Source organism: Bos mutus, chromosome 5, assembly GCF_027580195.1.
Source record: "Bos mutus isolate GX-2022 chromosome 5, NWIPB_WYAK_1.1, whole genome shotgun sequence".
Taxonomy (NCBI): Eukaryota; Metazoa; Chordata; class Mammalia; order Artiodactyla; family Bovidae; genus Bos; species Bos mutus.
The window spans coordinates 8830953-8975131 of NC_091621.1; the positions used below are offsets into that span (position 1 = coordinate 8830953).

Consider the following 144179-nt stretch of genomic DNA (forward strand, 5'->3'; position numbering starts at 1 on the left):
AACCATAAACCAAATGAAAGCCAACCCACAGAATGGGAGAAAAAACTTGCAAATGAAGTGACCGACAAGGGATTCATCTCCAAAATATTCAAACAGCTCATGCATCTCAGTATCAACAAACAAATAATCCAATTAAAAAATGGGCAAAAGGTCTAAATAGACATTTCTCCAAAGAAGACATACAAATGGGCAACAGGCATGTAAAAGGATGCTCAACATCACTAATTATCAGAGAAATAAATGCAAATCAAAACTGTAAGAAAGTATCATCTTAAACCAGTCAGAATAACCATCATCAAAAAGTCCACAAACCATAAATGCTGGGGAGGGTGTGGAGAAAAAGGAACCCTCTTACACTGTTGGTAGGAATGTAAATTGGTCCAACACTATGGAGAACAGTAAGGAGGTTCCTTAAAAAACTGAAAATAGAACTATCACATGATCCAGCAATCCCACTCCCGGGTACATATCTGAGCATGGCCCCCAATGTTTATTGCAGCACTATTTGCAATAGCCAAGACATGGAAGGAAACTAAATGTCCATCAACAGAGAAATGGATAAAGAAGTTGTGGTATATACATGCAATGGAATGTTACTCAGCCATAAAAAGGATAAAATAATGTTATTTTCAGCAACATGGATGGACCTAGCCATTATCATACCAAGTTAAGTAAATAAGACAAAGACAAATATGGTATGATATGACTTGCATGTGGAATCTAATTTTTAAAATGATGCAAATGAACTATTTACAAAGCAGATATAGACTTACAGATATCAAAACCAAACTTATGATGATCAAAAGGGAACTATCAGGAGGGTGTGGGGAAGGATCAACCAGGGGTTTGGGATTAACATACACACACTATATATGTAAGAAGGATAATCAGCAAGGACCTACTATAGAGCACAGGGAATTCTACTCTATATTCTGTGGTAATATATATGAGAAAAGAATCTGAAAAAGAATAAATATGTGTACATATATAACTGAATCACTTTGCTATACACCTGAAACTAATACAACATTGTAAATCACTGTACTCCAATGAAATTAAAACAAAAATAAAAGTGAGTGATTAAGGATGTATTGCCTTATTCCAATGTTTCTTGGAACTAGTAGGGCTTTTTCCTACTTCTGCATTAATCAAGATGTAAACATTCATCAAGCTTTCTTTTACAGTGAGTAAATAAATAAAAATAAAGTGAGTCAATAGTGTAATTCTTTAAAAAATTTTAATGAATGTTTCATTTCCCAAAAGAATTTTTCGTAAATTCCTGTGGTATATCATTTTTCTTTAATGGAAATTTAAACAAAGTTATTTAATGGAATTTAAACAAATTCAATGGAAATTTAAGCAAACTTACAGGAAAGTTAATAGCAATGACAGCTTCTGATACTCTGTTCTTTGCAATTTCAAAATGGACATTTTCTTCCTTATGGGAACTTTGCAATGTATAAGTATTCTTAACATGAGGATATACCATATGTAGAAAACAGTAACGGTGTGGTACCTTACCCGCCCTCTACTCCACTCCCTGAAGTGAAACTTTCTCTGCAGTATCAGGAAAGTGAAGGACATTGTTTATAATACAAATGTTTCTTGGCATCTAGATTTTGGAATAAGCTTTCATCAATTTGAATAGATGCCATCAGCAAACTCTAAATCTGTAACTGCTCTGTAGTCTACAACAGCTCTCCATCAGTGTGACGAGGTATTTAGCAGGAACTCTGGTGCATTTGGCCAGGATGTTGTGCCAGAGACATGACTTGGGTCAGGCCTGAGTTTGGTAGCATCCTGACTCTTAGCCTGTGTTCTTAGGTCTGTCTGATCATGCAACCCCAAACACATAAACAAATACTGTATCATTTCATCATAAATAGTTCAGATTTATTGTACCATTTATTGAATACATTTTCCCTTCTGTTGAGAAAACTTGTCTGAAAGACTTCAAGAATGTCTCATAGTAAATTTAAATGGGGAAAAGGGCACAGATCCACTGGAGTTAAGTAGGGTTGTGGGAAATAAACAACTCTTCTTTGCTTAGAAAAATTTCTTAGATCCAGAGAAAGATGGGTTTTAAGGTTACATTGCTGTTTATTGTGTGTGTGTGTGTGTATATATATATATATATTTACTCTAAGGGAAAAAAAGATTTCAGAGTCTATTATGTTAAGCTAAAATAACTGTTTCTGATTATTCTATAGCTTGCATTTTTTTGGAAAGTACAGTGACCAAGCAAGGACAACAATGACCAAAATGCTAACTTCAAATGAGATTTTGTTTGCAATTTTTAATTAAGCAATCCGTGCAAACATTTTTTTTTTTCTTCAGCATCAGGAGGAAAAAAAACGACCACACTTGGGAGCCTGGTGGAAAAACAAATGCTTTCTCATTGCAACCCGATTTCAAAGCAGTGGCGTGCAGAGAGGCAGTGCCCAGGCCCTTTATTCCTCAGGGTTGCTTGAGTGTAAGTCTCGCAAATATGAATCAATTATGTTAGGAGGCACACCTTGCAAGAGGAGCCTGCAGAAGGAAAGGCCACCTAGAAAGGATAAGAAGGAAAAAGCAAAGTCAAAACTGTCTACACGTGAAAAATCCCTGAAACAAGACCTCTTGACTAGCTGCTTGCAAATGTGACTAATTATGTTTCAGTTAGTTACAAAGATTCATTCAGTCCCTACTTGGAAATCTTCTCTTGGGTTTAGTACATTTAGAATCTAAAACACTCCGCATTGAGAAGGAAAAGCAAGTTCCCTGCAGACACATAGCAGTTTTTTTGTTCCCTACTATTATCTGTTCTTGGTTTAAATTCCCAACTAGTTGGAGAGTGTTTATTGCCCTTTGCGAGGTTTTTGAGATTGCTCTATAGAATGATTTCAGTATTCTGACTGAATGGCAGAATAAATGCAAATCGTGTTATGAGTCAGTAGGAAGAACCTTTTCCAGTTTGTTAATGTTCTTTTTAATTAAGCACAAAGAGTTCCCATTGAAGCACATGGGATAAGAAAAAAGGGACTACTCTTTTAACTTTGGCTATTCACACACTGTCAAAAGTGCAAAAATTGGAAATATAGTAAAATCTGTTCAAGAGTAAAATCTGTAAAATAATAAAATAAAAATTAATAAAATAGTAAAATCTGTCCAGTACATCTGAAGGTGAGAGAAACACCACTTAATATTTCATACTTACCCTCCATGGTTCTGAATTGCATTTTAAAACTAAAAGTACCTTTCACGAGAGACCCCATGAAACCATAAAAATTCATGGTCTTTTAGAAAAGTGTTTTACTACTTGCTAATAAATTCACGTCCAGACAAAAACAGCATGCCATTTGAACATTCTTAAAACTCCTTTAATGCAAATTTGGGAAAATCATTCTCCTTTTTAAAAAAAAAAATCAAGTCACATATTGGTAGAAATGATGCCACTTATGTACATGTCCATTCCTTGATGCAAAGCGTTCAGAATGCTTGGGTATCACTCATTTTCATCTACATTAAATGCTTTAATTCATGCTCTACTGCATTCAACAACTTGCTTCATGTCAACAGAAGATTGTTGTGATAAGTACTAGCCGTTAATGTCAAGATACTGAAATACACATTACAACTACAATGTTAGAGATTTTAAAGAGTCTATTTTCATTGGATTACATAATGAAAATCATGCCATACTCCACAAGCTTTGTATGGCTTATGACAGTCATAAGCTTCATATGCCAAAATCATATGAAAGCTTACCTTAGATGATAATATACATTCAAAAATCCTTACTGTGCTACAACTAAGGAAAAGAGAGAGAAAGAGAGAGAGACGTTGTAAGCATTAATAAAGTGCTAAAACCAAAGTTGAGTACTTGTTGGAGGAAATTATGGTCACGATTATGATGAGGTGATTTCATTAATCCTTAGTCAGGTGAAAAGTATAGGAAAATAGAAGCGCACGGAATGAAGGGCAGGGATCCAGTCACTTCAAAAGGATCATTAATAGGTAAAACATTTATTAATAGGCACAACCACTTTGCCTGAACAGGTGGCAAAGCCAGTTTGACTGTAATGTGAATAATTATAGGAACAGCTTCCAAACCATTAGCTAAAAAAAAAAAAAAAAAAAAACCCTACAACATATATATATTGTGTTTTTCAACAAAAGAAAAACAGGGACAATAGACGAAGTATTAGTGTACATATATATATGTTGAAATTCTAAAAGGCAAAATTATCAAGTGGACTTGAAAATTATTATATAACATTGTATTCTGAACTGACTATATATTGGTTTGGCCATAAAGTTCATTGGGTTTTTCCATAACAGCTTAGGGAAAAATCTGAACAAACTTGTTGGCCAACCCAATATGACCACTCTAAATAAACACAAGGCTTAAAAAAAAAAAAAAAAACAGGCTAGAAAGTGACTATATGTGCAATCTACTAAACTTTAAAGAAAGAATCCTAATTCTTTGCTCTTTTGAAAGCTGACATTATCTCTAGGAATTCAGAAAGCTAACATTGTAAACCCAGGCATGGGTCTATGTCATTAGAGTTTACATCAGGTTGCTCATCTAGCCCTGAAGAACTCCTTAATTCACTCTTCCAAATGGGGCTCAATCTATATATATACTGCAGGACCCATTTACCACTTAATATATTAAGTAACAGGGTCTAGAATTTTCTTTCCTAAGTTCATGAATATATGAAATAATCTTGGTCCCATGAAAATATACAAAATGTTCAACAGATAGATGGATTACAGATACTCTACTAGTATCTAGAAGTTTTCATTGGACAATCTTAAATATGGAAGTTTCCAAATATTGGAGCCTAATATTCCAAACATTTTTTATTTGTGTCCTCTCCCCATCGCAAATACACAGAACACTTTTTCTACAGCCTAGCAACAGAAAAATGTTCAGTTTTCTGAACTTCAACATGAATCTAACAGACCTACACTGGATACTATCTTAAAGGAAGAACATATCTCTCTGCACTTGAAAACGAAAGTATTAAAGAAACGTCATTGATTCCTGAATTCTGGTACTCTTATATCTAAAATGAGGACATCACCTAATGTGGCTTTTTGGCTTTATTTATGGGAACCTGTGGTATGGTACTTGGTTTTCAGACAAAACATATTTCTACATTACCTAATATCCTTGAATAATTTGGCCTTCCTTGTTCATGGCATAACCACTGTATGCCATGAGCTGCTAAGAAATATAATTAAAAGCAAAAGAGAAAGACAAGCTTTACATGCAAAGTGCGATTTCATGTAAGAGGAATGGAACAGAAGGAAGAAATATCCAGTGGGATATGAACTTGTAAAACCTGTTGCTGCCCCTCCAGGAAGACTGGTTGTCCAGGGGAATTTACTCCTTGATATATCACTGCAGAATTAGAATATTTGCACCAGTATTTATTTATTCTCAGTTGACATTCTTACCTTTATTTTTGTTTTTTTTCACAGCTTAATTTGATTCAACTCACGTATTATCAGATAACAATCTGATGACAAACAATCTTGGCTTTACTTTTAGGACCAAAAGCTTTTACCAATATATCACAGTTGATAGCTTATTATGAATTTATATACTAGAATACATTATTTGTGTTACAATTTATTATACAATTAGCATAAAATATAGCATTTATAGATGCATAAAATTATTCACTTATGGATGACCCCAAATGTTGAACCATTTATGAAACCATCATTTTATATCATTAGCAACATTCAGCTATTTTCAGAGCATGCAAATGTAGTCTTGGGTTTTTGATTTTTGAGTTCTTGTTTTTTGGGCATTGGAATGTAAGTAGCAACAATACCTTGGAACTAATTAGGAGTTTAGAAATCAGATGTGTTTGCATTGTGACCTTCATTTGCATTTAAAGCTAATAAATAGCTAAAAGAACAACATTTAAATTTGTATCCACTATCTCAATAGAAAGGTTTAAAATTTTCTAAGAATATTATATGTTTTACATTTGAGAAGAAAAAAAGTTTTTCTTAATTTCTATCAATTGTGCATCTACTCTCCTGTACTATCTGAGGATGAACACATATCATAAGAGAAAGAACACTGATTTTTTTTTAAAGTTAGAGAAGGAAAAAAGTGTTTCAAGAAGTTTTTCCACTATATTTACACTAGATTAGGAATTAAAAAACTTTTGTTGTTGCTATTATTTACATAAATACCTTAAACATTTACTAACACTTTTTCTAAAACAGATATTTATAAAGTCATAGCTGACTTTTAGATTATAATTTCTCCATTATAGAGAGGTAGGAAAAGTAAAGACTTTGGTTGTTATAAAGCGGCAATATAGTACAAGAATGAAAGAAAAGACATTAGCATCATGTCACCCATTAACTCCTAACAGTGACTCTGACAGGTGCATGACTCTTCATGGTGTCCCAAAATAGGTACTGATTGTCAAGAAAAAAGTTTCAGCATAAAACTTATCTTCAATTAATATAAAAATTGATTAAGATGACAATTACACTGAGATTTTTCTGACATCAATTTTTATGTCTTTTCTTGGTTTACATTAGTTGAAACACTTCTGAAAACTAGTATAAATGAAATGTATACCTCCAAGTGGAAATTCTCTAGTGAGATTTTAAAAGAAGTGGGTTATGTGTATGCTGAATTCTACATTTGGAGAAGGAAATGGCAACCCACTCCAGTATTCTTGCCTAGAGAATCCCATGGACAGAGGAGCCTGGTGGGCTACAGTCCATGGGATCTTAAAGAGTTGGACACGACTGAAGCGACAGAGCATGCACATTTGTAATATTAAATACTAAATTAGCAAATTTACATATATAGTTTCACAAAGATAGTAAACTAGTTAAAAATAGTGTAAATTCCTTAATTGTGGTTTTATCAGTGAATTTTTACATTTATCTAAGATGGACTACATCACAAAAGTAATACCGCTTGACTTGAGTCATTGTTACCATGCTGTGCACATAACAAGTTCACTGAAATTAATAGTCCTTTAGATAACAATAATTTCAAGAGATGAAAATAAGTCTACTTAAAAAATCAAGTAGCTGTCACAAATAAAGTGAATGCAGAATGAAAAATGTCCTCTCCTCGGATCTTATCCCCACCTTCCTAACCTATCCCCAAAATGCTAGCAAGCAATTTGGATTAGGTAGTAAGGATAGTAATTAAATGATTTTCTTTCATTTCGGTCTACACGAGATCTGGGATGTCTTACCTTTCACCTCCAGTTTGCATTCGATCTCCACTGTCCCAAGGTCATTGACTGCTTTGCAGCAGTAAGTGCCCCCATCATAGGGGCTGGGCTTTCGAATCTCCAGAGTACAGACCCCTTGGTTGCTGAACATCCTGTATCTTGGATCATCCTTAATAACAACTTTGTTCTTCATCCAGGTAATTTTGGGCTGAAGATGGAAACAAACTAGGTCAAAACATATCTGTACTAGGCCTGGGGTATAGACCATCCAAGCCAGTGACAGAGTGTTCAAATGTGGCTTAGAAAGAAAACACTACATCTAAGAAGAATCCACGTCAACTTAGGCACTAATTCTCTTCAAATTAAATTCTACTTAATGCTTGGACAGGAAGCAAATGAGCAGTTTCCAAGAAACAGCCAGATTTCTTTAGAGGACAGCCCTGGGGTGATCTTCCCAAACAGATTCAATTACATTTAAATTCCACTTACATGTCTATGAGATTGACTCGTCCAGGAGCACGTATATCACTCAATGTTTTGCAAAGAATCCCTGTAAAGTGTCATCACCGGTCAATTTTCTTTATGTTTTCCCCAATATGCTTTTCTAACTTTTTATGAGCTGCTTAACCCTCCTCACTATTTAATCTCTCTTCTGACACCTGTTTTCATCATCTGGTGGCAATGGATGGTTCTGCTCCAATCAGATAATCCCAGATCAATAATGATCCAGTCACCCAGGAAGGCTACTCCATTCTGCTACACCAACACTAACTCTCCTTTCCGTTCTCACACTGTCTTCTCTTCCTTTCTGTAAACACACACTCTTGCCTCTATCTCTTAAATGATTTTGCCTTGCTCAAACCCAAAAGATAGCACTTCTCAGTGTCCTCACTGTCCTCTTCCTCCTTTCACCTTTCAAACGGGCACATTTCCTGAGGCTCACATCTTGGTCCTTCACATTTCACTTCACTTCTCTCTTTCTTCTGATATTCCTTCCTAGAGTTTCAGCTCCAAAGGGTGGGATGCAGCAATTCCATGCTTGGCGCACCCAGACCAAGAGTCACAGCCCTCGCCTTTCTCCCAAGCTCCAGTGATGTTCTTCTCTCCTCCTGGTCATTCCCACTTGCACGTACCAACATCACCTCCAATTAAATATAGATTTAGCATCTTCTTTGCATCCTCAGTCTGGCTTATCCCTTTCACTTCTCTATTTCTGCTCTTGGTATATGCTGGAAAAATATCACCATTTGCAATTTTTCCAAATTCTAGGGCACTTTCTCTCAGCACCACCCAGGGACAGATAGCTCTGTGGGCAACATTCATTAATATGTTGTTCTTTTCAAATGCCAACATGTAACCTGTTCAGTCAGATGCCGTCTCTCCTTCCTGGTGCTCTGTACCTTTATCACCGAACGTTTTGTATTCTGCCTTCCATTATAGTATCACCATTTGCTTTACACTATTACAAGAAACTTGATAAATCAGTATCACCACCTAATTTTTCAGATGACACAATATTACTTCCATCTCCTTACCTCTCAGTTCTTTTAAAAATAAGTGGTTTGTTTTTTCCTTAGAAAATATTCCTTAGTTAGTAAAGAAACATTTTTATACATTTAAATAGTGTCCTTTAGTACCCACCAACATCATCACCCTGCATGTCCCATCTCTCTATCCCAGAAAACATACACACACACACACATTGAGCAGTTGCAAAGTCAATTAATATTAGTACAGTTGGCCAAAATGTTCATTTGGATTTTGCCATAAGATGTCATGGAAAAACCTGAATAAACTTTTTGACCAACCCAATACTTACAGTTATAACATAGCAAATATAAAAGATGGAGTTTGGAGTTAATTCTTAAATTTAATTTAATGTGATTAAAGAAAAAAACTGGTACCTTAGGATTTCCTCTCACACTGCAGTTCAGCGTAGCATTGTAACCAGCTACAGCATAGGTGTTGACCAATGGCTGAGTAAACATAGGTGCCTCTGTGAAATCAAAGTCTTCATACACTGGATTTTTGTAGATTTTGCCTTAAAAACAAGCATTAAACATAAGCAAGTTAAAAATAAAAATATTATTCTTGGCAGAGTTGACTATGATAAAACTTCCTTCAGTTTAGTGCATGCTCACGCTCTCAGTCACTCAATTATGTCTGACTCTTTGCGATCCCAAGAACTGTAGCCCACCAGGCTCCTCTGTCCATGAAATTTTCCAGGCAAGAATGCTGGAGTGGGTTTTTCTTTGCTATTGTAATAGTTTTTGCTAATTAAATGTTTTAGTAAAAAAAAAAAGAATACAGGTGTGGGTTGCCATTTTATTCTCCAGGGGATCTTCCCTACCAGGGATCGAACCCAAGTCTCCTGCATCTCGTGCATTGGCAACCGGATTCTTTTACCACTGTGCAACCTGGGAAGCCCCTCTGAGCTTAGAAAAACATGTAAAAACATGAACAAAGGCATTCATTTAGAAAGGTACCAATTAGAACCAATCTCACATGGGACAGAAAGCCAGAGAGCCATCTGGAACCAAAATAAATATTGGGAAGAATTCAGTGTCTGGGTGTCTTGCTCAGCAATGTGTTTTAACCTGAATGTAATGAGGAAGGGCTGGAAGGACATGATTTATGAGGAAACGAAATGATGAGGGTGGAATCCAACTTCTCCTTTCATTACAAAATGGCTCTTATAAGCAGCATCCTCGAAGGTGTCCAGGAATAGAATAACCCAAGCTCTAGAAGTAAATGGTGACTTTTTCCTATCCCTGTGATGTTAGTCATTGAGAGACCCACTGTCCAGATGTTGGAATGAATGAAATTATGTATGTTAAAAAATATAATCATAGTACAGTTTTCCTTAAGATATTTTACATGTAAGATTATATTTTAGTTGGCCATTCTTACCACAGTTTTGAATGGGCGTTTATGATTTCTTATTCATTTTGCCACGTCTCTTTTTCTTTCTCTGTCTCATCACTTAACACTAAGGTCCACTGATGTCCAGCCCACTCCCAACTCACCATCCTTGGCAATCACGGCACTCTCTTTTGTCATTGTTGCATCTTCACTGAGGCCACACATGTTTTCAGCAAAGACCCGGAAATAATACTCGTTTCCAATGACCAGTTCAGTAATGGTGGCACTGGTTCGGTGATAATGCTCAATAACAGTGAACCACTCCTAAAAAACAAACAAAGATAATTTAAGGAAAATCACTTCAAAATACACAGCTATTTCAACTGTTAATTAGAATAAATAACAGGGATGTTGCATTAACTAAAGAAAAAAAAAAGCACTAATTTTTATATTTAGGGTAACAGAAATGTATATTTAATTTAATACTTTATAATTGATTTATACCTGATTATGTAATTTAATATTCATTTACACATTAGATTCATTTACCCTAGATGATGATGGAAGAAATTTTCGCATAATGAGCTGTGGGGATGTCATTCTGACTTATATGTGGTTTAACTTAAAATTTATACTAACTAGAACAGACTGTTTTGTGGCCTATTAAACATATATTGTACATCTGCTTCAACCATTTAAAGAAAAGCATGTATTGCCTGGAAGTAACAAGTGTCTCTTTTGAAAATCCAGATAAATGCCTCTCTTTCTGGGACATTAATGCTGGTATACGTTCCATGATAAAGCTCCCTTCCCAAGCACCAGGGTCATACTGATGCTAAATCATGAGAGAAAAGTTAACATCACTCAATCAATTTGCCTAATATCATTATCATGCCACTGCTGCTGCTGCTGCTAAGTCGCTTCAGTCGTGTCCGACTCTGTGTGACCCCATAGATGGCAGCCCACCAGGCTCCCCTGCCTCTGGGATTCTCCAAGCATGAACACTGGAGTGGGTTGCCATTTCCTTCTCCAATGCATGAAAGTGAAAAGTGAAAGTGAAGTCGCTCAGTCGTGTCTGACTCTTAGCGACCCCATGGACTGCCAGGCTCCTCCATCCATAGGATTTCCCAGGCAAGAGTACTGGAGTGGGGTGCCATTATCATAGGTTCTTTCAATTCTTTGTTCAATTGTTAATTATCACCTCCTCCCTAACTGTTTACCCTCCCACCACTCCACTTTGGTCATAGTTTTTCACCTTGACCTGGCTTAGTTTTCTTCACAGCACTTGTTACCTTAAATATATCATGTACTTACTATTTTACTTGCTTTTTCACTACTTTCCCCATTGCAATGATGTACAGTGATGGTTAAAAATGTACTTTTCTTCTCACCCCTTGTATCTCCAGTGCCTTATCACAACACCTGGTATATAGTGGGTAGCATGCACAAAACTGAATACTTGAATGATTGAGTGAGTTAAAGTTATGTTATTCTTTCTTTTTTTTTTTTAATTTTTCCTTCACCATGTCAAGAAATAAAGTGGCTTCAAAGTTTATCTTGTCACTAGTAGAAAACCACATTGTACTACATATATTTAGTACCACTAACTGAGAAAATACATTTCCTAACCAAAAAACTCTTAAAGGAAAAGGATTTTTCTTGCAATGTTTAGGGCCTCTGACCTCTATTTTAAAGACACCCAGCAATTGTAGTTATGTCCTCCTTAATTTCCAAAGCACTTTATGCACACCTTTATTCCAACATTAATTATATTGTTTTTAACATTTGGTTTATGCCTTTCTTCTTGCTTATACTAAGAGTGCTCCAAGAGCATGAGTTGTCTGTTTGTTTTTGATCCAGCAGCTAGAACAGTGCTCAACAAATAGGAAATGAATGAACACATGAATGTGCTGGCGTACATCATGAAAACAATGTTTATGGAAGGTAGAAAGGACTATAGGAACTTAAGTGAAAAACAGCATCTGTAGGCACAGTGAGACAGTGGTGTGGTGAGCTCCTGGGAAGTGCACTGGGCATGGTGAGCATTTTCAGGTCTGTAGGTCTGCTGAAATGCACCAGAAACATAATGGTGTGGTGTTGGGGTTCCTCCCCTGTCAGCAGGCAGAGCTAAGACACGTGAAGCAGCAGCAAAATCCTGGCTCACCTGGACTTGACTAGATATCTAAGAAGACAAATGCTGGGCAGTGTGGTAGGGATGGGGCACCTGGAAGAAATGTGGTACCCCTGGATTCACTACCAGCATCCAGACAAAGGTCCAGGGAAGAGCCCTTTTTGCTAAGGAAATCCAAAATATTCAATACTTTCCTTGCAAAGTCACCCATTGATCTAGCTCTCAAGCTGTCTGGGTTTGGCTGAAAGATGTTTCTTTAAATGCCAAGTCTTATTTTGTCATGTAGCACCCACCCAGGAGTGTGGTGAAAGACAGGCTAGAAATAGTTTATGAAAAGGAAAGACTTGAAATCCATTCCTGTTACTTAGGTTGCTCTTTTCATCCCTCTCCCCTTCTATTAATCCAGTGTAACCTTATAACCTAAGTTCTTACTGAGACCTACTAGTATAAATGCCTAAAGACTTCTGTCAATATCATTCAGTATGATGTTCTCCTCTTCCTATGAGAATGGATAGTGGCTCCGTGACATTCTGTGTAAAACATTCATTTATTCATTCACCAACTTACAGGCAGGGGAATGGTGGGTGTAGTGGATTGATTCTGGTCAGAAAGACCTAGGTTTTAACATTTAAAATCTGGTGATTTCCAGCAATTCATTTAATCTTTTGAGCCTTAATATCCTCATTTATAAAGCATAGGTAATAATAATTCATATTTGTTGATTTGCTTCTTGAATACTCTAAGCTTGTTCCCTCCTCAGGACCTTTGCATATGCTGTTCTTTCTTTTCTAACTGCTATCTTTTTTTTTTTTTTTTTTTTTGAGACATCAGTCTATGGTATCCAACAATTATTTTACAAAGAGAAAGAAGTTGCATGGATGCAAATTTGAGCCAGAATTCACAGTGAGTAAATATTTGCTGAATGAATAAATTTAGTGAATTCTATTGAGCATTCTATTGTCTTAGCCTCGTGATAAACAAGCAAGGTAAACTTCACTGTCCTTATTTTACATATGAGGGAAATGGAAATCAAAGAGGTCAAGTGACTGTCCACGTATATGTGGTCTTAGGTACAAATTCAAGTCCAACTCTCCATGGCTCCTAAGGCCTTACCCTTCCCACTGTACCATGACACTTCTCCATGACCCTCATGAGTTCCTCACCAAAGAGGACTTCATGCCTCCCCCTTAACTTCTGATGAACTATGATTTTGCTGCTCTGTACCAGAGAAACCAGACCTTACCATGCTCTTCTTATCAGCCTTCTGGATCGTGTACCCTGTAATGGCAGTATTTCCATCATCCCTTGGTGGGGTCCATGATAGAGCAACATTCTCTCCCCAGACATCCTCGATCTTCACAAGTTGGGGTGGACCTGGACGGTCTGTAGGATAAATTCATGGTGTCACTGTGAGGTCACTTTCCCCCTAATCTAGACCTTGTTGTAGGAGGGTATTTAAAATGTCTTTTCCTTCCCATCCCAAAGAATAGCAAGGAGATATAAGAAAGCCTTCCTCAGGGATCAATGTAAAGAAATACAGGAAAACAATAGAATGGGGAAGATGAAAGATCTCTTTGAGAAAATTAGAGATACCAAGGGAGCATTTCACGCAAAGATGGGCTCAATAAAGGACAGAAATGGTATGGACCTAACAGAAGCAGAAGCTATTAAGAAGAGCTGGCAAGAATACACAGAAGAACTATACAAAAAAGATCTTGATGACCCAGATAACCATGATGGTGTGATCACTCACCTAGAGCCAGACATTCTGGAATGTGAAGTCAAGTGGGCCTTAGAAAGCACCACTACGAACAAAGCTAGTGGAGGTGATGGAATTCCAGTTGAGTTATTTCAAATCCTGAAAGATGATGCTGTGAAAGTGCTGCACTCAATATGCCAGCAAATTTGGAAACCTCAGCAGTGGCCACAGGACTGGAAAAGGTGTTTTCATTCCAATCCCAAAGAAAGGCAATGCCAAAGAATGCTCAAACTACCGCACAGTTGCACTTATCTCACACGCTAGTAAAGTAATGCTCAAAATTCTCCAAGCCAGTCTGCAGGGAGCGAGCTCTGCCTGTGGCAAAGGTCATGAGGAAGGAGGCTTGGCATACGCAAAGGCGGGATCAAGCATCAGGAGTCTCCCTGGAAATTATCGAGCATCTACCCCCAAAACCAGAATCTGCCTACTTTCTGCTTTGTGCTTTCACCTACACCTCTGACTTTACAGGGGGCTGTCCCCCACTACCTCTCTCTGAAAAAAGAGTTAGCTTACAGCTCCAGTTAATAATTCCTGGGTGTGACAGTGTTTCAACCTACAAACTCCTTTGGAAGTCCTCTAGTCTGCCTGAATAGGTTTTTCCAGCCACATGTGATTGCTCAGGGCCTCCCAACTGTGAGAGGCATGAGATGTTCTAAACTGTCTAAACATAGATTCCTTTGAGCAGTTAAAAGATTGATTAGAAATTGTATTGGTGAAGGGATTTTCACTTGTTGGGCCAATGTTTGCTGCTAAGTCTCCATATCCCTTACCTGCTGTGTCCCTGGCAGTGTAGTGATTAATATAATTGGTGTAAATAGAGGCTTTAATGTTTGTAACCTGGGACCCTTGAGTTAATTCTTTTTCTTGTTATAGCTCACCACACCTTTGCTCTGTAGGAATGCAACTTTATCTAATGCTTTTGGAGGGTGGCTCCTGACCAATCACCTTTAGAGAAAAATAAGTTTTCTGAAGAAAGGGTCTTAAAATGTTAACAGGCCTCTGGGCCAGAAGATGATGCAAATCACCTAAGCTTTTGATATGATAAGTTTGCAGGAAGAAAGCCTGGCTTGCTGCATGACTCTACCCCTTCCCCCATTATCCTCTATGCATAACTTAAGGTATAAAAACTACTTTGGAAAATAAAGTTCAGGCCTTGCTCACCGAAACATGATCTCCCCATGTCGTTCTTTCTCTTACCTTCTGGCTGAATTATTCAGCCTCTTTTCTTCACTGAATTTTCCTACTGAGCTATCCTTATTTCAGCCTCTTTTCTCCACTGAATTTCCTCACTGAGCTATCCTCATTCTATTACTCTTTATATCTTTGATAAATATTTAAATAAATAGGTCTCCTATGCCATCTCTCCTTCGAATACCCTGGATCAGCCAGGGCTGGACCCCAGCACCAGTCTTCAACAGTACGTGAACCATGAACTTCCAGATGTTCAAGCTGGTTTTAGAAAAAACAGAGGAACCAGAGATCAAATCACCAACATCTGTTGCATCGTCGAGAAAGTATGCCAGAAAAACATCTATTTCTGCTTTATTGACTACGCCAAAGCCTTTGACTGTGTGGATCACAACAAACCCCTGAAAATTCTTCAAGAGATGGGAATACCAGACCACTTGACCTGCCTCCTGAGAAATCTGTATGCAGGTCAAGAAGCAACAGTTAGAACTGGACATGGAACAACAGACTGGTTCCAAATTGGGAAAGGAGTACATCAAGGCTGTATATTGTCACCTGCTTATTTAACTTACATGCAGATTACATCATGCGAAATGTCGGGCTGGATGAAGCACAAACAGGAATCAAGATTGTCGGGAGAAATGTCAATAACCTCAGATATTCAGATGACACCACTCTTACGGAAGAAAGTGAAGAAGAACTAAAAAGCCTCTTGATGAAAGTGAAACAGGAGAGTGAAAAATTTGGCTTAACGCTCAACATTCAGAAAACTGAGATCATGGCATCTGGTCCCATCATTTCATGGGAAATAGATGGGGAAACAATGGAAACAGTGACAGATTTTATTTGGGGGGGCTCCAAAATCACGGCAGATGGTGATTGCAGCCATGAAATTAAAAGAAACTTACTCCTTGGAAGAAAAGTTATGACCAACCTAGAGAGCATATTCAAAAGCAGAGACATTACTTTGCCAACAAAGGTCTGTCTAGTCAAAGCTATGTTTTTTCCAGTAGTCATGTATGGATGTGAGAGTTGGACTATAAAGAAAGCTGAGCACCGAAGAATGGATGCTTTTGAACTGTGGTGTTGGAAAAGACTCTTGAGAGTCCCTTGAACTGCAAGGAGATCAAACTAGTCAACCAGAAAGGAGATCAGTTCTGAATGTTCACTGAAAGGACTGATGCTGAAGTTGAAACTTCAATACTCTGGCCACCTGACGCAAAGAACTTACTCACTGGAAAATACTCTGATGCTGGGAAAGATGGAAGTCAGGAGGAGAAGGGGATGACAGAGGATGAGATGGCTGGATGGCATCACTGACTTGATGGACATGAGTTTGAGCAAGCTCCAGGAGCTGGTGATGGACAGGGAAGCCTGGTGTGCTGCAGTTCATGGGGTCACAGAGTAGGACACGACTGAGCGACTGAACTGAACTTCCTTCCCATATTTCTACCCACAATTCTTCTGCATTCTTCTTTTCCAGAGAAGTGCAATGCACTCCAGCTTAGCTTATCTGCAAATGCTTGACTTTCATCTTCATGGAAAGAAAAAGTTTTGTAAAGAAAACTTAAATGAAACCTCAAACCTCATTAACCATCCTCCAGGGGCCGATGACTGGCGATGAATCACAGGCTACTCTGCCTAATGGAATGGTAAGCTGACACTGGATGTGAAATCTTAGAGTCTACCTGGGCTGTGGGACTCCAGCTTTTGATGAAAGGCCCAAAACCCACAGCCTGTGAGAGGGGTTTTCTGCTGTACTAAAAAGGCATCTTTAATGGGAGTGAGGAAAACATGCTTCCTCTGCCATCTCTCCCTTCAAGATTCATTGGTATTTATCAAGTGTTTCCATTTTATGGAAGTAAAATGCATTCATGAGGAAGTAAAGTCTTTCTTCACTTTATTTCTGCATCATGAATTTCTGTGACCTCTGACCTTTCAGTAAATGGCAGTAATGTTCAGAAAGGCCAAAAGTTAAGAAAACTAAAACTTTTTTTCTTTGAGCCCCCCTAAAATCACTACAGATGGTGACTGCAGACATGAAATTAAAAGACGCTTACTCCTTGGAAGGAAAGTTATGACCAACCTACATAGCATATTCAAAAGCAGAGACATTACTTTGCCAACAAAGGTTCGTCTAGTCAAGGCTATGGTTTTTCCTGCGGTCATGTATGGATGTGAGAGTTGGACTGTGAAGAAGGCTGAGGGCCGGAGAATTGATGCTTTTGAACTGTGGTGTTGGAGAAGACTCTTGAAAGTCCCTTGGACTGCAAGGAGATCCAACCAGTCCATTCTGAAGGAGATCAGCCCTGGGATTTCTTTGGAAGGAATGATGCTAAAGCTGAAATTCCAGTACTTTGGCCATCTCATGTGAAGAGTTGACTCATTGGAAAAGACTCTGATGCTGGGAGGGATTGGGGGCAAGAGGAGAAGGGGACGACAGAGGATGAGATGGCTGGATGGCATCATCGACTCGATGGACGTGAGTCTGAGTGAACTCCGGGAGTTGGTGATGGACAGGGAGGCCTGGCGTGCTGTGATTCATGGGGTCGCAAAGAGTTGGACATGACTGAGCGACTGATCTGATCTAATCTGAAAAAAAAACAAAAAAAACAAACCTTGCACAGAAGTGCAAGGAAAGATAATAATATTATGTGTTTTTTTTTAAGACATAATTTCTTAATTTTTTTCAGGGAAATTTCACATCTGTTATCCTCTGCAGTACAAGCATGATCCTTTCTGTCCTGAAATATTCTTCAGGTATTAAAATGCAATTATAGTTATTTCTGTTTGTTTACAGTTGCTAAGTCGTGTCCAGCTCTTTTGTAATTCAATGCACTGTAGCCTCTGCCCATGGAATATCTCAGGCAAGCATACTGGAGCAAGTATTTACCATTTCCTTCTCCAGAGGATCTTCCTAACCCAGGGATCAAACCTGTGTCTCCTGCATTGGAGGGGGATTCTTAACACTGAGCCACCAGTGAACTGAACTTCCTTCCCATATTCCCTGTAGTTATTTCTATATGAAATGTCAGACTGAAAAGAGTAAATATCAGAGTGTTTTCTAGTCATGTTTTTCTCTTTTAATCAACATTTAACAAGCAGTCTTCATGGGCTCCAGGAAGGAAACCACAGTGACAGTCCCTGCTTTCTTTCCACAATTACCAATGGCAAGCCTCTACAAGCACAATCTTTTGACTTCCTGTTTTCACCCACTTGTCCTACAGACAGCGGGCTTCTCTAAGTTCAACCTCCCACCTGCACTCATCTGCTTTATCTTCAGAACTGGCACTGACTTTTCAAACACTTGCTCCCCAAGAATAAATGGCATTGCTAGATTTTTACAGCTATGGCAGAAACATAAATTTGGGGCTAAAAAAAGTAAGTAGGATAATCTGTGAAAAGAAGAGAAGTGAAAAGCAAAGGAGAAAGGGAAAGATATAAGCATCTGAATGCAGAGTTCCAAAGAATAGCAAGGAGAGATAAGAAAGCCTTCCTCAGGGATCAATGCAAACAATAGAGGAAAACAAGAGAATGGGAAAGACTAGAGATCTCTTCAAGAAAATTAGAGATACCAAGGGAACATTTCATGCAAAGATGGGCTCGATAAAGGACAGAAATGGACCTAACAGAAGCAGAAGATATTAAGAAGAGGTGGCAAGAATACACAGAAGAACACAAAAAAGATCTTCACGACCCAGATAATCATGATGGTGTGATCACTCAGCTAGAGCCAGACATCCTGGAATGTGAAGTCAAGCGGGCCTTAGGAAGCATCACTACAAACAAAGCTAGAGGAGGTGATGGAATTCCAGTTGAGCTATTTCAAATCCTGAAAGATGATCCTGTGAAAGTGCTGCACTTAACATGCCAGCAAATTTGGAAACCTCAGTAGTGGCCACAGGACTGGAAAAGGTCAGTTTTCATTCCAATCCCAAAGAAAGGCAATGCCAAAGAATGCTCAAACTACCACACAATTGCACTCATCTCACATGCTAGTAAAGTAATGCTCAAAATTCTCCAGGCTTCAGCAATACATGAACCGTGAACTTCCAGATGTTCAAGTTGGTTTTAGAAAAGGCAGAGGAACCAGAGATCAAACTGCCAACATCCGCTGGATCATGGAGAAAGGAAGAGAGTTCCAGAAAAACATCTATTTCTGCTTTATTGACTATGCCAAAGCCTTTGACTGTGTGGATCACAATAAACTGTGGAAAATTCTGAAAGACATGGGAATACCAGACCACCTGACCTGCCTCTTGAGAAATCTGTATGCAGGTCAGGAAGCAACAGTTAGAACTGGACATGGAACAATAGACTGGTTCCAAATAGGAAAAGGAGTATGTCAAGGCTGTATATCGTCACCCTGCTTATTTAACTTATATGCAGAGTACATCATGAGAAACGCTGGACTGGAAGAAGCACAAGCTGGAATCAAGATTGCCGGGAGAAATATCAATAACCTCAGATATGCAGATGACACCACCCTTTTGGCAGAAAGTGAAGAGGAACTCAAAAGCCTCTTGATGAAAGTGAAAGAGGAGAGTGAAAAAGTTGGCTTAAAACTCAACATTCGGAAAACTAAGATCATGGCATCTGGTCCCATCACTTCATGGGAAATAGATGGGGAAACTGTGGAAACAGTGTCAGACTTTATTTTTCTGGGCTCCAAAATCACTGCAGATGGTGACTGTAGCCATGAAATTAAAAGATGCTTACTCCTTGGAAGGAAAGTTATGACCAACCTAGATAGCATATTCAAAAGCAGAGACATTACTTTGCCAACAAAGGTCCATCTAGTCAAGGCTATGGTTTTTCCAGTAGTCATGTATGCATGTGAGAGTTGGACTGTGAAGAAAGCTGAGTGCCGAAGGATTGATGCTTTTGAACTATGGTGTTGGAGAAGACTCTTGAGAGTCCCTTGGACTGCAAGGAGATCCAACCAGTCCATTCTGAAGGAGATCAGTCCTGGGTGTTCTTTGGAAGGACTGATGCTAAAGCTGAAACTCCAATCCTTTGGCCACCTCATGCGAAGAGTTGACTCATTGGAAAAGACTCTGATGCTGGGAGGGATTGGGGGCAGGAGGAGAAGGGGACGACAGAGGATGAGATGGCTGGATGGCATCATCGACTCGATGGATGTGAGTTTGAATGAACTCCGGGAGTTGGTGATGGACAGGGAGGCCTGGCGTGCTGCAATTCATGGGGTCGCAAAGTCGGATGCGACTGAGCAACTGAACTGACCTGAGGATAATCATTGTTATTATTTATTATACACTCTGAATGTGTGAGTGACGTGCCAGGCCCTTTTCACTACCTGGTAAAGTAACTACATGTCAAAGTAGGAAAAATGAAAAAGCCCTTCCCCATGTTTCAGAGGGTAAGCCTCTTCCAGATTCAACTACAAGAGCTTCCATTAAAATGGAGCCAGGCGAGACCCAAGGGCACACATTGCATCCTCCATACTCTCTTCTACGTAACAAAAATCAAGACATTTTAGTCAATGGGAAAAGAATGTTTAGTTTAAAGAACATGACCTTTCACCTAAGGAAAGGCTCGCCATAGGAAGTTGCTCCTTTGGTTAGAGAATCTGTTGTTCTAGCACATTTGCTAAACTGCACTAATGAAAATGACTGGAGACAAGGATTCTCCTAACTCTGCTCTTAAATTTATTTCTTGACACTGCAAAAATTATAGAACAGTTCAAGCAAGAAGAGTCTATTTATAAGAAATCCTTTCTCTATCACCCTGACTGTGGAAAGAAACAAGAACTAACCTTCTCTGGACAGGTAAATATCTAACTAGCTCTGCAGGACCAACCACAGTTCAGTCTTTAATTGTTTAACTCTGTTTAGGTACACCTTTCTTACATTTAATAAAAATCCTTCATTCTCCATTAACTTTGTGCTAAACCACTTCAGTCGTGGCTGGCTCCTTGTGACCCTATGGACTGTAGCCCATCACGCTCCTCTGTACATGAGATTCTCCAGGAAAGAATATTGGAATGGGTGGCCATGTCCTCCTCCAGGGGATCTTCACGAGCCAGGGATCCAACCTGCATTTGCATTAACTTTACTATTAGCCAATTTTAAATGAAGTAAGAAACATGTTATATCTACATGTTTTCTTGTAGAAAAAATCTAAAATCTACAATGTTTTCTTAATGCAAGAATTCAACACAAGAAATAGTTTCATCATCAAAGAGTTGAGAAACAGAGTAAGAGCGACCTAGATTGTAAAACAGTACAGAGGGTTTTCACTAGAAAGTACATACATTAATTTTATTTAATATATATGCCCTAAGTTTCTCATTAGTCCTTTTAATCAGTGAAAAGTTACTCTAACAAGCTAACCAATTTTACTAATTTATCTTTTTTCTTAATTCTAAAAAAAGGAATTTTTTGTAGAGCCAACCTAACAGAAATTCTGATTCTTTAAGGACAATTTGTCTCCATACTGCATAGAATATTCTAGTTTCTTCCTCCAAACCTACCAATAACCCGGATATCGATGGACGCAGTTTCCACAAATTTTTCCACTTTGACCTGCAGATCATATTTCCCAGAATGGCTCCTCTCTGCTTTTCTGATAAATACGATTGTATCAGTCTCAGAGTTGCGAATGTTGATCTGATTCTTATCGATAGGTGCACCATCCTTTGTCCAAATTAATTCTGGTCTTGGTTTTCCCTTAAAAAAGAAGACAAAAAGTAGAGGTGGAAGGGGATCAGATTGTCTCCAGATTTTTTCAGCATTAAAAACATGGTCAGTGGCTTACCCTATCCTTGGCAAGATTGGAAAACTGTCTGATGGTGGGCAGTTACAGCAGTAAAGTAATATTCACTATTGCCCATCAATTGCATTGGGTATGCAAGGCACTGGTAGGTACATGATATTTATAACTTCCTTTAATCTTCATTTCACAGTAAGTATCATTATCTTCATTTATTTATTTTTGGATAAAGGTATCAAATGACTTGCACAAGGCCTTGCAGCTAAGTGCTGGAACCTGGTCTTCCAGCCAGGTCTCTTCAGCTCCAAATCCTGTACATCCCAGCCTAACGGTTCAGAACATAGGCCCCGAGGCCCCAGAATCTGTATTTGGATCCTGACTCCACTGCTTGATAGCTGTGTGACTTTGGGCAAGTTACTTAAACTCTCTGCTTCAGTTTCCTAATCTGTAAAATGGAATGAGAGTAGTACCTGTCTCACACTGTGGTTACCAAGACTGAAGTTCTAAGCTTCCGCGCACTGCATAAGGGTTTCATTGATCATCTCCATGTTAATGATTATTATTCCACTGTACCATGTTGCTCATTTTAGATTTGTCTGTAATTCCCTCTCTGATAACAGCTGAAACTATTCTTTAAGAGCAGACTTTGAGTAATTATAATGTCAGTCGAGGATGTGAGTTTCAGTTTCCATTACAAAGGAACTCCATAAGATTCCTGAGCCTCCAGGCTCAACCCACAGACAAGAACCAAGTGTCTGGTAAGGCACAACCTTCCCAAGGGATCCTAACGTGGCTTGTTGATAGGTTCTGTTAAGGAATGTGAGAGACACATATCAAACCCCTGCCCACAGGCCTTGAAAAAACGGACGGGGTGCTCAGATGCGCTAGTAGGAAGTTTAACAATATTGTTAGAGATGGGAAAGTAGTTCCAGGTCTCATTTCCTTAAACTGCAATTTATTATTAACTACTAGGAGAAGAAATTGAGTTCTCTGATAAAACATGAAGTGAAAAAAGCACTGGATTTAGTGTCTGGAGACATAGACACTATTCATGGCACTACTCTTTTCTTGCTGTGTGATTTTGGGCAAATCACTTAACTTCTCTGAATAATCAGTTCCTTCCTTTCTCAAGGTGGTAAGGAAATCTGCCATTCCTGCCTCTCACATGGGGCTCACATGAGGTCTCAGAACTCCAGAGGCTACATAAATATACAAACGTGACATACTACTCTCACCGTCCCTCTCCTGATAAATGACCAGCCCCTAGGGATGCCATACACACGAGGCCCCTGTTCTCATGCTCTTTCCTCCCCAGGACCCAGTCACAGAAGCTGAATCCACTGCCTCCCCCGACAAGATCCAGAACTGGGATTAGCCCCAGTTGTCAACATGGTGTGGAGACTAGAGGGTTAATTCAGCCCCAGTGCAGAGCAGGGTCCTGGGTGCCTGGCTTGTGCCAACTCCTAGTTTGATTTAAGGCTGTGGAAGGAGAGAAGTGGGAGGAATCTTGCCAAGCCATCTCCTTCCTCCTCTGCCACGTTTACACCCGCTTCCTCCATGACTTCCGTTCTGACTTCACGTTCTGTCTATGTAGAAGATAACTTCTTCTAAGGCTGGGCCCAAGCGCAGTGAGAATGGCCTGACCTGGCTGTCCCTGTAGGTTAATTTTCATGGGAGCCTGAGTTTGAAACAGCTGTGGGTGTATGTGTGTGTTCAAATGTGTGCACAGACCTAAATTTTAGTTCTAAGGGTGTCTGATATAACAGCCACAAGCTAAATGTGGCCATTTAAGCTAAAACTAAATAAAATTAAGGAAAATTAAGAATTCCCCATCACCCTAGTTCCTAGCTGCTCTTTTTAAGTTAATAGCCTCATCTGGCTACTGGCTACCATATTGGACATTGCATTAACAGAATATGTCTATCATCACAGAAAGTTCTATTGAACAGCGTTGTCTAAGGCATAAAAGGAATCAAATGAGTAAGGAGGTAATGGTGCAGTGTGTGTGTGTGTGTGTGTGTGTGTGTGTCTGAGAGAGAGAGTGCAAAAGTGATTATTGTATGCAAAACCTGGTTAAACTTATAAACAACAGATTCTTCTTCAGGAGCAATGATTTAACAATATTCATATACTTCAGTGAGTGACTTCACAATTTCAAATTTCAGTTATCCCTCATTGGAACCTGGGTAATTTGAGTGTGGTTTGGGATAACTGTGGGAAGCAAGCACATGTTGTTTTTCTGCGTGTTACAGCAAGAACTTCACCTAAAAGGAAGATCATTTTTACAGATGAATAGACCCAAAAAGATCTTTAAGATCTTAAACAAGCATTTCTTGTTTTGGTGTCTCCTTGGTATTTGCTCTCTGGCCCACTGCAGTCATTGAGCTTCAGACAAGATGAGGTCTCATTTGGAAAATCTATGACAGTTTTATAGATTTCAGTACTTCTAAAGCAAGAAATTATTTAGTCATTCTCCAAATCTGGTCCATGATTTCCTACTTTTCCTCTGAGGAAATCTTGAATCATGAATAACGTAAATGCTTAAGTATCATCTCCTTTTACTCCTTAAACACCCCAGCATTGTAAAGAGAAAGTGAATAACCCTGAATTATTACCTGGAAAGGAATAACCAGATTGATGGCTTCTCCAACTCTGCGGATATAGGTTTGCTTCAGGTGCCTTGGGATGCGAATCTTTGGAGCCTCTGAGATAGAGTAGAAGAGCATAATTTTGTAGTTAGTACCATACACTGGAAGCACCCTTACATAAGCGTACCTGGCATATACTCATCAGGATTTCCCTGTGCTTATGTCTCTGCAGTAAAATCTTAGATGGGCCACTAATAGATTATATATGGTAACTTTGGTTCCAAATGTTACCTTCAAGCAGAGATGTTTTAACAGTTTGACTCAACAAAATTTACTCTTGACCTCTTTCATTTTCTGCAACTTCCTATTTTTATTATGTGAGAGTGGACTATAAAGAAAGCTAAGTAACAAAGAACTGATGCTTTTGAACTGTGGTATTGGAGAAGACTCTTGAGAGTCCCTTAGACTGCAAGGAGATCCAACTAGTCCATCCTAAAGGAAATCAGTCCTGAGTGTTCATTGGAAGGACTGATGCTGAAGCTGAAACTCCAATCCTTTGGCCACCTGATGTGAAGAACTGACTCATTTGAACAGACCCTGATGCTGGGAAAGATTGAAGGCAGGAGGAGAAGGGGATGACAGAGGATGAGATGGTTAGATGGCATCACCGACTCAATGGACATGAGTTTGAATAAACTCCGGGAGTTGGTGATGGACTGGGAGGCCTGGCGTGCTGCAGTCCATGGGGTCACAAAGAGTCGGACTCGACTGAGTGACTGAACTGAAATAACTGAAAGCAAACACTAAAGTTTCTCTTAGGGCCTTATATATATTTTTCGTAGTTTCTAACAGTGAGTATATTCTCCAACGAACATTCAGTAAAAGATCTACAATCACCACATTAGCTGGTAGGACTGACCATTTTTTCTCACCAGAAAATAATAATAATAAAATAGCTTTGTCCAGCTGAAACTAACACAACATTGTAAAGCAATTATACTCCAATAAAATTTTTTTAATAATTTAAAAAATTTAAAAAAGCTTTAGTATGTAGCACTTGTTGCTTATGTAATTATGTTAGCACTTAATGGTAACTTTCTCCCTCTATGGCTATGGTGAAGTATGTAACATGCAGCACTAACCCACTGAATGTTGATATTCATTAAACACCACAAAGATATTAGGACATGTGGATATAAACCCATCAAAGGCAGAAGAAAATCGAGGCTCATGGCTCACAGGGATGAAGTGGGCTCAGTATCATTTGAGGGCTCAGTATGGAATAGTAAATGCTTTTCATGAAGGGACCAACTTAACCCTCACAGCTACCTTTATGACAAAGGTATTCTTTTTACTTTATAATAAAGAAACTAAAGCCAACAGGGGTTTAAGTCACTTGCCCAAGGTGACACAGCCAGGATTAGAACCTGGAGTCAGCCTCAAGTACTTACGCTCTGCTTAGACACACAGACTGCAGTGTCAGAGAGATCTGGGTTTGAATTCTAGATCAGACAGTAGATCTGGTCTCAGCCTCCTCCACAAGATCTAATTCACAGGATTGTTGTGAGGATTAAATAAGGTCATCTAGATAAAGCATTTAGCATACTGGCTGAGAATAGTAAGTGCTCAATAAACTCAGGAGATGATGATGATGATGCTAGTAGTGGTGATTACTGAATGCTCCAGCTGGAAGAGAACTTGAGGGATCCTCTAACTCCCTAACTTCACAGAGTTAAGGAAAAAGAGACTCAGCGAGGTTCCATAGCACACTAAACCATCATCATAATAAAAGCTAGCATATACCAAGAGCTTATTGTGTGGCAAGCATTTCATTACGCAAATAACAGGGATTAATTCATTCAGCTCTCACAAGTTCTTGAGGTGGTAAGTCCGATTATTGTCTCTGTTTTGCAGATGAAGAAATTAAGGCTCAGGAAAAGCAAGTCCCTTGCCTGAAACCACATAGTCAATAAATGAAAGAAACAGAACTTATGTTTCATAGTCTGTCTCCAGAATTAACTAAGAAAATTTGCATTCTTCACACTTTTTTCCATCCATCCATCCCCTAACCTCCCAAAAGGTTTCAGGCAGTCACACCATAAGTCTGTGGCCCAACATGATCCAGATCTAGATACTCAACCACTTTCCAATATTCTTTGCCCTAGAGCAGTGATGCTCAAACTTTTTGGTCTCTGTATCCCATTATACTCTTAAAAACAATCAGAGGAAGGTCCCACAAAGCTTTTGTTTATATAGGCTGTATCTATCATACTAACCATATTAGAAATTAAAACCAATATATTTTGAAATATTTATATACTTACTTGAAAAATAACAACATAAATATCATTTTAATGAAAACAACCATATTTACATTAACAAAAACTTGTGATATGAGTGGCATTATTTTCTGTTTTGGCAAATATCTTTATTGTCTGACTTACAATCTATTGCAATATGTTGTTTTGCTTGAAGTGCTTGAAGAAAATTTGGCTTCACACAGAATATTTTAATAAATTTTTTCAGACAATTGTGGATATTCCTTTTTGATTCTACACTAAAACATGAATTGTAATTTCTTAAGGGTTAGCTACTTCCTGGTAGCTCAGATGGTAAAGCGTCAGCCTACAATGCGGGAGACCCGGGTTTGATCCCTGGGTTGGGAAGATACCCTGGAGAAGGAAATGGCAACCCACTCCAGTACACAGCATAAAATCTTGACATATACTTTGCATTTCACTGTCACACATATAGGGAAAAAGTGTACTCAAGAACCAAGGTTTAAAAATGATTAAATGATTAATTTTTTATTATAATCATATTAAATGATTATTAATGATTTTTATGCCTCATCAAGAACACTCTAAGGCCCATTTATTTTAATTGGGAGTGCATGGTGGTGAGGAAGAAAAGACTGACGAGACAATTCGGTGGCACGAATATGATCTGTGCTAAGGCACCAGCAGTTTTACACACCATTGCTTTTGGACCATCAGTGCAAAGGTCAAACATTGAAAAGGGAAAACAACATGTTCATATTACTATGAAAATGATTTTGACCTCACAGACTCATTGGAGCCATTGTTGCTGCTGTACGGATTGTTTGAACGGTTTCTTCCCCGCCTCTCTCTCTCCATTATAAAAAGGCAGCCCAAACAGATTTGGCTCATGCAACCTGGTGTACCTATCTGGTCCTAGTACTAAGTTAAAAACTGGGAGCTGACCTCCCACACTGCCTATAAAAGGCTATTTTGTTCATTTCTAACTCCCAGGAGATATTAATAAAATATCAAAGGAGTGACAGCAAAAGAGGAGGGTTTCAGAAAGAAAGCGGTTAAAAAAACATAGAGACAAAATTTTGAAAGCCTTGCCACCTACCTATGATTTCCTTCACAAGGATGGGCTGAGAATAGTACTTGGGCTCGCTGGCACCGGCGGCATTCACAGCCTTCACACGCACATAGATCCTTGAATCCGTTGGCAGACCTGTGATGGTGAACTTGGTCTTTTCGATCAGTTCTGTATTTGCAACTATCCAGTCGTCAGCTAAAGTCCATTAAGGAAAAAAAGAAAAGAAAAATAATAGTTAGTGAAAGAAATCATCTTGTTAAACAATTTACTCTAAATTAGTATTTTACTCTAAATCATTTTGAGGGAATATGACTTTGCTCTGAACTCAGACTACATGGCTGGGCTTTTATCATATTTAAATGAATAATGGCCTAGAATGGCTAAGGTAAAAATCAGGAATGATAGTTAGATTCTGCTATTTCTAAAAAGTCTCTTATACATGATACTAGGGTATCCTGAATGATAGTGACTGTTCCAGGAATTTTGTAGTAACTTATTCCAATTTGGTTTTACAGTATACATTTTTTACAATTGATATAACCATGATATTTATCCATCAATATACATTAAAGGTCAGGAAAAAAGGAACACTATTCGTATGAATGAGAGACACTGATCTTTATACTCATATGATCTCTCCATTTTATCCTGGCAGGCTTATTACTATAAGACAATAATATGGCCATGGGAAGTCTGAAGTGAAGTGAAGTGAAGTGAAGTGAAAGTCGCTCAGTTGTGTCTGACTCTTTGCCACCCCATGGACCTGCCTGCCAGGCCCCTCTGTCCACAGAATTCTCCAGGCAAGAACACTGGAGTGGGTAGCCATTCTCTCCTCCAGGGGATCTTCCCAACCCAGAGACCGAAGCCAGGTGTCCTGCATTGCAGGTGGATTCTTTACCGTCTGTCACCAGGAAAGCCCATGGGAAGTTGGATTATGCCCCCAATTATGAAGAAAAGAAGCCTATATCCACAGTAAAGAGGAAACACAGCTCAGGAGCCAAGACCTCATAAAGAATTGGCATAATCTTTCACTTCAGTCAAAAGTTCTGATTTTTTAAAATGTTTTTGGTAGCTTTGTCTGTAACATCAAGAAAATTTAAACCCAGCATCCACGTTTTACAAACATTTCAAGTTCTAAAAGTTTATATGCATTATTATGCCCATGGAGGAAAAACAAGAAAGAAGAAGGCTTGGTTCCCACCTTATTAACTCATGGCCCACCCTCCCCTTCCATCCCTAAGGGCTTTTTGTGTGTGGGTGTATTTCATGCTTGGTCTTGGAACATTCCCAGAAACTTTATCATACAGTAAGAAACTCTGAGAGCTTTCAGAGAATACTTTACCTGGTAGATCATATGCAGCCTCCCCATTTTCATCAGACTGTTTTGCTGATGTACCTTTGAGAATCCGTCATTAAAATTAATTAAAGACACCCACTTTCACACCAGAAGAATATCGTATCAGTAGTCAGCATTCTCTGTTAGTAAAGTGTGCAAAGTATGCAAAGATATTTGTCTTCAGAACAGTGACGGAAGAGACCAAACACGTTAGAGGAGAGGGGAATTCCTCAGGAGGGGCACAGCCTGCTCTGTCCAGACTGTGGTTTTTTTTTTTTGTCCTGAGGCACCTGCCACAGAGAAGAGGAGGAGAAAGGAGGCTGGGACACCTCCAACTCCGGGAGCAAGAAGTAGAAAAGAACAAAGCAAGACCCCGAAGCCAAAGGCGGAAGAGGCCCTGGACTCCGTAGAGGAGCAGTCTGCAGCGGGACAGTCTCCCCTTGCTCTTGTCCTGCCACCTCAGCCGGGGAGGGTCTGCTGGGTCCTCAGGGAACACAGTTCTCCCTATGTGGGGCTCACACATCAGAGTCTGGGAGTGAGGGCGCTTGAGATAAGGGCAGCCCTGTTTTATCAGGAATTGGAAGTGTTCTCCATGAAAATAAAAACTGCCCCCCGCAGCCCAGGAGGCAGCCCCTGGTTGTCATGACAACAAGCTCTTGGTCTAGCAAACAAATTAAGCTATCCTGGGTTCCTGCATTCCACACAGGTGGAGGATGCTCCTGGCTCACAGAGGGGTTGTGGGTGTTCCCCTAATGGTTCGGAATGATGACCATCTAGGTTATCAGGAAGGGAGCAGGGGGCTGGGGATTCTTCTTTCTCTTATTTCAGCCCTTCTAGAGTATTAGGGAGAAGGAGCAGCAAGCCAGAATATCCTGGTGGCTAGGAGGGCATGTGAATGATACAAATTACTCAGGACTTTGAAAAAGAGAAACACCTTGAAGTCAATGGTCGGTCTGGGAGCTACCATGTTGATATTTCATAATGAAGAGACAATTGATGAGAACATGAAACAAGAGACTGAGAAAACATGCATGAACGAGTGAAGAAATAGGAAAGAAGAAAATTTCAAGAGGAAACAGGACAAAGCAAGATCAGAGAGAAATAAAAACAGCTTTTCATGTTGGAACTACTTGAGGGAAACAGAGAAAGAAACTGGTGTCCAGGGGTTGGGAAAGGAATGTGAAAGTTATTTGATACATGAGGAAAAGTTTTCAGGAAGAAAAGGAAGAACCAGGGTGAAGGAAGAAAGTGAAGAGTAAAATGGTGCAGGCATTACAACGTAAAATAAAAACCAAGAGAAAGACAGAGTCCAAACCAACACACGATCTTATAAAAGAAAGAATTCTCTTACAGAATAAAACCTGACGTAGCTAAAAGCATCAAACACTACAGAAATTAGTCTGGAGGACAACAGCCATTAAGAGAGAATGGAGAATAGGGCAGCCACAGAAAGGAAGAAAAGACTGCAAGAAGAAAGATATACACGTTATGAAAGAACTTCCATAGAAAGCTAATTCCAACACGTTATGTGGCAAAATAGATACATAATAATGACTGTGTACATATATATATGTATAGGGGGTATACATATATATCTACACAGACCACACACAAAATTATGTAAAATACACTTCGTTGTATTTTATCTAAGGTGGGTAACATCAAAATGACAGCCATCTATCATTTTGCTGTATCTTCTTACTTTTTAAACCTATCAGAAAGAAAAGAGTAAAGAATTTGCTCTGTTTCATACATACACAAAAGGTTCACATTCAGCAGCCCCATCACATAGAAGACTGGGGAAGTCTGCCAGCAGGGCAGTATAAATAGCAGAGAGGAGGGCTTGGGGGGTGTTCCAAACAGGTGGAGGGGAATGGAACGGGAATAAACCATAGTCTGAAGTGCTCAAGATTTTATCTGTTGCCTGAGTGACAATGCCCCCTCCCACACTGGGATAACTCTGGGAACTGTTTTCTAATTCCCCCCATTGTTGTTTTGGTTAGTGGATATCTAAGCCCTGGAAAAATCAAGCACAGTGCTCTGTGAGTGAGTGCATGTGAATGGAATGGAGTGTTACCAAGATTCTCTATTTCCCCTTTCTCTTCTACCCTCCCGACCAACTCAGGTTATTTCCGCAGGTGCTCCCATCCAGAGGCCTGGGGCTTCTTTTTCAGCAGTCTGCTCTTCAAAGAAGTTTCGTCTTCATAGGCGCTTTCCTTCTGTTCACACTCCTGTTTTCTCAAATGTGCTCTGGAGTCTCTCTTTCATTCATGTAAGAGTCATGTTAAAGTTGCGGGTCCAAAGAATTTTCTTAGAGGCTATCTTGGCCTCTCATTTGTCGAGATTTGAACAAACTTCCCTGGTGGACTGTTTACCTACCATCATCTAGAATGGAGCCTGAGTTTAGAGCTAGGGCAGTTTTATTCACCCATCTCCAAATCGTGACAAGTAGGAAATAAAAAAATACAAGAGGCTTTTAGTGAACTGTACCTTTTTTTTTGGTTTTAGATATACTCCGGCCCATATTTTCTTGAGTCATTTTTTATTTTTTATTATTGCTATCAGCAAGAGGTTTTTTTTTTTTTTTTTTTGCCAGTTTCTATTCACCTCCTAAATGTAAGCCATTAAACCATTAAAATTTTATATACTCATGTCCTGGAACATATTACTGCCATTTGTCAAATCTATTTCTTACACCCTCTGGTGTAAAATTCTTTACTGATTCTTTAAAACACTGAAAGTTGTTCTTGATTATTCTTTTTTTTTTTTTCCTTAAGAAGGCAGGAATTGATCACCAGATAGTCAAATATATAATCTCTCCTTACCTAGAAATAGGTAGCTCTGCTGATAATTGACCTCTGCTCAGTATAGAGTTTAGCATTTCCAATTTGCTTTATCCTAACTAGACTTTTATTTTGCTTTGGCACATTTTAATTCCACCAATTCAAGAAGAAGGGATCCCTGAAGTTTGGTTAGAATCCCTCCTCCTATGTCCTAGATCTATCGTGTGGTCAGATCTGGGAGCCCATTTGGATATTTTGGAGATCTCAGATGATTAATACCAATGAAGGGCTGAATTCTTATCTATCACAGAAGGATGACCTTTGGCTTGTCATTTTCAGTAGGCAGGAGAAGAATTCCCAAGACCGAAACAAAAGAAAGGGGGGCATATCTCACCTATTGATGACGGTATTCGTTTGAATTATGAGCTGTACTTACTTCCTTCAAAGCAATACTCTAGCACATAGCCGTCTAAACCTGCTGCGCCAATCTGGTCTGGGGGCCGCCACTTCATTGTGACTGTGGTGTCAGTTACAGAGTCAACGGTCAGAAGAGTAGGAGGGCTGGTTACAGCTTTAAAGATGAGAAAGACGGAAAAAGCAGAAACTATTAACTACGGAATTATGGCACAGGAACTGTGGTCAAATAAACTAGGACACAAATAAAAATGCACACAGAAGCCCCCACATCTTAATAAAATTCAGTGACGACTTCTTGAGTATACGCTGTGTATATGGCAAAGATCTGCCAGGCATGAAAAATATTTTAGAAATGCTGCCACACTTGCCCTCCACTTGGGAGGTTGGTGTGGGATTCTGGGAGGCCCAAGGCATTTGAAAAAAGTCAAAGTTTGAGATCTAATGATCTAGTGTAAATTTCCTATAACTTCTTAATTTTCAAGTGCAAGCTCTTCTTTGAAAATTACACTTCTCTACCATAAAATGGCAGAGACATCTTAATCTCTTTCGTTGCCTTTACTGAATTGACTTTTTTGGTTCATAGATAACATTTAAAATGTTGTAAAGCAAAGAGACTAGCTTCCAAGTGTACTTGGTTGAATAGATCTCAATTTGTTTTAGTTATAGTGTCTATACTAAGGTGCTGGCTTATATTTTCAAAAGGTCAAAGGAGGGTAGTCATGTGTCAACAGGCTCAACTATGTTTCCAGTGAGGAGGGGCAACAGAGCCACCCACAGCTGTCTTTGGAATTCCAGTAATAAATTCCAGGGCCTACAGTACGGAGGCATTCAACTCTATCACACTGTTTGTAATTTCTTAGACAATTGTCCCGAACAATTTCTAGTTTCTTGCTCTGGCGCCACTCCAAGAAGCTTCTAGGTCTGGCTCAGTTAGAAGTCAGAAGACAGCAGTCACAACCTGGGGCAATGATTTTCATGACAGAGACACACCTCTCTTGACTCACCCAATGGAACAAAAGGCTTGGAGGGCATACTGGGCTTAGAGATGCCAACAGCATTGACAGCAAAGATGCGGACCTCGTAGGCCACACCTTCAATCATCTTCTTGGGCTCAAAGATTGTTTCTTTGCAGAGATCGAAATTCAGCCTCATCCATCTGGAGCTTTGTTTCTTTTTCCTCTCAATGAAATACCCTGAAGGGGACACAAAATGGAAACAGGTTTTTTCCTTGGCCTCTAAAAGTAAACTTTGTTAGATATTAGAATTCTCAAAAATTTCTTAAATTCTCAGTATTCTAAGTGAAAAAGTCATACATGTATTTTCAACTCATCTTATTCCATCAGTTGTTTGAGAGAGATTATAAGGAATATAAATATTAACATCATGGGATATAGACAAAAATAAAAACACTAAAAAGTTAAAGTGGTGCTAGGAAGAGAAGAGGAAAAAGTAGACCACAGATATGTAGGCCATAGAAATTAGTACAGTGACTATGAGTCCCAGCAATGCAAGTAAGAAGGGGGAATAACCAGTTTTGTAAGTTTCATTATTAGCAAGGAGAAAAATATTCTTATTCCATGGAGGAAGTAAATTCTTCTAAGTATTTAACCCTAAATGAAACTGCTTCATAGACATAATTCTCTGGAGCTGGGCATTTACTGACTGGAACAAAGTTAGACTTATGGTTGTTTCAAAATTAGATACTGAATAGAAATGTCAAAAAAGAGGACAGGAAATCAGATGATATTCATAGGAGCTATTTAAATCTCAAGTACTTAAAGGACATCCCCCAATATATTTTAATTTGAATGGATATGTAAAGATTTTTCTAAATTCAGTATTTTAAAATGTGTTCTGTGCTAATGTGCATAAAGAGCACATCAACTCTATTGGCCATTCCACAGATGAACCAACATGCAGTTACCTAAGATTGGGGACCCTCCATCATAGAGAGGAGGGTCCCAGGTCATGATGCACCAATCGTCTCCTACATCTGTCACATTTGGTGCCACTGGAGGATCAGGGATATCTGTAACATACAAACAAATTGAATTAAATAAACAAAATTGACCAAAAGCACAAAGAAAAATGTTCATTGGAAAATATGTTTTGGGGTAATAATCACAGAAGCAATGCTATTTCTGAGTATTTTTCCATGTTTACTGAAATGCACTGGCTAACTAGTTTAGGCATAAGGTCCTGTTCCCTATGGAATCAGGGAAGGTGAGCCCAATACAAATAGAAATGATGTCTCTAAATCTTTTAAGCTAGTGTCACATTATAGGACCGCATGAAATTCAAGACTCTTGTTTGTCTTGAAAATGGTGACTAAGAAATTAAATTATTGCCTAAATATTGGATGGGATTTTGTTTCTTAACTACAAAGTGAATTTACAGCAGAACTAAATCAAAGACTAATCATTGTACATTTTACATTAGTTGGAAGATTCAAGATGTTGACTGGTAGAAATCCAAGTCAAAAATGGCAAGTTAGGGACTTCCCTGGTGGTCTAGTGCTTAAGAATCCACTTAGCAATGCAGGAGATACAGGTTCGATTCCTGGTCAGGGAACTAAGATCCCACAGTCCTAGGAAGAAACTAAGCCTGTGTGCCGCAGCTACCGGGTCCACATGTCACAACTACAGAGTCCAACCAACCACAACGAAAGATCTTGCAAGATGCAACGAAGATCTGGCATGCCACAACAAAGACCCGACACAGCCAAATAAATAATTTTTTTTAATGTCAAGTTACCATGTCTTCTATAGTTCAATATGTAATAAAGTGACCTTAGCTTTGGATCAATTTGAAATATGTTTCTTGAGGGAAAACTAAAATGGAATGAAGAAATCATGAGATCTTGGTCTATCAGTAATCTGCTAGACTCATTTCACTTGGTTTTGCGGTCTGGAAAAAAGTATTTAGAAAGTCATCTGAGAACCGAGGCAGGTCTTACTCCTCTGTGTGGAGTCCTGCCCCAAGGCCACAGGTGCTAGGCCTTGCACTAAGACCACAGAAGTGGAGCCCAGCACCAAGGTCACCTCTGGAACTGACGGAGCCCCTTTGTGAACATCGCCAAAAGCCACCCTGATCTTAAATTATCAGCAGACTTCCAGATCCCAAATGAAGCAAAAGTGCCCACCCTGGTAGTCACCCTATGGCGCCCTAACCAATCACCTAATGCCAACCGTCCAGCAGGAATGTGCTTTGTCTTGAGGCTATAAAAATTGGCTACTAACCCATAAAAAGCATTGACTCTCCCTGGACTGGCAGGAGGTTAGCCCGCTGCATTTGCAGTGCCCTCATAATCTCTGCTTTTTGTTCTTAATAAACTCACTCCCTTCTGAAAAGCTCTGTTTCTGAAAATTCTTTTCCAACCTGTGCTTGCACTGCCTCGGCACTCTACAATGAATGTGATGCCGGAAATTATTTAACAACTGTGTGTCAGTGACTGTGGAAGACACTGAAAGGGAGTGTGACTGCAGAGAACTTGGTCAGCAACCCCAAAGTCTAACTTGAGCTATTCCTTCTTGCAACTAGTCCTCTAGGCAAGAAAAGAGATGAGAAGGGAAGGAAAAAAAGAAAAGAGGAGAAAGAAAAGAAAAAGAAAGACATAGAAAGAAGTGGCAAAGACAGAGAAAGAAAGGCAGTGGTTTATAAAGTACAGCTGTAGTGCGAGTTTTTTTTGTCAGCTACCCAGAAAAGCTGAGACACCCAAGAGCTCGGAAAGTCTACCTAAGATCTAAGCACATCAGCTTGATCCTAGAAGTTTGTTGACTTGAAGACTTACCCACAACTTTAATCTTAATGCTTGCATGTGCTTCCCCGGCTTCATTTTTCAGATTTATGTGGTAAACACCAGAATCATCTTTTTCTGCTATGTCAATAACAAGAGTGGTGCTGTCAGGGTAATTTTCAGATCTTATCCGGCCGCTGCCCTCCATAATAGCCTACGGAGAAAGGAAACGCAATGTGATATGATCTGTGCAAACGATAAGGACATCTCCAGAGTGCCTGGGCACTTAAGCTGGAAATGGTGCTAATGCCTGAAAAGCATGTTCCTAGTTTTATCCTCGACCAGCTCTAAGGACAAACATACTGTCATCCCATTTTACACACCGGAAAATTATGGCCCAAAGCTGCATGGCTAAGAAGTGGTAGAACTGGGATTTGACTCCCAAGTTCACTGTCAGTTAACTCCTTAAAAAGAGAAAGTTGGAGGACCACAAATCTAAGCACAAAACTGTCATTCTAGGAGAAGAGTTTCTTTGTACATTAAACTAGAAATATTTCTAGTTTCTCATATCAGAAACTAAATAATGATTTGTTCATTTCTTAAAATGTTTTGAAAATTTTTAAATACTGAAGGGGTTGAAGAAGGACACAATGGCAATTTCCCAATTTGATTTTTCCCTTCCAGTGGGACATGAAAGAATGAACATCTAATTCCTAAAGTAAAGACAGAGGGAAGCTGAGACTTCTGTTATATTTTCTTTCTTTTCTCTTTCTTCCCTTTTCCCCCTTCTTATTTTCCTCCATTTCTCCCCTTCCTTCTTTCTCACGCCAGAAGTTTACAGTACATTTTTCTGATTCCCAGGTCATATCTTCCATGCAACAATGGGCAGCCAGTACACAAAGAGGAAAAATAGAGAAGGTCCAGGCGGTTTAGAACCTGGGTAATTTGCCACTAACTACTGTCACTTCTACTCTTTAGGGTCTGGATTAGGACTTAAAAATCTTCAATAACATAAGATTGTGACAACAGTAAGAATATTTGAAGTGGCTTTCATGATTCTTATTTTATGATAAAACAAAATAGCCTCATTTTAGCCAAATCCTTACCTTAAGATTGTAAAAGATGTTCTGCTCTTTTTTTTTAATGTGAAAAGAAAAATGATTTACTTAGGGCAGTGTTATACTATCCATTTCATATTTCCATATTTTATTTTGTTCACTGTGCTATAATTTACACAGAGTAAAATTCATAGCTTTTAGATATATAGTCCATGAATTTTGACAAACTTCTGTGATTCTGTAACCAGTACCGTAATCAAGACACAGACTATCTCCATCGCCTCCCATAGTGTCCCCACACTCCTTGGCATTCAACCCACTAAACCCTGGTCTCTGGAAATCACTGGTCTGTTATTTGCCACTTTAGTTTCCTCTTTTCCAGAATGTCAAATAAATGGAGTCAAACATTTCAAGTGAAGTTTTTTAGATTGATCCATTTTGCTGTATGTCTTATGAGCACATTCCTTTTCATTACTGTGCAGTTTTCCATTGCATATTCCATGTGCAGTTGGTTTATGTATGTACAACTATATCCTTATACAATTGAACTTTTGAGTCATTACCAGGTTTTGACAATTATAAATACATCTATAAACATTCCTGAACAGGGTTTTATGTGGACATGTGTTTCATTTCTTTGGGGAAGATACTTAGGAATAGCTTTGTAGTTGTATGGAAGTATACGCTTAACTTTATATTAAAAAACTATCAAACTCTTTTCCAAACTGGATGTACCATTTTGCATTCTGACCAGCAATGAATGAGACTTTCATTGTTCCATATCCTGCCATTATTTGGTATTGTCAGGTTTTTTTTAACGGCTTCTTAAAATGGTAGTTTCTTTCACTCAGCATAATTATTTTGAGACTCATCCAAGTTATTGCACTATATCACTAATCCATTTCTTTTTATTACTGAGTATTATTTCCTTGTATGAATTTTATTTATCCATTCAGTCATTGATGGAATCTGCATTTTTCTCAGCTTTTGAATATTACAAATAAGGCTACCATGACTATTTGTACTAGCAGGCTTTTTTGTGTGTGTGTGGCTTATATTGGATTTTTATGGAAAATCCCGAATGAAATTTTTGGCCAAACCAATACATCAATGATTATGTCAACTGTAAATAAAGACAGTTCTACTTGTTCCTTTCCAAAATTTATGTCTTTTACTTTTTTTTCTTGTTTGATTGCCCTGGCTATAACTTTCAGTGCAATGTTGAATAGAAGTGGTAAGAGGGAACATCTTTCTCTTCTTTCTGATCTTAGAGGAAAAGCATTCGGTCTTTTCACCATTATGTAGGATGACAGGATTGCTGTAGGATTTTCAAGGATGTCTTTAATCATGTTGAGGAAGTTCCTTTCATGTTCTTATTTGCTTTTTTACTAGAAATGAGTGTTTAATTTTGTCAAATGTTTTTCTGTGTCTATTGAGATGATCACATTCTTTCCCTGGTTTGTTAATATGGTGAATTATATTTATTTTTAAATGCTAAACCCACCTTTGCATTCCTGGGATAAGCCACCTGTGGATATAACATATTGTTCCTTTTATGTACTTTTGGATTTGATTTGCTAAATTCTGTTTAAAACTATTTTTGTCCTATGTTCAGGAGTGATACTGATTTGTAGTTTTCTCTTTCTGTAATGTCTTTTTCTGGTTTTGCTGTAAGGATAATACTAGCCTTCAAGAATGTGTTGGGAAATATTCCTATCTTCTTTTCTTCAATTTTTTTCTAGAAGTTTATATTAAATTTATATTATTTCTTTATTAAACATTTGGTGGAACTATCCAATAAAGCCATCTACATGTGAAATTTTCTTTGTGAAAGATCTTAAACTACAAATTCCATTTCTTTAATGGATGTGGATGTTTTAATAGGAATGTTTCTTTAATAGGGATGTTCAGTACTGATTTAGTCATATTTCACAAATTCTGATATGTAGTGTGTTCATAAATATTTTCTGGAATAAGAAATGGCAACCTGCTCCAGTACTCTTGCCTGAAAAATTGCATGGACAGAGGAGCCTGGCAAACAGTTAGAAGCAACTCACCACATAAATAATTTCTGATTTTCCTTGTAATTTCTTCTTTGATCCATGAGTTACATTTTTTCTCTTTTTTTTTTTTTAAAGAAGCTACTTAGCTTCTAAATATTTAGAAATATTACAAATATTTCTGTTACTGTTTTCTAATTAATTCCATTGTGGTCAAAGAATATACCTTGCATGACCTGAGTCCTTTTACATTTATTGAGACTTATTTATGGTCTATTTTGGTAAATTTTCCTGTGTGTTTTAAAATAATGCCCATTCTGCTTTGTTTAATGGAGTGTTCTATAAATGTCAACTACATCAAGATGGTGGATAATATTTCTTAAACCTTGTATATCTTCACTGATGGCCTGTCTTCTTGTTCTACCAACTATGGAGAGAAAAGTATTAAAACCTCCAACTTAACCATTTTCCTCTGTGATTCTATCATCTTGGTAGCTGTTTTTTTTATTTGTCCCATTTGTTATTTCTGCCTCTTGTTTTTTTGCCTTCTTTCAGGTTCATTAAATATGGTTCCATGACTCCATTTTATGTTCTGTGTTGGCCTATTAGCTATAACTGTTTGTTTTATTATTTTAGTAGTTCCTTTAGGGTTTATAGTATAGTCTACTTTCATGTGGTATTATAATATTATATGTTTAGCAAAAGAAACTTACAACAGCATACATCCATTTCACTCCCTCTCATCCTTACTTCTGTTTCTCCCTTCCTGGTCTTATGTTTTCATTGTAATAAACTTTACTTACACTAATGTTTAAAGCTCCACAGTGCATAATTATTATTTTTGTTTAAACAACCAATTATCTTTTAAGATTTAAATAGTCAGAAAAAATTCTTAAATGTTTATCCATGTAGGTACCATTTCTGGCGCTCTTAGTTCCTTTGAGAATGCTTTCATCTTGGTATCACTTCCTTTTTTAGTATAATACTTATTTCTTTTGGCTCTGCTGAGTCTTCACTGCTGCTCGAGCTTTTTCTCTGTTTGTGGTGATGGAGGCTACCCGTCAGCTGCAGTGTGTGGACTTCTCACTGCAGTGGCCTCTCTTGTTGTGGAACATGGGTTCTAGGGCGTGGGCCTCAGTAGCTGTGGCGGGTGGGCTTAGTAGCGCTGTGGCATGTGGGATCTTCCCAGATCAGGGATGGAACCCATGTCTTCTGCAATGGCAGGCAGACGCTTTACCACTGGGCCACCAGGAAAGCCCAGTCTCACTTCATTTTGACTTAAGGACTTCTTTAAGCATTCTTATACTGCAAGTCTGCTGGAGATGATTTCTTTCAGCTTTTGCACATCTGAAAATAACTTTATTTTGCCTTTGTTTCTGAAAATTATTTCTACTGAGTATAGAAATCTAGCTGACAGTTTTTTCCCCCTTTAAATGTTGATCCACTGTCTTCTCACTTGCTTGGCTTCCAGAGAGATTAGCTGTCATCCTAGTCTTTGTTCCTACAGATTAAATGTAACCTTTTTCTCTGTTTCCTTTTAAGATTGTTTTCTTAACCACAGGTTTTAAGCAATTTGATTATGACAGTGTAAATTTCTTAATGTTCCTTGTGCTTGGATTTTATTGAACTTCTTGGATCTGAGATTTTATAGTTTTTTTTATCAGTTTGAAAAATTTGGGGCCATTAATTCTTCATATATTTTTATGTCCTACTCTTTGGGGACTCCAATTACACATAGATTTGACTTCTTGAAGTTGTCCCATAGCTTAACAAAGCTCTTTTTTTTTTTCTCTCCAGAAAATAGAAAAGGAGGAAACAGACTCCAACTTCCTTAAACAATGTTTTTGCAGAGCAGCTTTGAGTTCCCTGCAAAATTGAATGCAAATGTACAAAGAGTTCTCATATAATTCCTGTTTCCACACATATACAATCTTTCCCACCACTGACACCCCCACCAGAGTAGGTACATTTGTTACAATGAATGAACCTACACTGATAAAAGGTTATCATTGAAAATCTATTGTTTACATAAACTCTTGGTGTTGTACATTTTATGGGTTTTGAAAAACCTATAATGTCTTATGGGTTATGTGGGTCATAATGTCATGTGGGTCATAATGTCATAATTCAATGTTATAATGACAGGTATCCATAATTATAGTATTATGTAGAATGGTTTTACTACCCCTAAAACATTTAATATAGGAAGCCACAGAATGACACTTGAGCTGGCTCCACTTAACCATTCCAATCTTATTGATTATTCTTACTCACTCTGTCCTGGTCATACTGGCTTTCTTTTTATTCCTCCAGAAGGTCAAGCACATTTTCTATTGTTCTTTGCTCTTGCATTGACATCACCTGGAAATTTCTTTGCTCTTATATTCACATAATGGTTCCCTGTTGTCATTCATAGAGGCTGTAGATGCTCCATGCAGTCACTTACTAATCATATTACCTTGTTTTTTATTTTTAATCTTCATAACACTCATTACTATCCAGAGGGACTTTATTTAATAATTCATTATCTATATCTCTTCCACTCCATTCTCTGATACCCAATTGAAGGAAAGATAGAATCTCATTCATGGCACATAATAACATTCATTTGCATATGTTCACATAGTAGGTAGTCAGAAATATGAAAAGCAAGTGAACAGTTATTGTATTTGCCTAAAAATCAGTGATCTTTATTTGCTAAAGTAACTATATCTTTGCCATACATTTATCTGCTGCCTCCTTTCATCTGACTTACGGAAGGAAGGGAGTAGGGTAGGGGGTGTGTGTGTGTGTGTAGAACAAACCTTATCTGCTCGGCTCCAAAGGGCTTTAGGAGGTGGTTCCCCACTGATGGGAATCTCTAGACGAAGCTTGTTTCCTGCAATTACTGTCACTGTATTGTCAGCATCAAGACCATCCAGGTTGATCTTAGGTGGATCTAGAATATTAAACATGGCCTTTGTTATCAGACATTTATTTCCATGTGATTATAGGGGTTAGGTCTTGTCTAGTGTTAAACATTGGTAATAACCAATATTTTATTTGGTCAAAAAGAATATAAGAGGAATCAAAGCAGTCAGTGCTAGTACCTTGCAAAACTATTTCATTGTTAAGACCTGTTAAGAATCAACTATTAATATTATGCCTAGTGATTAATACCAATTCATGTCATTTTCTTTAAATGTCACATTTTGAATATAATTCCAAGGTAAGCAAAACCAGAAAAACAAGAATACAACTCTGAAATGATTTCTTTTATCTACTCACCAACAACATGAACTTTGGCAGGCAAAGTAACAGAATAGGCATCTGGTGTGAATACATAATCACCTTCGTCCTCAACGAGAGCATTGGCTATTACTAATTTGTGGATTCTAAGGAAATGAAAAAACATGGTCCTAAGACTGTGCAAAGATTTAGACTGTATAAGACTCAAACTGAGGAGACACATGATTTTATCTTAACTTGCTTAGTGCAGCCTGCAGAGAGAGTGAGAATAATGTGAATACTTAATTAGCCTATTTTTTGATCCACATTCAGTATTTATTTTGGGCTATATGGAACCATCTCTACAAATACAGCCTGTTTACTATGCAAGAATCTCTTCTGCCTTTTAAAAATCTCATAGCTTAAAAAAAGAATAGAAGATAACACCTCACTGATGCCACTCTTTAAGATTCAAGAAATTACCAAGAATAACCTTGACTTTGGTTTTTTATGCAAACCTAAGAGCAATAGTCCTTAAAAAAAAAATTGAGGCATAGTTGATATACAGTATTCTATGTTTCAGATATAAAACTTGGTGATTCACAATTTTAAAGGTTTTACTCCATTGATGGTTATTTAAAAATATTGGCATAAGAACAGTAGTTCTTAACTTCATTGGCATCGTGCACCAGTGAATATCTGATGGACACAATGGCACCTCAATCTGGAGAAAAACAAGTATTTTTGTACACAGAGAATCTGCTTACAATTTCAGAGGATTTGGGGGGGGGGCCCTGAAGTTCATGGGCCTCCTAAGAATCCATGGATCCAAGTTTAAGAACTCCTAGACTTGCCCTGCATCTTTGCTAGAATCTAGGATATTAAGCAACCTCCTCTCTAGCGGGGGAGAAAAAAATGTGGAAGGATCATGTGACATTTATTAGTTAGGGACAGTGGATCCAATCTGACCAGTTCCTCAACTCGAATTCAGTATCATTCTGCTAAGTTCATGTTTATATAGGAAGACTCAATCAATGGATTCCAAAATAATAGCACCTCACTGAAAGGCGCAGGTACCAGGTCACAAGTATGACATGATGTACGGCAGAGAAATCACCTATTGCTGCTATTTGGAAGCAAAACACCAGAAATAGATACTCTCCTTATGACTACTCTCCAAACATCCTTACCAATCATCTAATTTAGGAAGTAGAAGAAGCCAATACGGCGACCAGCCCTCACTCAGGGATTGCTCTGGCTTGTTTACCTTCCTTTGTGAACAATCTTTAGATGGTCAGTCTCCTGAACAGGTAGGCCATTTTTAGTCCATTTTCCTGTTATGTTCTCAGATACTTCACACTTCAAGCAGATTTCCTTTCCAAGGTTTACAGTCTGATCAGTCAGAGGTGTCAATATCTTCAGGGGTTTTACTGCAGAAATAATAGATAGTTATAAGTGCCAAATCCAAATTTCAGACAGGCCAAGATGGTGTCATTTCACAATGCTACTGTTTCACTATAATGCTTGTTTTGAAAATGAGCATTTGTTCCAATGCAACTGAAATATTCCAAGACAATTAGAGCATAACATACATTTCATGTTTGATTATCCATGATTTTATTCATGAGAGAGACTAGAAAAATTCAGAAAACTGCACCCAGTTCAACTGAGCCAGGCGGGACTGTGTAGAACACACACGTACACCTGAAATATCGACCAGTTACTTTAGTTCACCCTGTTAAATGCACCACAGCCATGCACATCTGAGACTACAACTCTCCCAATTTCAAATAACCTCCTTCCACTGCTTCCAATAGATCACAAGCTGCAATATTTTTAACCCCATTTTCACAAGCAAATTTCAGGTCTTTTTCAAGGTAAAGTGTTATACCTATTGCAGTATTTACTAGACATGTATAAAACTATGCCACTGATCTTTTTATTAGGTTCTTATCATTTTATTTTATTTTATTTTTTTTGGCTGCGCAATGCAGCATGTAGGTATTTGGCTCCTAGATCAGGGATTGAACTTGTGCCCCCTGCATTTGACATAGGAAGTCTTAACCACTGGACCATCAGGGAAGTCCCTCATTTCACTTTTTAAAAACTGGGTCCCTGAAAAAATTACTGAGTGTTGTGTCTTTAACCCACATTCCCCATTGGCCCTATGATTTTCACTGTATGACTCCGTACAGCAGAGTAATTTTTTAAAATGCATATGTTAATGTTATAGCAGGACTAACTATAATTGCTTAAAGGAATGCAAATATCAGTAAGGATCTGCCTATGGTTGAAAAAACTTTTTTGATATTACACTATAATGGCCATTATTCCACAAAACATAAGGAGTGTACTGCGATTACTTCCAAATAATTCAATGGTCATATGAATTGCAACTGGACTAAGAAATAAGGAACAGGATTTTGCTCTCCACCTATTACAGATCTTCTTGTGAAGTTTGCTATTCTAATTTTCATGGCTAACTGGAAGGCACAGGCTCTGCCATTAAGAACGTAGTACCATCATGGGGCATTTGAGGAAGGCCATGAATTCTCTCACACCTCTGAAGCCTATCAGCAAATTAGCTCTTTCAGTCTTCTCAATTGAGGCCCACTAGCTTGAGGAACTTCTCAACCCAAATGTAATTATAGAATGTTGAATATTTATTGAATAGATAGCAAATTCACCCAGGGATTAAGCAAACAGGATATCAGGATTTGATATCATATCTAAGTATTTATCATCTATTTATATGGTTTTGGGATTAAAATATTTCTTAACCATTTGGGTAACTTCTTTGGCAGGTGATTTTTATACTTCCTTCTAAATCAGTTCAGTTCAGTCGCTCAGTCGTGTCCGACTCTTTGCAACCCCATGGACCACAGCACACCAGGCCTCCTGTCCATCACCAACTCCGGGAGCTTACTCAGATTCATGTCCATTGAGTCAGTGATGCCATCCAACCATCTCATCCTTTGCCGTCCCCTTCTCCTCCTGCCTTCAATCTTTCCCAGCACCAGGGTCTTTTCAAATGAGTCAGTTCTTCACATCAGGTGGCCAAAGTATTGGAGTTTCAGGTTCAACATCAGTCCTTCCAATGAATATTCAGGACTGATTTCCTTTAGGATGGACTGGTTGGATCTCCTTGCAGTCCAAGGGACTCTCAAGAGTCTTCTCCAACACCACAGTTCAAAAGCATCAATTCTTTGGTGCTCAGCTTTCTTTATAGTCCAACTCTCACATCCATACGTGACTACTGGAAAAACCATAGCTTTGACTAGACAGACCTTTCTTGGCAAAATAATGTCTCTGCTTTCTAATATGTTGTCTAGGTTGGTCATAGCTTTTCTTCCAAGGAGCAAGTGTCTTTTAATTTCATGGCTGCAGTCACCATCTGCAGTGATTTTGGAGCCCTCCAAAATAAAGTCTGTCACTGTTTCCAATGTTTCCCCATCTATTTGCCATGAAGTGATGGGACATGGCTTTGGGTGAAATCTGGGAGTTGGTGATGGACAGGGAGGCCTGGCGTGCTGCAGTTCATGGGGTCGCAAAGAGTCAGACACTACTGAGCGACTGAACTGAACTGAACTGATGGGAGCAGATGCCATGATCTCAGTTTTCTGAATGTTGAGTTTTAAGCCAACTTATTCACTCTCCTCTTTCACTTTCATCAAGAGGCTCTTTGGTTCTTCTTCGCTTTCTGCCATAAGGGTGGTGTCATCTTCATATCTGAGGTTATTGATATTCCTCCTGGCAATCTTGATTCCAGCTTGTGATTCATCCAGTCCAGCATTTCTCATGATGTAATCTGCATGTAAGTTAAATAAGCAGGGTGACAATATAAAGCCATGATGTACTCCTTTCCCAATTTGGAACCAGTCTGTTGTTCTATGTCCAGTTCTAACTGTTGCTTCTTGACCTGCATACAGATTTCTCAGGAGGCAGGTCAGGTGGACTGGTATTTCCATCTCTTGAATAATTTTCCAGCGTTTGTTGTGACTCACACAGTCAAAGGCTTTGGCATAGTCAATAAAGCAGAAATAGATGTTTTTCTGGAACACTCTTGCTTTTTCAATGATCCGGCAGATGTTGGCAATTTGATCCCTGGTTCCTCTGTTTTTTCTAAATCCAGCTTGAACATCTAGAACTTCATGGTCCACGTACTGTTGAAGCCTGGCTTGGAGAATTTTGAGCATTACATTGCTAGCGTGTGGGATGAGTGAAACTGTGCAGTAGCTTGAGCATTCTTTGGCATTGCCTTTCTTTGGGATTAGAATGAAAACTAATGAAAATGTCCACAGGACATTTTCCAGTCCTGTGGCCACTGCTGAGTTTTCCAAATTTGCTGGCATATTGAGTGCAGCACTTGCACAGCATTATCTTTTCAGTTCAGTTCAGTTGCTCAGTCGTGTCCGACTCTTTGCAACCCCATGAATCGCAGCATGCCAGGCCACCCTGTCCATCACCAACTCCCGGAGTTCACTCAGACTCACATCCATCGAGTCAGTGATGCCATCCAGCCATCTCATCCTCTGTCATCCCCTTCTCCTCCTGCCCCCAATCCCTCCCAGCATCAGAGTCTTTTCCAATGAGTCAACTCTTCACATGAGGTGGCCAAAGTACTGGAGTTTCAGCTTTAGCATCATTCCTTCCAAAGAAATCCCAGGGCTGATCTCCTTCAGAATGGACTGGTTGGATCTCCTTGCAGTCCAAGGGACTCTCAAGAGTCTTCTCCAACACCACAGTTCAAAAGCATCAATTCTTCGGTGCTCAGCCTTCTTCACAGTCAACTCTCACATCCATACATGACCACAGGAAAAGCCATAGCCTTGACTAGACGGACCTTTGTTGGCAAAGTAATGTCTCTGCTTTTGAATATGCTATCTAGGTTGGTCATAACTTTCCTTCCAAGGAGTAAGCGTCTTTTAATTTCATGGCTGCAGTCACCATCTGAAGTGATTTTGGAGCCCAAAAAAATAAAGTCTGACACTGTTTCCACAGTTTCCCCATCTATTTCCCATGAAGTGATGGGACCAGATACCCTTGAGCTTTAAGCCAACTTTTTCACTCTCCACTTTCACTTTCATCAAGAGGCTTTTTAGTTCCTCTTCACTTTCTGCCATAAGGGTGGTGTCATCTGCATATCTGAGGTTATTGATATTTCTCCCGGCAATCTTGATTCCAGCTTGTGTTTCTTCCAGTCCAGCATTTCTCATGATGTACTCTGCATATAAGTTAAATAAGCAGGGTGACAATATACAGCCTTGACGTACTCCTTTTCCTGTTTGGAACCAGTCTGTTGTTCCATGTCCAGTTCTAACTGTTGCTTCCTGATCTGCATATAGATTTCTCAAAAGGCATATCAGATGGTCTGGTATTCCCATCTCTTTCAGAATTTTCCACAGTTTTTTGTGATCCACACAGTGGAAGGCTTTGGCATAGTCAATAAAGCAGAAATAGATGTTTTTATGGAATTCTCTTGCTTTTTCTATGATCCAGTGGATGTTGGCAATTTGATCTCTGGTTCCTCTGCCTTTTCTAAAACCAGCTTGAACATCAGGAAGTTCACGGTTCATGTATTGCTGAAGCCTGGCTTGGAGAATTTTGAGCACTACTTTACTAGCATGTGAGATGAGTGCAACTGTGCAGTAGTTTGAGCATTCTTTGGCATTGCCTTTCTTTGGGATTGGAATGAAAACTGACCTTTTCCAGTCCTGTGGCCACTGCTGAGTTTTCCAAATTTGCTGGCATATTGAGTGCAGCACTTTCACAGCATCATCTTTCAGGATATGAAAGAGCTCAACTGGAATTCCATCACCTCCACTAGCTTTGTTTGTAGTGATGCTTTCTAAGGTCCACTTGACTTTACATTCTAGGATGTCTGGCTCCAGGTCAGTGATCACACCATCGTGATTATCAGCAGTAGATATAACGGTCATCTGAGTTAAATTCACCCATTCCAGTCCATTTTAGTTCACTGATTCCTAAAATGTTGATGTTCACTCTTGCCATCTCCTGTTTGAGCACTTCTAATTTGCCTTGATTCATGGACCTAACATTCCAGGTTCCTATGCAACACTGCTCTTTACAACATTGGACTTTACTTCCATCACCTCAACTTCCAACATCCACAACTAGGTGTTTTTGCTTTGGCTGTATCTCTTCATTCTTTCTGGAGTTATTTCTCCACTGATTTCCAGTAGCATATTGGGCACCTACTGACCTGGGGAGTTCATCTTTCAGTGTCCTATCTTTTTGCCTTTTCATACTGTTCATGAGGTTCTCAAGGCAGGAATACTGAAGTGGTTTGCCATTCCCTTCTCCAGTGCACCACGTTTTTCAGAACTCTCCAGCCATGCCATGTAGGGCCACCCAAGACAGACGGGTCATGGTGGAGAGATCCTTCTCAATACTGGTACTCTATTAAACTGAGTAGTAAGTTCTTAGAGACTCTGATTGATACGATATAGACACTCAGCTAGAATGGAATCTAATTTTACACATATAAAATTGTCACAGGTCGAAGTCAAACAGATTGAAACTTTTCTAAAACTGAATTAACAAACACAACACACTAGTAAAACAACTTGGGAGATATACAAGGAAGTCTTACTTACAGTCCACACTAAGTTTAGCAGATGACTGTCCTCCTGTTGTCATTACAGAATATTCTGCAGAATCAGCCTTTGTTGCTCCATCTATGATCAAAATGTGCTTTTTGCCTTCAACTCTAATGTGGTATCTTGATTTTGGACCAGGGATGATTTCCTCACCATTCTTAAACCTGAGATAAATAGATGATTTTTGTAGAAAGTTTTATAAAAAATGCTTCAAGTCACCAACACTCAAGAACTGCTTGTTGAATTAAAGAATGTATGGATCAGTCTCTATCAATAGATGAATACTGTAACAAGTATTATCTGAAAATTACATTAAAAAAACAAAATCCCATTCCTTTCACTTAAGATCAATTAGATAAAGATGCTGCTGCTGCTGCTAAGTCACTTCAGTTGTGTCCGACTCTGTGCGACCCCATAGACAGCAGCCCACTAGGCTCCTCTGTCCCTGGGATTCTCCAGGCAAGAATACTGGAGTGGGTTGCCATTTCTTTCTCCAATGCATGAAAGTGAAAAGTGAAAATGAAGTCTCTCAGTCATCCCCGACTCTTAGCGACACCAAGGACTGCAGCCTACCAGGCTCATGGAAAATCCCGTCCATGGGATTTTCCAGGCAAGAGTACTGGAGTGGGGTGCCATTGCCTTCTCCGATGCTAAGAGTGGATATTACCTATGTTTGGGCTCTTGGTGCACACTACTAAGAATAGCATTTTGATACATTTTAAAGATAGCTATGATTCTAGGTTACAATGAACAATCTATTCTAAACCAAATTGCTAGCAATTCCTACTGCAGAACTTACTCTGTCTCTCAATTAAGATTTTAAGATTCCAGATCTTCTAGTCTTTAACTCTGAGGTTACTCCCAGTGAACTGGAGAAAACACATCCCATCTGACCCCCAAAATACCCTTTTTATTTTTAAGAAATGTTCAAGTAATTTGGTGATTCTCAGTCTAAAATATCTTTCTGAGATACTGTGACAATAAAACGACTAGGAGTAACATAAAAAAAGTATTCAGTTCAGTTCAGTTGCTCAGTCGTGTCTGACTCTTTGCGACCCCATGAACTGCAGCATGCCAGGCCTCCCTGTCCATCACCAACTCCTGGAGTTCACTCAGACTCATGTCCATCAAGTCAGTGATGCCATCCAGCCATCTCATCCTCTGTTGTCCCCTTCTCCTCCTGCCCCCAACCCCTCCCTGCATCAGTCTTTTCCAATGAGTCAACTCTTTGCATGAGGTGGCCAAAGGATTGGAGTTTCAGCCTTAGCATCAGTCCTTCCAATGAACACCCAGGACTGATCTTTAGAATGGACTGGTTGGATCTCCTTGCAGTCCAAGGGACTCTCAAGAGTCTTCTCCAACACCACAGTTCAAAAGCATCAATTCTTCTGCACTCAGCTTTCTTCACAGTCCAACTCTCACATCCATACGTGACCACTGGAAAAACCATAGCCTTGACTAGACAGGCCTTTGTTGGCAAAGTAATGTCTCTGCTTTTGAATATGCTATCTAGGTTGGTCATAACTTTCCTTCCAAGGAGTAAGCGTCTTTTAATTTCATGGCTGCAGTCACCATCTGCAGTGATTTTGGAGCCCCAAAAAATAAAGTCTGACACTGTTTCCCCATCTATTCCATATAACTTGCCATCATGGTATAGTGAGAGCATGCATTGGAAAGAGCACCCATGGGCTTTGGAGTCAAATAGACATGAGGAACCTTGAAACATTCATTTACTAGTAAGTGTCTAATTCCCTATATCCTTATCAATATAGATATCTGGATCTTTTTTTTTCAGTCTCACAGGTGAAAAAAGCCAATATCTTAGGATAGTTTTAGTTACATTTCTACTAACACAAATGAGGTTGATATCCTTTTCATATGTATAAAAGCAATTTCCTATTCTCCAAAGTATGAAGGCACTTTTTTGTTTATTAAAAATGGACAGACCTCAGGATATCTATTTACCATTTTACATTGGCATCATCTTCAGACACTTCACATTCTAATTCCACTCTCTCCCCACAATAAGCTTTTGTATCTTCCAGCTGTTTGGTCACCATAACTGGAGGCTCTATTGTGGAAAAAAAAAAGAAGAAGAAAATCAGAAGCATTAAATGCCCCCAAATCTGCTCATGACCCTGGGTTTGTTCACAGATGAAAAACCAACAGTAAGAAAGTGTGGTTGATCACAGAGTGATGGTTAGATGGTGGTAGTTAGAAGGTGGATTTTTTAATGATTTTTCATGGCAAAATAAACAGTTGGCAGCCTTGGGTAAGTTTCACATAATTTCCCAAGAACTCTTCAAATCAAATAAATGATTGCTTTAGAGAGCAGACAAATTATATCAAATAATCTTCTTTGGGCAAATAAGAAGGCAGAAGATGACATTTCTGAGGAAGGAAAATAAATAACACTAAAATTCTCTACTTATTGTTTTAGACAGATGATAGAGATTACAGAATTGTCTCTACTTTTTTTTTTAATTGAAGTATAGTTGATGTGCAAGATTACAAAGCTGTCAGCCACAGGTCCTCATATAGGAAATAATTGCTTCATGGCTTCATTGACACACACCCTCCAGCTCTTTTCACTAGTAAATGATGGTCTTCAGCAATCTCAGTGCCAACCACTGATGACTTTACTAACAAAGCTGTTTCAAGGGAAATCGATTTGTGATGAGCTGAATGTGTGAAATGGTTATCCAGTAGACTTTGTTGGGTTTCAAAAGCTATCACTAGAGCGATTAAATTGCAAAATACTGCTTACATGAGCCGAAACTACAAGGCATTTTTACTCAACAGTTTTTTTCTCCTGTCAGCTTTTCTAGTTGTCAACAAACCTGAAGATTAATTAGGATACTCAATAAACACCAGGACAAAGATGCTTCAATCCACAGCCAATCTAACGCTCAAGCTAAATCATCTCGAGAGGGACTACTATCTCTGCTCTGGAGCTCAAGAGCTCACTTCACCATTTTCATTTTTGATTATTACCCCTGAGAGAAGGAGAGCCATTGGCTCTTAATGGTTATGTAAGAGATTTCACTTTACCTCTCACAAAGAGCTCAGTGGAACATTTCTCATCACCAGCTGTCACATAATACTCCGAATCATCTGTTAGTACACAGTTATTGATAAACATGATTCTTTCACATCCTTTATGTTCAAAGATGTATCTGTTTTAAATAGGAGGAAGATAAACAGAGTCCATGAACCCAATTTTATTCTTTTCTTTATTGCCAGCAAATTTGGCTTATAATTCCATAATATCTGAAAGTCAGAAATAGTCATTTAGATCTACAATTTATTATCCATATCTTACATAGTTTAATAAATATTAAACAGGAAGCCAATTTCTATCTTTATAACACATAATGTAATACATATGCATATTTGCATATAATATTTGTCACTATTTTCTTTTATATATGATTTTTGGACTTCCCAGGTGGCACTAGTAGTAAAGAACACGCTTGACAATGCAGAAGACATAAGAGATGCGGAATCGATTCTTGCGGTGGGAAAATCCCCTGGAGAGGAGAATGGCAACTCACTCCAGTATTCTTGCCTGGAGAATTCCATGGACAGAAGAACCTGACAGGCTACAGTCTATAGGGTCGCAAAAAGTCAGACACGACTGAAGCAACCTAGCACACATATTTTTTATTCCAAACATAAAATCAGTACTCACATATTTACCAATGAACAATTTTTAACCTATTGTTGGAAAATACGGTAGGCTAAGATTTTTAACTCTTTACATTTTTTAAAGTGATCAATTCATCTACTCTATTGTGGGAGAGAAAGTTTATATTTTTCATTGATTTATTGAATTCACTCCTTGCTATCCCAGTGACATTTTATTGGGTGAATAAATGATTACACAATTTAAGCAATAATATGAATTTAATCATTAATATAGATGGTAATTCTATACAATGTGATATTATCTTAAATGAGCTTAAGAACTAGTATTATCATATATATCATAATTATCATCTACTGAAAAAGACCTTAAGTGGAAACAAAAACCTGAAATCCAGAAGACCGCATAATTTGATTATCTGTGATCTAGATTATGGATGGGTATATTAGGGCATTATAAGAGATGAAAGAAAAAGTTCTTACTTGGGAAATTCTCAAAGACTTCAAGAACAAAACACTAATAAACATTTTTCGAGATAAAAATAACCAAGTAAAATTATGTTTTTGGTAAATTCAGGCTGCCTGCAAGAGACTTTTACCAGATATAAACATTATTATCACAAAGTCACTCTGAGAGCAGGATCACATTAAGAAATTGGAAACTACCTAATTGTTCCACAGAAGTGACGATTTTCAGGATTAAAGCCCTTTATAAATATGCACACGTTTCCTGTTCACTTGAAAAAATATATTGGAGTTGAAAATCTTTCAGACTGAGAAGGATCTCTGTAATGTAGTTTCCTAATAGCCTAGCAATACCATCAGATATCAGGGATTAGCTTGTTTCCTTCATTTGGGAAAAGGGTCAAAAAACAATAAAACATAGGCTTTAGATGCTATTCTGGAAGAACAGAAGTTATCTACTTATAAGGTGTGATTCCCATTACAAGCTGGTATATCAAATACATATTTCAATTTTTCTCAAAAATTTCTTTAAAATTGGGTGAAGTTTGGCAATGCTCTGAAGTAATCACATATAACCTACAATGACACAAAATAATAATTACAAGTACTTGAAATAGTTTATATATAATTAAAACATAAGGCAAGGTTTAATTTATATAGCACCATACTTCAATGGTTCCAAAATACATAAAAAGTTTTTGCTGTCCCCTCATATGATTTTGCATCATACGAATATAAAACTAAAAGTGCTTTCAGGCATAGAAAATCAAGTCAAATTACTCTTTGATTTATACAGTTACTACTGATTATTTGCAAGTTTGACTTACTTTGTGCTGGGTCGAATTTCTTGACCATTTTTATACCATTTCACCTCCAATTTTGGATCTGCCAGTTCCACGACAAATCTTACCCTGCCTCCTTTATCAACCTGATATGCAGGATCAAGAATTCTTGCAAAAGCTAGTAGAGAGAAGATACAAAACTAAGTTAATATGTATATGCATATGATATGAATTTAAATAGTCAATCCGAAAACCTAAAACTGAATAAATTGATACAAAAAGAAGAAATAGGAAACTTTCGAATTATCCCTCATATTTTAGAAATCTGCATCAATTTATAAATAATAAGATGGTTTAAAAATTTTAGGAGAGTCCATATGCTTTTGGAAGAAACATAAGTAAAGAATTATTGAAGAGGCTTTAAAAATGATTGTCTTCATTCTTTGGGCAATGTATAATATAAAATATCCAAATGAAATTTGAACTTGAAGGACATGCTTATTCTCCTAAAATGATTATTTTTAGTTTCATTGGTATTATCTGTGTACATCTATCTTACAGACAGTTTTTTTAATCAAAGAATTTATGAGATACTTCCAATGACTCATGAGCTTAAATGGAATGTCTTCGACTGATGGAAACAGTAAGCTTATCACAGTTTTTGTATTGTGGAAACCTGCGCAAATATTGACATGCTTAAACATTAGGGTTACCTTAGCAGGTGTGGGACATGAATTCCCCATGATGCATCAAATGGGTGGAAGAATGTAACAGTAAAACAAACACAGAATCTACTCTACCTAAATAAGAATCAGGAATCTGAGAGTGACGGAGAGATGCAGCGGATGGACAAAGGGGCTGCTGAGAAATTCCCAGTAACACAAGAATATTTAATACTCCATTATATACTGTGTCGGAGAAGGCAGTGGCACCTCACTCCAGTACTCTTGCCTGGAAAATCCCACGGACGGAGGAGCCTGGTAGGCTGCAGTCCATGGGGTCGCCAAGAGTTGGACACGACTGAGCGACTTCACTTTCCCTTTTCACTTTCATGCACTGGAGAAGGAAATGGCAACCCACTCCAGTGTTCTTGCCTGGAGAATCCCAGGGACGGGGGAGCCTGGTGGGCTGCCTTCTATGGGGTCGCACAGAGTCGGACACGACTGAAGCGACTTAGCAGCAGCATACATTGTGTCACTGTAATGTACTTTTGTTACTTTAAACCTTCAGCAGCTGTCCACTACCTACTTTGCTGGAGATGTGCGGGGCAGTGAACTATTTCACCCGAAGCCAAGTTAACCAAGAGAAGCGTAACCCCTGCAAATTCCACTACAGCTAGGCAGACCTATAAACCCATTACGAAATAGGGAGGATTATCGTCTCCCCTCGGAGAAGGCAATGGCACCCCACTCCAGTACTCTTGCCTGGAAAACCTCATGGACGGAGGAGCCTGGTGGGCTGCAGTCCATGGGGTCGCTAAGAGTCGGACACGACTGAGAGACTTCACTTTCACTTTTCACTTTCGTGCATTGGAGAAGGAAATGGCAACCCACTCCAGTGTTCTTTCCTGAAGCCCAGGGACGGGGGAGCCTGGTGGGCTGCCGTCTATGGGGTCACACAGAGTCGGACACGACTGAAGTGACTTAGCATAGCATAGAATAGCATATCGTCTCCCCTAGGAGTGCTCAGACGTCCTCACCTGCACTCTTCTTTTCCACTCTGCGCATGCGCTTGAGCCGCCTGAGCATACCACGCAGGTCAGTGATACCGTACTGGAAGGCGATTTTCTCGTACTCGCTGGGTTTCGCATTCTTCAGCAGCTCCCACACGTCTACCTCGGGTTGTTCCTCCTGGGGCTTCACCTCCCTAAACGGGGAGAACCAATGCCTGGTTTAATAGCTGCCCACTGGCCTTTAAAGACCAGGAAAGTCGAGTATGGTACCGATTTTTTGGTTCAGCGCTAAAAGCTCTGTTTAAAGCCTGAGTACTTAAATAGCCGAGGAGAAAGTCTACTTCGCATGAAGTTTCAGTGCAACTTCTGGATAGTCAAAGGTTAGATCCGTGCACTTTCATTAACGCTCTCGTTTTTCTAGTTAAAAACACAGTATTAAGGAGATAAAAGGATTTCAGGAACTATCCTTACGCTATTTTTACTTATTTTAAACCTGAAAATCCAAATAAGAGATGAGATTTTGAGAAACTTAAAATATCAGTTTTCATCTAGGATTTAGATATTGAAATAAGGTTTAAGAACCAGAAGATTTTAGGTGTTGGTCCATGAAAGAATAATGCTCTCTGCCTTCATTGGTGTGCGTACCCTAACTCTGCATGGAGACGGTACAAATAACAGTATTTCAAATCTTCAGATTTTGCAAATAGCATTTTCCCTACCATGTTAGTAAATGTGTACATTAACCATTTTTTGCTGTTTTTTAATACAAAAAATATTTGAAACTGTGACAGCATTTGTTCTTTGTTTCTGTTTTGTTTTTTTTTTTTTGGTTTGGTTGTTTTTCATATGACTTTTGTGTATACATATTATTTTAAAGAGAAAACTTTATTTTCTAAATTGTCAGAATGAAAAGAATGAGACTCAAAATTCTCTCGTATTTCATCTTAAAGTACTGTCCAGAACTTTTTTGGAAGCAGTTTGGGTACAAACTGCTTTGAATCATGAAAATATAAATGTGAAACTATAAAGCAAGTCATAAAGGGGTCCATGAACAAGCTGATAGTAACTTAGTGTGATTATCAAAATCATGACTCTAAATTTTGACCACTGGCAAAAGAAAGTATAGAACATATAAAGAACATATATAACTACTGTATACACACACATACATAGGATTTAAAGTACATACACTTATCTGTATTTTAAAACCTAAAAGTGAAACAAAATTCAGGAATAAACACTCTTCAGGGAAAGAGCCTTAGTTGCAAATGCTAAATATAATATAAATTGATTTCCTTAACTAGCTAAGAAGTTCTAATTCTGTTTAAGTTTAGTTGACTGTTTTTATGGACTAAGGTTAAACTGGAAATATTTTAGTGACTACTTACTGTGAATAATGCTGGTTTGGGTATGATTTTTCCAGGAAAACTGGTCAACACATCTTAAACATCAGTGTGAAAACAGATGCATACTATCATGATAGCAAATAATGAGTTACATATGTTTGTACTGTCATATTAATTATACCCATTTCAGAATTTCTTGAGGAAATACTGGGTTACAATCATAGGGAAGGGTAGGAGAATGTAAACATAACTTAGAGTTTAGGGTGGCGTTAGGCAAGGATGGCTTCTGCATATCTAATTTCCGTTGTCATGTAAGTCTTTTGCCCAATAAATGATGTTGAGGCACATCTGGATAATGGAAGAAAGTGAAAGGTCATTGGTCCCTCAACGACCTTTGTGGAAAGGACTAGAAACACCATTAGGAAAATGTGCTTCTTAAAGATTCAAGATGCAACTCTTCATTTCACTGAAATGGTAACCAGGCCCTTTAATGACATGGGGAAATTGAAAAGCTTAAGAAAAGTGTCCTGAAGTTGAAATATTAGTAATAATTTGTCTGGTCTACTATATCTATTGCCTAAAAGCAGTCTATGTTTCAAATTTAACATTTAAATATTTTGTAGGAAGTCCTGGAGAATTGCGATTAAAATGTGTATCTGTGTATATACATTTTTTTCTCCCTATGAGACTTTCCTCAATCCACTTTATTATTGCTCTATTTTTGTCATATTAGCCTGAATCCCCACATTGTAAAATTATCCCATTCTACATTTTGTTCCATTTGTATCTCAACCAAGAAGAATTACCCACGTATTTCAAATATCCTCTTGACATTGGTGAAAAGATTTAAAGATGTCAATGATAAAGACAGACTAAAAGAGCTAACAAGAGGCACAAATCAAACACTGAGAATACCCAGATGTATAGGTGAATGTTTACATGAGGAAGTCACTAAGTAATAAAGACCATTTTCAGCGTGATTTCTTGAGTCAGTTTTGTTGATAGATTCATAAAACTGATCATCCTCACCATTTTTTTCATTAACACCAAAATACATCCCACTCTACCACAACCTTAATCCTATCATGCTTTGTATACAAACACAAGTAACCTCTTGTCTCTTTCTTTCCTCTCCACTACTCAGTTGAACCCCAAATTGCAAGGAGATGGATGCCTCATTTTGTACTGGAATATGAGGTCAAGGCGCCCATCTGTAATATTTCCTTAACTCATTCAGAACACATCTTTACTTACCATGGTGGCTGCACATGACCATATCTGTATGGCTACATTAAATTTCAGCAGGGAGAAAAATCCAAATTTCTCTAGGCACTACTGATCCCTTTCCAAGAATTGGCATAGACCTATATAACATTTACAGTACTTCCATCTACATCAAAATTTCCATAACTTAACAATCCTAGTGAAATACAAAGCTGTTATAGAAAATTTTATGTAGAATAAAACTTTAAAGTATTTATATAGGTCAGGTCTCATAACAAGATACTGCCCAAAGACTAACTGTGATTTATCTAATGTCTATTTGGAATATGCTAACTTTGTTCAGGGCAGGGAGATATTTCGTTGTATAAAGATGTCGGTGGTAATGATATTTATTCTCATGAGGATTTTGCCACACACTCTTGGAGGAGTAGAAATGTTATTACCACATGTTATTACTATAGTGAAAACACATGCAATTCACAAATTAGTAGGAAAACACAATGATTTCCAAAGTTATACTGGTGGATTAGTATATAGTATATTAAATGAATATAGTCTTATGGTGACAACAATCTAATAATGAGTCAAAATCATAATTAGGGGATGTAAAGAAAATGAGAAGTAGAGACATGTTGACTGCTCAGTTTTTTCTAATAATTTTTTTCTTTAGTCATTTTGACTATTAATTAGATTTCTTTTACTCTGAAAACTACTGATAGAACTAGTGTGTTCTTTTTTCTTTCCTTTTCCTTTTAATCAGACTTGGCACTTAATAATCTGTTACATTTTTATTGATTGATTATGTGTGTGTATGTGTATTTTGTCACTTTACTAATGTCAACTTAAAGAAATTGCACAATGTGAGAGCTATGAATCAAGTTTTATTTGGGACAAAATGAGGACTGCAGCCTGGAAGACAGCACCTCAGATAGCTCTGAGAAACTGTTCCAGAGAGGCAGTGAGGAAGGTCAGTATGTATGTAATTTTGGTGAAGGGGGAATACACTTAATCAAGCACATATTTTTCTGGAAGATTTCTGCTAGTCTCATGAAGCTTTTGCTAGTTATGAGGAACAGTCATTATCAGGAATGATTTTAGTGCTTTCTAGATATGAGGAGATATGAGAACTGGGCTCACAAAATCAGCTCCTGAAAAATATCTGAATATAACTATCTGAAGACCTGTCCTTCCAGTTTTTCTTCCAAGCACAGAGTGCCTCATTTCTGCTCTCCACCCTGAACTCCTTTCAGGGAGTATTGAAAATCAGCACATAATTCAATCTTTATAGAGGAAGATGGCAAGTGCAAATTAAATAGTTGACACTAATGTAAGTTCTTCAAGGGAAAATGTCACATTTTGAGGGGAAGTGGATATTTATTTGACACCTGTATGAATCCGGTCTCTTACATTTAACTTAATTCTCACAATAATACTCAAGTAGTTTTTATTCTCTGCATTTACAGTTGTGGAAAGCAAGTCTCAGAGAGGACATATCACTTGAGCAAAGTCATGTCCAATAAATGGGAAAGCCCAGACTCAAATCCATGTTTTAACCACTACCTTTTTCTTCCCATGAATATGTATTTATATCTTTCCATGTACCAGGCGCTGGAAGGCATTGGATTTCTTTTCCTCACCTCAACTAATGTTATGGTCTACACAAAGAAAGCATTTAGCATTTTCCTGGTTGATTAAATGACTACAGAAAAAAACAACCCAAAACCTCTTGTCTTCCTAAAGTTTTAGCTTGTTATAAACATATAAGGTGCCAACTTCCCAGGCAGATTTAGGGTGATGTTTCTTATGTGGAGTCACAGGAAGTGTGCTGATTGAGAAAAGGGAACTTGTATGTAGGTCCCTGCCCTCCCTCAAGTTAGCTGTATGACTTGGGGTAAGTCATTCAACTTCTCTGGTCTTTGGTCTCTCACTTGGAGAACAGGAAGAGTGCAGCTCATTTAAGGTCACTTCATATTCTATTGCTTTAAAATACTTTGGGGGAATTAATAAATATTATTGAGACTAATGATTATTTGAAGTATCCAGAGAAGGAATGATGTTTCTGATACTGCCAAAGTCTATTGATTGGCGAATATTCATTTGGTTATTAATAAATGGCACCTGTTAATGTTTCTGTTCTCAGCCTAAATGTTTAGAGCTGGGGGTGAATGTTTCGTTCACAGGGGTTTGAATAAAGCCACCCAACTAAACTGAGAATGAACACAAGCCTATTTATTACCGTTTTTAATTTGTTTTGAAGCATATCTATACCTATGATTTTCAGTAGACATAGAAAGCAGTAAAAATAATAAGCAAACCTAGAAAACTAAATGAAGTCCCATATCAATATTATATATCATTAATTTAGAGTTGTAGTTTTACTGTTTATTCACAAATTTGGTACATAAACACAATCCTAGCAAAAGTAATTTTCTTTATGTTTCTTCTGTGCTATAGTAACTATCTATATATGTATATCTTTATATATAACATATATAATATAGTATATTTATGATTATGTATATGCATATATGGGCTTCCCAAGTGGTAAAGAATCCACCTGCCAATATAGGAGATGCAGGTTTGAGCCTTGGGTTGGGAAGATCCCCTAGAGAAGGAAATGGCGACCCACTCCACTCTTCTTGCCCGGGAAATCCCATGGACAGAGGAACCTGGTGGGCTACAGTCCATGGTGTCACACAGAGTTGGACATGACTGAGTGACTAAAAACAAAAAACAAATATGCATATATAGGGCAGAAATTCTATAAAATGGTTGTGTACTAAATATCCATAATGAAAATTTATAAATTTTATTGCCAGAGAGTACAAAGTTAAAAGAACATGACTGATAATACTAAACACTTATCTCCATTTCACTACTATTTTATCCCTTCAAAAAATGCAAATTTGGGGCATTTTAAATATCTCTGAAATAAGAATGTACCTTATAATCAGCAGTATGTCACAATAAGCTATTTGGACAATTTTTTTCATTGCTTAGTGGTTTATAATACAGCTATATATTAGCATGGTGTCTTAGATTTGATGAAATACAGTAAATCATCAATACTATGTTAAAGTAGGTGTATATATATATATATATATATATATATATACACACACACATAAAAATATATACATTTGCTGAGACGTCTACCAAAATTTTGAAATTGACTTTTCAGTCAAATATCAAAAGCAGGAGAATGGAGGCTTTATTTATTCAATCATGATGAGGGATCATGATTGAAATAATCGAAATCATGAGAGAAATAAGAAGTTTTCAGGCATTTAAGTCTTCTGTCTCAGTTTTCAAATTTCCTCATCCCCTACTAAGAAAATATGTGAAGACTCATGAAACATTTAAAAAGAAAGTAAAAGCATCAGCTAAAATATTTAGCAGATTAGTACGCAGTTGTTTCACTGTCGCTTAGTCAACGCTATTATAATATTTCATAAGCAAAACACATTTTAAGAACTTTAAACTTGACTTCTCTGAGTGGATATCTAAAAGATTTCCAGGCCAAAGCACCTCACTCCATCAGTGGGTTCTCACCTACGTTTCAGGAGACCACTAAAATCAAGTTCCCCTGCATCGTCTTGACCTTCTCCACTGTCATTAACAAAAGAAAAGCAAATCTGGGTTTAATGCTGAGACACATATACAACAGTTCCCCCAAACACTCTACGTATAATGTATATGCAATGTTGTACTAGCACACAAATCATGGGACTAAATCAACACAGTTTCTTTTCACACAAGTGACATTTTAAATTTTGGAGGATGTACTTGTGGAAAAGTAAACACAAGGAACTTGTGTTACTCTACAATTTCAGAAGACACATTTTTGTAGATTGCATATGTAAAACTGCTTGGATTTGTGTTAAAACAGAGTAACACAAATGCACTTAAGCCAAACAACACAAAGTACTTTGTTTTTGCAAGTTAGGGGCTCTGGGAACATCAGTGTGTAAAAAGCAAAGGACTTTTGCTGATCTCTGTTACTAAAGTCATACAGAGATTGGCTTGGAAGATGAAGTGGACTAGAGTCAAATATATAAGTACAAAGCTTATATTCAAAGGTAACCTCTTTGTGTCCATCAATAGATGAATCAGGTAATGTGATACCAACGTAACATAAAAACGGAGCTAGTGCAGAGCTTTTTAAAAGATGCATTCCTTTCTCTTGAAAGGGAAAGTATTATAAGCTTTTCATTTTCTTGTTAATATTTATACAATTTAAAATGTGTTTTCCAAAAGTTTGTCTTGGAATTGTTGAGCCCTTTCCTAGGAGTTTTTAAAAGTGTTTTCCTGTGGAGAAATGCATCTTACTTTAGGCATGCAGCCACCTTCATGATTTCATATAAACTCTAAATAGGAGCTATGAGCTGACATTTAAATGGTGCTACATAGTTACTTACATGTTTAATTTTTTAATGAAGATTTTGTTTCCTGCACTTTACAAATGTTAGTTATGGTTTCTAAGAAAAGAGTCTGCGGGTTTAAAAACAGCGTGTATAACACGTGAGTTATCAGAATCGAATTCAAATAATGTGTCCTCAAAATTTCTTTAAAGCAGGTATTTGGAAAGGCCTATTGACATAAACACATTTCTATTCTCTTAAAGCCCAAAACTAAGTAGATGACATCTTTCTCTCTTAAAAGAGACATAAGTAGGATGAACCTAGTGTGAGATCTATGCGTTTGCTAACCACGGGGTGAAGGGAAGGTAAGAGATTTTGAAAGTTATGACTTTAAAATATACAATGGACTGATCAGGACATACCACATATCTTTTAAGAGTAATTACAATGTTCATTACTTCATAATTTAGACAGAAATTTTGCCTTTTGTGAACAAGGCTAAATCATTGCTTTATACTAGTTTGGGATGACTTTCCTTACTCAACAAAATTGTTATTTGGATTCAGTCTTAGGAAGAACAAAACATTTCCTCTCATTAATGAATTTTTATTTTGGAAGAATTCTAGATAAGTAAGAAGTACAGAGAAAAAAATAATACCAGGAAGAGACTAGTCACATTTCTCACAGACTAAAAAATTTTTTTCATTTTTCTTCTTTGACTTTATGATTTTTGGGCCTTGGTGGTTGCAAAATAAATCAGGTAAGTATCTATATTTTGCCTTTCTACATGTTCCTTATTCCAGCAGACTCAATGGTCTTTCATTTAGGATAATCCCATACTTAAATTGTGCTAACTTTAGTAAGGAGCTACTTAATTGTAGTTTTCTGGGCATATAGTTTAATAGCTCTGTATGTGATTCCTAAATAAAAAGCAATGTAAGTTTTCTGACATTACTTAACTGATGCTATATGAGATGTGTATTGGTATATATCTTTCTGGGCCATTTGGCAGAAAATAATGCAATTCAGGAAGAAGCCACATATGAATAGAAAGAAAATGTCTTTCTAAGGCAACTGTGAGACCTATAAAATGAGTGCTTCACTATATTAAGAATATTCTAAAAAATTATCAGCATATACACAATATGGCATTAAGCCTATGGCATCTCTAGAAAACTAACTTCTGAATATTCGGTATGTTTGACTATAGTGAAAAGACTTGATCTTCTTTAAAATATAGAGTGTGGAGGAAGGGAACATGTATTTGAAAATCCTTTACTTTCATGTTTTACAAAAGATACCTAGATCCCTCTTTTGAAGTTACCTTCTCTTGAAAGCAGATCTGATGTCAATGTTTGGAGTAGTCCCAGTAGATTCTTTGAAAGGAAAGAAGACAATAAAATAAACACCCATTAAGAACCCAGTTTTGTGTTCAGTTCCTCTCCAGGCTGTGGGGATTCTTCAGAGGGAAGGAATCAGGTGAAGGGGGTCGGGGAGGGGTGGCTCTCCTCCTGGGGGCTGAGCTGCTGAGACAGCAGAGCTTATCTTCCCTCCCGCACAGTCAGTGATGGGACTTTAGGAGTTCCCCTATCCTGTTGTCATTCCACCTGTGTGCCCAGTAGAATCGTCCAAGGAGCTTAAAAAAATATCAGCGTCTTCATCTCCCTGCTGAAAATTTTGATTCACCAGATTGAGGATGGGCACCCAGAAATCAGTATTCTTAGAAAGCCCCTTAGGTGATTCTCAGATGCCTGGCCAGGTGAAGAAGCAGTGCTCAGGACCAGAGTCCCACTTAATACTGAAATCTCGACAGCAACTCAACCCATGGTCATTCATCCTCTTGACGTTTCTCAGACTAGGACTCTCACAGCCGTCTGTGGTGTCTATATGGCTTTAAGAAAGAGCTAGTGCTAATGTGAATGCAAAATTCACCTTCTCATAATTTCCACCTTTTGATTCTAATCTGGCTTTCCCTCTTTCTGTGTCAGCCCTTCTGTGATTTATTACAATTAATCATAAATGCTGGACCTTCTTCACCTACACATTCAAGGTGAATGGACCATGGTTCCTGGATTCTTCATCCTCCCAGTTACCCTACTCCAGGAGGGATCCCAGTGGTTTTACAGTGCCTATGACCAAAGGCATGACCCCCAAACATGGAACAAGTAACATGTTACAGAGAGCAGTAGCACTTCCTAAACCTAGATCCTACAACATTTGTAATGCTCTGGTTTTAAATTGCATCAGCTTTGTCTAAAAATACAAAGCTATGTCACACTTTTGATTTGTTACCAAGTCAACTTTCCCTTTGTTTACTTATTGAAGTATTGCTTTTTTCCCCGAATCTACATATATACCTTTAATTTATTCTTATCAAATTCACTCTTGGCAGTACGCAGAACATATAGATGAAGAATGTCCATATCTGACATTAGTCCTTATAAGAGAAAATTCTCCCTTCTACCTGGGTTTCCTGACATCCTTGTCCCAGGGAACTTTATTTTCAAAATCTCATACTAATACATGACCTTATTCTCCTCTATCCTCTCACACCCCATTAAAAAATAAATAAATAAACATCACAGTTATCCAGACTAGAAGCCTCTCTTACCAAGTACTTCAAGATCGAATGAACAGCTGTCAAACTTATCCTTATAGGTGACCTCACATCTGTAGTTTCCTGCGTAGTTTTCTTTGGCTTTGATGATCTGCATCTCGAATGTGTACACCTGCAATGAAATGCATCCGAACACATTTCAGTCCTACCCTGCTGGCAGAAAAAAAGACGCGACATTGCAGTCATTCCCCCAATTCCACATCATTGGCTTAAAGATGTGTCTGCATCTGGGGATTCTGGTACAATGTTCTCAATACAGGAGGGGTCAGCGCAGTGCTCTGAAGCCCCTGGGCATAGCAGGGCCACCACACTGGAGTATAAACACTGGGAATGGTAACTCCAGTGGATTTTCTGGAACTGACATCCCTCAAAGCTGAACCTGAAATGGCCTCTGATGCACGCAGAGGAATGAACCAGTCAAGTCCCTGCAGCAGGAGCTCAGGGTCATACCCGGCTATGCCTTTCGAAGGTTTCCTTCAGCTGGAGGTGCTTTCCAGCTTTGCTGGCCAGGTCCATCCATTTCCCTTTGAACCATTTGACAGTGGGCTTTCTGAGAAGATCTTCGGCCTTGACTTTGGCTATAAAGGTGATATTTTCACCTAGGAAAAAAACACAGGCAATTCAGACTGTGGTTTAAAAATTGCCATTTGGGGCCCCCCAGGTGGTGCTAGTGGTAAAGAGCCTGCCTGCCAATGCAGAAGACAAAGGAGATGTAGATTTGATCCCTGGGTCAGGAAGATCCCTGGAGGAGGGCATGGCAACCCACTCCAGTGTTCTTGTCTGCAGAATTCCATGGACAGAAGAGCTTGGTGGGCTACAGTCCATGGAGTCGCAAAGAGTCGGACACAACTTGAAGCAACTTAGCATGCACAAAAGGAGTTAGACAGGGCTACTATGATGTGACTGGCACAGTTGGAATTGAACAATGGAAGGGCCCTGACTTTTTTTATGAGCACCCTGGTTTCTAGGATACTCTAACTGCTTCTGCTTTTGAGGTTTATGGAGCAGAAAAGGAACAAAGGGGAAATTAGTGGAAATAATTTTTATTTGGAATCCAAGCACATGTAATGTGTATAAAACAATCTATTCAGGCATACCTCATTTTATTGCACTTTGCTTTATTTTACTTCAAATTTATCGTTTTTTTTTTTTAAAGCAATTGAAAGTTTGTGGCACCCCTGCATCGAGCAAGTCATTTTTCCAATAGCATTTGCTCACTTCATGTTTCTGTATCACATTTTGGCAATATTTCAAACCTTTTCATTATTGTTATGTTTGTTATGGTGATCTGTGATCAGTAATCTTTGATGTTAGTATTACAAAAAGATTATGACTCATGGAAGGTTCAGATAATGGCTAGCATTTTTTAGCAATAAAGCATTTTTAACGAAGGTAAGTACATTGTTTTTTTAAAACATAACACTCAGTTCAGTTGAGTCATTCAGTTGTGTCCAACTGTTTGTGACCCCATGGACTGACTGCAGTACATCAGGTTTCCCTGTCCATCACCAACTCCCAGAGCTTACTTAAACTCTTGTCCATTGAGTTGGTGATGCCATCCAACCCTGCAACCAACTGTCTATTGCATACTTAATAGACTATAGTGTAAACATAACTTTCATATGCACTGGGAGAAAAAAATTTCTTGGGACTTGTTTTATAATGATATTTGCTTTATTGTGGTGGTCTAAAACCAAATCCACAATATCTCTATGAGTATGCATAAATATGAAAAAATGAAAGAAAAAATGATAAAATACAAACATACCATATATTATATATATATGCATATATATAGATATATGGATTTTTTTCCATCCTTTTTATTGAGCAAGATGATGTTAATACTGGAGTTATAAGAATATGACTAAATGAAGCTGATCTTTTTGAAGTAAAGTCTCCTATCTCTTTGTATTGACCCATTAGACCTAAAGGACATCAAAATTCTAGCCCAGTGGCCAGTCCAGCATTTTCATGTCTTCCAGAAACACAAGGAGAACAAGCATTTCTATTCATATACAGTGTGCTTCTATATTCCAGACTTAAAAGAAGTAATTTTAGACTGTAGTCAGCTGTGTGTTCATTTGCAAAACATTTGGTGTCAAAGACTAGTTTTGATCATAATATATTCCTTATGAAAATTCATTTAGTTAAAATTCCTGGACCCCCTGGTCACTCTCTGGCTTACCACTTTGTTTGTTTCCTTCATGGCATTTGTGATGGCTTTTGTGATGATTTGTTTGTTTAATTTCTTCTTGTTTGCTCATCCCATTAAGTCTGTAAATTCTGAATGCTCACATATTTTACTCAGTGTTTAGCATAATGTCTAAAACAGGAGGTATATAGTCAATATTTTTTAATGAATATCTCCAGAATTAAACCATCTGTCTGATCAGCTTCCTCTGAGACATTGCAACTCTTGATCCAGCATGTGTGCAGATTTATAATCATTTTATGGAATGAGCTGTGTTGTAATGACAGCAAACATCAGCTCACCAACTTTCACGGTTTCACCTTGAGGCTTCCGCTTGAAGATATGCCAGGGACTATTCAGAGTACTTCATGGGTAGTATTATCTCCATTTTACAGATGAGGAAACTGATTTGAACCTACCCTGGCAAGGGTCCAGGCACTCAACACTCTGTGCTACAGATTATTGAAATGATAGCTGTCATTCAGTAGAATATTTTTCAACCATAAAAAGGAATAAAACACTGATTCATGCCATAACTTGGATAGACCTTGAAAACATTATGCTAAGTGAAAGAAACCAGACACAAAAGGTCCCATCTTATTGTGTGATTCCACTTATATTAAATATCCAGAATAGGGACATTCATAGAGACAAAGAGATTATTGGTTGCCAGGGTTAGGGGAGGGAGAAAGAGGGATAAAGCTGGACAGGATACAAGGTTTCTTTTTGGGGAGTGTGTGTACTCAGTTGTGTCCAACTCTTTGTGACCCTAAGGACTGTAAGCCCACCAGCTTCCTCTGTCCATGGAATTTTGGGGTGATGAATGTATTTTGGTGCTTGGTTATATAGTTGAGTGTACTAATAGCTACTGATCACTCACTTTAAAATGCTTAATTTTATGTTTTTTGAATTTCATCTTTATCTAAAAAAAAAAAAAAAGACCAGGATTTAATGCTTGGAACTCACCAACTTTCACAGTTCCGCCTTGAGGCTTTTCCACGAACAGGATGGACAGCTGACTGTTGGCATTCTGCTTGTCCTGTTCCTCCCCAGCTGGTGATTCACCAATAGACCATTCTAATGAGCAGAAAGGAGGAAAAGGATCATTTCAGGGACAGGTTCTTTTTAGGCAGACTTACCTGGGTTTGGTTTTCTTGTCAGCACAGAAGCTTCTCTTTGTCTAATTAGCCTGGATAAATATAACATCATTCTTTCCATCCACCTCCCCACAGCCATCAGTAGAGACTGAGCTATTCCCATTCTTAAAGGGCTATTTTTTCCAGGTGGAATCTAATTTCTAGGAATAGCAAAACTTCTCAGAAAGGTTGTTACTCTTTCCTGGCAGCCAAGTTTCCTTTGTTTCCCAATTCTGCCTATCCCCGAACTGATAAATACCCGTGGGAAGGCTATGAAAGCAGAGCCTTAGTGTTTTTCTAGGTGACAGGCTATAAAGCCTTGTCTAAACAACAGCTGAGTTGGAAAAGACTAACGGGATGGATCAGTTTACAGGTCAAGTGGGAAAGGTCAGACTGCCAAGCCTGGCCTCATATGTCTAGACTCTTCACTGCTGTGTGATTAGATAATTCCATGATGGTTGTATGATGTGGCCTTAGTTTGACAATTAAGTAACAGATCGTGACCTGCAGGCACAGGTTTCAAGAACTCTAGGATCATCCTGAAAGAGAGAGGGAAAAACTAGAAAAACAGAAAGAGAAATAATCTCTTTGAGGCTTTCCCATGAAGACAGACAATCTGGAAATGAAGCTTATTTTGCATTTTCTAGTTTGCACTCCAGGTGCTTAGGAGGTATCAATCAGCTGTCCAATGAGGAGAGCAGGAGAGAGAACTGTAGAAAGTTCTTCTGTCTCTGAGAGCTGAATGAAAGGAAATTCAGTTTCAGCCACTAATAACTGGAAAAAAAAGTGCATGGGTTGCCAACACTCAACCTGTTAATGTATCTTGAAAAGGAGGAAATGTAGATTTAGTTATTTTAGTTCCCATGTGTCAATCATGCTTAGTATTCCTATCCAGAGACCATCATTCTCACAGTGAAGTTAAGCGATGTCACGCGATTGTACAATTTTTAAAAATACCCAAGTTGATGTTAAAATTTTATGTTGTGTATATTTGTAATAGTGCAGTGTGGCCATTAATATTTGAAATGTGAGGACTTGGATTTTCTGTTTTACTCATTTCTATCTCAGAAAGGGTCTGCAAAAATGCCCCACCCACAAAGAGGTCCATAGCAGAATCAGTCCACACTCAAACACATTTGTTGGATAAATGAAAGAATAAATAACCATCCAGAATTGTGGCTACAGCAGGTTACATTTGGCAGTATTCTTTTTAAGTGTATGCAAATTTCTATAAAAATAGGAATTATTATTTAATGTCAATACATCCCAGGAATGGTGATTTTAAAAGTCTCTTCGTCTCTATGTCTTTGCCAAATGTTAAAATGATAGTGATAATGAAACAAAGGAACCTGTAGTGTATGTGGCCAGATTTCTGAATTCATGTGTGCGTGTGTGTGTGTGTGTATCATGCAAAATTAATTGTTTCTTAATGCATTAGTTTTCTAGTCGGAGGAATGTAATAAAAGATTGCTATAAAAGCTACAAAGTGAATAAAACCAAGATTAGAATCAAATACCGCTTCAGGAAGTGAGGCCATTAGTGATTACTATATTAGGATGAGGTCGAGACACCTTGCTTCCGGTGTGTGCTCACCTGAATCTTTTCTTTCCAGAGCCCGACTACCCAAACCTGAAAGGAAAGTGTGATTTGGATGACACAAGGGGGAGGGGAGAAAACGGAATGCTGGCTTTAACCTTCTCAGATCCCCCAAATCCTGTCTCTTTCAATGATGGGGAGAAAAGACACTACAAGTTGGTCTGGATGGAAAACCAGTAGAGCTTCAACTTTGAAAACATCTATAAAAGGTATGTGTCCTATTTAAAAAATAAGAATAAAGTTTTACACATCCACATATCTAAAGAATAAGGGAAAAGAGTATACAGCTGGAGATGAAACACATTTTTTGCCCCTAAAATTTATATCCAAGAGTTACTATTTTTATTTATTTCACAAAGAAGGCCTCTTTTTAAAAAGTTTCTGATGTTAAAAAAAAAAATTGCCATTAAAGCCAACATTTTCCCTCTTTGGTGCTGGCAAGAAGGGGGTACCCTGTTCTGGGTTTAGTCTCAGCGAGCAACTCTATCAACCCATCACCTTTACTGTCGATCAATAATGCATTGCAAAGTGGGGAAGGGAGTTGGAATCATCCTAACCTGGAGGCAGGCCACCAGGAGGGGAGGCGTCCTCTTCATCTGAAATAAGAAAGAGGAGTCAAAAGTCAAGGAGAAAAGAACTTCATCCTGAGTATCCTGAGAAAAGAGGAATCTGCAAAAGAAGCAGAGAAACTACACAAAACACTCAACTGATGAGTAAGCCTTAGAGGACTTGGCACCTGAAAGATTAAACTGTAGGCAAAAGAGAAAAATAAACAAATGTAAAAGAGTGAGAGATTTGGATAATCTCAATGAAAGTAGCTTTAAAATTGGTATTCTATGCAAACTTTTTGTGTACTTGTAAATTAGAAACAAAATTAATGCAAATAATCTAACTTGATGAAATCAACAATGGAGGTGCATTTTGAGTTCTTATTTCGTAGCGAAAGTCAGTGACAGCATCACTCATATACCACATTCATTTGAACACAGACATAAAATCATATATGTTTTTATATAGTTTGATAACTCAATGCCCTCAGAAAGCCTTATAATTAATTCTCCTTCTATATTTAGGAAACAAAAGTCAACAATAACTAGTATGTATCAGTTCGTTATACTAAGTTCACCAGTAGTTATTTTAGGAATTTTATCTATCTTTTCCCAAGATTATATTGGTGTTGGACAATATAATCTGAAAAATATTTACCAATTTGTAAACTATTTATGAATTCTTTATATATATTTATAAGATATTGGATTGGGCAAAAAATTTCTTTGTTTTTTTTCTGTAACATCTTACAGAAAAACACGATTCATTTTTTTTGCCAATCCAATATTTACCCATTTAAAAAATTCAAAATATCCCTTGTAGTATTTGTACAAAGACACTGAATATTCCCTTTTCTAAAATGTCTGAATTTCAAAGTGTCTTACATTTTAGATGGTTAAATAGGTATTTGGTGTTTATCTAAACTTCTGCTCCTTTCCTCCCAAAGCATTAAGACTAGTGTTAGTGTAAATATTAATAATCTTCGTACTTAAAATACTAGAATAATTGTGGGCTTCAAAATACGAACTTAAATGACTATATAAAATAGGGTACAGAAAACAAACACATGAGACTGTTGATTTAAAAAGTGCTTTAAAAAGTCCTGACAAGAAGTAAAATAGCACAGGTACAACATATTAGTATATTTACAACATATATTATTTACTAGTCTGAAATTTCTTAAACTGTCAACCAAAGATGTATTTTATTACTTTTTTTTTTAACAAAATAACTAATGCAATGTATAGAAAACCTTAATGTCATATCTTCAGAACCCAAAAGGTGATTCACTGGGTACTGTGGGATTGAAGATTCTTCAGAGGAAGATCTCTTTGGTCAAAGAAGCTTGGGAAACACTAGGATAAATAAAGTTTCATGTTTGTGTTTTACAGTGTTGTTTGTATGCAGTTACTGAAAGGTATCTCAGTTTTCGGTGCTCATGAGGATGGAGATCAGAAATGATACAGTATTAGCATTTCCCAAACTTAGTTCATGCTTGAATCCTTTTCTCCTGGAATATCCATTTACTTTCCACAAACTCTTTGCATTTGGGGAAGTCTAGGTATTTCTGCAAGTTTGAGCAAGCTCCAGGAGTTGGTGATGGACTGGGAAGCCTGGCGTGCTACAGTCCATAGGGTCACAAAGAGTCAGACATGACTGAGCAACTGAACTGAACTGAGGTATTTCTGAGCTCTTAGGGTAATTCTGCATTTTAGAAAACTTATATAATTAAAATTTTACATAACCAAAAATAAAACGCCTTGCAATGTCTCTATATCATTTGCCATACATTTAACTCAGTATGTAGTATTTTATTCATGTAACCTATTTGAAGGCCTTTATTTACTAAAATACATAAAGAATCTTGATTTAAAGTCCTGTAAAAAATCTTAAAAATGAAGTTTTAAAGCGCAACCAAATCCTAGAAAGCAGCTTCCTTTATTATATACTAACTAGGAAATAGAACTATTTTGAGTGAAATGAACACCGCATTTTATACAGGTGTGGTTGCTGTTTGTTTACTTTGTACACAGTGCCTGTTGAACCCTAATGAACCCTGGAGTTAATTGTTTAGAATGCAAGTGATTGGGAAAAGAGGTCACACTTTCATAAAACTAAAATGAAAAGAGAAGCCACATTTGAAGCAAAAATTTGATGGGTGAGTAGTTTCAAAGTCCACTAAATTATAAGACTATTTGAGGAACTGCTGCTGCTACTGCTGCTAAGTCGCTTCAGTCGTGTCTGACTCTGTGCGACCCCATAGACGGCAGCCCGCCAGGCTCCCCTGTCCCTGGGATTCTCCAGGCAAGAACACTGGAGTGGGTTGCCATTTCCTTCTCCAATGCAGGAAAGTGAAAAGTGAAAGGGAAGTCGCTCAGTCATGTCCGACTCTTTGCGACCCCATGGACTGCAGCCCACCAGGCTCCTCCATCCATGGGATTTTCCAGGCAAGAGTGCTGGAGTGGGGTGCCATTGCCTTCTCCATTTGAGGAACATGTACAATTATTTTAGACTATTAAGGGACCACACAGAAAGCATCACAGCCTTTCACTGCTGTGGCCTGGATTTAACCTGTGGTCAGGAAACTGAGATCCTGCAAGCCATGTGGCATGGTCAAAATAAATAAAGCAGAACCCAAAGCTGCTGTTCTGTGACAACCTAGAGACGTAGGTTGGGGAGGGTGGTGAGAGGGAGGGCATATGGGTATGCCTTTGGCTGATTCATGTCGAAGTATGGCAGAAACCATCACAGCATTGTAAAGTAATTATCCTCCGATTAAAAATGAGATGGAATTTTAAAATAAATAAATAAAACTAAAATGTTGACATTAAAAAAAAAATAGAGTAGTTTTGTTCCTGTCATCTTTTAGATTGGGAAATAAAATTAAGATGTTGGGATTCTGACCTGAACTCCTTAAAAAAAATTGCCTGGTTGAATTTTTCCTTATGTACCATAGAAAAACAGGTTCTACTGCTTGGAGGAAAATTGAACATCCAACTCTTTGGGGCTCTGCCTAATCCAACATCACACATATGAAAGGTGTGGCATTATACAAAGATCATTTGCAAACAAAAAATGCAAAATATGTCATATTTTCTTATTTCTATTTAAAAGCAACTACAATGGTGATGAAAATTAAACATCTGTTTTTGGCTAAAGATATGGCCTATGTGACATCACAAACTGAAAGCAACAGAACTATCTTCCTGAGCTACATAGAAGAGAAATTTACCAAAATTGAATTTTATGTGTCTTTAAGTTATGGGAAAACAGCATTTGTAAAATCATAAAAATAATTCTTTCAACATTGAAGTTCCTGATGAAGAACACCTGGAAAATGGAGAAAGAACCCATATTACAAGCCTGGAATTTTCAGGGGGTCCATATGAAAAATCTGGAAAGGGAGAGAGAGAACCCCAGAGATGTAGAAGGTGTCCATTCCTATAATTCTTCAAGCTCTCTTGGGCATAAAATAACTCCTACCTATGTTTAACTTAAATTGCCTTTTTAAAATTAATTTTTAAAGTATACATACTTAGGACAATTGTTGATATTTTAGAATATATACAGTTAAAATGTACTGTAAACAAACCTCAATTAAATACAGGTATAATACTTTGTTTCATACAGATGAATTTATGAATTCCTCAAGCAGGATAGTCAGTTGTAGTAAATATTGGCATATGTCACCAAAATAACAACAGCAGCAACAACAATCAATATGGAAGGCAATAACAAAAACAGCTAACATTAATTCATCATGTTTTGAGACATTTGATTAACTTATGGTATTTTCTGAAAGAGACACATGTCTTCACACTTTGGTGTTTCTGAAATCAGGATTCACTGTACTATAAATGCATTTATTTAATGAGTTTCCCCCCAAATCTATTAAATCAATGTTTCATCTTATAATGGCTGTGTTTTAAAATGTTGAAGTATAGTCATTAACTTTTAACAAAATTCATTATAAATAAATCATGTAGTTAGAATATACAGACCAAGACAATGTTATTGCAGATGTAAATGGACCTAAATGGAGGAAAAAATCATTTCATTTAAGAAATCATAGCATTTAGGAGAAATTTTCTGGAACTTCTACTGATTCACTTCCTCATCTTACAACCACATTCACGCTAAAAGAAAGACTCTTCATCTCAAGTTATGAGACAGTAAACACACACAGGGTTCATTTGTGATGGTTTGTGGTAATGTTAATGAAAATGCCTGGGGAAAAAAAAGTTTTCATTTCTGTTGCAGCAATAACCAAGGGCAGTTTTTTCTCTGGAAGAAAAATAAAGAGTGGCATTAACGACCCCAGCTGGGCTTACCAAAAAATATACTGGCTGTAAAATGGTAAGTCTCAAAATTAAAAAGTATATATCAGAACTTAGGCATTAGGATGAGTACTGATCTGCAAGCTGATCTCTGATTCTAACGCTACTGATAGATGCGGAACCACTCATAGAACCAGACTTGAAATGCCCCACAGTGCTAATCGTTTCGGCACAGAAGAGACTCAGTCTCATTAGACTAAGTTCACACATATGATGTTGATTGATCAAAAGAAAAAAAAAAAAGTATGACCGCACTTGCACACCCACATTATCCTCCACCCATGGCTCTCCATCACAGTTGTCTGCTTCCAAAGTTGAAATCTACTGTCCTCTACTAATGGTATTCTCCTCTCAAGTGAAAGTGTGAGTTGCTTGGTTGTATCTGACTCTGTGACCCCAGGTTGCATGGACCCCATGCAATCCCATGTAGCCCACCAAGCTCCTCTGTCCATTGAATTCTCCAGGCAAGAATACTGGAGTGGGTAGCAATTCCCTTCTCCAAGGGATCTTCTCTGCCCAGAGATCAAACCTGGGTCTCCCACATTGCAGGGCAGATTCTTTACCATCTGAGCCACCAAGGAAGCCCACTTTTCCTTCTAAAGCCCCTAAAATTGGCTCTAAGAGAGCAAGACCCAGTTCCTAGACCTGCCCCTGGCACATAGCCAATACTCAGTGGATATTTGAGATGAATAAATGAATATTGGAATAGAAGACAGATCTCTGGCCCCACTGAGGATATAGATACTATACTTAGCTTTCCACTGGTTTGCTACCTGTGATTATTTCGGAAGAATTCTAAGCCACAGCAGCATTATTCTTTCAAAGACATTATCTTCCAGTACGATCACTCTGAAAGGGATATCTAAATTCCAATGTTGCTGTTTGGTTAAACCCATTTCTTTATTGTCATCTTGATCGTTTCAATTCCAAGACAGTGGGCACTATTAGGGAACAGGATACCTAGATAGGCAAGTCCAGGGGCAAACAAGCAAATATAAACAAATAATAAACCACTTCCTGAGAAATCAGCTGTTTACCAGAGACTCCGTAGATGTGAAAAGTTGGCACATCTAGTCACAAACACTACCGGTAAGATTGATATCAGAATCAAACAACATTCTGCGACTACAAAAAAAGAAAAATTCAGAACATCGCCAGGTTGTCTCAGAATGATGCAGTCAATCTGGAAAAGATATTAAGATGGCGTTGCTATGGATGTTGTTCTCTTTTTAAAAATTAGATTAACATCATCAGAGAGAGCCATGATTAATGACATGCCCTCTATGACTCTGTTTCTATAAATGAAGGTCAAGTTAAGCCCAGAATGTATGTCATGTATGTGGTATAAAGGGAGATTGATGGCTATTTGTTCTCTCTTTGTCCTGATGGAACTACAATCAATCTAATGAATGTTCTTAATAGCGAGCATCTTAGAGCTATTAACTGAATATACTTCAACTAATTAGATAGTACACTAAAGTGCAAGAAATGTTCTAATCCAGATGTGACCATTTCCAGTAATGTTAAATGGGCTGATCTTATATCATCCATGTGGTCTTAGGATGAGCATACATAATACAAGCACTGGCATCCCATTCCAAACCTTACTAAGAGCATGCATGGGATGGATGTTCATCCTCCTGCCCAGCAAATGGAAATTAAAATCTATCTAGATTACCATTGTCTGTATGCTCAGCAGCTAAGTCAGCACGGAAATTCAATTGATCATTCATTCTACAGGTATTTATTAGGAGATCGCCATATGCAGCTCTCTGCCAGATGCTGGAAGAAATGAGATGAGAGGTCCAAAGAGGTGTTAAGACTTGGTGCCTGACCATCACAAAGCTTACAGCCTGTTAGGAAAAGGAGTGAACAATTAATACAAGATTAAGTGGAGAAAAGGGTGATTTAATGACACACACAATCAGTCCAGGAAAAATCAGGAGAAAGGAGAGGAAGTGAAAGTAAGTTAGGATGGTCATGGGAAAAAGTAGCACCTGCCTTGAATGGTTAGAAACAATTAGATGGACTGAGGGTTGGGGGAGGGTGAAGGACAGGGATTCTAGTGTAAACTGGAAGGCAGGTCTGTTGCACTTGTCAGTCTTGCTCATGTTCATGCAAGAATTCTTTCTCAGCCAGGGCTATATATGTAGCAATGATTATTGTGTCTACTTTTCACTTGAGTATTTTCTTTGAAATTTCCCTGTCCTTGATGAAAGTAAGGAATAGTTGAAGGGGATTGGATATTTAGAAATAACTTCCACCACCTACCTTCTTTATTTAGGGATGTCACTTTCTATCCTAAATCGATTTGCTTTCTAGGCATGGAGAGCAAACACATACATGGCAGTTTATGTTCCTGAGCATGTGACTGCATGTGGCCATGACCTTGTTTAACTTCTGCAAATGTCAGAAAAAAAATGTTACTAATTTCAAAATGCCCTTCTTGGTCATAATGACCTTGCTCTTTCATCATATTATGTTCTGCATAAAGAGCTTTTTGGATTGGTAGACTGGTTGGTTGGTTGATTTTAACTTAAAGGTAGGCATTTTCTCATTTAAACATACAAATATAATATGGCTTTTCAGATTAAGGGTCAGGCACAGGCTTTGTTAAAACTTTGACAGTTTGCCTTCTGGGATTACATCATCTGCTCTGTTGGTTAAGCCTTATAGCCTGGTCCAAGCACCTTTCCAAATCTGGAAACAGAGGTGTACACCATCAGCCTTGTAAAGAATAATGTTATAATAACTTCAGCCAGGATGTCCAAACCTCCTTGAACCCATCTCATGGAAGGTGTTCTAGGAGTTTGCACTCTCTGCATTCCATAAGCAAATAACCTTCAGACTGGTCCATGTGGCCGGGATTAGCATTCATGTTTCTATCCATGGAAGCCACTGAAGGTCAAGGACAAAGTGAGTGTACTAACATTAGGTATTCATTTATGAAAGCTGTAAATTCAAGTTAGCTGAAAAAAAGTGGTCCAAGTTACTGAAAGAAAGAAAAAAAAAGTATTTTACTAATGTATAGAAGATAAAAATATCATAGGAATTCGTTAATAAAATTTAAGATAATAAGAACAAACAGAAGGGGTTTCCAGAAAAAAAGAGAAATAATGGATTATTCCAGAATTTAAAATATGTTTTTCATTGCACAAATATCAAATAAAATTTTTAAATGATGATACGGATATACAAAGCAAAATTGTCATCTACCTCAGTGGAAACTTTCTTCTATAGGAGACTAATGCCCCTTGACTTGAGACAAATGGTCAGGAATGACAACGACTTCCTCCATGGGGAAACAAAGGAATTAGTATTTCATGGATCCATGAAAAAGTATATGATAAAGATTATTCATTTTCTAAAACTAGACTATCCCCATATAAAGTGAGACTAGAATAATAGTACAGAAATGAATGCTTCCAATTCAAAAAGGAGTAACATGATGTTCACTTAAACTTGTATTATCCCTCTATGGGATATCTGTGGGATTCTAGTTTTCAAAATTACTAGTGAAACCTGGAACAGTTTACACACTAACATGAAAACATTCAATTAAAAAAAATCTGGGTAATCAAGAAAGCTTTCCAAATAGGTGTAATCCCAAGAAGACCAGACATCTCTTTTCCTTCACATGCACATGGGAACTTGGAAACTACTAATAAATTTGCTGGCATCCCAGCAAGTTCTTGTGATAGTATCATTGCTGCTTTTCTTTTGAAAATGTGATGAAAACTGATCAAAGCACCATTTGTTGTTAATGTTGATTAGGTTGTGCAGGTAAAATGCCAAGGAAGAACTCTAAACCACACTGATGAAACATACTGCAGAGAAATTTTGGGGGCCTCCATGGTAATCATTGCTGAGCTCTTTCTGCTTCTAGCTTTGTTGAATTCAGCATCACTCTCCCTCCCTCTGACTCACCTTTTCCTGGTGAAGTTCCGGCCTCCTTTTCTTTATTTGGTTCTGTGTGGAAAGTACAAGCACACTTTAAAAAATACGTTAAAGAGAGTATTTTATTGTGTGATAAGCAACAGGGTAGAGGTGGGGAGAGAAGAATTAAGGACAACAGAATAGAGCATAAATGATGCTATGTAATCCTTTAATATGCTATACATGAATTGAAAATTGGGGAATTATAGAATCACATATCAACTTAATTAAAGCAGCTAATAAACCTGATCATCTTGGGGAAAAAGTGTTCACAAAATCATGCAAAACAGATTTTGCTAAAATAGCTTAGCTATGCTGGGGCCATATTATAACGTACTGGTTTGATAATAGTATAAAGTTTGATGACTTCATTTTGACTTCAACAAGAGACAGACTTTTAAGAAAGTTTGAAGTCCAATAGTTTGGACCTCAGATACTATTAAAAAGTCAGGGATAAAATCTGCAATTGTACAGTGGTTTCAAAGAAAATATTTGGGTGCCTGTATTAATCTTCCTGGTTGAGTTGAGTGGCAATAAATACAATGCAAGAGCAAGAACATCAGATTGTATCAGTTGAGACCCTCTGGTTTGTATCTCTCCATTTAGAATGATATGAGTCTAGAATCCTGCAGTGTCTGACTTGTGGTGTATGTAAGAAAAGAATTATTTCAAACATGAATTCTCTCTCTCTCTCTTTAAAAACTGATGAATAGACATCTGAATCATAGCTAACTAATAAGGACACATTCTATGGGGCCCCCTGGTAATCATGACCAAACTCTTTCTGCTTCTAACTTTGTTGAATTCAGCCTCACTCTCCCTCCTCCAACTCACCTTTTGCTGGTGCAGTTCCAGCCTCTTTCTCTTTATTTGGTTCTGTGTGGAAAGTACAAGCACATTTTTAAAAGTATCTTAAAGAAAGCATTTCATTTCATGAGGTGGAGGTGGGGAGAGAAGAATTAATGATAACAGAATGGAGCATGAATGATGCTATGCACTCCTTTAATATGCTATACATGAATTGCAAATTGGGAAATTATAGAACCACATATAAACTCAATTAAAGCAGCTAATAAATCTGATCATTTTGGGGAAAAAGTATACATAGAATCATGCAAAACAGATTTTGCTAAAATAGCTTAACTATGCTGGGATCATATTATAACATACTGCCTTGAAAGTAGTATAAAGCTTGATCACTTCATTTTAGACTTTTAAATAAAGCTTGAAGTCCAATAGTTTGGATTTCCAGATAATATTAAAAAGTCAGGAATAAAATCTGCAATTGCACAGTGGTTTCAAAGAGAATATTTGGGTGCCCGTATTAATCTTCTCGGTTGAGCTGAGTGGCAATAAATACAATGCAAGAGCAAGAACATCAGTTTGTATCAGTTGAGAACCTCTGGTTTGTATCTCTCCATTTAGAATCATATGAGTCTAGAATCCTGCAGTGTCTGACTTGTGGCATATGTAAGAAAAGAATTGTTTCAACCATGAATTCTCTCTCTCTCTCTCTTTAAAAACTGATGAATAGACATCTGAATCATAGCTAACTAATAAGGACACATTCTATGGGGCCCCCTGGTAATCATGACCAAACTCTTTCTGCTTCTAACTTTGTTGAATTCAGTCTCACTCTCCTCCCCCAACTCACCTTTTGCTGGTGCAGTTCCAGCCTCCTTCTCTTTGTTTGGTTCTGTATGGAAAGTACAAGCACATTTTATAAAGTATCTTAAAGAAAACATTTCATTTCAACGAAGTGGAGGTGGGGAGAGAAGAATTAATGATAATAGAATGGAGCATAAATGATGCTATATACTCCTTTATTATTCTATACCTGAATTACAAATTGGTAAATTATAATAGAGAGTCACATTAAACATAATTAGAGCAGCTAATAAATCTGATCACCTTGGGGGAAAAGTGTACATAAAATCATGTAAAATAGATTTTGCTAAAATAGCTTAGCTATGCTGACACCATATTATAACATACTGGTGTGGAAATAGCATAATGTATGGATCACCTCATTTTAGACTCCAACAATAGACAGACATTTTAAGAAAGTTTGAAGTCCAATAGTTCAGACCTCTAGATAATATTAAAAAGTTGGGGATAAAATCTGCAACTGTACAGTGGTTTCAAAGAAAATATTTGGGTGCCCATATTAATCTTTTCGGTTGAGTTGAGTGGCAATAAATACAAGAGCAAAGAATAAAATTGTATCAGTTGAGACCCTCTGGTTTGTATCTCTCCATTTAGAATCATGTGAGTTTAGAATTCTGCAGACAGCGATTGACTTATGGTATATGTAAGAAAAGAATTGTTTCAACTATAAATTCTCTGTCTTTATAAATTGATGAATGGACATCTGGAATCATAGTTAACTAATAAGGACACATTCTATGGGGCCTCCTTGGCAATCATGACCAAGCTCTTTCTGCTTCTAACTTTGTTGAATTCATCCTCACTCTTCCTCTCTTCAACTCACCTTTTACTGGTGCAGTTCCAGCCTCCTTCTCTTTGTTTGGTTCTGTGTGGAAAGTACAAGCACATTTTATAAAGTATCTTAAATAAAGCATTTAATTGTGTGATGAGCAATGAGGTGAAGTGGGAATCAAGAAATTAATGACAACAGAACAGAGCAGAAATGATGCTGCATACTCCTTTATTATACTATATGTGAATTATTATGAATTGAAAAATGATAATGTAGTCACATTAAACTTTTAATAAAAACAGCTAATAAATCTGATCATGTTAAAAAAAAAGTACACATAGAAACATGCAATACAGATTTCTTTAAAATAGCTTAGCTATGCTGAGACCATGTTATAACATGCTGGTATGGAATGAGTATAAAATGTTGAGCACTTCATTTTAGACCCCAAAAAGGGATAGACTTTTTGAAGAACCTTCTTCAAACCTTCTTGGTTAATTTGTGTGGCAAAAAAAAGCAACACAGGAGCCAAAATGTCAGATTTTATCAGATGAGACCCTCTGGCTTGCATCTCTAATTAAAATTGTATTATCAATAGTTTAGATACCTACAAATGGTGTCTGACTTATGGTTTATGCAAGAAAAGAATTGTTTCAACCTTGAATTCTCTCTTTTTTTTTTTTTTTGATTGATGACTAGACATCTGAATCTGAATGAACTAATACGAATAATTTTAGCAGAGTTTGGGAGAAGACTTGTTTTAGGAACAGGGGGTCAGTATTGCATAATAAATATGAAACACGGCATAACAAGGGCAACTTTGCAGTGATCCAGTGACAGCTGCTGATCTGGAGAAGAGAAAGGAAAGGTTATATCTGTATTGGCCTGCAGGTTCTCAGCGTCCTCAGTGCTGGCAAAATAAATAAAACATAAATCTGTGTGTGCAAAGAGAAAACATACCAAAGAAGTTCCTAAGAAAACTGTCACACGTAGGTTTGAAAGAAAACTAAACTTGAGCTTGCCCCCGTTTGAACTAAATGGCACTGAGGCTGTTTCATTTATTTGTCATGAATGCTAAGACACTTCAGTCGTGTCCAGCTGTTTATGACCCCATGGATTGTAGTCTGCCAGGCTTCTCTTTCCATGGGATTCTCCAGGCAAGAATACTGGAGTAGGTTGCCAATTCCTTCTCCAGGGTATCTTTCTGACCCAGGGATTGAACCTGCATCTCCTGCATTGGCAGGCGAATTCTCTACCACTGAGCCACCAGTGTATCTTACTTAATTGTTCTCTGAGCCGTATTTTATTATCTAATTGACTGTAAGCAAACTGAATACAGGGAAATGTTTCCTACTAATGGTTCTTCCAGTCTAAATACAGTATATTTGCACACAGCTATCAGTAAGCTCTGTATCCTTCTAAAGGGTTAGGGCACATGGAAAATATCCTGTGAATAATTATTTACTGGATTCCAGTTTCTCATCTTGTGTGAGAGGGCACGTTGGTGCCTTGATAGGTAAAGAAAAGTGAAAGTGTTGTTGCTCAATCATGTCCGACTCTTTGCAACCCTGTGGACTATAACCCGCCAGGCTCCTCTGTCCACGGGACTTCCCAGGCAAGAATACTGGAGTGGGTAGCCACTCCAGTGGATCTTCTCAACCCAGAGGATCTTCCCGAGCCAGGGACTGAACCCAGGTCTCACATATTGTAGGCAGATTCTTTACCGTCTGAGCCACCAGGGAGGCCCATCTTCATAGAAAAATGCATGTAATTCTGGTTGCCTCCACCGTGGGGGCCATTTCAGTGGGCAGACAAATGGTTCTGGAGTTTCCTTTTGAACTTGCCATTCTTCCAATCTCGTTCTCTTCCTTGCGTGTTGGATTAAAAAAAAGCAGGCTTCACTTGTGTTGCTAGACACTCCCTCTACCTGCCAAATTCACTGGAACTCTTTACTGCTTGTTTTCTGTTGCCACCTGCTGGACAACAGAGTACTAGGGCCTGGAGCAGTTTTTGCTGTTGAGCATTTGAGGCCACCAAACCTTCCTGGAAACTCCCCTGGGAGTTTCTGGAGGTTCTTGATGGTGACACAATTCAAGTAAGGAGATGGCTGCTCATCTTCCAGGACTAAGGAAGAAATATATGTTTACCTTTAGCTCTGTTTACCTTTAGCTATGTGTGAAAAAGCACTGTCAATCCTTCAGCCCCTTGGAGACTCAGCCTCCACAAGGAGAAAGCATGAGCATAAGAACTTTGGCCTAACTTCATAGGTTTTATAAGTGTATGATGTGCCATCCAAAGCAGATTAACATAAGAAAGTTATATAAACACAAGGTACAGTTATGATTACAAACCCGTGACAGCCAGGAGTTAGCTTAATACTCACAGCTTCCATGGAGGACAAATCACGCTGGGATGGATGGTCTGTGTTCGCAGACTAAACACGTAAGACCGTAATTTTTTACTCACCTTCTGGGGGTGGAGCTGGAGCTGGGGCCAGCACTTCATTTTCTAGAAATGAAAAGAGTAATGGAAGTGTCAGTCTCTCTTATCCTGAGAAAAGCTATTTTGCACAGCTCCAGGCTCTGCTCAACTCTATCTTCCAGAGAGGAAATGCATCAGCCCAAGGCACACTGTCTTTTGGTGTATGGCATGAGGTGAGGATCTAAATGTGGTTTGAAGATATGCAGACTTCCAGGAGAGGCAGAGTGCAGTAATGGACAGAGATTGGGTGAAATGGGCATCCAGAAGTCCTTCTACTTAGTTATATACTTGGGCAGCAGGCAGAGCATTTAAAGGCACTGAGCCTGTTTCCCTTCCCTGGAAAAATGGACACAACACCTGTCTCATACATTTAGGGTTGCTGTGAGGCTGAAATGAGACACAGTGAGTACCAAGCATGTCCCTTAGAACCTCAGGTGCTCAGAAAATGAGACCCCAGATTCCTCAGAGAGCAAGAGCACTACTGCATCACCAACAGCAGCATCTCTTTCTGAATGATGATGAGAACAAAGTCCTCTGGCTTTGCAGCACTTCCTCTTATCATAAAGTAAACCATTGTTCACTGGGAAAGAGAACCAGCCCCCCTCATAGTCACAGTCATTCTTGGAAGTTTGTATGCCTGGAGATATTTTGCCTACACTTATCCAAAGTTCTCAGGGCTCTGGTTTTGAGTTTTTATACTTGGCTTTGGGTACCCAGGATTATAGCAATCTGGCAGTAAAGTCTGTTAAAGAAACTTATACTGAAGAATATATGTCCAGGGTGGTGGGAAGGAGATCCAAGAGGGAGAGGGTATATGCATACATATAGCTGATTCTCTTCATTGTACAGCAGAAACTAACACAACAACATTGTAAAGCAATTATATTCCAGTAAAATAAAAGAATGCATATCCAAGTAGCTAAAGGCATATCTTATGAACAATGTGCATAGAATTTCCCCTGCTGAATCCCCATGGATGCCCAGAACAGGGAATTAGTGATGAGTATCTGAATCAGCTGCTCCTACTTTAGGGCAGGAAGAGAGAGTTAATGAACGTGATCTTTAAAAAAAAAAAAAAAAAACCTTTTTGTTTGATAAATAAACATCAAAGAAAACTTTTTGTAGTAGAAGCATATTGTGGGATCCCAGGAGTTTTAGCTTTGTCCAGATCTATGATTTTCCATATTTTTTTCCCACAAGTGGCTCTTGCCAAGCAAAGAGGACAGTACCTCACAACAAGCAGTTTGGTCTGAGAATCATCACCATGCAGGTCAGGTGCCCCATTTTAGTCTAGGCAGGCTGGGAGGAGACAGAAGAAGGAGCCTGCATTGCAAGAGCAGCAAATGAAAAGAGGAGGAATTCAGGGCTGCCAGGAGACAACAATGTCTTTTTTCATCACTAATGTTTTGTGCCAGGTATAAATTCCACAATTAAATGCATTTTAATTAAGTTAAATTAAATGCATTAAATTAAATTAAATTCCAGAATTACTGCATTTTCATCCAAATGACCATAAACAAGTATATTACAATTTACTACTTGGGAAATATAACCAAAGGAGAGAAGACATATCACCATATAGACAGGCAGAAGATAACGAGGCAGGATGTGATATGGTTTGGCGATATGGTGAAAGCACAAGCGTCCCATAGATGGCACACCAGAAACACTTTCGTTTCTTTGCCACGTCATGGAAAGGATCTTTCCTGCCAGTGTCAACCCGGAGATGAAACCCTCCGTCAAAGGATTTTATTTTCAGAGCTCTGGCTGTGGCAATGGAAATCTAATATTGACCTCTCAGCTTTGGGTGAGCTGAGGCTGCACATGGCTATCAGAATACCCAGAGTGAGGAGCCAATGTCTTTGACACTCTATCTTTTGGACGGGGCCATTGTCATCCAATGCCCGTGGACCTCTTCCTGGCTCCCTTTAAGACAAGTTTCTCCGAGAGGGAGGGGATATGTGTATTCCTATGGCTGATTCACGTTGTATGGCAGAAACTAACACAACATTGTAAAGCAATTATACTCTGATTAAAAAATACATGAAGAGATAAAAACACGTTTCCCTGCCTTCTAGTCTCTTTTCCCCACGACAGCAGGTTTTCGTATGCTCTCACTGTCTTTCAGCCTGTTACTCTACTCCTGAAGGCTCCCGTTACCTACTAGGTTGGTCTACACTCCTCAGGTTAAAGGTCAAAGCCATGGCTGGCAGGCACCTCCTACCACTGGTGGCCCCTCTGTTCTAGAGTGGTTTCTTTTTTCACCTTCTGACCTTTCTGCCACTGAAAAGAGTGATGATCTTCTCCCCAAATGACCTTTTGTTTTTTTCTCTACATGTGACTGTGTCAGACAGACCTAGGTTCGAACCCTGACTCCACACCTTAGGAGCTGTATAATCAAGGACAATTCCTTAATCTCTGTCAGTCTTGGCATGCTCATCTATGAAATAGGGATAATAAGATAAATGAGCTCTTAGGGTGCTAATCCTATGTAAAATGCACAGCACAGTTCCTGGCGTGTAGAGAGAGCCCTACAGTTGGCAGCAGTAACTATTACCATTATTATTCTTTGGCAATCTTGGTCTGGTTTTTTTGACATTTCTCTTAAAGACTCTCAGAGCTGGTTATACCATTCTGTTCCCCTTCTTTATTCTGGAGGCATTCTGGACCACTTCATAATACACTCTTTTTTCCTTAATTATTTAACAGTTTCTAAATCATGCAGTAAGATATGAAAAAAAATGTGGAAGGATTACAATGGAGGAAAATTATTTTATTATTTCTCAGATGGAATTATTACACACACAAAAAAATTCAACTGAATCTATAAACAAATATTTTAAAATAATGTTACCTTAATAAGGTTGCTAGGTTGGAGGTAGTTAGAAAATAATGTTGTAAAAAAAAAATACCATTATTTTACTATAGAATAAAGTCCACAAAGTAAAATATCTAGGAATACACCTAATTAAAAATGTGTAAAATTATTATGCAGAACTTTATAAAACACTATTGAGAGAAATAAGGGAAATTTAGACAAATATTTATGAACTGGAAAAAAATAATTTTCCAGCTGCCTCCATATATTTGTGTTTCTTTTTTGTTTTGGGGGGTGTTTTTAGCCTCACCTCACAACATGCAGGATTTTAGGTCCCCAACCACTGATTGAACCTGCACTCGTGGTGTTGGAAGTGCAGTATTTTAATCACTAGATCACCAGGGAAGTCCCATATATTTATGTTTCCTGTCCCTTTCAACTAAACAAAAACAGGGATCTTTGATTCCTTTCCTATCTCCCTAGTATCTCTTCTTATTGTTAAAACCACTTTAAATGAATTGATTAAGAAAATTAACAAGGGATTCTTCGGTCACTGTGTGAACTATCAAATTGGCCATGCTTTCTCAACATCTTTGTAAACAAAGGCCCATTTTGTAAGGAAAGCTGTGGTTGCTTAAAATCTTTTTTTTGGAAATAAAGGCCAAGGGTGAATTCTAATTAAATAAACAAAAAAGAATGTTTTTGGACGCTGAAACTGTAAAAATGCCCTGACTCTGTATTCTTCATTTTTGTGATGTTTCCATTTTGTGATGTTCTGTAGCCCCAGGGTTCTATGTAACAGCCCCCAAAACAAACCAAATTGACAATTTAAAGGGCTTAGTTCAACTTCCAACAAATCCACATTTCATCCATCACTAACAGTCAACTATGTCAGATACTCAGAACTACAGAAACATTATAGGGTATTACTGCTGGTGCATTTTAGGGTAGTTGTGGCAAACAGAAGTAGGAAAACGCATGCCTGCCTGGTGAGTAGGCAGAGCCAGAGTGTTTCCTTCTTAAAATCATAGAAACCCCATTATTTTACAGCCAGTGGAGGAATAAATAAATAACAACCATGTATCGGCCACTCACTGCATGCAAGACCTAGTGTATATTACTTCCTACCATCCTTATAACACTCTGAGTCAGTATTATCATTATCCTCATTTTACAGATGGGGACTGAGGCCCTGTGGGGTCCCACAGCCCTTGAAGGGTGGAACCAGGCTCTGACCCAGGTCTGCTTGAGGCGGTACCTGGCCTCTTCAGGATGGAAGTGAACTTCCCTTCTCAGCTGGTCACTCTTGTGGAGGCAGAAACAGGCTGATGGACTTTGCAGAGATTTCACTGTGTTTTCCCCTGCTGAACTGATTGGTCTGATGGTCAAGGCCACATCGCCTCATTTAGATGTTGCCCCAAGGAGTGGAATATGCCTCAGTTTCCTCATCTGAGTAATGGCAATAACAACAGAACTCATCTCAAGGGTTGCTGGCAGGAATGAAGGGGTTCCTGCAGGGACAGGGAATGCAATAAACATCATAGATACTTTCTCTCTCTTTTCACAGTTCTCACATTATGATCATGATTTCGTCATGACACACCTGGGAGAATGACACTCCTGTCTTTCCTCACGTGCTACCTCCTGAGATTTGCCTTATTTCATGGGCTACATCACGTTAGACCATGTTTGGGATTGGAGTAGCATCTGAGGAAGCATCCGAGTATTAAACGAAGGAGGGAGGCCCCTCACTCTTCTACTGTAAAATGGTAATAATTAATATTTTGATGAGTTCTACAAGTGGCTCTAGAGGTAAAGAACCTGCCTGCCAGTGCAGGAGATGTAAGAGATTCAAGTTCGATCCCTGGGTCAGGAAGATCCCCTGGAAAAGGAAATGGCAACCCACTCTAGTATTCTTTCCTGGAGAATCGCATGGATAGAGGAGCCTGGAGGACTGTAGTCCATGGGGTCGCAAAGAGTCAAACACGACCGAAGCAACTTAACAAACAACACACACACACACATATGCATTACAGAGTTTGCACAATTAAGTAAATTGATCAATTAAATCAATCCTGATGGAACAAGAAGCATAAGAAGATGAACTCTCAATAGATTTCAAGGCATTTAAAACAAAGAATTGCAGCTATTCTAAACCTGAAGGGATGAGGAACCAGGAATGGTGAGAGCCAAGTAGCACATGACTTAGTCTGAAAAGAAGCCACTACGGGTATATTTTGGGGCCTTGAGACATCCCCGCTTTTGCCTTAAAAAAAAAAAAAAAAACTCTTCATGTATTTCTCTTACTCATATGTTTGTCCCTGATAGGCTTTGTCATGCCCTGCTTTGCCCACACCTCCAGAAATCATTTGCACGTTCCCCAAATCCGTTAGCTGCCTCTATAACAATAATTCATTCACAACGATTTCCACTGTACTCCCACTGACTAGGGACTGTAGAAAGAAGCTCCCACACAACTGGAATTTATTGAGCCTCATTATGAATCTAACAAGGATGGGGTTTATAAAGGTGGCTAAGATGAGATGCCCTTGTTTAAGAATCTCAGAGGTAAATTAAGTAGCTTTTCTACCAGTTTAAATCACCAAGCCAGAAGGCTTTCCTCTTGCAAAATATTTGAGATTCAGCACTTCCACAGTCCTTCTGGTGCTTCTGACACTGCTATGAGCACACGAATCATCTTGGGGTTTGGTCAAGTGCAGGTTCTGACTCTGGGGATCTGCTGGGGGCGTTCCAGATTCTGCATGTTTAACTGGCTCCCCACTGATGCTAGTGCTGCTGGTCCATGACACACACTTTGAATAAGGAGGCTCAGACTGTGCCGTAAGTATCGCTGAATCCTCTCCCATTCCAAACATGACTGTGAGTGGCAATGGGTTCACAGTACATGCACTTCTTTGATCACAAGCTTCTTGAGGACAAGGCCTGTCTCCTCCTCCTTTTAAATTCCGCACAGCAGGTGCTCTATAAATATAGTTGACTGGCAGGCTGTTTCTACCCACACAAAAGCCCCTTCTGCTCACTGCCAAGAAATCAAGAACCATCCCCTGGCACTCCAAGGGCAGCTTTCTTCGTCTGCCTTACCCACAGGGTACACTATGTCTCCCGCTGGTGACCCTTTCGCTGGCTGACTTCTCCCAGGCACACACCCAACTTCATCATTTAGATTCTTCTTATTGTCAACATACCTTCCATCTTGAAAGAGCAATTAGGACCAGAGTTTTGACCTCCAAAACACGCTTTGGGGACTTCCCTGATGGTTCAGTGGCTAAGACTCTGACCTCCTAAGATTGACCAGGTTCAATCCCTGGTCAGGAAGCTTGATCCCATGTGACACAACTAAGACCCAGCGAAGTCAAGTAAATGAATAAATAAAAGCACCACCTCTTGCCTTTCTAAGGATTTCCCTTTTCAAAATCTAGGCTAGTTTTCTCAGCAAATAACCCTCAGCCAACTATGCCAATCCCATTATCACCCAGCTTTACCATGTTGCAACAGTCAGGAAATACAAGGCCTGGGAAGCTCCCTAATTTCTGAGATTTGAGCAAATAGGCATCTATTGAGGTTGTTGTTTGTTGTCTATTCAGTTATGTCTGACTCTTTGTGACTGTAAAGAGGAGCCCACCAGGCGCCTCTGTCCGTGGAATTCTTCAGGCAAGAATACTGGAGTGGGCTGCCATTTCCTTCTCCAACGGCTGCTATATTTCTGCTTATTCAGAAACCAAAGGCCAGGGACTTCCCTGGCTGCCCAGTGGTTAAGACTTCACCTTCCAATGCAGGGGGTGTGGGTTCAATCCCTGGTTGGTGAGCTGAGATCCTACAAGTGGCCAAAATTATCTTGTGGCCCAAGATCCTATCTTGTGGCCCAAATAACCAAAATATGAAAACAAACAAACAAAAAGAAGCAGTATTGTAACAAATTCAATTAAAAAAAAAAAGGCAAATTCCGTGGGACTTTTCTCCCAGGTGAATAAAGTTGGCTTTTTGTCCCCTTCATCCATCCTTCCCCATTGTCTCCACTGGAAAACAGACCAACAGGATGGACTCAAGAAGCAGGGTTAAGTAAGTTGCTGTCTTTAAATAGTTTTGAATTAAAAAGAAAGAAATCGGTATACTCTGAAAAATTAAACCCAGGAAATATTTTCATGGACAACATAAAAATCAGCCAGACTCTGACCCAGCAACTAAGGCTCCTTCAGCAAGGGCGGCTGTCCTTGATCCTCCCTAATTCACGGATATAGCCTTTCTTTCCCTCTGCGACACTGACATGCTTTTAAAGGGCTTGATCTATTTATGGTGGATTTTTCCTATGACCACCTACTGTAAGAAGCACAGGTATGCCGCCAATGGCAGGCCCGCACAGTTAGTGCCAGGGCCTTCTAATTGACGGGCACTGGTGGCCGCTATCAAAGAGACAGCCCATATGTGGTTCTTGTCTCTGCTGAAAGACTAGGCACCCGGTACTCCATAAATGGTTGGCTCCCTCCAATGCAGTCTGTTTCTATTTTCCATAATCAAGGGTTCCATGGTCAATACATTAAAGGGGAAAAAAATGCTAAGTTTTAATAAGAGGCATTAATCTGCCTCTCTTTCTGTGTCTATACACCAAAATGATATAAACAACCCAGGTCTCTTCTTCCCATGGGCTCACAGCTCAAATAATATACTGTTTGATTTACTTAAAAATTATTTTATGGGCCCTCATGTGCAATTTAATTTAGGCTTTTAACAGCACAGAGAGCATAATTACATTATATGAATATGTTAATAGGCATAGAAGAGATAATAAGAACACATAATAACAGTTGTTATCATTAAACGTCTTTTTTTGTGTTTATGTGGCTTTCTGTCACTTTTTTTGCATAAAACAAGTGTGCTAAAACCATCCTTTGGTAACCTGGGGTGCAGGAGAAAATTGCATGCTATTCTTAATTATTATTTCTTATTCTCAAAGTCAAATTCTTTTTTTTTTTTTTTCTTAATTTTTATTTACTTTTGGCCACCCTACATGGCATGTGGGATCTTAATTCCCCAACCAGGGATCAAACTCACATCCCCTGCAGCGGAAGTATGGAGGTTTAACCACTGGACCACCAGGAAATTCCCTAAAAGTCAAATTCTTGGTTTGAAATAAAATATGTGAATGCTTTATATATTGCAAACATTGTGGTAAATAAGGTTTTATCTGGCCAACTCTTGTAACTTTTGGTACTAAAGCATTGTCTTCTCTTTTGGATTAAATATACAATAAACACTGTTGATAGTGAAGTCTGGCACAAGTCATGTCACAGCCCATCTCTCATATGCCTAGATAACAGCACAATGGAAACCACTTTAATATAAAATATTGTCTGCATGGGGACGTTCATTGCACTTAGAGAAGTTTTGATTATACAAATCATAAAAGCCACCAAAAAGTTAGCCAACAGGAATGACAGCGGATTTGCACTGACCATATTGCTTATGTATCAGAGATCAAGATTTTCGTACACAAATTAGATGTAATTTTGTGTTTTCACAATTATATGATTGTTTTGTGTCTTGTTCTATTCACTATGGGCCACAGGTCGGGATTTTATACCTTGAAATTTAAGGGAGGATTATACATGAGCTCTGAAGAATTGATGCTTTTGAACTGTGGTGTTGGAGAAGACTCTTGAGAGTCCCTTGGACTGCAAGGAGATCCAACCAGTCCATCCTAAAGGAAATCAATCCTGAATATTCATTGGAAGGACTGATGCTGAAGCTGAAACTCCAATACTTTGGCCACCTGATGCAAAGAGCTGACTCATTTGAAAAGACCCTGATGCTGGGAAAGATTGAGGGCAGGAGGAGAAGGGGACAACAGAGGATGGGATGGTTGGATGGCATCACTGACTCAATGGACATGGGTTTGGTTGAACTCTGGGAGTTGGTGATGGACAGGGAGGTCTGGCATGCTATGGTTCATGGGGTTGCAAAGAGTCAGACACAACTGAGCAACTGAACTGAACTGATACATTTTTTAGAGGCAATTATATACTGACTTACAACAGAAATTCTCAAAGTATGATCTGGGATCCCCAAGAGCCCCTGAAATCCTCTTGAGGAGTCCATGTGGTCAAAACTATTTTCATAATAATGCTCAGACATTTTATGCCTTTTTTTACTCATTCTTTCACAAACAGGCAGTGGAGTTTTCCAAAAGATATATAATGTGTGATGATGTTAACACTCTGGCAGCTAATAGAACATGTGCTTTGTACTCTTATGCTTTAAAAGTTCATCCATTTTAATTTCAAATTCAGTAAGTATTAATAGAGTGCATATAAATAAATACTTTTTAATGTCATCAGCAATTACTGAATGCCAATTGATCTGAGACTGAAAAGTTTGAGAATTATTTAGAATTTATGGTAAATCTTTGAAAATTATTTTGTGTGTGTATACTTAAAAAAAATAAACTCATGTCATATGAATCATTTAGGAAATATCTGTAGCCTTGCTTAATAAAAATGAGTGAATCAGTCAAAATAAAAGCCACAGACTGATTTGGGGGCAGTAACTTATTCTACAGTGTACATAATTAATAGGAACAAAAGGGTGATATTGTCTAGTATCACCTCCCTTATTTAGAATTCAGCTATCTAGCAACCTTACTTATCCAGATAACAGCTGCTGATCAGCAAATTATAAGGGCTTCTGAAGAGCAAAATGAATTGTCTCAAGCTCCTCCTACCTGGCACTCTGAGAGCTCAAATGCTTTACTCCCAAGAGAAGACCTCTCACCTGGGTCCCCAGCCCTGGAACTGGAACTAGGGTGAGGGGAGCCAGGTGACTAGGGAGCATCACTTAACAGAGGCACTGACACTCAGGTCTGGACCTTGCATTTGCACGACCTTGAGAATGAGTGCCTCCTTAAATGGGGTACTCTGCAGTGTAGTCCTGCTCAACTAGATTATTGACCTGGCCAGGATCCAAAGCAAACAACAGAGGGAAGAGAAGGGGACAGCTTCACACACTGACTAGTAAGAGTAATTAAAGAAGACAGCAGCCTTCTGGCAAGGGATGAAACAGGAAAGCTATCCAAAGTTGGACACAAATTCAGAATACAAACCAATGTGGCCTCATTAACAAAAAGACAAATAATTTGAGCACTGCGGATATCATGTGGTAAGATAACTGATATCTATAAATGATGACAAAGTTAAATTATATCCACTGTACTTTGTTTTTCAAAACAAGGAGTAACATACTGCATCTTAAGTCTGTTTATATCCAAATTGGTTGAAATAATAAGGTTCAAGAAAAAAATGAGATATTAACAATTCATCAACTCCAGCTATTCAAAATTTGATTCAATTTAATATTTATTAATATTTACTGTGGCCACATATCCCCCAAAACTATATTTTAAGGTTGTGAATAGGTGGAGTCTATTTGTACATCAAGTAGTACATTTTCAATGACTCATTAGTTAACTTGATGGAAATTCCCTGAATCCACAGGGTTTTTTCCCTTCCTAGTTAACTTGCTCTTGCATTGTTCAAATTACATGGTTTTAACTTCAGATGTCACTCCACACAGGAAGATTAAAGTCTGGTGATTATCACAGAGCAACCAATAGCTTCTCGCTGTTAACATGGGGCTGGATGAAAATGAGATCTTTTGCTAAGATCTGATTACTTGTCTCTTTATTGTTCTTCTTAATGTATTTTAAAGTAAGAACGAAGTGATGGTTGGGAGTAACCTAGGTGAGTATAGTGGTATAGAAGAAGCTTTCCTCAAGCTGAAGTTTAAAAATTTAGCACAAGTGAAAAATGATTTGAATCATTAACAGTTTCTCCCTTTCACCCATTTTGTCTTTCCCTGACGGGTCTGCTCCTGAGTAGACCATCCCTACAATCATATTACTCTTCTGTGGTTATAGGGTTATCGGAATAAACCACTTACAGGCCTTTCCCAAGCCTTGCAGGGCCTCACGTTGGGTGACTTTTTAAAAATAGAGGAACGACAGGCCTGATGCCAGGTGGGGTCATAAAAATGAAATTCCACAGCAGTAAACACCGCCACTCAATCAATCACCCACTGTATTCATACACGGTCATGGAGAGTTCTTTATGTGGCTATCTCAGAAATGTTCAGACCAGAGGAAAACTCCCCACCTGCCAAAAGCACCCCGGGTGGGAAGAGAAATCTTAATGCCCACCCCCCACACCCAAGCCTTATAGCCCTTGGTGGAGGATACAGTTACATGTTCAACTGTGCAGGGTGACTCTTTCATCTAAGTGGGAAAGGCCATGCCCCCACAATGGTTATCACCACCTCACTAACAACTGGGGACCCCCAGCTGGACATGACACATTTCAGCATGGACACCACAGACGCTCTAAAGTGTAGGCCTCTGATCTGAGCCTCCACGGGTGAAAGCAAAGATATTTTACTTCAAGTCTAAAAAGAGAGAAATACTTGTGGTGGTGGCAATGATGGCTATGATTGTAACCACAGCTGTTTGGGACCGTATTATAAATATTAACACCAGGCAGAGAGGTGAACTGTGGTTGTAACATACCTTACAGTGTTTGATATGTGTTGGCAGAAATGCCCTCAAAGTTTTATTAAACTTTAGGCATTTAATACCTTAACCTCGACAAAATTTCTGAGTTTGCTGCTTTAGAAGGAAAGGACTTAAGTTCTTATTACATGCTAATGGTTTATTCTCAGCTTTTCACCTAACTTATTTAATTCTTACAAAAAAACAGTGAGCTAGTTACTATTATTATTCACATTTAACAGATGAAGAAACTGAGACATGTGAAGTGTAACTAACTCGATTCATGATACAGCAGGAATTTGAGCTGTCTAGAATGCTCTGTGAATAGTTAACTTTATGTCACTATGTTTAATGATGAATATTACCTAGTATACATAAGAAAAAAAGCCAAAATACATACTGGATGAAGAATAAGTCTAGAGACATGTAACTTAAAAAATGAGAAATTAAATTGTAGAATTATATAATAAGGTGAATTTTTAGTTAAAAGCAGAACATTCTGTTCCAAGAGATATAAAATTTTATAGAAGGCGAAAGCTAATACTTGCTGCAAGCAAAGAATTCCTGAGGAACTTAGAGATTTGATGCTATTTAGAGGAAAAACTGGGTTTCTTTGGTAGCTCAGACATTAAAGAATCTGCCTGCAATGCAGGAGACCTGGTTCGATCCTTGGGTTGGGAAGACCCTTTGGAGAAGGGAATAGCAACCCACTCAAGCATTATTGTCTGGAGAATTCCATAGACAGAGGAGCCTGGCGAGCTACAGTCCATGGGGTCGCAAGGAGTTGGACACAAATGAGTGACAAACATATACACAGAGAGAGAGAGAGGAAACACTGGATGATTTGAAGAAAAAGAAAAAAAACTGAACCCCAAGCTCTTGTAAATATCTAAAGTAAAAGTCAAAAAACAAAATTAAAAAATTTGACATACACATACACACACAGAGAGAGGAAAAACTGGATGATTTGAAGAAAAAGAAAAAAAAAATTGAACCCCAAGCTCTTGTAAATATTTAAAGTAAAAGTCAAAAAACAAAATTAAAAGATTTACATATAAATAAACAATTTTGGGTGTTGTATTGATGTGCCAAATTGGTCCATAAAAAGATTTCTTAGGCAGTATAAAAGGGCAAAAATCTTATCAAAGTGGAGTTCAGACTTGAAAGGCATAATGAAAGTCAGATTTCAGTTAGCTTATTGGGAACTCAATTTAGAGAGAAAAATACACGTGGGATTAAATGATCCTGGTCTTTTTTTCTTTGCCAAATAAACCACTTCACACCCCAGTTGGATAGAATCTAAAACTTTACTCTGAAAATGCATGTAAAAGTGCATAATTAATCCACCCCTTGCATGGGAACATCCTAAAAATTTGGCTTATTGTCTATCTGTGTGGCTGTCCAAAACAAACATACTCTGTAAATTATAATTGGGCCTATCCACAAAGAAGAGATTTGGGTGTGACAGTGTCATCACTTTGATACTTGGAGGCTGTCTTTATAAAAAGCTGTGGGGACAGATGCTTTCTCTCCAATATGAGACAATTTGCATGCATGTAGGAAATTAAGGGGTTTCCCCAGTGGCTCAGTGGTAAAGAATTTGCCTGCAATCAGGAGCCACAGGAAATGCAGGTTTGATCCCTAGGTCAAGAAGATTCCCTTGAAGAGGGCACAGCAACCCACTCCAGTATTCTTGCCTGGAGAATTCCATGGACAGAGGAACCTGGTGGGCTACAGTCCGTAGGGTCACGAAGAGTCGGAAACAGCTTAAGTGACTTAGCACACACACACACAGGAAATTACGTGATTAAGTCTTTTCTTCTTTTTCATAGTTTCGTTTTCCTTAATTGCTACGCTTTTAAATTTTAGAAAACTGCTCTTGAATAAGCGATACCTACTTCGTGATTAACCTAACTCAAAAACACTGTATTTCAGTAATTACCTTTCTGTGTATTAGGCTTCCCTACATGAGCTACAGTCCATGCAGTCACAAAGAGTTGGACATGACTTAGTGACTGAACATATTCTGAACAAGCTAAGGACTCCAGGAAAGACATCTGTCCCCCTCAAGAACTGAAATGGGGGACTTTCCTAATGGTCCAAATGGTTAAGAATTCTTCTAGTGCAGAGGATGCCAGTTTGACCCCTGCCCAGGGAACTAAGATCCCACAAGCCGGGGGCAGCTAAGTCCACGGGCCCACACGCTCTGGAGCCTACATGCTGCAACTGAGATCCGACACAGCCGTAAATAAATAAAGATTAAAAAAAAAAGAAGGAAAAAGACATATCATATCTCTGCAGGAATACACATGAAATTAAAAGTTTTCTGCTTATTTTTTATTGCTAGAACTTTAATTCTGTTCTTTATTATCTAACACACCCAAGTATGTCTAGAGATGAGGTCTAGAATTACCACAGAAGTCATGGGCTGCCAAGAGTATTTCGTTTCTCTTAATATAGGTTTCATAGACTAATTAAGGAGGCAAGCAGATAAAACTGTAATTATTAACAATAAAAATTCTTCTGCTTGGCCATAAAGAGTTGAAAAATAAATTTTAAATTAAACAATCATACAAGACTTCAGCAAAAGTAACAAAACTGCTTTCTAGGGCTGTGAAACAACAGCATTCTATTTCCTTTCATGACAGCCTCTTTCCACAATTCTCTCTAAAAGAAAGCATCTATGAGTTTCCAAAAAGATTGCAAAAACATCATTTTATGTTCACTCAAGCTTTTTAAAAGATGGTTTATTTATTTATTTTTAAGTCCAAGCATTTCTTTAGAGTAATTTCAGCCTGGGCAGTTTATTCTAACATTCATGTCAAATTCAGGAATACTTCTAAATAGCTAAAAATAAGAGAACTCTGTGAAGTGTGTGTCCACGAGGAATCTAAAATGTTTCAAGGCTATATCGCAGGCCAGAATAAAGGGTGGCATTGAGAGAGCAAAGATTATGTTTTTCTCTTTTTCCTTTCTCTTGGGGTCCAGAATAACCAGAGAGCCTAACTTTTGTTCATCTCAGGAACTCCTTTACCCCTGCTCTTTGCAAGGCCTACGGGAGACTTCGTCAAACTTACTGGATGAGAAACAAAGATACAACTTGTTTTTTCAAAGTTTTTTTTAAGAGATATATTTAGGGCGCTTGAGAGGAAAGAATTGGCCAGTCCTTTATTTATCTTCCTAACAGGTGCAGTCGGATAGTCATAAAAGCATGCTACTGAAAAAGAATGATTTTGCCAAGTATTAAGGCCCTCTAGCGTGCATTAGCCCAAGAGTATTCCTTCTTACAGCAGATAGCTCAAATCTACACTGTGCATGGCCAATACAGCCTGGCAAAGTTTTTTTGGGGTGGGGGTGGGGGGAAACATTGGCATTCATTCATGCAACTTCTTTATTCTTCATCCAAATCTTCAATGTGGCCTAAATGAACCACATGAAGTTTGAAGGAAAATAACCGCCCTCAATCAAATACCTCCTCCCTCTTCTCCCTTTCTTTTCATTATTTTCAACAAATGCACTTTTCCCTAATTAAAAAAATATATATTTATTCATTTATTTGGTTGCACTAGGTCCTATTTGCTGCATGTAGGATCTAGTTCCCTAACCAGGGATGGAACCCAGGCCCCCTGCCCTAGGAGCACAGTCTTAACCACTGGACCACCAGAGAAGTCCCTACTTTTCTCTGATTTGAGAGAAAAATAATATTCTATATGTAATATGACTTCTCCAAAGACAAATTTACTTTGGTGTTTGAAATAGACCATCCACTCTCCTCCAGGTGGAAACTGAAGGTCAAGGAGTATATATGAGAGAGAGGTTTCCTGTCACCAAGGCTCCTTTTCTGATGATGACTAAGCCTTGAGTGATGCTGGGAAATAGGTAAGAGGTGATGAATGCCGCTTTGCATTCAGGTGGGTTTGGGGCTTAGCAGAACCTTAAATGTAGTGAAATCTCTAGTGACCAAGAAAAAGAAGTAGCAAAGGAAAAGCTCCTATGGACTGAAATAGTTATTCTCCATGACCATGTTCCCACCTAAGCTTACTGAAATAGATCAAGATAGAATAGATAGATACTGCATGTTGAAGTAGCAAACGAATCTGTAGCAACAATGCCATACTTTTGATCCTTGGAGTTATTAGAATGGCCCCTAAAACTGATCATCAATGAAGGTGTGTTTTGCCATATGTTTGAGTTTTCAACAAAAGATCTTACAAGGAAGATGAGAAATCTACCACGACACCCTCAAAGTGTTTTGAATGACCCGCAAGCACCAATAAGGAACTTTTGCCTTTTTCCTAAAAGTTAAGTGCATGAAATATAATAGGGCCTGATATATCACAAAAAGTGAAATTCACATTAACATCTTAACCTGGTGTTTTAGAAAAGAGTTTTTCTAGGTTCTATAGCATCTGACAGTTAACAATTTGTCTAAATATATTAAAGAACCAGATTTTATGGTTTTAATCATTACATAGTACAGAGCAAAAATTCTTAAGAAATTATTTGTAGGCAAAAGTATTATTAATAGCATAAGATTCTTGCATGTTTTTAACTTCATGTTGATAAAACCCCTTTTTGAAAGGAAAAGAGAGTTTCAGCAAAAGATGACTTCTTTACTCAGTGAGACCCAGGGGCAATAAGGGTTTTTAGAGCAGAGACCATGTTGCATGTATCTCTGAAATCCCAGCAACCAGCTCATAGTAAGCACTCAATTCACTGATGATAGGTAAATGAATGTATCAGCAAGACATCCTGGGAGATTCCCACAAATCTGAAACGTCCTTCTCACTGTTTGATTAGAACACCTTACTTTTACTGGGTGTCAGATCTGCATCAATCTAAAGTGTAAGACAGACATTTTCTTCGGAACTGGCAGTACAAATAGTATAGTTCTACAATGAATAAATATATAAAGTAGAGGTGGAGAGGACAAAGTGAAATGAAGTGAAAGTGTTAGCTGCTCATTCATGTCCACCAATTTATGACCCTATGGACTGTAGCCCACCAGGCTCCTCTGTCCATGGGATTCTCCAGGCAAGAATACTGGAGTGGGTTGCCATTCCCTTCTCCAGGGGACCTTCCCAACCCAGAGATCAAACCTGGGTCTCCCACATTGCGAGCAGATTCTTTACTGTCTGAGCCACCAGGGAAGCTATTCCTTTAAAAAAATTTTTTCTTTCTCAGAAAGAGCTTACTGAGCCATCCAGAATATTCTGAAGGGTCTAAGTAAGGACTGTTGACTAATTACTTCCATTAGAGTCCCTCCTTGAGGTCTAAAAGTACAACCATACTTCCCCTTCTCCTTAGAAGGACCAACTCTCTCAAGACCAACTTGGAGCTCCCAGAATTAGGCCGCTGCAGGTCGGGAGGCATTTGAGAGAGACATCTTTTGCGCTTTCAGGTGCTGAAAACTCGGCCTCTTTTGAAGAGTTGTCAAGTGCTCCTGGATCCTGGGAAGGTCAAAGCAGCTCATGTGTCATCAAGATTTACAGCAGGCGGTCATGCTCTGCTTGGGCATGGTTCTTCCAGCCAAGGAAGAGATGTAAGGATATCCACAGGGGCTGGAGAAACCTGCTTGAGGGGGGTGTTTCTGCAAATAGTTTGAAAGGATTCTGTAGAACTGGTTTGGCGGCACATTTTATTCTTGAGGCTGTCTTTCAGAGGCAGGTGTATATGGAACAAAACCAAGCCCAGTAAGTAGTGAAGTGAAGTTGCTCAGGCATGTCCGACTCTGCGACCCCATGGACTGTAGCCTACCAGGCTCCTCCATCCATGGGATTTTCCAGGCAAGAGTACTGTAGGGGGTTGCCATTTCCTTCTCCAGGAGATCTTCCTGACCCAGGGATTGAACCCAGTCTCCCGCATTACCATCTGAGCCACCAAGGTAGTGCAACCCCAGAAAAAATGACACTAATTGAGAGAAGTGCAAGGACCAGAATAGCCCCTGACTTGCCATACTCCTTATGTTTCTGATGTAAACAACAGAAAAATGCAATGATTTCATTAAGAAAACTCTTCAAGGTATAGTTCCTTTAAAAATCAGTTCTGCTGGTAAGGAAACCAAAAAAATCCCTGTACTTCCTCAAAGGATTTTAAATATATCAGTAACCTTCTCTTTATCCTGACTCCCCACCATCCAAATTTAAACTAACCAAAGAATCTGAGTATAAAATTACTGTGCTGGGGGCAACTCCTACACAGAATATCCACAGTGCTTTTATAGCAAAAGATTATGGGCACTTTGGTATGTATGTTGATTTATAGCCAAAATTTATACATGGTTTTTTTTGGGGGGTGGGGTGGGGGATGGGCTGAAGTTAAAGATATATTTTCCTCCTGTCTCGGCTAGTTTCATTGTCTTTAAAAGTAAAATGGATCAGATTGAGTTGTCAGACAAAAAGGAAAACTTTATCACATCTAGCAATCCAAATAATTTAATTAGCTTTATAGGCTCTACAGCTCTTCATATTGGCCTATTAGTTTCTCAGCTTTTCTTGTCATTTTCCAATGGGCTTTAAAGTAACACATGCAAATTCATCCACTAAATGCAGGATATTAAAACAATATTCTGTCCTTCGTCAGGAAACATAGAATGCATTTCATCCAAATAAGCCTTGAAGAGGCTAGTCAAGTGACAGATCAAATGAAAAGGACACTTAATACACAAGTAAATCATTTGCATTACAAATAAGACACTTCAGCAGGGACTGGACTCACTGCTTGATAGTCAGGATTAAGTTCCCATATTAATGCATGCATTTGGTGTGGTTATTTCGGGTAGAAGATTTCATCCATCAATGCCCTCCGCCACTAAGTAAAGCCAACCTGTAAACTGATCACCACAGCCTGTCAACACTGGTTACTTAATTACATAAAGAAAATATATTTCAAAAACTTTTGGTAATTTGGTTAGTGTTTCAACTTTGGATTCAACATCTAAGCATCTTTTTCAAGGCTCTCAAAAGAATGGTTAAAAGCAGTTTTTAGAATTAAAAATAAAAAAAACACTAAATACCATTTTTATGCTCTCTGGCTCTCTGCTAATGTTTGTCAGTTTGTTGCTTTTATTTGCAGAAGTGAAAAACAAAGATTTAGTAGGCACTAAGGAAGACTAACACAAATGAAAAGAGTATTTTTAAAAGATGTTACCATTTAAAATTAAATTCAATACATTTCTGCTGTTAATTTGTGTTTTTCATTAGTTATTTTAGTAATTTTGAATTTCAGCTTATTTATATTATTAATAAGTAGTTTTAAGATATTGATTTTTCATAGGTAGGAGAAGCTGTTTATTGGAGGAAGCATTTTTCCTAATGAAAATTATTTTCATCTTAATTATTTTTAAACGGTTACTATGAAATTACCTACAATAAATCTCATTAAAGAACATAGTCTGTCATTGACATTCAAAGATATTCTTTAACCCAGGTGTTTGATTTTTTTTCCCATGCAAGATTATAATAATGTCATAATTAATAAAGCTCCAAACTGATAAAACCAAAAAATAACTGCATCTGCATATTTTAAATGTCTTTCTAGGAGAAAAATATAGCAATTTGGGAAATACTGTCACAAATTCTTTTTTGAAATCTTGAACAAATTTGTTAACTATTTAAGAAAACATTCCAAGTTCCTCCCACTCCCCACAAACTGTAAATACAGGTGAAAAATTTGTGACTGAACCTAAGAAAATTAAACTTTAAGGATTCTTTGCAACTAATGATAAAATTCTAATTTGATCATTTCAGTTAATGTTCCTTCATAAATGATCATTATCAGATATTTTTTAATTGGTTATACTCTTCCTATATTTACCCTCTGGTCTTTCTACTCCAAAGGTTCTTTTCCTTAAGTCACAGTATTCTATTATCTTATAGTCTCTTTAAGAAATTAGATATTTTTTGAAAATAGCAAAAAAAAACACATGCTTTATTAAAAAGTACAACAAAAAGATCTAGGGAGGAATCTTACCCTCTTTCTTAGTGGGTTCTGGCATGGTCACAATAAAATATTATTCTCCAAACAGTTTGTCCTTTCCAGTACTAGTTGACAGAAACCCCACGAGCAGTTGAGAGATGGTACAGGTCAGTGTGACAAGCAGCTGGGGAGAAGTCCAGGGCTTTTATATTCCCTGGGAACGTCAATCATTTTTGCACCGCCCCTTCTTCAGCACAAGGATGCTGGAACTCAACAGCTATGAGCACCTTCTCACATCTGTTGTCTGCACTCTGCTCTCTTGCCTACTGGAAGGAATCTTCTGTTCATCTCATGTGGCTATGAGAGCACCTCTGACTTTCTAAATTCAGCTGCAGCCTCGTGCTCCTTCTTGCTCTTCTCTTTCTGTCTGACAGAGGCATGTGTCAACTCAGAAAAGCAAAAAGCTGCCTGATAATAAAAAATTAAATCAAATTAAAAATCATAACATGTTAATTCAACATATACCTTAATTTTCACTAAGATTATAAAGAAAAACCTCTGTATTGATGATAATGTTATGTTCCCATAAGCTTTTTGTTGTCTGTTCTTAATTATTGGGTTTAAATTTTTTCTTACTTTTCATCAATATACTAATATTTATTTGTCAAGCCAAATCTCTGTGTTGAATATTTTGTCTCATTTTCTCCTCCAAAAATAGCAAAATTTTCTATTAAGGAATATTTAGCTTGTATCTTTGTTTCAAGAAACATCCTTTAAAAAATTACAGTGCATACAAAAAGATGAAGTAATGATACATGCTACAACATACATGAAGCTTGGGAACATTATGCTTAGTGAAAGATGCCAGACAGAAAAGACCATGTATTGTATGATTCCATTCATATGAAATATCCAGGAGAGGCAAATCTATTGCATCAGAAACTCAATTAGTGGTTGCCTGGGGTTGAAGGGAGGTGGGATTACGAATGACTGCTAGTAGATATGAAGTTTCTTTAGGGGATGATGAAAATGCTCTGGAATTAGATAGTGGTAATGGATGCATAACTTTGTGAATATATTAAAAACCACTGAATTATATATTTAAAAATATATGGGGCATGGGCAAAAAAAGTCAGGCCAGTAGCCATTGTTTTGTTTCAACATGGCAAACATGTACACAAATCTAACTTAAAATATTAGTAGACTGTTAGCCACTTTCTCCCCAAATTCTCATGGAACTGATGGAGAAATATGAATTACCAATTAGTCAACCTAAGAAAAACATCTTATTGGGTTGGCCCAAAAGTTCGTTCACAGTTTGTGGAAAAACCCGAATGAACATTTTGGCCAAAACAATAATTTCTTTATCCACGCCCATGGCCTCTTATGGATGAGGACTAAAATTAGTTTATGTGAAAAGACAACTACCTGTGTGCTTTCATTGGTATGTGTTTTCAAGACCATTTTCAAAAGACTTTGATTGATTTGTACAGAACCAGCCACACTCTCTCACTTAATTTCCCCTGTGGCTAAGAGCACAGCTGGTCAGACTTAGCTCTGCCAAGCTCTGTGCCAAGCTAACTTTTCATATAAGGATGGAAACTCAACTTAGAATCAATATCATCATGCTTTAGCTATTTGGTGGGGAGGAGGCGGAAAACCAGTCAAGAAGGTCAATGAACATCTTCTACAAAGAAAGCCTTTTCTCAATCACATAGTGCTACTGAGCATGCTGTTTTGTTTTCTAAAATATTCCTTTGCTCTTAGATGCTAAACAGCTAAATGTGAGCCAGAATACAGTATATTCTGTAATGCAAAGTTAGAAAAAACTTTCTCCCCCGCCCAGTCTATCATTAGAGTATCCATTAATAGATGAAACAAATTTAAAAACCTAGAATTTGAAGTCGGACTCTTGGTTTCTATTTCAGGACCTATCATTAACCAGAAGAGTTTAAGAAAGTCAAATGGCCTTTCTGGGCCTCCGATTCCTTTTGCGTAAAATGAGGGGTCTGAAAAAATGATCTCTGAAGCCCCTTCTAGGTTTAACGTTGTGATTCTATATGACTAGTCCTTAAAAAAAGAATCATTTTTCCCTCAGCTTTCCCATCACACTAAACACCACATATGAAATGAACATAAGGGCAAAGTGTCATGTTGCAAAGAATGTTTATAGTGATGGGCAGATTTCACACATGCCACAAAAGAGGTGCCATGCCATCACTGGCTTCTGCAGACACTTGGTTGGGTTTTTAATACACTGATCATTTTACTGAAGTGAACATGTGCCAGGACATACTGCAATCCATGGAGAAGATATTTCATAGCCCAGGGAACTTTTTGGTAATTAAGGACTTGATTTTAAAAAGATAAAACATTATTGGAGGAATTGGAAGTATGAACAGATCCCAAGATAAATAGTTGTAGAGTGCATTATATGGTTAAAGTAAGATTCCAAGTTAGAAGAATAAGTAGATGTGTAATTTTCCCAGGACTGTATTTTTTTTTTAGGACTGTTTTGTTTTAAAACATGTAACCTCTATTTCTGATGTTATATATTCAGCTAGAAGTTTTCAGATTCCTTATCTCCAACCTCACTCTCAGGAAAGGGAAAATTGGTCAACAGGACTCTTTATTTTATTTTATTAAATCATTTACTAGGTTTTTCTTTTTGTGTTATTTAGGATGAGATTAGACTGAATATAACACAAAATCACAAAATGTCAATTGAACCAAGACAGAAGTATTTCTCACTCACTTCAAGCAAGTCCAAAAGTAATGAGAGTCATTGTTGTGACTCCACACTGTCATCAGGAATCTAGACTCCTTCTTCCTGTTCTGTCATCCCAGGTAACTTCACGATCCAAAATGGATGCTAGTGCTCTCGTCATTACATCTGCATTCCAGGCAGCAGGAAAAAAGTCTCACTTTCTCAATATCTTTGTGATTTCTTTGAAGTCCCACATAAAACATCTAATACGTCCCACTGGCCATAACTTGATTACATGGTCATATCTGACTATAGAAGAAGCTGAGTGGCATTCTCAGTGGTAATAAGCTTCTTTTATTAAAGAGAATGAGAATGAATGTTAGATAGGTCAGTATCAATCTCTGCCACATCTTTCAAAATAAAAGCAGTAATGTTCCCTGCACCAACCAAAGAGTGCAGAGAAATACAAATAGTTATAAGCGTATATTGTACAGCACAGGAAACATAGCCAATATTTTATAATAATTATCAATGGAGTATAAGCTTTAAAAATTGTGAGTCATTCTGTTTTACACCTGAAATTTATGATATTGTATATCAATTATGCCTCAATTTAAAAAATTTATTTTAAATCCTATATCCTTCATGTTAAGTTTGGGCCTAGACATTTTAGTAGCTTCAGTCATGTCCAACTTTTTGTGACTCTAAGGACTGTAGCCCACCAGCCTCCCATGCCCATGGGATTCTCCTGGAAAGAATACGGGAGTCGGTTGCCATGCCCTCCTCCAGGGGAATCTTCCTGACCTAGGGACGGAACCCACATCTCCTACGTCTCTTGTACTGGCAGGCAGGCTCTTTACCACTAGTGCCACCTAGGAAGTCCTTGCCACTGGTTGTTGTGCAGTCGCTCAGTCTTGTCCGACTCTGTGACTCCATGAACTGCAGCATGCCAGGCTTCCCTGTCCTTCACCATCTCCCAGAGCTTGACAAACTCATCTCCATTGAGTCGGTGATGCCATTCAACCATCTCGTCCTCTTCCGTCCCCTTCTCCTCCTGCCCTCAATCTTTCGTAGCATCAGGGTCTTTTCTGATGAGTTGGCTCTTTGCATCAGGTGGCCAAAGTATTGTACCTGGTTACCGAGGGTATAAAGAAAAGCTATGAAGTTATTCTTATAATTATTTTGTATTCAGACACCTGGGCTTCCCAGGTGGCCCAGTGGTAAAAGAATCCATTTGCTAAGCAGGGGACATGGGTTTGAACCCTGGGTTGAGAAGATCCCCTGGAGAAGGAAATGGCAACCCACTCCAGTATTCTTGCCTGGAGAATCCCATGGACAGAGGAGCCTGGCAGGCTACAGTCATGGGGTCACAAAAAGTCAGACATGACTGAGAGACTGAGCACAGTACATGACAATTATATAATATGCAAAATGATAATTTTGTTTAATTTTAAATTTTTATTTATTTTATTTTCTTATTACGTTAGCTAGAAGCCCAAATATAATGTTATAATAGTGCAGAGGGTGAGTCTTCCTCTCTTATTTTTGATTTTAATAGAAATGGATCTAGATTTTGAACTTTAATATGACATTTGCTATTTGTAGTAAATAGGCTATTATTTTTATGTAGTTCCCCTTTTTTCCTATTCACTTAACTATTACTAATGACTACTGATTTTTATCAAATGTATTTTTGTATACATTATTGTAATCACATGTTTTCTTCTTTAATTTGTTTGTAGAATGAGTTCTATATTTTGAAAAATTGCCAAATGTCAGACAATCCTTGCCTTCCTGGTAATAATCCTATTTCATTATGGTGTATTACTCTATTAATACAATTCTGGATTCATTTGCTACTATTTTGTTTTAGATATATTTGAATTTGTTGATAAATTTACTCTAAAAGTTCTTTTTGTGCTATTTTTATCAATAAGTTATATTAGCAAAATAAAATTAATTTAGACATGTATCTTTTCTGATATTTAAAATAGTGTGAATAACAGGAAAATGTGTTCACTGAAAATAGATGATATTGGGTTATAAAACCATCTGGCCTGGTGCCCATTTAAATGGTAAATCTTTGACAATAATAATTCAATGTCTTCTATGGACTTTGGAACAATGTACAATGTTATGTTAGTCTCAGGAGTATCTACTTTTTAAATTAACTTTTTTGCTTTACAAAACCTTTTAATTCTTCTAGATTTAAGAAAATTTTATGTACAATATTTTATTGGTAATATTTTGCCATTTTTCTGACCCTTAATTACTAACATACATTTTTATTTTTCCTCTTGATTTCCCTGGGGGCTCAGACGGTAAAGCGACTGCCTACAATGCGGGAGACCTGGGTTCAATCCCTGGGTCAGGAAGATCTCCTGGAGAAGGAAATGGCAACCCACTCCAGTATTCTTACGGTTTCTCTGGTGACTCAGAGGTCAAAGCGTCTGCCTGCAACGTGGTAGTCCTGGGTTTGATCCCTGGGTCAGGAAAATCAAGATCCCCTGGAGAAGGAAAAAGCAACCCACTCCAGTAGTCTTTCCTGGAGAATGCCATGGACGGAGGAGCCTGATAGGCTGTAGTCCATGGGATCGCAAAGAGTCAGACACAGCTGAGTGACTTCACTTTCTTTCTTTACTTTTTCTTTCTAGTATATAACTATTTTTGTTGGTGCTTTGAAAAAAATAGTTTATGATTTTACTCTATTTTCTTCTCCTAACTTCTTTTGGTCCAGTTTGTTTTTGGTGTTGCTATCTTGAGAATTTGATTTAGACTTTATTTACAGCCTAGGTTTTTAGTTATATCACTCATATTTTGATTTAGAGAACTTACTTTTTCATTAATTTCTGAATAATCGAATTTTGGTTTTAATTTTCTCATTGATTCAGGAGTTATTTGAAAGAGCATTTGTAAATTTCTAAGGAATTAAGGGGTTTGTTACTTTTTAAATAAATTTTTTATTGAGGTAAAATTCACATCACAAATAATTAACCACTTAAAGAGAAAAATTGAGTTGCATTTAGTACATTCAGAATGTTGTGTAATCACCTCTATCTAGTTCCAAACGTATTCATCATCCTAAAAAGAAACCTGGTACCCACTGAGCAGTTACTTCCCATTCACCTCTGTTCATTCTTGGGCAACCAGTGGTATGTTTTCTGTCCTTATCAATTTATTTGTTCTATATATTTTATATAAATGGGATCATGCAATACGTGACCTTTTGTGTCTGACTTTTTTTATGTAACATAATGTTTTCAAGGTCCACCCACACTGTGTTATGTAAAAAGGAGTATTTCACTGCTTTTTATGACAGTAATATTCTAGCATATGAATATACCACAATTAACTTATCCATTCATCCCTAATGGATATTTAGGTTATTTCCACCTTTTGTGACTAATGCTACTGTGAATATGTGTGTATGCATACTTCATTGAATACTCGATTTCAATTTCTTTGTATATACACTTAGGAATAATTGATGAATCATGTAGTGGTGATTCAGTATTTAATTTTTTGAGGAAGCACCAACTGTCTTCCTTAGTAGCTGCACTATGTACATTCCCAGCGGCAATGTACAAAGGTTCAATTTGTTCATATCTTTGTCACCACTTATTATTTTTGTTTTTAAGAATGATAGCCATTCTGGGAGTTCCTTGGTGGTCCAGTGGTTAGGACTCCATGATTTTACTGCCAAGGGCTGAGGTTCAATCGTCTGTCAGGGAACTAAGATTCTATAAGCTGCAGGGTGTGGCCAAAACAAAAATAGCCATCCTGGAAGGTGAGTTCTATCTCACTGTTGGTTTTGATTTGCATTTCACTGATAACTAATGATGTTTAGCATTTTTTATGTGCTTGTTGGCTATTTGTATATTTTCTTTGGAGGAATTTATATTCAGGTCCTTTACCCATTTTTCAATTGGGTTGTTTTTGTTTTGAGTAATAAGATTTCTATATATTCTGTGGCGCTTGGAAAGCTAAACAGATTCATGTAAAGAATGAAATTAGAACATGCCCTAGCATCATACACAAAAATAAACTCAAAATGGAATGAAGACCTAAACGTAAGGCCTGACATTATAAAATTCTTAGAGGAAAACATAAGCAGAACATTCTTTGACATAAATAGCAGCAAAATCTTTTTTGATCCACCTCCTAGAGTAATCACTACAGACAGTAACTGGAGCCATGAAATTAAAAGATGCTTGCTACTTGGAAAAAAAAAGCTATGACAAACCTAGACAGCGTATTAAAAAGCAGAGACATTACTTTGCCAACAAAGGTCCGTCTAGTCAAAGCTATGGTTTTTCCAGTAGTCATGTATGGATGTGAGAGTTGGACTATAAAGAAAGCTGAGCGCAGAAGAATGGATGCTTTTGAACTGTGGTGTTGGAGAAGACTCTTGAGAGTCCCTTGGACTGCAAGGTCAAACCAGTCAATCCTACAGGAAATCAATCCTGAATATTCATTGGAAGGACTGATGCTGAAGATGAAACTCCAATACTTTGGCCACCTGATGTGAAGAGCTGACTCACTGGAAAAGACCCTGTTGCTGGGAAAGATTGAAGGCAGGAGGAGAAGGGAATGACAGAAGTTGAGATGGTTGGATGGCATCACTGACTCAACGGAATGAGTTTGAGCAAATTCTGGGAGGTGGTGAAGGACAGGGAGATCTGTGCTGAGGTCCATGGGGTCCCAAAGAGTTGGATGTTACTGAGTGACTGAACAACAACAACCTAGAGTAAAGAAAATAAAAGCAAAAATAAACAAATGGGATCTAATTAAACTTAAAAGCTTTTGCACAGCAAAGGAAACCATAAACAAAATGAAAAGGCAATCTTCAGGATGGGAGAAAATACTTGCCAATGAAGCAATGGATAAGGGGTTAATCTCCAAAATGTACACACAGCTCATGAAGCTCAATAACAAAAAACAAACAAACAAAAACTAAACAACCCAGTCCAAAAAATGGGCAGAAGATCTAAGTAGACATTTCTCCAAAGAAGGCATACCGATGGCCTCACTTATGTATTTTCCTTTGAAGCCAACTTAAGCCATTTTGTAAAATGGCAAATTTAAATTAAATAAATATAAGAAATGATGTTTGTACTTCAGGTTTAAACATATTTTCTTTAACTTAATTTGATAATAAAATTATCTGTCAAAAAATTTTAAAATGTCATATTAAATAAAAGATGCTCATTTATCATAAAATAGACTACATAGCCCAAGAAATCTTGTAACAATAATTAAGGACATATATTTTAAAGTATTGTTACATTTTGTAGGCATGAATGTATCATGAAGGAAAATGTTACATATTAAATAAATGTAAAATTATTTTTACAAAAATTTTTATATATATTTTGAATACTAAACACTTAGCAAATAGATTATTTGCAAATATTTTCTCCTATTCTGTAGGTTACCTTTTCACTTTGATTATGCACAAACTTTGATGCACCAAAGTTTTTAATTTTGATGAAATCTGATTTTTCTCTTGATGTTCAAGCTGTTGGCGTCATGAACATTTCACTGCTTTCTTCTACAATTTTTATGGTTTTAACTCATATTTAGGTTGTTAATGCTTTCCTTCCTTCCATTTTTTTTGTTGTTGTTAATACATTTTGAGTTTATTTTTTATCCGTGTGATGCCGGGGCCTAAATTCATTCTTTTGTATGTGGATATCCTGCAAAGCAGGAGACCTGGGTTCAATACCTGTTGGGAAGATCCTCTGGAGAAGGGAACACTACCCACTTCTGTATTCTGGCTTGGAGAATTCCACGGGCAGAGGAGCCTGGCGGGTTACAGTCCACGTGGTTGCAAAAAGTCGGACACAACTGAGAGAACTTCACTTTCACTTTCATCCGGTTGTCCCAGCAACTTTTGTTGAAGAAACTATTCATTTCTCATTGAATGGTCTTGGTACTCTAGCTGAAAATCATTTGGCCGTAGATGTGAGGGTTTATTTCTAGTCTTTCAGTTCCATTCCATTGGCCTATATGTCTCTCTCTTATGTCAGTACCACCCTATTTTTATTACTAGAGCTTTATAGTAAGTTTTGGAATTGGGAAGTGTGACCTCCAACTTTGTTCTTCTCTTTTAGTATTATTTTTCTACTAACACTACTAACACTACTTCTCTAGTAGTAGTATTCAGGGTCCCTTGAAATTTGATTTAAGAATCAGCTTTTCAGGACCTAAAGTGGGTGCTTTAGTTGCTAGTTCAGTTCAGTTCATTTCAGTTCAGTCGCTCAGTCATGTCTGACTCTTTGCGACCCCATGAATCGCAGCACGCCAGGCCTCCCTGTCCATCACCAACTCCCGGAGTTCATTCAGACTCATGTCCATCGAGTCCGTGATGCCATCCAGCCATCTCATCCTCTGTCGTCCCCTTCTCCTCCTGCCCCCAATCCCTCCCAGCATCAGAGTCTTTTCCAATGAGTCAACTCTTCGCATGAGGTGGCCAAAGTACTGGAGTTTCAGCTTCAGCATCATTCCTTCCAAAGAAATCCCAGGGCTAATCTCCTTCAGAATGGACTGGTTGGATCTCCTTGCAGTCCAAGGGACTCTCAAGAGTCTTCTCCAACACCACAGTTCAAAAGCATCAATTCTTCGGCGCTCAGCCTTCTTCACAGTCCAACTCTCACATCCATACATGACCACAGGAAAAACCATAGCCTTGACTAGACGGACCTTTGTTGGCAAAGTAATGTCTCTGCTTTTGAATATGCTATCTAGGTTGGTCATAACTTTCCTTCCAAGGAGTAAGCGTCTTTTAATTTCATGGCTGCAGTCACCATCTGTAGTGATTTTGGAGCCCAGAAAAATAAAGTCTGACACTGTTTCCACTGTTTCCCCATCTATTTACCATAAAGTGGTGGGACCAGATGCCATGATTTTCGTTTTCTGAATGTTGAGCTTTAAGCCAACTTTTTCACTCTCCACTTTCACTTTCATCAAGAGGCTTTTTAGTTCCTCTTCACTTTCTGCCATAAGGGTGGTGTCATCTGCATATCTGAGGTTATTGATATTTCTCCCGGCAATCTTGACTCCAGCTTGTGTTTCTTCCAGCCCAGCGTTTCTCATGATGTACTCTGCATATAAGCTAAATAAACAGGGTGACAATATACAGTCTTGACGTACTCCTTTTCCTATTTGGCACCAGTCTGTTGTTCCATGTCCAGTTCTCACTGTTGCTTCCTGACCTGCATACAAATTCCTCAAGAGGCAGATCAGGTGGTCTGGTATTCCCATCTCTTTCAGAATTTTCCACAGTTTATTGTGATCCACACAGTCAAAGGCTTTGGCATAGTCAATAAAGCAGAAGTACATGTTTTTCTGGAACTCTCTTGCTTTTTCCATGATCCAGCGGATGTTGGCAATTTGATCTCTGGTTCCTCTGCCTTTTCTAAAACCAGCTGGAATATCAGTAAGTTCACGGTTCATGTATTGCTGAAGCCTGGCTTGGAGAATTTTGAGCATTACTTTACTAGCATGTGAGATGAGTGCAATTGTGCAGTAGTTTGAGCATTCTTTGGCATTGCCTTTCTTTAGGATTGGAATGAAAACTGACCTTTTCCAGTCCTGTGGCCACTGCTGAGTTTTCCAAATTTGCTGGCATATTGAGTGCAACACTTTCACAGCATCATCTTTCAGGATTTGGAATAGCTCAACTGGAATTGTATCACCTCCACTAGCTTTGTTGGTAGTGATGCTTTCTAAGGCCCACTTGACTTCACATTCCAGGATGTCTGGCTCTAGGTGAGTGACCACACCATCGTGATTATCTGGGTCGTGAAGATCTTTTTTGTACAGTTCTTCTGTGTATTCTTGCCACCTCTTCTTAATATCTTCTGCTTCTGTTAGGTCCATACCATTTCTGTCCTTTATCGAGCCCATCTTTGCATGAAATGTTCCCTTGGTATCTCTAATTTTCTTGAAGAGATCTCTTGTCTTTCCCATTCTGTTGTTTTCCTCTATTTCTTTGCATTGATCACTGAGGAAGCCTTTCTTATCTCTTCTTGCTATTCTTTGGAAGTCTGCATTCAGATGCTTATATCTTTCCTTTTCTCCGTTGCTAAGTCATATCCAACTCTTGCAAACCCATTGACTGTAGCCTGCCAGGCTTCTCTTTCCATGGGATTCTCCAGGCAAGAAAACTGGAGTGGGTTGCCATTTCCTTCTCCAGGGGATAGTCCCGATCCAGGAATTGAACCCCAGTCTCCTGCATTGTAGGCAGATTCTTTATCAAATGAGCAACAAGGGAAACCCCAAGGACCTAAGGTTTGTGGTTTCAAAAAAAGAAAAGGAAAAAAAGTATATATACATATAACTGAGTCACTTTGCTGTGCACCTGGAATAAACACAACATTATAAATTAACTATAATTCAATTTTTTTAAATTGAAGTTAAAAAAATGAAAATGTATAAAGATTATCCAAAAAAAATTTTTTTTGAAGGTAGATTAGTCAACTCAGGCTGCCATAACAAAATCCCACAGACTGGGTGTCATAACAGTAAGTTATTTCTCACAGTTCTGAGACTGGAAGCCTGAGTTCTGAGTGCCTGGTCAGATTGTAGTGAGAGCTCCTTTCCTGGTTTGTAGATGGCTGCTTTCTCCTTATGTCCTCCAGGACACGGAGACAGAGAGCAAGCTCTCTGGTGACTCTTCTTATAAGGACACCAATCTCATTGTGAGGATCACACCCTCATAACCTCATCTAAACTTAATTACATCTCAAAGGCCTCATCTCCAAATACCATCCTATGCACGGGTGGGGAGGGGTTGGGGGAAGGGGTAGGATTCAACACAGGAATTGGAAGGGGAGTGGGGACACAACTCAGTCCATAGCAAAAGATGTGTGTAGAGCCAAAGGACTCTGTTTAGATGACTGAAAAGCGATCAGGAGGAATGGGCTTATGGCAGTAGATGATAGACCCTACATCGCCCCCCATGTGGCACTAGGGGTAAAGAGCTCACCTGCCAATGCAGGAGACATAAGAGATATGGGTTCAGTCTCTGGGTTGGGAAAATCCCATGGAGGAGGGCTTGGCAACCCACTCTAGTAAGCTTGCCGGGAGAATCCCATGAACAGAGGAGCCTGGGGGCTACAGTTGGTCCATAAGGTTACAAAGAGTTGGACATGACTGAAGCGATTTAGTATGCATACATGCACATCTCCCCTAGCTCTCCCTCTTTTCCTTGCTAGGCCCCTGGCGAGGGGTGAGGTAGGGAACTTAGCCTAAGCTTCTTCCCCCAGACCCTTTTCTCTCTGTCTACATTCTCCACCTGGATAAGCTCATCCCCTCTCGCATCCTCAGCTATTACTGTGTGTACAAATTTTGGAACTCATTTGTGTTCTTGATCCTGAGTCCTGCTTCTAAACTTACAATTATATTAAATATTAAAAATTCAACCAATTAGAGATTAAAATTGCTAAAATTGTTGCATTTACTTCCAGTTTTTCCTATGCAAGTTTTGTGATGATTTATGAGCTTTAACAAAGTCACTGGGGAAACAGTGGAAACAGTGACAGACTTTATTTTTGGGGGCTCCAAAATCGCTGCAGATGGTGACTGCAGCATGAAATTAAAAGACACTCCTTGGAAGCAAAGTTATGACCAACCAAGACAGCATATTAAAAAGCAGAGACATTACTTTGTCAACAAAGGTCCATCTAGCCAAGGCTATGGTTTTTCCAGTAGTCATATATGGATGTGAGAGTTGGACTATAAAGAAAGCTGAGCGCAGAAGAATTGATGCTTTTGAACTGTGGTGTTGGAGAAGACTCTTGAGAGTCCCTTGGACTGCAAGGAGATCCAACCAGTCCATCCTAAAGGAGATCAGTTCTGGATGTTCATTGGAAGGTCTGATGTTGAAGCTGAAACTCCAATACTTTGGCCACTCGATGCGAAGAGCTGACTCATTTGAAAAGACCCTGATGCTGGGAAAGGTTGAGGGCAGGAGGAGAAGGGGATAACAGAGGATAAGATGGCTGGATGGCATCACCGACTCAATGGACGTGGGTTTGAGTAGACTCCGGGAGTTGGTGATGGACAGGGAGGCCTGGCATGCTGCGATTCATGGGGTCGCAAAGAGTCGGACACGACTGAGTGACTAAACTGAACTGAGTGGCTTAGTAAATCAGAGAGGAAAAGAGATTCTCTCTTTCTCTCTCTCTCTCTCTCATCTCTACCTGTATCTGTATGTATGTCTCAGATATACTCTGCATGCACTTGAAGCTGCCAGGACACTCATGTTTTGACTCACAACATCATAAATTGCTATTATGAATAACTGACCTTTAAATTTAGCACTTCAGTGAATGGGTGGTGATAAAACTGAAGCTGTTCCCCCAAATACTTATGGAAGTCCATTCCATTTAGAAAACAAACAAAAAACCTTTCTTGCACAAAATGTTCCTGGACTCAACCAGGAAAAAAGAAAGGAACCCGCCTTCTTGACATTCCTTAGTGTGACTTTGGATTTTATCTCACACCAAGTACAAGTTCATACTGGAAGCCTTGCAGGCTATCAATAGAACTCTGCTCACCCGCCTTATTTTAAAGCTGAAGCATGTTAAGCCCTCTAAGCCTCTCCTCCTAAGACATACCCTTCATCTCCCAAATTAGTCCCGGTGCCTTTGCTGGATCCTTTCCAAGATTCGGATGGTCTTTTAAGTTTCATGTCCTGCCACACACTATATAAGAGTTCCATTGCCTTAAAATCTCTTTTAATTTATGAACCCTAACAATTTTCAGTCTCCATATCTTCTCCATGCTTATAGTGTTTATTGCCAACACACAGACATTTTTCTAGTTCTGATGACTATGGGTTACATGGGCAGTAAATATATTTTTAGTAAGAAGCTAAAAAACAAACCAAAATGAAACAAATAAACAAGAATATCGAAGTACAGTGTAGCTCAGAGGCCCCTGACCCTGACTTACGGTTTCCCATCCGCAGGTCTTAGCTGGTACTATTTCCTGCAGCTGAAGCAGTGTTCAGTCCCACTGTAGTGGTTCCAAAGCTGATGCATTTCGGAAGGATAAACTGAAAGGTGACATCCTTCACAAAGTCTTCTCTAATACTCCTGCTGGATATTATCTCTGACTTTTCTGAATACTTTATATGTATTCCTTGTGTGCCAATTATAATCTAGCTCCTATTGTTCATATTTGTGTGTCTTACTGTTTAAACCAGAGATCTCAACCTGGTAGCCTGTGACCTAAAACCAGTCTGCAAGTTAATTTTGCCTGGCCCACACACTTGTTTCATGTAAAAACTATAAAAAGCATTCAAATCATGAATTTTTGGCTTATCTTGGAAATACTGGGTGCAGGTAGAAACAATCGGCTGGAGCTCGGGACGGGGGGTCACCCAAGTTGCTTCTTAGGCCATTTCACTCATTTGTATTAAGTACCAAGCCCAGGTGGCATTTCAATTTGCAATACTTAGTCAAAACTTTGGTATTCTTGAGGTAGCATCTTGTCTTATCTTTATAGTTTGTAACCAGCATTTAGGCTTCCCAGGTGGAGCTAGTGGTAAAGAACCCACCTGCCACTGCAGGAGACACAAGAGACACGGGTTCCATCCCTGGGTGGGGAAGATCCCCTAGAGGAGGGCATGGCAACCCACTCCAGTATTCTTGCCTGGAGAATTCCATGAACAGAAGAGCCTGGCAGTCCATAGGGTCCATAGGGTCGCAAAGAGCCGGACACGACTGAAGCGACTTAGCACGTGCACACAGCTGAACAAAAAAAACGTAAATAGTTTGACAGGTAAGTCTTCTTTTTTCTTTAAGTAACTCTGAGGTAATGTCAGTGAGATCTGACCAATGTCTCCCATTCCCCTCTTCCATCATAACATCTTATCTATCAATAAGTATCCACTCACTTCTTACTAGGCATTGGAAGCTCAGAGATACAAAACAAGCAAGTGTGGCACCTTGCCCCTTCTCCGAGGTAACAAGAAACAAGCACAGGAAATAATCTGTGAGCAAGACATCATTGCCATTTCAAGGCAGCACAGCAAAGTTTTAACAATAAGACACTGGAGCTGGGTTTTCATCTTGGCTCTGCACTTAGAATCTTCCAGTGTTCAGTCAAGTACCTAACCTGAGCCTTAGCTTCTTCGTCTTTTGCTGGTCCCTTTTCAAGGTCGAGACTGGGACAATAATCACACCTGCCCCATAGAGATGCTAACACATGTGAAGTCCTTGGCATACTGTCTGAACCTGGTAAATGCCTTACAGGTGGAAAGAGTTACTATTGGCAGCTAAACAATCCAGAATCCTCTATACTACATATGAGAACATCTAGGCAGTATACAAAACTCACCAAGTCCTCTCTCCCATATACATAATCTGTATTCTCAGTCTGCTGTTCTCTACTTTAAAAAAAAAATATATATATATATATATATACACACACAAACACACACACACACACACACACACACACATATATATATATGGCTGCTAAACATTCAGAGTTTACTCCTATGCATGATTGCCAGCTTTGTGTGGGTGTGATGGAAAAGACCGGTTTGTCACAATGAATCTTTTCACACTGTGGACATGTAAAGACCAGCCGTTGGTCTGCAGCTGCAGCTGCTATTTGCAGCACTGGGGCCTCTGTGATGGGATTCTGCAGCTCAGATTTATTTTCTGCCTGCTGCCTTTGTTTGAAAAGACTCTGGTCCTGCTCAGCTGCCCTGACTACTGCTGCTGTCACACATTGCCCTCGTTTTCCTCGCTGGCTGAAGACGTGCTTCTTCTCTTCTGATGCCCAGAAAATTCAGGGAAGTGACCATCATCATTCAGTAAACATTTCCAGAGCTTCCCTGGTAGCTCAGAGGGTAAAGGATCCGCCTGCAATGCAGGAGACCCGGGTTCAATCCTGGGTTCAATCTCTGGGTCAGGAAGATCCCCTGGAGAAAGGAATGGCTACCTACTCCAGTATTCTTGCCTGGAGAATCCCATTGACAGAGGAGCCTGGCGGGCTCCACAGGGTTGCAGAGTCAGACATGATGAGCGACTAACACTTTGACACTTTCCAATGTCCCAGGCAATCTGCTAAGCAGTTTACATAAATTATCTCCTTTCACACTCATAAAATGCTACATTCTATCCACATTTTAAGAGAGAAAATTATGGTATAAGGGGGTTGGATAATTTTCCAAAGCTCACAGTTAGGATGGACCCTGTATTTGAAAGAAGGTATGTTTTTTGTAACCCAAGGTCTTAACCATTAAACTGTATTTCCTCAAATTTAGGTGAATAATCTTTCCTTTGGAAACACATGTCTCCTGATCCTGAGATGTTTACTGCTCCCTTAGCATGACGAAGAAGCTGGCAAAGAGGTGTCCTGTTTAGGCTCAGTCCGTAGATCTCTGTAGTGCCATCTGCAATGCTACTTTTTAAGGGCTCTGGGAAAGTGAGGAAAATGCAGTAATCATCTCGCAAAGTCTGCAAAGGACTGTCATTCATAATGTCTGTCTATTGATTATGAAGGGGCAAGTTTGACATATAAGACTTTCAGTCTTTTACTTTTGACAGATGTAGCAATAGAATGATTTCATGACAGGACTGCAAGTCAGACAAAGTCATAAACATCATATAAAATATTCATGAAAGTTACACTAGCCTTAGTTTCCATTAAGCAAAATAGAAAAAACTTTTTTATATCTTAAGATTTAGTCCAGCTCAAAGTCTCTTAAGAGGAAAAAAATTTATGTATCTTCAAATTCTGTTAAGTCCTCAGATCTTTAGATATAAATGAGAAACCTAGCCGCGTATCTTAAAAGCTAAAGGAACATGAAATGAAAGGAAGTGGTCAGCTGGGTGTGGGGTTGGTCCAGAGTTGCAGATACTTGACAGATACTTGATAGAAAATCAGGTAAAACAGTAGTTAACCGGGCAAAGAGGTGGTAGGATAAGATTGATAGTGTTTAAGGGTACAAACTTGTAACAAATACTAAAATAGACATGGGGGATTTAATGTACAGTTTACTGGACACAGACAATAATATTGTACTTTAAGTATGTACTATGGTAAATGTTATTACAGTGTCAACCATATTAAAAACTACAAATGTTATCAAAGTAACATGATATATACCTTTAATTCACACTATGTTACATATCAAATTTATCCAATAAAACCATGGTATTAATATCTTCATTTACCATTTGACATGTGTACTGTGCTGTTTAGGAGACAGCCTGGTAATTCCAATTTGAAATATATAATTGAATAATTGATTTACATTTGTGGTCTTAAGCTGAAATCTCTTAGACTTTATGGGCAATATTAGCATATCTCAGAGAATTTTATTTTATACACACACATGGGTTTACTTAAGTATTTAAAGTTTTACTTAATTCATAAAAATAAAATATTTTAAAAATAACCAAGTATATTAAATTTACGAAATCTGGCCTATTAGAGCAATGTGCTGTTTAGAAAGATAATTCAACTGAAGCTGAAAAAAAAAAAAAAGAAAGATAATTCAACTAACCAGATTCATAAATGGAGCAATCTAATTATGCTATCTCCCTAAAAGTGCTGACTAAATTTTTCCAGAGGTAAAAATATAATTATTAGATTTGTAAGCTCAATTAAAAAGCCTTAAAAAAACCCTAGGTTTATGAATGTATGATTATAATCAATTTAATACCAATTGTTTATTCCAAAGCAAATTCTGAATAATCTTTTCTGTATACAAAAGCTTTCAGCACCACCCTAAACCTTCCCGTCATTCAATTCAACAACAGTCTGGAGATAAACAAGACTCCCATTCCTTCAAGGGACCTCAGTTCAGTTTAGCTTAGCATCCATTTATGGAGTGTGTCCTCTGGGGATAGCACAATGTTAGCACTGGATATTCAACAATGAAAAGACCCACCATCTGCCCTCAATAGTTTGCTGGGGAGACAGACACAGACACCCACAGTTCACCTTAAAGTTCACTACATTGTGAAACTCAAAGTAGTTGAGGGATGAGTTGACACCTTTCTATACCACCCAGTGGACTAGAACTCATGGTTGCTGATGCCATCTTGCCATTGTTGGCTTAGAATGGGTTTTTTTTTAATCTATTTATTTTTTAATTGAAGGATAGTTGCTTTATGGAATTTTGTTGTTTTCTGTCAAACATCAACATGAACCAGCCATAGGTTACATTTGTCCCCTCCTTCTTGAACCTCCCACCCATCTCCCTCCCCATCCCACCCCTCTAGGTTGACACAGAGCCCCTGTTTGAGTTCCCTGAGCCATACAGCAAATTCCCATTGGCTATCTATTTTACATATGGTAATGTAAGTTTCCATGTTACTCTCCATAAATCTCACCCTCTCCTCCCCTCCCCCTCACCCCCATGTCTTAGTATAGTTTATTGGTAAAACCTAGGAACTATTTAAGAGGCCAGACTCCTTTCACTGGTTAAAGAATTTGTTCCCACCAACATAGAAAGACTTCTTGGGGTCAGAGCTGCATTAGCCACACAGCATGACTTGCTTCTCCTATATTCTTTATCAGGGTGAATAAACCCATCATTAACCCAATCATCTGAGCCAGAAACTTTGACTCGTCTTTGACCCCACAGTTCTCCAAGATCTATATTCCACCATAATACTGTGATCATTTCCCTTCTCAGAGACAACAAGAGAGATTATCATAACTGCACACAGAGATCAAGTCTTCTGTTACATTCAAATATTTTTGTGTATAACTTGCCTCCTGTGACATATTCCCAAGTAGAATATCAACAGAGTCACATCGCAAACTAATTTTGCAGAAATGACCTAAATCTCCAACAGTACTTTTAAAATTCTGCAGTTTGGATACATCTTGGGCTCTCCACACAGAATGCTGGCCATCTCCCTTGAAGGGTGGATCTGTTCTATAATCCCAACTGATGGTGATGGTTTAGTTGCTAAGTCGTGTCCGACTCTTGTGACCCCATGGACTGTAGCCTTCCAGGCTCCTCTGTCCATGGGATTCTCCAGGCAAAAATACTGGAGTGGGTTGCCATTCTCTTCTCCAGGGGATCTTCCTGACCCAGGAAATGAACCCAGGCCTCCCGCATTGCAGGCAGATTCTTTACCAACTGAGCTACAAGGGAAGCCAATTAGGGAATCTAAATTTTTCTCCAGAAATGTCTCAAAGAAAGAAGAGTTTCAGGCATGCTATCTAAGAGCCTCTTAGATGAAGAACTTTCAAACAGAGCTTCTTCTGACCCTCATGTGCGGTCTGAACCTCACAGGCTAACACAACAAAGCAAATATTTTAAAACTGAAACCAGAACAACCAGCTTGAAAAAAATGCATGGCATCATTTACAGAAGCTGATTATGACCCAGCAATTTCACTCCTAGCAACCCAATAGAAATACAGTCACATGAGATAAATAACAGCAATATTCATAACATAAAAAAACTGGAAATAATCCAATTGTTCAACACTATAATGGATAAATTGTGATATACTCGCACAAGAGAATATTAGATAGGAATGGGAATAAATAATATGGATTTATCTCACAAACTTAATGCTAAAAAAAGCTACTGGATACATAGAGAACACATATATACTTCCATCTTGCAAAGACCAGAATAGGTAAAAATAATAATCTATGCCATTAAAAGTTGTAATATTCTGCATCTCAGTCAAGATGCTGCCTACACAATTGAGCCTGTATGATAGATCATTATACCTACAGAATGGAATTCATTATAATATTCTTTAAAAACTTGGGTAACAAAATACAAAAACAGGAGAAAAACATCTTCTCATCCATCTCATGTTAATTTTAAAGAGTCTACTGTGAAGGAACAAATTCATCTTTTCTACTTTCCTCCCAATGTGAAATCTTTGGAATGTGATTCAGTAAAATTCCCTTTATCTGATATGAAAAGATGGTGGGTTAATCAAAAAAAGATCTGATAATTTTTGAAAATGGTATGTACCAATATTTTAATATAAATTCTCTAAGTGCATTCAATCATCAACCTTTTGATGTATGACCAAGTCTTTTTTCCTTATTAGTTAGACTGATTAGAGATTCTTATCATTATTACATAAATGATATTCATATGACTGCCAATATTTGTTTTTCAAAAGCAGAGCCAAAATTTAAGGTCATTTAAAAGTCAAATTGTGCTTAAATTGCTTCTAGGTTTTTACCATTTTCTAAGTCTGTTATAGTTAGTTGTTTTATCACAACTACTTTTTTTCTTTGCAATGTGAATTTACTTATGTATTCAACCTAGTTTTCATAGAAATAACTCTTCATATTCATATTTCATCTGTTTACTTAATATTTAATTAAATTCCAATAACAAGAATAACTGGCATTAACAGGTTTGGGGACAAATAATACTCTTGATAAGTCTATAACTCAGCTGGTAAAAGAAGTAAGCCTGTGTGCTTAAGAGTATTTCAGGGTGCTTGGGGCATGGGTCAGTATGTTTTTTTAGAGAGAGAGGTGGTTAATTTTTCCAGTCAGTTAAGTGGAGGTGGATAAAGACAGTTAAGATAATAATACCTGTTATTTCTTGGCTACTAATTCTGAATCAAATGCTATGCTGAGCATTTTGCATACATGATTTCATTTAATCCTTACATTCTGTATTCATTATTCCATTTAATTCTTATAATATCCCTGAAAATTAATATCATCATTTCACAGATAAGGAAAACAAACTTCAGAGAAATTGAATAATTTGATCTAATATTTAAATATTCAGCACGCACAAGAGTCAGAATTTGAGTCTGGTTGGTCTCTGACCACCCTAACTCCCATGGTGTATTGCTTCTCATGCTGACAAAAGCTGGGAAGAAATGTTAAGATGTTTTCCCATTACCTAAAGCGAGAGGACTATGTTTGATCAGAAACGTTCTTCACTTGAAAGTTTCACAGGCTCAAGTCATCTTTAGAGATTACTAAATAGGGTATAAGACAAGATCCTGGAGGAAGCCAACTGTCTGGGTTCATCCTTTCTAAGGAAACTGTCTCTGAAAGGAGAAAAATATCTTGGCAAGCATGATATAATAAATAGTAGCTGTGAGGCACCCTGGGCCAGAAAAGCTTACTTTCTTTAAATAATTTCTGTGGGTATCTTTGGACCTTCCCATAAGTCACATAATCTTCTCTCCCCAGCTTGGTTATATCATTAGCACAGTCCAGTTGCCTCCTCCTAAGAAAGAGAGGAAAAAACTTCAAATTTTAACCAGATGCTTGTAAGTTTTTCAGAGAATGTGAAATGGAAAATTTATTTTAGATTTAGATAGGTAGTTTGTGGGACTTCCCAGCTGGCGCTAGTGGTAAAGAACCCATCTGCCAAAGCAGGAGACGTAAGAGATGTGGTTCGATCCCTGGGTTCAAAAGATCCCCTGGAGGAGGGCAAGGCAACTCACTCCAATATTCTTGCCTGGAGAATTCCATGGACAGAAGGGCCTGGTGGGCTACAGTCCATAGGGTCTCAAAGAGCTGGACCCAACTGAAGCAACTGACCCACAGAAGGCAGATAGTTTGCTAACCCTGATAGACGTCAAACTCTCCTGTTCAGTTCAGTTCAGTTCAGTCGCTCAGTGGTGTCCGACTCTATCCAACCCCATGAATTGCAGCACGCCAGGCCTCCCTGTCCATCACCAATTCCCGGAGTTCACTCAGACTCACATCCATCGAGTCAGTGATGCCATCCAGCCATCTCATCCTCTGTCGTCCCCTTCTCTTCCTGCCCCCAATCCCTCCCAGCATCAGGGTCTTTTCCAATGAGTCAACTCTTCGGACTATGAAAAAATGCCCATATTAGGGCTTTCACTGCCTTGTCCAGACCCACATTCAGATTTAATTGGGGTGGATGGGACAGGGCTAGGAGTCAGTCTTTTTTTTTTTTTAATTAATGTTTCCCCCAGTGGTTAAAATGTGCAGCCAAGATTGTAACCACAGGTCTCAATAGTCAGACTTTCAAGGACCTAATGGTGTAGTTGTTTGATTCAGAGGAAGGATGTCTGCAGGCGTCGCTGACTTGATACAATGGAAGTATTTCTGAAAGGTCACTGGACTAGAGCACTCCCCTCACTCCTTATAATTTCAAAAGGCTTATTTTTTCATTTGTGGTGGTTTGTTGATGCTTCAGCTTCTTTGTCAAGTAGCTTTTTGACCTAATAACCAGCACTAAATCCACCAAGAAAGAGGATATAAAAGGAATCTTGTAGTGAACAGTTTTGTGATTATTTTTAGAAAGCTTAATACTGAGCTGAGTATGCTAAGTTGCTTCAGTTGTGTCCGACTCTATGTGACCCCATAGATGGCAGCCCACCAGGCTCCCCCGTCCCTGGGATTCTCCAGGCAAGAACACTGGAGTGGGTTGCCACTTCCCTCTCCAATGCATGAAAGTGAAAAGTGAAAGTGAAGCTGCTCAGCGACCCCATGGACCGCAGCCTACCAGGCTCCTCCGTCCATGGGATTTTCCAGGCAAGAGTACTGGAGTGGGGTGCCATTGCCTTCTCTGAGCTGAGTACAAAAGGCTATATTCTGTTCATGTCACATTTTTTAAAAAAGTGTTCTTCCCCATTTCATACCAAAGTTATCACTTACTTTTCCTTTAAAAATTCAAGTTAGGCTAAGATGGGATTTTGATGTATCAGACTTAGACTGCACAGGAGTGTTTAAAAACACAATGTTGTCACCCATAAAGAATGTTACATGAATACTGGAGCAAATAATTTTACATTTTATCATTTTCAAGTTGAAAATTCCCCACTTTTTTTTCCCCTTGAATGTCATTACCAGGATATTCCCAGGGAAGAGGCATCAACCTAATGATGTGTTCAGCTAACTTAGAACAGAATACATCTTGGTATTTTACTGGGTCATTTCACCTAATCGTTAATGAAATATTCTATCAGAAAAGAACCTAGCTTTACATTCTCTATCTGGATTTGAAAGGGAAAAGGGAAGAGGGGAGGAAGAAGATCTGGGTGTATTTTTAAGGACTAAAATTTTGCAAGCTATGGTGACAATAAGTAAATTCTATGTGTCATAGTGCAAAATGGTCCCCAGAGGGCTCAATGTGGAATTTTTATAGTACTCAAGGTACAATTAGTCAAATGCATCATAATTCCTAATTTTCTTCTCCTACCAAACCCAAAACTCATCTTTCTTATTTTTCTGAGAAAACCCATGTGTTTGAATCATTTTTCAGGAGAGACAGGAACTCTGTCGAGATATTTCCATATTTATAGAACCGGCAAAATCATGAATTTCCAGTTCTGTCCTATGTTTCTCTTAAAGGTTTATTCAAGGTCATCCTAATGTATTTTTTGGTGGGGAAAAAATTTACACTTGTTCTGATCAAAATGTTTAAGAAAGTGAAATGTTAAACTTTTACCCTGAGCTTTCTGGATATATTCATTTTAAAGAAAATTGACACCTACCCCAAAACAAAATTACATGTCATCACAGTTTTTAAAATTACAGTTTGCTGTTCCTTTCTCCCTGGCCATTTTAAACATGTATATTTATAGGTTTGATGAAATGGATACTTTGTGCATATTTGAACCATCAACTCTATGTACTTAAGGAGATTTGTAGAGTCACTTTCCTAAGCATAATCGACTGAAATCACTCTCAATATGACCCCTCAATCCCCTTGCAGCTCTGTGTTCCCCTCTACAAATTGAGTGAATCTGATCAACACAGGAGTCTGACATTTTCTAAGAGAAACAGGCAGTTCTGCAGATTTAGAAAACATTTTCTCCTCCAAAATTTCCCAGTTTCTAAAGACAAAGAAATAGACACTGGTTGAGAGGCCCTCCTATGGGGGAAGATTCTTCATCCCAAAATAAACTCTTCCTGCTCAAGTTAGAGCCTCGGGCTTAAAGTCTCAGCGTCCTGGAACCAGAACAATACAAACATGGGATAAGTGGAATGAGACGGGGCATTTGTACGTGATGTGATCATTGCTTTGTTAGTGCAGGCGCACTGTCACGCAGGGAATGTGCTGAAGTTCAGGGGGATTTTAGTCAAGATAAAGAAAGACTAGGTGCCATCTACTGGTGAAGAACCTGAATTTTTTTCCAATTTTCCAACAAAATTGAGCCTCTTTTCAGACAATGCAGTGTACAGGTTACACACATCATTGTCCCATGGTCATGATAAGCTGACTGTCTAACCCATTCCCAAACCTGATTTAGAAACTTCCATTTCTAGTTCCAAATACTCACAAGATGGTAAAGATAGTGTAAAGAGATGCTTACTATGGCACTGTCTGCAATTACTAAGAACATGAGCCAAGTGCCCAGTAATCAGAGTCTGATTAAATATATACTACACAACAAAATGTCACTACAAAGGAGCTGATAGCCATCCAAAAATAAAGAAGCATGTAGTGTGTATGTGTGGGTGTGGGCCGATATGTCAGAGATATGTCGAGAAGTAAGTAAGTTGTAGGACAGTATTATAATATAATCCTGTTTTGTAAATAATATTACAATATTTAATAATAACGTGGGGGATTGCTCACTTAAGTATTAACAGTTTTCAGTCCCTGTTACAGTTACTGCTACAGTAAAGTAGTAACACACACCTACTGTTTGTTAGATACAAGGAAACCAGCACAAATGATTTTTAAAAGCAAATGAAAAATTTTTAAGTTTTAGCTATGTAACATTTTAATATTGAAATTTTATACGTTTTTAAAATAAAAATTGTCACAACCGTTCTAAAACAAAAAATTTTGGTTTATATATGCACTTCCTTTCCTAGGAATTTATTCTACAGAAAACAACCACACAAAATAGCAAAGATTGTATAAAATCACATAGATATAGAGAAAATACAGAAATGCTATAGAAATGAAAAGGGGAAGTATTCCACACTATATACAAAAGAAAAAAAAATCACCTACCACCTACAATTCCATTATCCAAGTGTTTGATGTTATTGGTATATGTTCTTCCTTTTGGTGTCAATTACACACTCTTCTGTTTACATATGTATTTTATGTACTGCTTTTTGTAATGTTTCACTTTGCAAAACTTTAGAAAATCATAGTTTTAAAGGCACGCTTTTTTTCATTTCCCAGCTGCATCTTGAGATAATGTAAAACAAAACATTTCCTGTTTTACCCTCCCATCTCAACCCCTTCTCTTTGTTAACCTAGTTTAGGTATTGTTTTCATGCTGTCACCAAGGCTAAAACACCAGCATCTTCCAAAATAGAGACTAAGGAAATGATCAGATTTCTTTAACACTCAACTAAGCACAGTAACTTGGCTGGGGGAATAAATGTATGCTGACCAGTGGCAAACACTGTTCCTTGAATAAGGACTGGTGGAAAATTTCACAATCCTTGCAAAATCTGACAAACGAAGAAAATAAGATCCTCTGGTGAAATGAAAGCAAATGGGAAGATGGGCTTAATGTGATTCAAATCTGAGTGAAGAACAGTATTAGTCACTAGGAAAACTTATTCAGAAGAGAAGTGCTCGATAAGTCCAGCTTATGTACTCTTCTCTTTAACTGACAGGGAGACTCCTAGTGGATTTGGAGAAGCAAAAAGAAGGGGTTTATGCAACTCTGTGTGTTGACGGAAAATTTTATTCAAGTGCCTGGCTTGCCTAAGAAAGGAGGAAAGAACGGTTGGGGTGACAATGATGACAGGTCAAAGGCTTGAGGGTTTAGCTACGTGAGGCCCTACTGTATTACACTCAGGGTTATTTTGGGATGGTCACAAGAGTACTTGAACCCTGAACAAAGAACTCCTACTTGCCTTATCCTATTGCAGATGGGAGTAAAGTGTTTAAGTGCCCCAAATCTGAAGCAACTGTGAAACCCCAACCAAAAGGTTAATGAATGGGAGTCTCTTCCATTCTCTTGGGCTGCCTTTCTCCTTAAAAACCATTGCATTCACATACCTAGGGTTAGCCCTGTTTTCCCCATAATATTTATAACAGTCTGCTAAAAGGAACACTTAATAGTACTGATGAAACACGAGTGGGTATCTGATATAACTGGTGACAGGTACAGTAAAAAAAAAAAATCAAAGTGACTCTAGTTACGCTTGGTTTTAGCCAACTTTGTCCTGATAACACTTCCCTGGGTACTGCTGGGAGTTGAATTTAGAAAAGGAAAAAATAGCAGAACCAAGAATCTATGATCAAAGTCAGTTTTCCTTGTAGATAAGCAACTCAGAAAGATCAAGCTTTCAAGCCTCTCTCATGACAGATACAGGAGAATAAGTTTTAATAATACAGACAATATACACAAAAACACTTTAAAAAGAATAAACAAGTCACACTATAGTTAGTTGGATAATATTAACTTCCCTCCAAGTTCAACACTACTCAGTATCTTCTCTGGAAAATATCTCTGTGATCAGTAAAGACATCGGTCACAAGCCCTGTGTTAAATTAGTGCCAGCTAAGTGAAGTCTTTCATCTCTTCCTTCCATTAGCCCGAACTTGACAAAGATCCCAAATAAGTAAGAATCTTTCATCTCAGCAACAGACTTCCAGGACAGTTATAAATATAGGCTTACTCGTGGGGTGAGGTTTTAACTTCTGATATACAAAGTGTTAATGGTTTCAGTGACTACCTGGCCAAAGCTCTGCAGTAACTCTATTTGCTTGTGATATATTATGATTGTATTATCCAAGCTAATAACTACTCAGCCAAATGAAAGTTTCTCCAAGCTTTTATGCTTTCTTTCCTCATCCCATTCAGATTTAATTATAATGTTCAAGATCTAGTTCATCAAAAAATTTAATATAAGAAGACCATTCACAACTCCCCATCTCCAGCAGGCAATGTAATATTACTGGTTACTCTTCATCAAGTACAACAATTCTATGTGGTAGGTAGAGTGATTGTCTTCATTTTATAGATGAAGAAACTCATGAATAGAGGTTTCAGTATTTGGCCCTCCACCACAGCTATGACGTGGGCTTCCCTTGTGGCTCAGCTGATAAAGAATCTGCCTGCAATGTGGGAGACCTGGGTTTGATCCCTGGGTTGGGAAAATCCCCTGGAGATGGGAAAGGCTACCCACTTCAATGTTCTGGCCTGGAGAATTCCATGGACTCCATAGTCCATGGGGTTGCAAAGAGTCGGACTCGAGTGAGCGCCTTTCAGTTACTTCACTTACAGCTATGACATGGTAGAGATGAGATCTGACTCTAGATTTTCAGGCTCCCAGCCCGTATTCTGAACCTTGGAGAAAACATAAGCTAAATGACACCCTCAGTCTCTCATTTTATCTTCCCAATTACCTTACATAACCATGGATAGAATCCATTTGTCAACAGTTCAAATTCTACCACACTAGGAACATCCAATATCAATAGAGTCAAAAGATATTTTAAGTTACAATCAGATGGTTGGGTCACTCCATCTCTCCATCCTGGCAAACCCATCTGTTGTTACTCCTTTCGCGTGCCTTTCCACTCCTAATTTGGTTTTCCTCTTACATTTGACTCTGACACATTCTTTCCTGCAGGTTGCCAAACATCCTTGTGATAAGACCAAAAAAAAAAAAAAGTCCTGTAAGAGTATCCATAACTTTCCTTTCCTCTCTGTCCTGTCAAGAAAAATTCTCCTCCTCTCCAAAGCAGAAGAATTCTTGCTTGGTAAAAGAAAAGCTAGGTCAATTAAAAGATAAGGAAACTGGAGCAGAGAGATCATTTCCCCCAAAGTTTGTTCTACTCTAAAGTGATAGTGGCAAGATTCTAAATCTAAATACTACAGGAATTACATTTTATTAATGCTTGTACATCCATATCATGATGCTAAGTAAATATTAGGTGCTTGGTCAAAATTTGTTATATGAATGAAATGAATAGAAAGGAAAAGAGAGAAAGAAAGAAAGGAAATTGCTATCAAGTGGTGTATATTACTATGTTTGGGTTCATGGAAGGCAGAGACAAAATTAGGTGAAATTATTTTCACAGTTCTTTTTGTGCTTCCTGTAACTAGCAGCCTCTAGGTGACATCTGAACGTGTCCTAGGTTTATACTTACTTCTGTGTTAGAATTGGTTGTGCAATAGTGAGGTGCTGAATTAAACTGTCCTTGAATATCACTGAATAAGCAGTTCTCTTGCTGTGTTTTCATTTCCCATGTATTTTGTCAACCAACAGACTTGGATGCCCACTATTTACGACTGACAGCGCAGGATGGAAGAGAAACAAAAAAAATGGGTAGGGATGGCATAATAGTTGAGGGTGTCAAATTATAGAGCCAAAGACTTACAGCATAGGATGAATGGACATGGGTTTGGGTGGACTCTGGGAGTTGGTGATGGACAGGGAGGCCTGGCGTGCTGCAGTTCATGGGGTCTCAAAGAGTCGGACATGACTGAGTGACTGAACAGAACTGAACTCTTCCTTTCTTGCCAGTTTCTTTTCCATTAAATGTTGATCCCAGGAACTTCATATTTTAAAATGATATCCAATAAAAGAAACATCTTGGACCTTTTAGAAAGTATATTCTTAGAAATATTATGTAACATAAATTGCTGTTATAAAATGTCATGGCTTAAAAGTGAGAGACTGCATTTGTTTCATGGCATCCAGTCCCATTATTTCATGGGAAATAGATGGGGAAACAGTGGAAACAGTGGCTGACTTTATTTTTCTGGGTTCCAAAATCATTGCAGATGGTGATTGCAGCCATGAAATTAAAAGACGCTTATTCCTTGGAAGGAAAGTTATGACCAACCTAGATAGCATATTAAAACATAGAGGCATTACTTTGCCAATAAAGGTCCGTCTAGTCAAGGCAATGGTTTTTCCAGTGGTCATGTATGGATGTGAGAGTTGGACTATAAAGAAAGCTGAGCACAGAAGAATTGATGCTTTTGAACTGTGGTGTTGGAGAAGACTCTTGAGAGTCCCTTGGACTGCAAGGAGATCCAACCAGTCCATCCTAAAGGAGATCAGTTCTGGGTGTTCATTGGAAGGACTGATGTTGAAGCTGAAACTCCAATACTTTGGCCACCTGATGCGAAAAGCTGACTCATTTGAGAAGACCCTGACGCTGGGAAAGATCGAGGGCAGAAGGAGAAGGGGATGACAGAGGATGAGATGGTTGGATGGCATCACTGACTCAATGGAGATGGGTTTGGGTGGACTCTGGAAGTTGGTAATGGACAGGGAGGCCTGGCATGCTGCAGTTCATGGGATCTCAGAGTCAGACATGACTGAGTGGCTGAACTGAACTGAACTGAGGATGGTAGGTGCTCTGGTGGAGAAACGTACTCAGTGCTGGAGACAGGGGACAGGGATTCCATCTTTTGCAGAAAAAGCAAGAAGATGATCAGGGAAATGGTTACAGAAGAACATGCAGGGTGTGAAGGACGTTCCCAACAGAGAAAATAGCTTGGGCAAGGGTGTAGCAGCATGCACATCATGCTGTGTTCAGGGAATCGCAAGAGGGCTTAGTAGAGCAAGGGTGCATGGCAGGGTCCTGCCTGGTGCCAGGAGTGGAGACTAATCAGGAGGCTGAGACAGATTTGGAGGGGCCTTATCTGCCCTGCTAAGGAACTTGGGTTGCTTCTTCTGTTTTACTTTATTTATTTTTGGGGTGACAGCACATGGCATGCAGGATCTTAGTTCCCCTACCAGGGGAAGCATGGATTCTTAACTACTGGGCCACCAGGGAAGTCCCTCTTCTTCTAGCATTTTAAACCAGGCTTAGTTTTCCTGACTAAGTACACAGTGTCTGTGTGTTCCTTGCTCTCCGATTTCTGTCTAAGTGAATCTGATCCAAACGTGTCTGCCAGCCTGGACCTTGGTCTTTCTGGTAAGTCATCCTAGAAGACTCCATATCTTGGTAAGACTGCAACTGCCAGCCACAAGCTTGATGAGCAGCCCAGGGACCATGGGGATATTCTGGGATGCCTGTGTGAAGTAGTATGAGGAGAGGCATAATAAACATTTGTCCTAAGCACACCAGAAAACATTATTCTTTTTGTCAAAGAATAGCCTGCTAAGTAATATTGTTTGTTGGATTTGCTTTCAATATTATTGAAACATATATATTCAAATAATATATTTGCTTTCAATATTTAAGTTACTACATAATTAAACTTCAAAATGAAAGATCAATAAAATTAAAAAGGCAAATGATTTCACGTTAAAATACCAACCACTAACATTTGCAAAATTTTTGTGGTTGTTATTTTAACATGGAATCATTTGCCTCTTTAATTTTATTCATTGTGTAAGTAATTTTTACATAATATAAAACATACATGTCCCATTCCACTTTTTCACTTAGCAGTGTCTCATATAGAGTTCTTCATTCATTTACGTATTCACTCATTCACTTTAGAAATATTAAGTAGTAGTAGTAATCACATGCTGTGCATGTCTCATCTAGTCCTCAGAGCAAATCTGAACTAGATACTATTGCTATCCCCATTCCAAAAGGAAGAAACTAAAGCTCAAGGATGGTAAGTGACATGCTTAAAGTCACACAACCAGCAAGCAATAGAGCCAGAACTCAAACAGACCCAACAGATATTAACACTTAGTTCTGGCCTTTACTATTCAATTACAATATACTTAGTAACTTATGGTTTGCTTAATGACTCTCTAATCTGAAGCCATGGGAGTTTTCTATAGGGTTTCTGAAGAAAAATTTGTGCCATTGTTTTTTTAAAGAAGTTCAGAGAGAGGGGAGAGGTAGCTATTTCTTTGGGATATATTCGCATTTTGAGAATCATCTATTTAAGGCCCCTTGTTTATTCTGTTCTGATCCTTTCCACAGTGATTCCACCGATTCTCAAGGCCCCCAGTTGACATATCTGTTAGTCCCATCAGCACTGAGGGTTTTTTCTTCACAGTCCATTTGATTTTCTTTTTAAACTTCAAAAAGAAAAAAAATTCCTGCACTTTGCCATGAGCCGAACAATATAATGGAAAAACAAGCATTTATGTCCACAGTGACCCTTCCACTACAAATCTCACCATGGCCCCCGGCCCCATCTCAAGTAACAGCGAAGTGTATTCTTCCATATTGTTGTTCTCTATCTCATACAATTATATTTGTTCGTATGTAAAGCTTTTATTTTTCTTTTACTCAGATGAGTGAAATATATACAGTACAATTTGTTAATTTCTCTCACTGTGTCATGACTCTTACTCAAGTCAATACATACAACACTAATTCATTAATTATACATACATACATTCATACATTCATCAATTCATACAACACATTTCATTAATTTTACTACTATGACTATACCAAAAATTTTCATTTTTCCCCCATTTTAATTAAATTGATATTTTTGCTTAAACAATGCTACGTAAACATCCTTTTATAAATATGCTTATATTCTGGTGCTATTATTTATTCAGGAGAGACTCCAGAAAGAACAAAAGGATACTCATGTTTTATAATCTGAATGTACGTTACTACATTTCTTTCCCCAAATGTAAGTCAAATTTTTAACAGCAATGTATGACAAGGTCCCTTTCCCCATATCTTTGTCAAAACTGAATATCATTAATCTTCCAAATATTTCCACAAATATTTCCCTGCAAATAGTATCTCATTATTTTCATATGCATTTTCCTGATTACCAATGAGGTGGAATGTCTTTTCATGTATTTATTATGCTAACTAGCCCTCTAGGAAATTTTCTCTACTATGAATCCATTTTTTATAAATACTTTATAATATATTGTTATATTTAAAAATTCATGCAAGAAAATAACAATCTTTATAAATTGATAAAATGCTTATGTCAGATGGAGAGAGGAGTTCTATAGAGGGTTTGATTGTGTGGTGTTTCTATTTATTATTTTAAATTTTTTGTTAATAGATCTCATTGCTACAAATGCACACATACACACACACACATATATACATACTGCGTTGTTCTGTCTTATTCCCTTCATATTTGCTCTTCACTCTTCTTTTCTCTATAGCAAACCTTATAGTTCCATCCAAGTCCCCTGGGCACCAGCCATTCCAGTATATGCCTGCAGGAGTCATCTTCCCCAAGAGCCTTTTCCCACCCCTCCTCCCCTGGGGTTCTCCTCCTCCCCAGGGGCAGGCAAAATGGATGGGAGTTGGCGGATAATGGCCTTAGCTTTCTTCTCTCTGGGAGAGAAGGATGATTTCGAGATGCCTTTGATATGTCTCCCAGATTTCCCCAGTAGGACAGTCTTGGGTGCCCATATTGAGTCCCCCATCTCTCTTCCCACCTCTTTATTAGTGCTTCCTTTGGGAATATCTACTTTTAGTCAGGCATGTTGTAAACTGCTGATATACTCTGGTGATCAAGACACCTGGAGTTCCTCCCCATGTGAATTTAGTCTTATGGTTTTTCCACTTCTTTGCTTCTGTTTTGGTTGACAAGTGTTGGTACGGAAAGCAAATGCTGCAGAGCCCAACATGATCATTAAGGAGGTCTAATATTCAGATGGTGTTAGAACGAACTCAGAGGGGCAAACAACTTGGAATCTGCTCTTTTTCTCTTTCTAGGAGTCTGGCATGAATGTGTTTAAATTGACACATTTCCGTCATCGATCCCAAGTGTTCACATTCCCTAACCCAACTTACTTCATTTATGTCTCCTGATTGGGAACCCAACTCTACTGATATGTAAATTCCAAGTCATAGGAGATCTGAGGGTACAATGTTGATCTTGAAATTACATCCTGTTTGAGGGATTGCAAGGCCTCCCCTCTACACACACATACAGTACCTCTTGCAAACTTCAGAGAACTTTCCTTTGGATATGTGGGTTGCTATGGTGATAAGAGCAGTGGAAGTGAGAGGCATTTACAGAAATTACTGTAAATGAGGCTTAAATAACTTTCAAGAACATTTTCCTAACTCAATCTTAGTCAAGAGCATTGCTGGGTTCCCTTGGCCTGTGGCAAATACGTTTCTATGCTCGTTCACTGAGTAGCTTCAATTGCCAAGTGATTGATGTGTATACAGTGGGGAACACAGATACAAAACCTGCCTCTCAGGAGTTAATGGTGAAAGAAAGCGCCTTAACTAGCAAGTAGACACATAAGTATAAAAATGGTATCAAGAAAAGAATAGGGGCTATAAGCAGAATTATATCTTGGATTTGTTGTTTATTTACATATTTGTGATAACACAAAAGGGTAAAAACAGGGAGCGCCTACTTTGGTTTGGGGCAGGAGGCTCTTTAAAGAAGTATTGGTAAACTAAGTTCAGAAAAATGAGTAAGAGACTGAACCACAACTGAGGGTGGAAAGGGAGGACTGTTTCAGGCAGAGAAACAGCACTGCAAAGGTCATGAAGTGGGAGAGACCATGTTACATCCTGGTACTGAGAACACAGTGAGAGTGGGGTGATGGTGTTGGTATTAGAAGCGGTGCACTGATGGCTTCATACCACATCTATTAGTAGGTCTGTCCCTAGAAGATACAGTCAAAGCTATGGTTTTTCCAGTAGTCAAGTATGCATGTGAGAGCTGGACCATAAAGAGAGCTGAGTGCCAAAGAGTTATTTCTTCAACTTGTGGTGTGGAGAAGACTCTTGAGAATCTCTTAGACTGCAAGGAGATTAAACAGTCAATCCTAAAGGAAATCAACCCCTGAATATTCATTGGAAGGAATGATGCTGAAGCTAAGCTCCAGTACTTTGGCCACTTGATGAGGAGAACTGACTCAGTGGAAAAGACACTGATACTGGGAAAGATTGAGAGCAGGAGGAGAAGAGGGTGGCAGAGGATGAGATGGTTGGATGGCATCACTGACTCAACGGACAGGAGTTTGAGCAAACTCTGGGAGATAGTGGAAGGACAGAGGAGCCTGGAGTGCTGCAGTCCATGGGATCCCAAAGAGTTGGACTCAACTTATGACTAAACAACAATAACCCTAGAAGATCATTACTTCACTCCTAGAAGAAGAGTCTCTTCAACTTGACTTCTATGTTTCAACCTCCCTCTCCGAACTATGCACCAAAATTGAGAACTGGATCACCTGTTTGAATAAAGATGCACCAGCTTTCCGGCAGAGACAATTAATTACCAGGAAGGAATAAAAATGAAGTACATTTCAGGATTCACATTAAACCCTGAGGAGCATATCCCTGTGTTGATATGTGAGAGCATTTGCCAGGTGCACCCACATAGATTTTCTGTGCTTCCTGAAACACTTCCTTCCTTTGGCTCCCATAACTCAAGCCTCTCCTGTTTTCCTCCTACCTTGACACTGTCTCCTCTTTCTCCTTTGCAGGCTCATCACTGTCCACTGGGCTTTGGAATTATGGAGTCTCTCAAAGCTAGTTAATGCTTAGTCATCCTCCAAATCTTATCTTAAGCATCATTTCCTTAGGCTTCCCTGGTGGCTCAGATGGTAAAGCGTGTGCCTGCAATGTGGGAGACCCAGGTTCGATCCCTGGGTCAGGAAGATCCCCTGGCGAAGGAAATGGCAACCCACTCCAGTACTCTTGCCTGGAAAATTCCATGGACAGAGGAGCCTGGTAGGCTACAGCCCATGGGGTCACAAAGAGTCAGACACGACTGAGCGACTTCCCTTTCCTTGGGGAAGCCTCTCCTGGTCTCCTTGACTAATCAAACCCCCTTGGTATGTACAAATGGTGTGTCCCCCTACCCTGAATTTATATCTTGAAGCCCTCCCCTCCAGTGTGATGGTTTTTGGAGACAGGCCCTTTGGGAGATAATAGATTTAGATGAAGTAATGAGAGTAGGGACCTCATGATGGGATTAGTACCCTTATCTGAAGAGGAAGGGGGACTAGAGCTCTCTGTCTGCCTGTGAGGATGTGAAGAAGGAGGCCATTTGCAAACTAGGAAGAGAGCTCTCACCAGAACCCATCTATCCTGGCACCCTAATCTTGGCCTTCTAACCTCCAAACTGATAGGAAATAAATCTATTGTTTAAGCCACTCACATGGTATTTTACTGAGGGAGCCTAAGCTAATAAACCCACTCTGACAGGTATTCATAGAACCATGTTCCTGTTCTTCAACAGTTCTTGGAGAGTCATAATTTTAGATTAATTGGTTTGACTAAAGAATTTTAGGTTAATAGGTATGACTAAAGAATTTTAAATTAGTTGGTATGTGTGTATTAAAGAATTTATCCTCAGAAATTCAGCACCATAAGCACAAAGTCTCTTGTCTCCTAAGGCTTATCAGGAGAACCAGTTTCATATAGAGGGCTCAGGGCCCCCTGTTCAGATGGGCTCCATGCCTGGTTTAATACTCTGTTGTTGCCATGTTGAATCTTAATAATTTTTGAACAAGAGGATGTGCATTTTTTTCCCCTTTGGCCCCATAGATTATATAATCAGTTCTGCTTATCATTATATCCCATCTAGCAGTGTCTGGCACATAGTAGAGTCTCAGTAAGTATCAGCTGAATGACTGACTGTCTATGAAGTGTCCAGAACTGAGAATGGTGGCTGGGTCTATCTGACCCCAAAGCCCAGGCACTTTCTGCCTCACCATAGACCACTATTTACACTCAGATATGAGGCTGGGTTTGACTAAATCTGCTCAGGGACCTTCCTCTCTCACTCATTGCTCCAAATTATTTGCTCCTGGGGCATCTCTGGGGTAGTGTTGCAGTGGCAGCATTCTCTGGCATAAACATGCTTCTGAGTCATAGAGCAATGCCATCTCGAGGGGCCAGGACAGCTGCAGCTGTCAGGCATCTGTGAGTTACTTTGAGATGGCATGAAAAATATCTCCTGATTGGTTAAATCTGCCTTACGTCCTGCCCCTCAGATCTGTAGAACGGACATTTGTACAGAATACTTTTTTTTACAACATATGAAAATATGAGACTGGCTGCTGAAAATAATGGACCTCCTCAAATTCAGTTGCAATAATCCCACTCGTCAAAATTAATCTGAATTTTATCTGAAGCTCTTTGACCTTCTCTAGTCATAGTTAATTTACAGAAGTAACATGAAAGGACTACCCTTGGAATCAGAAACCTGAGACAAGAGTGGAGAATTGACTCAGGTTGTTGTTGTTCAGTCACTAAGTCGTGTCCTACTCTTTGTGACCCCATGGACTGCAGCATGCCAGGCTTCCCTGTCCTTCATTATCTCTGAGTTTGCTCAGACTCACATCTATTGATTAGTGATGCCATCCAACTGTCTCATCTTCGGCTGCCCTCTTCTCCCTTTGCCTTCAATCTTTCCCAGCATCAGGGTCTTTTCCAATGAGTTGACTCTTTGCATCAGGTGGCCAAAGTATTGGAGCTTCAGCTTCAGCATCAGTCCTTCCAATGAATACTCAGGATTGATCTCCTTTAGGATTGGCTGGCTTGATCTCTCTGCTGTCCAAGGGACTCTCAAGAGTCTTCTCCAGCACCACAGTTTGAAACCATCAATTCTTCAACGGTCAGCCTTCTTTACGGTCCAACTCTCACATCCATACTTGACTACTGGAAAAACCATAGCTTTGACTATATGGACCCTTGATGGCAAAATGATGTCTCTGCTTTTTAACACACTGTCTCAGTTCATCACAGCCTTCTTTCCAAGGAGCAAGCATCTTTTAATTTTATGGCTGGACTTACCATCTGCAGTAATGTTAGAGCCCGAGAAAATAAAATCTGTCACTGACTCAGGTTATGGAAAGTGCACTGTGAATTGTCTTGCCTTCCTAAGGGCATGAAGTGTATCTTATGGTTAAGGGTTCAGGAAGATAGATTTGCAAAATCTTGCCTTGAAACAACCATCAGGGCCATAAAGCTGGGGCCACCTTTGGTGCAGGGCTCCCTGGGCAAAGTTTTTGCTCTTTCAGCGTTTCCGACAAGAGCTCTGTGCCCTTAAGCCATCTTCAAATGGCAATGAGAAGACAGTCAGGATCAAAAAGAATTAGCTGGTGTGCTTTCAGTCATTTTTTGAAAAAAATCTTGTTTATTTATTTAGGCCATACTGGGTCTTCATTGCAGCACAAAGGCTTTCTCTAGTTGCAATGTGAGGGCTTCCCTTTTTGCAGCACATGGGCTTAAAGCGCGGGCTCAGTGGTCACTGTGGCTGGCTTAGCTGCCCTACAGCATGTAGGATCTTATTTCCCTGGCTAGGGATCGACCCTTTGTTCCCCTGCATGGGGGACCACTAGAGAAGTCCCCCAACACTCTTTAAATAAAAGGCTGAGCAGGGCTTGTTTCATGAGACTGTGCTTTGCCACACCAATTGTATCAAGCAAAGGTAATGTTAACTTTGCTTTAGTTTGTTTTGTGGTTCTGGGGTGGATAACCCTGTCTCCAATGGGCTCCTCATAAGGGTGGTGAATATTATCTTTTGGATCTATAGGTTTAAATGGCAAGTGGTTAGAATCTCAAGGAATCTTTTGCCTGCTTGGTGACTCTGGGTAACCTAGAAAATCTCAAGGGCAGAGTTTAAGGTTCACGTGAGTCTCGGGTGGGTCCAAAAAGGACCCCGTTACACATTCATCCATCCTGGACTGATCAAGACCCCTCAAGTACCACTTCATTCTCTTTCTGATGTCATTCCAAGAGAATGCTGGGCCAGGAATGTCTCTTTCCAGCCACTCAGTCCTCATGTAATTATAGTGTTGATAATAATAACAAAGTATCACTAACACTTTTTGAGTGTAACTATTCTGAGCATATAGGCACTTTCTGTGTATAGACTGATATTTCTTCCTGCAACAACCCTCTGAGGTAGGCACTATTATTACTCTCTTTGAGAGATGATGAAACTCATACACAGAGAGCTATGTACAGTCATCCATCTGGAAAAAGGACTGCACTGGTTATCCTAGTGACATTTTCAGGGCTCTCTTGTAGGAGTCTGCAAAGATGACTTAAACATATTTTAAAGTGAACTCGAATTGCTGGAGCTTAGAGGATGGGGGTTTAAATAAAAGGAAGAAATCAGTAAGTTGTTCTTGGATTTTTTTTTAAGGGGAATGGTATGTACATCTTGAAAAAAGTCAACTTGAAGCATAGGGCCACTTTGGGAAATCATATTTCAAGAAGTTAACTTTTCACTTGGCATTATCAATGCCTTTGATAGAGATTCTTTTTCATGTTAGAGGTCAGGTCAACCTAAGTATGTGTTAAATGTCAACTCAAACCTCTCTTTCAAAAAGTATGGACCAATGGACCCTCTAACATTGTTCCTCTTTGAATCACCCATTGAAACAAAAGCTGCAACTTTTACTTTTGATCCATGAAGACACTTTCTTCAAATTCATTTTCTGAGTTTGGTTAGCCTGGGCTGCTTTCAAATCATGACCTCTTAGATGGAGCTAGTATCTCTTTACCCCTCCAAATTACGATGCCAGAATAATTGAGGAAAATTAATCAAAGTTATGCAGAAATAACTAGAGGTTACCCAAACTCCCATCTCAAATTATTCTTCTTTTTACCTCTTCATTTTTTGAATATCTGTTAGATTCTTTAAGTACAAGATTTTCCAGTAATACCCATGGACACTACATAGATGCACAGCAGAACTCAATCTTCATATAATATGAAGAAGTAGAAAAAGGGAAGAGGAGCCATCATATCAAGAGAGGCAACAGTTGACAGATTTTGTTTTTAAGTAGTTTTGGAGGGGAGGTCTTCGTTGCTGTTCTTGGGTTACCCTCTAGTTGTCGTGTGTGGGCTTCGCATTACACTGGTTTCTTTCATTGTGGAGCATAGGCTCTAGGCACTCACATGCAGCACTCAGGCTCAGTAGTTGTGGTATACAGGCTTTGTTACTCCGTGGCATGTGAGCTCTTCCCAGACTAGGGATTGAATCCATGTCCCCTGCATTGGCAGGCAGATTCTTAACCACTGGACCACCAGGGAAGTCCCTATTTTTTAAGTATTTATTTATTTGGCTGTGCTGGGTCTTAGTTGCAGTACATGGGATCTTCAACCTTCATTGCAGCATGCCAGACCTTTTAGCTCTGCATGCGGATTTGTAGCTGGGGCATGTGCGACCTAGTTCCCTGATCAGAGATCAAACCTGGGTCCTGTGCATTGGGAGCACAAAGTCTTAGCTACTGAATCACCAGGGAAGTCTGCAATTGACAGATTTTTTTTAAAAGTATCGGTCTTAGTTCAGGCTTCTATAACAAAAATACCATAGACTGGGTGCTTTCAACAACAAATAGTTATTTCTCACAGTTCTGAATGCCAGGAAGTCCAAGATTAAGGCATCTGCAGATCTGAGTCTGATGAGAGATTGCCGTTTGGTTCATAGATGACAGCCCTCTCACTGTATCCTCATACGAGGAAGGGATAAGGGAGCTCTGCAGATCTCTTTTTCATAAAGACACTAATCCTGTTCTTGAGCCTCTCCTCTCCATGACCTAATCACCCCCTGTAAGACTCTACCCTCTAATACCATTGGGGATGGTATAGACCTTCAGTGGAAACTGTACCCTGGATTTTAAATTGTGATCTTTTCCCTTTCTAGCTTATGTGGTAGCATACTCTCTCATGATGCTGAGCAGAGGGAGCAGGGGCAACTGCCAATAGGCCAGGTGATTCTGTGATTACTGATACACTTAACAACCATCCTGAATCCAGATAAGTATTCGTTTTTCACTGTCAATACAGTATTCAATGAATTGCTTGAGATAGTCAATACTTATTATAAAACAGACTTTATGTTCAATGCTTTTGCCCAACTGTAGGCTAACATAAGGGTTTTGAGCATGCTTAAGGTAGGCTAGGCTAAGGACGATATTCTGCAAGTTAGGTGTATTAAATGCATTTTTGATTTAAATATTTTCAACTTATGATGGGGTTATTGGGATATAACCCCATTATAAATGGAAGAAGATCTGTATTTTAGATCTGTATTTTTAAAGTGGCCCAAAACAACTGTTGTAAAATTAGTCCAGTGTTTTTTCAAGAGCTATCATACAAGTTCCCCAGGTAATAATTTTTATATCATGATGCTTAGGCCCTGAAATACATCATGTGATATTAATCAGGATTTGTAGCTGTAAGCCATAGTTTCAATAAAACTAAAGCTATCTTCTTACTGTAGTAAAACATGGTTTCAATCTCTTAAGAGATCATCAAAAAGCAAGCTGGGATAATTTTATAGCTGTGAACCTGATTTTACCTCCTAATAAAAATATGATACTGCCTATTTGGAAAATTCAGAAAGACTCTATTTGCAGATTTAATAGTATTTTTTTAAAAGTTTGTTAAATTACAGATTATCCAGTTTTGTGAAAGCACAGCTCAGGACCCTGCTCTTCTAGAAAATTTTTGTTTGATGTGAAGTAAGAATTCTGAAGTGGCATATGATTTCATCGTTGCAAGATATCAGACATGCAGTCCCAATTTAGAAAGCCCAGAATAAGAGCATACTGAAAGACAGCTTTGATCATTATAAGGATGTGGGTAAACATCATGCATCTGATGACTGTAAGAGCTAACATTTACTAATCGCCAACCTTGTGTCAGGCAGTGTTCTAAGTGTTCATTTAATCCTCATAAAACCCAGTTCTGAATGAGGCAGAGACTAACATTTCCTCCAGTTTACAGATGAGGAAACTGAAGCACTGAGATTACGTTACTTTCCTAGGATTATACCCTTAGTGTAATCCCAGGATTGGGTGCAGAGCCTACCCTTGCACTGTCCAACATGATGACCACTGGCCCACGTGCCTGCTGAGCACATGAAATGCGGCCAGTGGGAACTGAGATGCGCTGTAAGTTATAAAATACACTCCAGATTTTGAAAGCTTAGTATGAAGTATACCTCTTATGTATATGAAGTATACTTAGTATGAAGTATAAAGTCTCTCTTTAACAATTTTTCTAATGATTATACATTGAAATGATATTTTGGATACACAGCATTCAATAAGACATGATCAGAATTAGTTTCATCTATTTTTTTCTTTTTCATGTAGCCATAAGAAAATTTTCAGTTACACTCATGGCTTTTATTCTATTTCTACTGGATAACTCTAATCCAAACTCTTAAACAGTCTCTTCCTCTGGTAGAATTAGCAAAGCCTTTCATTGCTAACTGTTTTCATTTTGTATAAGACTATTAGCAATGTGAATAAACTGTCAGCCTGAATGATTCAATGAAGAATGTGAAGAAAAACAAAAAAAGAGCAGCAGAGATCTCATCCAAAGTTATCAGCTGTAAAATCTTGAAGCAGGAAGGCACGTTGACTATTGTCTTCAGCACATAGAGCTCTGTGGTGCAAATTCATTTATAGAATGTCTCTTTATTTCTAGACTCTGTCCTGGCTGAAAGCTTTGATGAGCAAACACCAGCAACCAACTGACATACTTCTTATTGCCTTCTCAATGACGGAAGAAAAACACTTGATGATTTACCTTGCAGCCCATCGACAGAACACTTGTCTGTCCATCAGAGGCTACCCAGCGTTTTTATTCACTCATGGATCTGTTTATTCCCAAATCATACAAGACCCCTGCCTTGGTGTTC

The 144179-nt window shown here is 38.5% G+C and overlaps 1 protein-coding gene across 9 annotated transcripts; it reads right to left on the reverse strand.

The window, feature by feature from the left end:
- Positions 1 to 2276: 2276 nt before the first annotated feature.
- Positions 2277 to 103248, reverse strand: MYBPC1 (myosin binding protein C1). 9 transcript variants are annotated; one of them, XM_070370257.1, is made up of 36 exons: positions 103098 to 103248; positions 83743 to 83784; positions 81328 to 81369; positions 80491 to 80532; positions 79671 to 79712; positions 78828 to 78869; positions 70572 to 70610; positions 70012 to 70047; positions 68249 to 68359; positions 65539 to 65687; positions 65083 to 65200; positions 63796 to 63847; positions 61663 to 61719; positions 55568 to 55734; positions 53914 to 54046; positions 52028 to 52152; positions 50942 to 51047; positions 48974 to 49140; positions 43624 to 43786; positions 42417 to 42523; positions 41954 to 42087; positions 36146 to 36305; positions 34280 to 34384; positions 33360 to 33548; positions 32375 to 32509; positions 29162 to 29215; positions 27847 to 28014; positions 24496 to 24584; positions 21642 to 21837; positions 13445 to 13584; positions 10235 to 10394; positions 9113 to 9249; positions 7230 to 7416; positions 5331 to 5389; positions 3748 to 3790; positions 2277 to 2548 (listed from the first exon to the last, which is right to left on the reverse strand). In XM_070370257.1, exons 1-35 carry the CDS (start codon positions 103120 to 103122, stop codon positions 3785 to 3787), a joined length of 3684 nt encoding a protein of 1227 aa, XP_070226358.1. In that variant the 5' UTR covers positions 103123 to 103248; the 3' UTR covers positions 2277 to 2548; positions 3748 to 3784. The 9 variants fall into 9 exon arrangements, with proteins under 9 accessions (XP_070226358.1, XP_070226357.1, XP_070226359.1 ...); XM_070370256.1 differs by having other exon boundaries at positions 5322 to 5389; XM_070370258.1 differs by lacking the exon at positions 80491 to 80532 and having other exon boundaries at positions 5322 to 5389.
- Between the last annotated feature and the right edge of the window lie 40931 nt (positions 103249 to 144179).

Bases quoted from the DNA above. Each gene is read 5' to 3' on its own strand.
- MYBPC1 (XM_070370256.1), bottom strand. From the start codon at position 103,122: ATGCCAGAACCCACTAAGAAAGAGG. The intron at 79,713-80,490 runs GTGAGTTGGGGG...CTTTCCACACAG, and splicing joins TGGAACTGCACCAGCAAAAG to AACCAAATAAAGAGAAAGAG. The intron at 52,153-53,913 runs GTAAGTCAAACT...TATTTAAAACAG, and splicing joins GAAATTCGACCCAGCACAAA to ATACATCTTTGAACATAAAG.